The 133,663-nt window shown below is 41.3% G+C and overlaps 1 protein-coding gene and 1 non-coding gene across 9 annotated transcripts; both read right to left on the reverse strand.

Moving 5' to 3' along the window:
- Window positions 1-1,461: 1,461 nt before the first annotated feature.
- On the reverse strand, window positions 1,462-75,074 carry ydjc (YdjC chitooligosaccharide deacetylase homolog). Of its 8 annotated transcripts, none has more exons than XM_087999904.1 (7): window positions 74,797-75,074; window positions 67,479-67,647; window positions 41,956-42,134; window positions 30,658-30,817; window positions 16,528-16,627; window positions 7,777-7,954; window positions 1,462-2,947 (listed from the first exon to the last, which is right to left on the reverse strand). In XM_087999904.1, the coding sequence occupies exons 3-7, from the start codon at window positions 42,117-42,119 to the stop codon at window positions 2,545-2,547; spliced, it is 1,005 nt and encodes a 334-aa protein (XP_087856030.1). In that variant the 5' UTR covers window positions 42,120-42,134; window positions 67,479-67,647; window positions 74,797-75,074; the 3' UTR covers window positions 1,462-2,544. The 8 variants fall into 8 exon arrangements, with proteins under 8 accessions (XP_087856030.1, XP_087856029.1, XP_087856028.1 ...); XM_087999903.1 differs by lacking the exon at window positions 74,797-75,074 and adding an exon at window positions 74,360-74,623; XM_087999902.1 differs by lacking the exon at window positions 74,797-75,074 and adding an exon at window positions 74,305-74,623.
- Window positions 18,033-18,139, reverse strand: LOC122562901 (U6 spliceosomal RNA). Its single transcript, XR_006315442.2, has one exon. It is a non-coding gene; the product is annotated as a U6 spliceosomal RNA (small nuclear RNA).
- Window positions 75,075-133,663: the final 58,589 nt, after the last annotated feature.

The following is a 133,663-nucleotide window of genomic DNA, read 5'->3' on the forward strand; positions in this document are numbered from 1 at the left end:
CATGTAAATCTCCATCTTCACAGAAATGTCTCCTGAGTCAGAAGAATGCTGCAACAAGGTAGTAACCAAACAATTTTAAAGAATATCCCTGCTTGAATCTTGATTTAAAACTGACTTTCTTCATTCAGTAACTGAAGTATAAATAGAGCCATAAATAATTGCTAAAACACAAATTAAGCCAACAAGTCATGACAATGTGGCAAGTATATCTTGTGGCTAAATTTTAACTGATTTTCAACATAATTTTAAAAAGTGCTAGTTCAATTTGCTTCCCATTTCAAATAGATTAGGTTTCTTTTTCATGTGAAAGCCTTCCACTAGTAACATTTCTGCCCTCTTTTTGTAAACTATGACTTGATTTGACTTTCACAATTGACAGGCCACCATTTCAATGAAGCACTGAATCTTATAGACCCAGGTCAATTTCTGGCTCATTGTGAGATAACCTCTCAGATGATTAATTGCAGGCCTCCATATCCCTCCATTAAAGAGGAGGCAACAAGTCCTGGCCATGATTTCTGACTAGCAACTCCTGCAGAAAATTGTGGTTATTTGGATGTTGAGTGAGAACCATAGCCTGTGGTGCCTTTGAAAATTATAATCCTTTGGTGAAACTGTCTGCATGTGACAAAATACCAAGGAGGTGAGAATATTTACAAACACAACGTTTATCTTGTTAAATTTCCAAAATGTTCTTTTTGTATACGTGGCTGATTAAAAGCCACAATTCGTAATAATGATTCTGTGGGTAGACTGCTTACCAATATTATTGCTAAATCTGTCGATACTACTTTAGCTTTTGTATAATGTTATATAACCTTGCACTATACATATAAAAGCAGCATTTTGAAATTCTCGAAAGTACTACTTTGCCACATGATTATCAAAGTACCAGATTTAGTTGCAGTATCTTACAGGGCCATTTGATAGTACCTTTAAAATTAACTAAATAATCATGCAAATTTGCATATCAAAGAAAAAGCAGATCTGAACTAAAAGCAGATCTGAACTAAAAGCAGAGCATATTAAAGATTATTGTGTAACAATGGTGTATTCTCCTTTTTAAAATGACAATGAAATATGTTAGCATGCAAATTGGCAGCATTAGTAAAATTTGAATCGGTTAAAATGACCTATGATCTCCACGCTGAGCAGGACAGTGGATATTGTTTGGTACTTGGGCTGATACAAGTTTGCTTATTTTTGTTTGTAAGTATTACTTAAAATTTTTAAAATAATTATTTGTGCAGCCTTATGTGGCTGACATGTACAAAGACTATACTACTAGAGGAGAAAAAACTGTCTGTGGAGGGGGTTCATGTATTCGCAGAAACAGTTGCAAATGCATTTGAGGAAACCATAGACAGAAAAACAAATGCATAACCTAAGCAATGCTGCTCATAGTGCAAACTCTTCTGATCTATTTTGGTCATGTACTTTCTAGTTTGCAAATATTAATGCCACAAGTTAGATGAGTGTCTTATAAGAACCAAAATATTAAATTTTATTTGACATTTCTATCAAGATTCATTTGAATGTTCTGTTACATTATACAACAATATATTGCCTTGTATTTACCTCAAAAGTCAGTCAAATCAATACCTTTTTTAAAAAGCCGTATCCTTGAGTACACCAATCAGCAGCCTTCTAAACCCAAGATACTCTCCTGTCCAGTTCAGTTATGAAATAACCTCATGGTCAGCATTGAGTAGTGTTTTAGGCATTTAAGGGTGCAGTTATCCTGTATTAGGACCCTCCAATCCATAAACCTTGCCAATAACTCTGCAATGGATAACTTTGCATCATAAAATTAAAGACTTACTCCAGTCAGCACAAATACGTGCTGTAATTGAGGTATTCAAGAAGGCATTCGATAATAATTTGGATAGAGATGACATTCAAGGATGGGGGGAAAAGGCAGTAGGGAACTGAACTTGTGCAGGTATAGCCTCCTGTGCCACAGCAATTCTGTGATTCTATAAAACCTGTTCAGTTTAAGTGACCTTTTTTTTATTTATAACCGAGCACTTCATGACCAAACACTGATTTTAATTATTGATCAATGATGTCTCCCATGTTTTATGAAATTTCAAGTTATTGCACATTGTTTTGTAATTCTGTATATCAGTACTTGTTTAAAGAAGTATAGTTTAATGCTTTCTAAAATATAAACTCTTTGAGGCATTAATTTTATCAAAATTGGTTGCCTTGTTACTTCATTTGTTTTGATGCTGTAGATAGCAAACTGAAATATTTGGAACACCACACTGAACCTAATTTCAATTTCCTTGAATACACAGGATAAATTCAACTGATGATTTAAATTTTTGTTAAGAATTAGCACTGACATCTGCTCTGAGTGGAACTAGAAGTAACCAAAGGGGCTTTTTTACTGTAGTTAAATTCTAACTCTATTAAACATTATGCATTTTTCTGTATGACCAGTGAAATATTGGATAATTTAGTTTCACTTCTATAACCATGTCTTTTTTTCCTGTGATCCCATGGCATTTAATTTGCAAGGATTTCTGGCACTGCCATTCTCTAGTCCCTGAAAGCCTCAAATTTGTGTTCATTCCCATCTCTCTGAATTATTTTCTCAGCTCCTATTTCCTTTATGTCTTTGAAAGAGCACAGTTGTATATTTTTGTCTTCATAATATTTTAGTAGTTTTGACTCCTTGAGGGTTTGCAGTTCAAGAAATCGATCTGCAGACATTGAAAATTCATCGGGCCCTTCACCACATCCGCCCTCCTCAGGAAAGCTGGGATAACCAGGATGCACCATTAGTTCCATTGTCAATATTGCATCATCCTGTAGAGGTCGGAATCTTTTCCCACAGGAGATGTCTGTCCTTGTGGCTATGGCATTTTCAATGACTTGCTGGATATTTGATACTGACATATTTTTCCCCATTGTTGTTAGGCCAATATAGATATCAGTCCACCTGTTAGGAGTAAAAAAAATTAAGCCAGCCAGCCATTTGTGATAAATGTAACTTCTATTTGTAAACATGACAAATTATAAAGTTTTGAGATAGATGTAGCTTACAGCCAAAAACGTGTTTTGCAAACTGATCTCTCGTTTGGCTACTGAAGAAACTGACAGTATTATGAAGTATTTATTGCAGTGAAACAGATAATTTAACAAGGAGGTTCATGCTAGTGCCTGTAGACTATTAAAATCATGTGTGGTTGCAACCAAAGTCTATCTCCTAACCCTTAATACTCTGATTTAGCAAAAATCCTTTGGTCCAGGTATCATTCTAATAACTCTACAGTATTCTAGGGGCTGTGCATAGTGGTCATGTCCCTAGCTCTGAGTAAGGAGTCCTTGGCTCAAGTCCCACTTACTCCACAGTGTGTCATAACATGAAATTGCGGGGATGTCACATTTAGCCAGGAGGGGTTCAGTTTCAAATATTTTTTTAAAAATGCCTCTATTTTTGCTTTTTCAACAGGAATCTTTTCCAGGAATTTGAGTAAATCAGTAAGCCAGAAGTTTGTAGTTTTTCCAATATTGATGATCCTTCTAGAGCAGAGGACATAATCCCTAAAGTTTGTACTAGACATCAACATCACAACTGGTCAATCCTTCAAAGATAAAGGATACTGTTTTTGGCCAGGGTGGAATGGACATTACTCCCCCTGGAACTAATGAGCTTCTGTTGCCTAGCTAGTATGAGGAGACAGTTGTGAGCATCAGAAATCATAGTATTTTTAGGTCATTCTGCAGCATAAAGATGTCAAGCACAGTTTTGTTTGCAACACTAAGTCCAAAATCTGCTTCTTGATGAATGTTTTATAGTGTGGAATATTTAATAATTATACCTGACACACTTAAATAGGCGAAAGTGAGTACTGGAGATCAGAGTCTAGATTAGAGTGGTGCTGGAAAAGCACAGCAGGCCAGGCAGCATCCGAGAAGCAGGAAAATCAACATTTCGGGCAAAAGCCCTTCATCGGGAATGAAGGCAAGGAGCCTCCAGGGACACCCTTAATTTCCTGACACCCTTAAATGCTGAGTGGAGAACATAAAGTTAAATAGTTTTGATTTTTCACAATACAGGTTGTTCTATAACAAATCGTCAACATGATTTGGCTGTAATATGATTGGGGAATGATTATTTTAAAACGCAAACTCCTGTTGGCTATTACACAATTCCATCCCTGGCACTGTGTGTTGCAGTGTGTGGAGGATTGGACACACTGTTGACATCACGTGGTCAGTTGGCTGTGGTGAAGTGCTTTGTGAAAGGTACAGTGCTGTACTCAGTCATTTTAGGTCCTGTTTTTTGCAAATCTTGCTGTGTTTTCCATGCCTTTCTCCCCATAAAACAGAAAAGTTCTCCTAAATTGATAAGGCTAAGGAAAAAAGCTGAACATCCTACAGGTGTGCCTGCCTTCAGTGCTGGTTTGCTGGGTTTAAGAACAACTATGCTTTTCATATTGTAAAGTTATGTGGTGAAGCTGCCAGTGCAGACCAGGAACATGTGCTGTCGTTTCCACCCATGGTGAAAAAATTGTTTGAAGAAGGCAGCTACACTTCAAATCTTCAGTTTGAAGAAGACAGGTTTATACTGAAAGTGAATGCCATCCAGAGCCCACATTTTCAACAATGAACCGCACACTCCAGGTTTTAAGGTTGCAAAGAATCATATGACTGTTGTTGGGTGCCCATGCAAGTAGTGACTTAAAGCTTAAGCCTGTGCTGGTGTACCATGCTGCCAAGCCACGAGCCTTGAAAAAGGTTCCCTTAAGTTCACTCCAGGTGTTTACTTCGTCAAGCAGAAGAGGTTGGATGACAAGGCAGATTTTTTCCTGACCTTTATTGTTGATGTTTGAGGATGTTTTTAAAATTTATTGCAGGAGGAAAAAAAAATTGATTTCAAGATTCTCCTCATTCTGGACAATGCACCAAGCCATCCTCAAACCATTGGTGAGCTTTCTGAAAACATCAAAGTGCAATTTCTATCTCTGAACACTGACTCTCTCATTCAGCGCATGGACCAGGGTGTAATAGCAACTTTTAAAGTTTATTATTTAAGGTACACATTCAGGAAGTTGATCGCAGCTACTGAGGGGTTAATGAGGACAGTGTTATTTAATTTTGGAAGAACTTTAACATTAAGAATGCTATGACATCATTGTGGAGGCCTGGGGTGATGTCAGTAAGGACTGCTTGCATGCAGTTTGGCAAAAGCTTCCAGATTTTTCGTGACTTGAGAACTTGTCAAAAGAACTTAAAAGCAATAAAGAACATAGTGTCGCTCTTGCAAAGCAAGTTGGATTTGAAGTGGAGACTGAGGACGTTGAGGAGCTGCTCAAGTCCAATTGTGAAGACCTCTCCAGAGCTGATCTACAGCAACTTGCTGAATAGGAAATTGAAGCTCGAGATGAAGATGAAGTCGTTCAGGAAGCAGCAGCACAACTTTCTAGATTTTTTCTATCCTGAGGGAAGTTGAGAAGCAGTTGCAGCTTAGACAACAGCTACAATGCAGAACACAGCAGGATAGCAGTTTGTGGCATAAATTTTGATCTAACATCCTATGAACAGCTTCTTCATGAAAGAAGAAAGATGGCAAAGCAGCAAAAACTAGATAGTTACTTTCTTTAAGCCAATTTTCAAGAAACAGTCAGAGGATAATAATCTCCACTTCTGAACTAAATTTGTTTTTTCATTGTAACCCTGCACCAAGAACTGCACCTGAATGTAAAGATGACCCTCAACCCCTGTCTTAATACACCACTTACTCAGCAAACTTAGAAACCCTTTCAAGGTGTTAAAATCATATTTTAATGAAATAATAAATTTAACACTTACTTAGACTGTGCTATCATTTGTGTTAAGCTAACTACTACTTTAGTTTAAATTTTTACTGATATTATTAGCGGTTCGCCCCAGCCGTGTTTTTTGCATAGGTCCCATGATTTCTATTGCTCAATTTTCTATAATTGAAGGCTGCAACTACCATGGTATAGCAGAACAGACTGTACTGGAAATTATGTTTGAGGTTGTCAGAAAATATGATTATATCTAGGAAGTGCAAGGTTTAAGATGTAAGCTGATATCCTTGAACCTGTACTCTTGGAATACTGGTTCAGAGTCAGCATTTTCTGATGCGGTATCTGCTTAAAAAGCACTGTGTTCCTTTTTAAATGGAATTCCAATATGCAGAGTTGTCAGTGTTCTCATGAATCAAGTTACAAAATGTTTGTACGTAGGTACAACATGTAATTAAGAAGACTAGCCCTTTATTACAAGATGAAATGAACATAGAAGTAAGTTCAGTTATGTAGGGCACTGGAGAGACCACCTCTCAAATATTGTGCAGTTTAGATCTGTTTTAAGGAAGGATGTAAATACGTTGGAGGCAGTTCAAAGGACGTTTACCAGATTTATATCTGGAAAAGATGGGTTGGCTGGCGAAAAGTTGGACGGGCTGTGTTTGTTTTCTACTGCAGCTTAGTGAGCAGTAACTGGATTGAAGAGTACTGGATCCTGAATGGTCCTGACAAGTGGATGTGGAAAGAATTTCCTCAACCATTGCCACCCTAGCGTTTGCAACTTGAGACCATAAACTCCAATTTGGGAAGCCTGTGGATAGACAGTGAGAGATGTTTGGCCACAGAATATGAGCCATGCTATCAAGGTAAGGGGCTGATCCATGAGAACTCGATGGGAGAAATTTATTTTTTAAAATAATACTGATTATTCTGAATTTTCCTTGCTGGAATGTTCCTAAACCTAAGCAAAAGTGACACAAGAGCTTCATAAGATGAAAACAGGCCCTTTTTATGGTGCAGAAAACAATCAACAAGACAGTTCAAACTAGGATTGGACCAGGATGTTGCCTATACTGGAGACTTTGGAGTTATGAAGAGAGATTAGATTAACTGGGATTGTTTTTCCTTGGTGTTGGGGATACTGAGGGGGACACAATGAAGATGTGTAAAGCTTTGAGAGGCATAAATTGGATAGACAATAAGGAATGCTTCCGCTTAACAGAGGGATCAGTGACTGAGGGAGCTGAGATTTAAGGTAAGGAGCAGGAGGTTAGAAGAGATTAGGAATTGTTTTTTCCACCCAGAGAGTGGTAGGAAATCTGGAACACTGCCTGTAAGCATTGTACAGACAGAAACCCTCCTAACATTTATAAGTATTTCGAGTGAGCTGCCAGAGGAAGTGAGTGAGACAAGTACAATTATAATATGTAAGAGAGATTTGGAAAGGTACATGGGTAGGAAAGGGATATGGGCTAAATTCAGGCAAATAGGACTCGTTCAGTTTAGGAAACTTGATCAACATAGATGAGTTGGGCTGAAATCTCTGTTTCTGTGCTGTAACACATTGCACGTGTGATGCCAAGGCGCACAAGGTAATGGCCCAAGTACTGTAAAATGAGATGAGAATAGTTAGGTTTTTAATGGGTGCAGACTCAATGGTCTGAAGGGCCTTTTCTTGCACCATGGACCTCGGTGACTCTTAAAAACTTCTTTTAAAGGGGTTCAGGTGAAAACAATTTTCATTTGATTTCTCATGTTTCTTTTCTATTTTTATAATGGACCCTATCAGAAACTGCAGGCAAAACACTAGGGATAACTCAATGGGATAGGGTGATGCTAGAGTTGGCATATGATCATAACCATATATTGGATTGCTGATTGCAAAGGTGGGAGAAATATGTACTTGGAAGGAAAGAGATGGTGGCTGTAACTTTCGCCTGAAAGCACATTAAATGATTATACCAGCCTCTAGCATAGCTTTGGTATTTACCTGATTCCATGTTGTCTAAATACATCAATTGAATTGAATGCATCTTTTTCAACTTGCAGATAGAAGTCCATTAGCTGCTGTCCTATCCATTCACAGTCATGCAGGCCTGGTTCTATAGGGACTCGAGTGTACTTAATTCCATAATCTGAAAGTACTTGTGCAAATATATTTCGTATACCTGTGTACCACAAAATAAAGCAGATGAATACAACAACTCTGTTAGTTTTTATCATCTCACTATGGCATATCAAGAATATTCAAAGTTGGTATTTAGATTTCTGCATTTCATCCTTTTAATTGCATCAGTTTGATGTTTTAAGGTCTGAGATTAATAATACCAAGTTGTTTCAAACAGGATAATTTAAGATTACAATGACAGCAAATTTGGGTAATTGCAACATTTTTGGCTAGGTAATAAGACTCCTGCATGTACCTAAACAAGTGTTTTTTTTTAAAAAGGAAGCTTAGATTTTTAGTCAGTCTGAATTCTGAGCTCTGAGGAGGAGCTTGCATAAATGAGGGAAGGTGTGTGAGGGAAGCACATTGCCAACAATGGGAAAGATGGCTCAGTTATCTATGGAAACTCATTTGCCACCTAAGTTGGCATTTAAAACCATTTGCTACCTTTGTGCATATTATCTGCTGCTCTGGGGTGAGGTAAGAAATGAAGGAGTAACAGTATATTCAGCATCAAACATGGAAACTGCTGGAAAATCTCAGCAGGTCTGGCAGTATCTGTGAAGAAAAATCAGAGTTAACGTTTTGGGTCTGGTGACCCTTTCTAAGAACTGAGGAGAGGTCACCAGACTCTGTTTGCTCTGATTTCTCTCACAGAGATACTGTCAGACCTGCTGAGCTTTTCCTACCATTTGCATGCTTGTTTCTGATTTACAGCATCTGCAGTTGTTTTGGTTTTTGCTTACTGTATTCTGCATTCTCTTCTATTATCACATGTAAGTATATCATACTCTACCCAAATAGCATGCAAAACAATACTTATCACTGCATTTCAGTATATGACAACAAATGTTTCCTCTTGTGGGAGAATCTAGTTTTAAAACTAAAGGGCAACCAGTTAAAAAGGAGATGAGGAAACATTTTTCCGAGGGTTGAGAGTCTTTGGAATTCCCTTCCTCAAAAGTCAGTGGATACAGCATCTTTAAATATATTTAAGGCAGAAATTGATAGATTCCTGATGACCAAGGGAATGAAAGATTATCGGGGGTCTACTGGAAGGCAGAGGTGAGGTTAACATCAGATTAGTCATGATCTTATTAAATGGTGAAGCAGGCCTGAAGGTTTGAGTGGCCTCCTCTAGTTCCTTGTTTGTGTTTGCTTGTAGTGTCTGCAATTACCTTTCCCATATCCCTCACTCATTCATAAAGTCTGATCAACTGAAGCTAACTTTGCAGGAGAATGTATATTTGATTTGATTCATTATTGTCACGTGTTCTGAAATGCAGCGAGAAGTATTGTTTTGCATGCTATTTGGGCAGATTATACCCTGATGAAGGAGTGGCGCTCCAAAAGCTAGTGCTTTCAAATAAACCAGTTGGACTATAACTTGGTGTTGTGTGATTTTTAACTTTGTCTACCCCAGTCCAACATCAGCACCTCCAAGTCATGACTCTACTGTTGCATTCAATTCCCCTTGCAATAAACCGTACCATTCTATTAAGTATCTTTATCACTTACACACTAACCTTATGTGATTCACAGACACACGAGGACAGCCCAATTTCTTTACATTTTAGAGCAATGCAACCTGTCACCATTTAGATAAGATGCTTTTTCAAAAAAAGACTTGTCAAAGTGGACAATTTCACACTTTCCATATTGTTCACCATTTGACAGATTTTTGCCCAAATAACAACCTATCTGCATCCCTTCTAGGCTCCTTATGCCCTCTTCACGACTTATTTTCCAGGCCATCTTTGTGTCTTTTTAAAAATTTTATTGAAAAATAAACAGTTTATAAAACGATTAACATTAACAGCTGTATACGGAGAAACAGCAATTTTACAAGGGAGAGGAGTGGCAAAGCCACACTCTTTGTGTCTTTGCAAACCTAGTTAATGTACCTTCAATCCCTTTATCCAAATCATTGAGCTAAATTGTAGAGTTGAGGCCCCAACACCGATCCCTGTGGCACACCACTCATGACATCCTCTCAGCCCAAAAATGAACTGTTTATTCCTACCCTCTGCATCATAGTTATTTAGTTAGTAAGCCAATCTACTACCTTTGTGATTTTTGCCTTTTCATTTTAAGTAGTGGGGAGTGAACACAGGTGGAGATGAAGTTTCCTACTAATGACAGTTTTGTTACAAAGTGACACCATTAGGCCTAAGTCATGTTGCTTAGGTGACTTTACCATTTTCCAAAGATTTCAAAGCTTGGATAAGGTGTTAAACTAACCCATCACTAACTTGGCATTAACAAGCTCTTAACAGGGCAATAAGCTAATACAAGTTAATAGCTAAATGTTGATAGCAATTTTCTTCCCCACAAGTTAAATATTCCTGATTAAGCTTTAATAAGTGCGAAATAATAGGAGGAACAGGCAGGGTCAGGCTTATGAACATGGCAGGACTGGTGGTCTGAAGTGCATTTATTTCAATGCAAGGATTATAACAGATAGGAAAGATGAGCTTAGAGACTGGATTAGTAAATAGGACTACAATGTAGTAGCCGTTAGAGAAAATGAGAGAAGGGTGGAATTGGCAGCTCACCATTTCAGGGTTTAGATATTTCAGAGGAGATAGGGATGTAAAAAGGTAAGGGATTTGCATATAGAATCATGGAGGTGGACAACACAGAAACAAACCCTTTGGTCCAACTTGTCCATGTGGACCAGATATTCTACATTAATCTAGTCGCATTTGCCAGCAGTTGGCACGTATCCTGCTAAACCCTTCCTATTCATGTACCCATCCAGATGCCTTTTAAATGTTGTAATTGAACCAGTTTCCTCCACTTCCTCTGGCAGCTCATTGCATACATGCACCACCGTCTGTGTGAAAAAGCTGCCCCTTCGGTCTCTTTCTTTCCCTCTCACCTTAAACCTTAGCCCTCTAGTTTTGGACTGGGGATAAAACCTCGACTATTCACCCTATACATGCCCCTCACGATTTTATAAATTATAAGTTCGCCTCTTCCTCTTATTCAGCCTGACCCTATAGCTCAAATTCTCCAAACCTGGCAACATCTTTGTAAATAGTTTCTGAACCCTTTCAAGTTTCATAACATCTCTCATATAGCAGGGAGGCCAGAATTGAATGCAGTATTCCAAAAGTGGCCTAACCACTGTCCTGTACAGAGGAAACATGACCTTCCAACTCCTGTACTCAATGCTCTGATAAATAAAGGCAAGTGTACTAAACACCTTCACTATTCTGTCTACGTGTGATTCCGCTTTCGAGGAACTATGAACCTGCACCCCAAGGTCTCTTCATTCAGCAACACTCACAGGACATTATCATTAAGTATGTAAGTCCTGCCCTGATTTGCCTTTTCAAAATGCAGCACCTCCCATTTATCTAAATTAAAGTTTTTGTTGCAAACGTTTCGTCCCCTGGCTAGGCGACATCATCAGTGCTTGGGAGCCTCCTGCGAAGCGCTTCTTTGATGTTTCCTCCGGTGTTTATAGTGGTCTGTCCCTGCCGCTTCCGGTTGTCAGTTTCAGGCTCCCAAGCACTGATGATGTCGCCTAGCCAGGGGACGAAACGTTTGCAACAAAAACTTCCAGCTCAGCGAACAGAACCACAACAATGAGCACCCGAGCTACAAATCTTCGCACAAACTTTGAATCTAAATTAAACTCCATCTGTCACTCCTAGGCCCAATTGGCCCATCTGATCAAGGTCCCATTGTAATCTGAGGTAACCTTCTTTGCTGTCCACTACACCACCAATTTTGGTGTCATCTGCAAACCTCCTGACCATACCTCCTATATTCAAATCCAAAGCATTTATATAGGTGATGAAAAGCAGTGGACCCAGTACAGGAAAGTGGCTTGAAGTGTGTATACTTCAATGCAAGAAGTATACGAAATAAGGTAGGTGAACTTGCAGCGTGGGTTGGTACCTGGGACTTCGATGCTGTGGCTATTACAGAGACATGGGTAGAACAGGGACAGGATTGGCTGTTGCAGTTCCCAGGGTTTAAATGTTTTAGTAGGGTCAGAGGGGGTAAAAGAGGGGGAGGTGTGGCATTGCTTGTCAAAATAGTATTATAGCTGTGGAAAGGACGATGGATGAAGACTCGCCATCTGAGGTAGTTTGGGCTGAGGTTAGGAATAGGAAAGGTGAGCTCACCCTGTTAGGAGTTTTTTACAGGCCTCCTAATAGTCCTAGAAATGTAGAAGAAAGGATTGCGAGGATGATTCAAGAGAAGAGTGAAATTAATAGGGTGGTTGTTATGGGGGACTTTAACTTTCCTGATATTGATTGGGAAAGCTATAGCTCAAGTTCGTTAGATGGGTCAGTGTTTGTCCAATGTGTGCAGGAGGGTTTCCTGACACAATATGTAGATAGGCCAACAAGAGGTGAGGCCATACTGGATTTGGTTCTGGGTAATGAACCAGGCCAGGTGCTAGAATTAGAGGTAGGTGAGCACTTTGGGGACAGTGACCACAATTCGGTGATTTTTACTCTAGTGATGGAGAGGGATAAGTGTGCACTACAGGGCAAGAGTTATAGCTGGGGGCAGGGAAATTATGATGCGGTGAGGCATGACTTAGGATGTGTGGCTTGGAAAAGTAAGCTTCAAGGCAAGGGTGTAATTGATATGTGGAACTTGTTCAAGGAGCAACTATTGAGTGTCCTTGATAAGTATGTACCCGTCAGGCAGGGAGGAAAGGGTCGTGTGAGGGAGCCATGGTTTAATAAGGAATTGGAATCCCTTGTTAAATGGAAGAGGGCGGCCTATGTAAAGATGAGGCGTGAAGGTTCAATTGGGGCTATTGAGAGTTATAAGGTAGCCAGGAAGGACCTGAAGAGAGAGCTAAGAGCAGCAAGGAGGGGACATGAAAGGTCCTTAGTTGGTAGGATTAGGGAAAACCCTAAGGCTTTCTATAGGTATGTCAGGAATAAAAGAATGACTAGGGTAGGAATAGGTCCAGTCAAGGATAGTAGTGGGAAGTTGCGTGTGGAGGCTGAAGAGATTGGGGAGACACTGAATGAATACTTTTCGTCAGTATTCAATCAGGAACAGGACATTATTGTCAATGTGAATACTGAGTTACAATTAAGTAGAATGGATGGCTTTGAGGTATGTAGGGAAGAGGTGTTGGAAATTCTGGAAAGGGTGAAAATAGATAAGTCCCCTGGGCCTGATGGCATTTATCCTAGGATTCTCTGGGAAGCAAGGGAGGAGATTGCAGAGCCATTGGCCTTGATTTTTATGTCCTCGTTGTCTACAGGAGTAGTGCCAGAAGATTGGAGGCTAGCAAATGTGGTTCCCTTGTTCAAGAAAGAGAGTAGGGATAACCCTAGTAACTATAGGCTGGTGAGTCTCACTTCTGTTGTGGGCAAAGTCTTAGAGAGAATTGTAAGGGATAGGATTTATGAACATCTGGATAGGAATAATGTGATCAAGGATAGTCAGCATGGTTTTGTGAAGGGCAGGTCGTGCCTCACAAACCTTACTGAATTCTTTGAGAAGGTGACTAAGGAAGTTAATGAGGGGAAAGCGGTAGATGTGGTGTATATGGATTTTAGTAAGGCGTTTGATAAGGTTCCCCATGGTAGACTACTGCAAAAAATATGGAGGTATGGCATTGAGGGTGAGTTGGAGGTTTGGATTAGGAGTTGGCTGGCCGGAAGAAGACAGAGGGTAGTAGTTGATGGCAAAGGTTCATCTTGGAGTGCCGTCACTAGCGGTGTTCCGCAAGGATCTGTTTTGGGACCATTGCTGTTTGTCATTTTTATAAATGACCTGGAGGAGGGGTTAGAAGGTTGGGTGAGCAAGTTTGCAGATGATACGAAAGTCGGAGGAGTTGTAGACAGTGAGAAAGGATATAGCGGGATATAGATAAGCTGCAGAACTGGGCAGAAAGGTGGCAAATGGAGTTCAATGTAGCTAAGTGTGAGGTGATTCACTTTGGTAAGAGTAACAAAAAGATGGGGTACTAGGCTAATGGTTGGATACTTGGTAGTGTGGATGAGCAGAGGGATCTTGGTGTCCATGTACACAGATCTTTGAAAGTTGCCACCCAGGTAAATAGTGCGGTGAAGGAGGCATATGGCGTACTGGCTTTTATTGGTAGAGGAATTGAGTTCCGGAGTACTGAGGTCATGTTGCAGTTGTATAAGACTCTGGTGCGGCCACATCTGGAGTATTGTGTGCAGTTTTGGTCGCCATACTATAGGAAGGATGTGGAGGCACTGGAACGGGTGCAGAGGAGGTTTACCAGGATGTTGCCTGGTGTGGTAGAAAGATCCTATGAGGAAAGGCTGAGGCACTTGGGGTTGTTTTCATTGGAGAAAAGAAGGTTTAGGGGTGACTTGATAGAGGTGTACAAGATGATTAGGGGTTTAGATAGGGTCGACAGTGAGAATCTTTTTCCACGTATGGAGTCAGCTATTACAAGGGGGCATAGCTTTAAATTAAGGGGGGGTAGGTATCGGACAGATGTTAGGGGTAGGTTCTCAGCGAGTCGTGAGTTCGTGGAATGCCCTGCCAGGAGAAGTGGTGGACTCTCCCTCATTATGGGCATTTAAGCAGGCATTGGATAGGCATATGGAGGATAGTGGGCTAGTGTAGGTTAGGTGGGCTTGGATCGGCGCAACATCGAGGGCCGAAGGGCCTGTACTGCGCTGTATTCTTCTATGTTCTATGATCCTTGTGGTACACCGCCAGTCACAGACCTCCAGTTCAAAAAGCAACCATCCACCACCACTCTCTGTCTCCTAACTTTGAGCCAATTTGACTAGTTCTCCCTGTAGTCTGTGATTTAACCTTGTTAACCAGCCAACTATGCCTTATTGAATGCCTTACTAAATCCATACAGACAATTTCCACTGCTTTGCCCTCATCAATCTTCTTCGTTACTTCTTCAAAATACTCAACCAAAGTAGTGAGACACTATTTCCCACACAGGAAGACATGATGACTATCCCGAGTCAGTCCCTGCCTTTCGAAATACATGTAAATCCTGTCCCTCAGAATCCCCTCACCAACTTACTCATCATATGAGTAGAACTTAAGAATATGAAAGATGCAATCAATATGATAGGGTTATACAGTAGGCTTCCCAACAGCCAGAGGGGCAGAAATGTAAGCAGATTATGGAAAGATGTAAAAACAGGGTTGTTGCAGTGAGTAATTTTAAATTCCCCAATATTGACTGGGACTCCATTAGTGCCAGGAGATTAGATAGGGCAATATTTGAGAGGGGAGTCATACTAGACCTTGCATTGGGGAATAAGCCTACCCAAGTGATCAAAGTTTCAGTGGGGGATCATTTTGGGAACAGTGATCATAATTCTGTATATTAAAATAGTTATCGATAAGAATAAGACTGGTCCTTGGGTGAAATTGCTAAACTGAAAGGAAAACTAATTACAACTGTATTAAGCAGAAGCTAGAGAAATCGGATTGAGGTTGGTTGTTTGAGTGTAAATCCTCATCTGAGATGTGGGAGTTTTTTAAAAGGCTAGTTGATCAGTTCAGGACCAACACAATCCTGTGAGGTTGAAAGATAGGAGTGGAAAGATTTGGGAACCTTGGATGGCAAAGGATATTGAAAGTTTTATCAAAAAGAAAAAAACAACATTTTTAAGGTTTAGGAAACTGAAATCAAACAATGCTGTTGAGGAAATATAAAGGAAGCAGACAAGAAATTAACCATAAATTAGGAGGGCTACAAGGAGCCATGAAATGTTCTTGACAAGTAGGATTAAGGAAAATCTTCAGGCATTTTAGATGTATACTAGGAACAAGAGGGTAAATATGGTCCACTCAAGATCAAAAAAAGGAATTTGTGGATGGATCCACAGGAAAAGAGTGAGATCTTTGCACCAGGATTCACCAAGGAAAAGGACATGGTTAATGGTAAGATTAGGGAAGGGTATGTTGATACTCTGAGGAATGTCAATATTATAAAGGAGGTGATGCTGGCCATCTTGAAAAAAATTAAGATAGCTAAATCCCCAGGGCCTGATGTGATCTCTTCCAGGATACTGAATGAAGCAAGGGAGGAGATTGCTGGGGCCTTGACAGAGATCTTTGGGTCCTCTTTAGAGATAAGTGAGGTCCCAGATGACTGGAGAATAGTTTTGGAGTCTGAGGAATGATCTGAAAGAAGTATATCAAATTATGAGAGGCATGGATAAGGTAGATAACCTGAGTCTTTTTTACCAGGATGGAAGTATCAAATACTAGAGGTATAGGTTTAAGGGGAAAAGTTAAAAGGATTTGTGCAAGGAAACTTGTTTTTTTTTTGAAAAAACACAGATGGTGGTAGGTGCCTGGAATGCACTGCCAGGGGAGGTGACAGAAGCAGATATTTTTGCAAAGTTTAAGAGGCATTTAATCAGACACATGAACAGGCAGGGAATAGAGGGATTTGGATCTTGTGCAGGCAAATGAATGGCATCATGGTTGGCACAGATATGATGGACTGAAGGGCCTGCTTCTGTGCTGCAGTACTGTGTGTTCTATGGTTCCTTGCCATGTCTTTTAACTCCTTCAATGGAATTTTTAAAAAAAGACAAGGATACAATTATTAAAAATGTTGTTAGTTCTTACCGGGTAAAACATGAACATGCTGATGTCCATCCATATGGTGAGGTAAATGTCCTGTTAGTTCACAGAATAGATCTACCTGTCCTCTTAACTCCTGGTCTACCTGACAAATAAAGGTATGAGAAGGCTGATAAGAATAAATTTGATTACTATGATACAACAGCAGGTTGAATACTTTAGTCATGGAAAGCAAAGGGCACATGCTGCAAAACCTTGGATTTGCAAATGGACAACTTTGATAGTACATTTGAGAGGGATTTGTTCTGTCATGTTTCTCTTGAACAGGGGTGTTGTAAACCTGGTGCTGAGGTGTCAGCTTCATGGTAAGCAGAGTAAATAGCTTTTTTAAAAAAAAATCAGACAAAAGAAAAATAAGTAGGTGGAATCAGGGTCACACAGACCCAGAGTTTTAATTTTTCTTTCAGTTGTTGAAGTTGGGTCCTTGGACTCAAAGCTGCTGAATACAACTCTGTCTACTACTGCAAAAAGCTCAGATTACAGCAGTTCAAGTACACGGCTAGCAACAACCTCACAACCTTCTTAGACATCAGTAGCAAGTACTGTCATTTAACTGCTGATTGCTTTGCAAGAAATTTCATGTGAATTCTTATTAGCATCAAGTATGACACAATCAGCTCCTAATGTAATTACTGTGTGCCATGCGTTAGATAAGGTTAACTGTTTGTGTCAATGATTTCTTATGTTGATCTGTCATTTATCTATTTATCCATTTATCTATTGTAAAGATAATTTTTGAAAACAAGTCTGTGTAGGTTCATCATAATTCTGGTGTCACATTTCATAGAGATATATTTGTTAGAAATGCAAAGTAACCTTATGCACAGAAATTGAAGTCAGGCATTTCTTGCTGAAGGGTGGATGGAAAATACAGTTCACAAAAGCAAAGTACTGCAAATACTGGAAATCTGAAAACAGAAAACACTGAAAATAGCAGGTTAGGCAGCATCTGGGAAGGAGAATCTGACTAATGTTTCAGGTCACTGACTTTTCATCATAGAGTCAGAGATGTACAGCATGGAAACAGACCCTTCAGTCCAACCTGCCGACGAGATATCCCAACCCAATATAGTCCCACCTACCAGCACCCGGCCCATATCCCTCCAAACCCTTCCTATTCATATACCCATCCAAATGCCTCTTAAATGCTGCAATTGTACCAGTCTCCACCACTTCCTCTGGCAGCTCATTCCGTACACGTACCACCCTCTATGTGAAAAAGTTGCCCCGTAGGTCTCTTTTATATATGACAAGTTTTTTTGTGGAGTATTTCTCTAGGGAATTTCAGGCTTCCTAGACATCAACTTAGGCTCAGTTGATAGATTAGATTCCCTATAGTGTGGAAACAGGCCCTTCGGCCCAACAAGTCTACACCGACCCTCTGAAGAGTAACCCACTCCCTTGTGACTAATGCATCTAACACTATGGACAATTTAGCATAGCCAATTCACCTGACCTGCACATCTTTGGACTGTGGGAGGAAATTTTTATAAAATATGGAACGCTTCACAAATTTGCGTGTCATCCTTGCACAGGGGCCATGCTAAACTTCTCTGTGTCGTTCCAATTTTAGTATATGTGCTGCCGAAGCGAGCACAAATAGAATTGAGAAATGTCGTTGACTTCAGAAAATTTGTAAGACACTTTCATTCTGCAATGCCATTCATCCAGCAAGTATTAATTGTTATGATTATTTAATAGCAACTAGTATTCGTAGTTTTAAAGGGCATGTTTTACTCTGTTTGCAGAACTCTACATGTCATGCAGTCAATAAGTTCTCATAAAACCACGTGGCACAGCACATTTTAAAGTTGTTCTGAAGATATAAAAGTAATTATTTCATAATAACAAACTCTCCAGTAATAGAAGTATCAGAGCTCTTTTAAACAACTATACATTGACCCGCTTGCTTTCTCCACAACCTTTTTAATTGCAACAGTAATTTTCAAGTATCTGTAAAAGTAATTTCTGTTTTGAAAGTTACTACTGAATTTATTTCCAGTGCCATTCAGTGAGTACATTTCAACGGTCTGTTGTGGAGATAAAAATACTCATATCCTCACTGATACTTTTGTCAATTAACCTTTAGTCTCTTTGGTTGTTAACCCTCCTGCAAGGAGAAACTGTTCCTGGTTATACATAAATAACTCTTTACGATGTAACAACTTGCAAAAAAAAATGAGCAGTTAGGTATTGTGTGGTAGATTCCTTTAATCTGGAGCCTGATTTTTAAAAAAATTTCATCACCTCTATCTAATAAAACAGATCGTGATGTGAAATCTCACATCAGTTCTCAATTACATTATGTTCGTGTTCTGTCAGTTTTGCCACTAATTAGATAGAAGGGCATAAAATTCTAAAATGTGCCAATCTCTTTAGAAAAAGTGGAAACATAAATGGACAAAATAAATTGTATAATTATTTGTTTGCAATTGACTACAACTCTGCAATATTCACTTCCAATTTCTACCACTCCTTTGAGATTTCAAGTTTAAAGTAAGTTTGTATGTGGAGAGATACCTTTATACAACTGCTCTTGAAGATTGAAAACTTACACACCTTGAAATTATTCACTATTAGATGTTCTGTATTATTCATGTATGTTATCGTCAAATGAAATCAGCTCAATGGAATAATCTGACAGAAGACTAAGTCATGTAGTGTCTTTTTGTTTTGAAAATATTCATTCATGGACCAGGGATCTTGCTAATGCTGGGGGAGCACAGCAGGTCAGGTAGCATCCAAGGAGCAGCAGAATCAACATTTTGGGCAAAAGTCCTTCATCAGGAATGCCATTCCTGATGAAGGGCTTTTGCCTGAAACATCGATTCTCCTGCTCTTCAGATGCTGCCTGACCTGCTGTGCTTTTCCAGCACCACACTCTTGACACTAATCTCCAACATCTGCAGTCCTCACTTTTGCCATCTTGCTAATGCTGTCAACTCTATTACATAAATTATCCTGGGAAAGGCAGTGATTGTTTCACATGTTAATATGCTCATTGTTGATTTCTTAAAGTACATGGGAAGGGCATTTCACCTGCACATTTGGGGCAAATGTGGAATTTAAATTGTTGAAAGGCCAGGTGAATCACATATTGTTTTCAGAGCAGGAGGGTCATTTATTTACTGTGCAATGCTGCTTTTTCATGGTATGTGGTCGGAGAAGGTAAAACCCTTGTAAGAAATGTGATCCTCTCCTGAAAATATACAAGATTTCCTGCATAAAACCAGACCTCTTTTCTGACTTCAAGTTAATTAGATGTCCATGTAAACAGACATTTCTGTTTGGTTTTGGTTTTAGCACCCTGTCCACTAGGTGGCAGAAACTGAGCTGCCTGAGTCACTGGGTTGATTGTACAGTGTATATACAGTCCTGACTTGAGAGATCAAATAAAATGACAAGCAGGTGAGAATGCTTTAATGCAGGAGATTTCTTTTTTGTTGATATACTCACCCTCTCCCTTTTGAGCTTCATGTCCAATGATTGTAAAATCTTTCCAAAATAAAACAGGACAAATTACAGTATTGCAATGAATGTTTCCTTTATGGAATCTCATCTCAAAAGGGGTTGATTAGTTCAGTTGGCTGGACACATGGTTTGAAATGCAGAGTGATACCAACAGCATGGGTTCAATTCCTGAGCTGGCTGAGGTTACCAACCTCTTCCCTTGCCTGAGGTGTGGTGACCCTCAGGTTAAACCACCACCAGTTGTCTCTTTCCAATGAGAGATCAGCCCTAAGGTCTGGTAAGGGGATGGCAATTTTACCTTTGATCGATAGAGAACATACATCACAAATTGGCACTGATCAGTCACCCTCCAAAGAAATTTCAGCCACTATATTAAAGGAAATAAATCACATTTACTGGATATCATCTCTACGTTTTGAGAAAAATTGGTTTGGATGATGCCACTTTTAGACCATAAGAGATAGGAGTGGAAGTAAGGCCATTTGGCCCATCTAGTCCACTTTGCCATTTAATCATGACTGATGGGCATTTCAACTCTATTTACCCGCACTTTCCCCGTAGTCCTTAATTCCTTGTGAGATAAAGAATTTATCAATCTCTGCCTTGAAGATATTTAACATCATGGCCTCCACTGCACTCTGTGGCAATGAATTCCACAGGCCCACCACACTCTGTTCTAAGTTGACCCCCCCCCCCCCACATCTAATTCTAAGGCTGTACTCATGGGTCCTCGTCTCCCCACCTAATGGAAACAACTTCCCGGCATCCACTCTTTCTAAGCCATGCATTATCTTGTAAGTTTCTATTAGATCTCCCCTCAACCTTCTAAACTCTAATGAATACAATCCCAGGATCCTCAGCCGTTCATCCTATGTTAGGCCTACCATTCTAGGGATGATCTGTGAGAGTATCTGCTGGACACACTCTAGTGCCAGTATGTCCTTCCTAACGTGTGGGGCCTGAAATTGGACACAGTATTCTAAATGGTGCCTAACTAGAGCTTTATAAAGTCTCAGAAGCACATCACTGCTTCTATATTCCAACCCTCTTGAGATAAATGACAACATTACATTAATTTTCTTAATCTTGGACTCAACCTGCAAGTTAACCTTTAGAGAATCCTGGACTAGCACTCCCAGATCCCTTTGTACTTTGGCTTTATGAATTTTGTCACCGTTTAGAAAATAGTCCATGTCTGTATTCTTTTTTCCAAAGTGCAAGAACTTGCACTTACTCAGGTTGAATTTCATCAGCCATTTCCAGGACCACTCTCCTAAACTGTCTAAATCTTTCTGCAGCCTGCCCACCTCCTCAGAACTACCTGCCTGTCCGCCTAACTTCGTATCATGGGCAAACTTTGTCAGAATGCCCCCCAGACCCTTCATCCAGATCATTAATATATAAAGTGAACAGCTGCGGCCCAAACACTGTATCCTGCAGGACACCACTTGTCACCAGCTGCCATTCTGAAGAAGAACCTTTTATCCCAACTCTCTGTCTTCAGTCAGACAGCCAATCCTCAATCCATGCCAGTAGCTCACCTCGAACACCATGGGCCCTCACCTTACTCAGCAGCCTCCCATGAGGCACCTTATCAAAGGCCTTTTGGAAGTCTATTTTTGCTTTCTGTCTGGATAAAACGTTACATGCCAACAGTCAGATCAATTAAAATGGAGTTGCTGTTGGAAAGCAATTAGGGACCGATGGATTGCATAGGCCATAAAGAGCCTCCAGCAGCTAGTAGAAATTACATTTTCATCTGTCCAGATGAAATACTCTTAAAAGAACCTGAAAGAACTGTAGATGCTGTAAATCAGAGACAAAAACAGAAATTGTTGGAAAAGCTCAGCATGTCTGGCAGCATCACTGGAGAGAAAGCAGAGTTAACATTTCAGGTTGAGTGACCCTTCCTCAGAAAGGAAATACTCTTCACAAGTTAAAACTTCACATAACAACTTGAATGTATACAGTGCCTTTCATATAATTAAATAAAAGGAGACACTGAATCGTATAGCCAAAAGAGGAAAGCTTTGTATCTTGAAAGGTGTAAAGTAGGGTGGACAGGTTTCAGGAAGGAGTTAGAACATAGAACATAGAAGAATACAGCGCAATACAGGCCCTTCGGCCCTCGATGTTGCGCCGATCCAAGCCCACCTAACCTACACTAGCCCACTATCCTCCATATGCCTATCCAATGCCCGCTTAAATGCCCATAATGAGGGAGAATCCACCACTGCTACTGGCAGGGCATTCCAAAAACTCACGACTCGCTGAGTAAAGAACCTACCCCTAACATCTGTCCTATACCTACCCCCCCTTAGTTTAAAGCTATGCCCCCTCGTAATAGCTGACTCCATATGTGGAAAAAGATTCTCACTGTCGACCTATCTAAACCCCTAATCATCTTGTACACCTCTATCAAGTCACCCCTAAACCTTCTTTTCTCCAATGAAAACAACCCCAAGTGCCTCAGCCTTTCCTCATACGATCTTTCTACCATACCAGGCAACATCCTGGTAAACCTCCTCTGCACCCGTTCCAGTGCCTCCACATCCTTCCTATAGTATGGCGACCAAAACTGCACACAATACTCCAGATGCGGCCGCACCAGAGTCTTATACAACTGCAACATGACCTCAGTACTCCGGAACTCAATTCCTCTACCAATAAAAGCCAGTACGCCATATGCCTTCTTCACCGCACTATTTACCTGGGTGGCAACTTTCAAATATCTGTGTACATGGACACCAAGATCCCTCTGCTCATCCACACTACCAAGTATCCGTCCATTAGCCCAGTACCCCATCTTTTTGTTACTCTTACCAAAGTGAATCACCTCACACTTAGCTACATTGAACTCCATTTGCCACCTTTCTGCCCAGTGCTGCAGCTTATCTATATCCCGCTGTAACCTGCCACGTCCTTCCTCACTGTCTACAACTCCTCCGACTTTCGTATCATCTGCAAACTTGCTCACCCAACCTTCTAACTCCTCCTCCAGGTCATTTATAAAAATGACAAACAGCAATGGTCCCAAAACAGATCCTTGCGGAACACCGCTAGTGACGGCACTCCAAGATGAACCTTTGCCATCAACTACTACCCTCTGTCTTCTTCCGGCCAGCCAACTCCTAATCCAAACCTCCAACTCACCCTCAATGCCATACCTCCGTATTTTTTGCAGTAGTCTACCATGGGGAACCTTATCAAACACCTTACTAAAATCTATATACACCACATCTACCGCTTTCCCCTCGTCCACCTCCTTAGTCACCTTCTCAAAGAATTCAATAAGGTTTGTGAGGCACGACCTGCCCTTCACAAAACCATGCTGACTATCCTTGATCACATTATTCCTATCCAGATGTTCATAAATCCTATCCCTTACAATTCTCTCTAAGACTTTGCCCACAACAGAAGTGAGACTCACCGGCCTATAGTTCCACAGCTCAGTGTCTCAGAGGATTAAAGAAATGTCCCCATTGGTCAAAGTGATTAAGATCAGAGATGCTCAACAGGTTGGAATTAGAGAAGTGCACTAATCTTGGAGGGTTCTAGAGATGGAGAAGATTACCGAAATAATTGGAGTAAACAAGTGGGGCAGGGCTGAGGACAAGGATGGGGGAGATGCTGAACCGGGAGCCAGTTAGTCAACGAGGACAGGCGAATAGCTGAATGCAGCTTTGTGTGAATTAGGACACAGGTTGCAGAGTTTTGGATGACTTCAAGTTTATTGTGGATAACCAGTCAGAAGTGGATTAGAATAATCAAGTCAAAAGATAAGGAGGTGAGTTTCAGCAGCAAAAACTTCTCAGGAAGGATAGAATCAATTGGTGTTACCGAGGTAGAAATAGTCAGCCATAAGTGATGACATGGATATATAGTTCATACTTGTCTCCAGGATCAGTTTTGATCTCAAGGTGGTGAAAATTGTGGTCTAGCCTCAGACTGTTACCAGGAAATTGAAATGGAGTCAATGGTGAGGGGTTGGCAGGGACAATGTCTTCTGTCTATCTCAAATACAACGAAATGAAATTTCTAGGCGAAAGTGAGTACTGAGGATGCTGGAGAATAGAGTTGAGAGTGTGTTGCTGGAAAAGCACAGCAGGTCATGCAGCATCCGCGGAGCAGGAGAGTCGGCGTTTCAAGCAAAAGCCCGTCATCAGGAATCAATAAATTTTCTGCTAATCTGGATGCTGGATAAACAATCTGCCTATCAAATAATGGCAATGGGGCTGAGAGAGATGGTAAAGTAGTTTCACATATAAAACAAAAATCAATTGCAGGATTATAAAAGTAGTTATATACCCTAAGTGAATTTGCTTCAGTGAGCACCCTGGTTTTAGTCTGGTAACTTCAGATGTCACCATCCTTCTGAAATGCCGGTATCATATTCCCAAAAGTACATGAGGAGTACAGTCTGAGGGTGAAAGTTCATGTGCGAAATCAATGGTATTGCACATATTGTATGCAAACGTATGAGGAAAATAAACAGTTTTCTCCACTTTACACAAAAAGTAATTAATGACAAGACATTGTGTGGGAGTATTTGACTTTGAGTGAGTCACTGCCATGCTTTTCCCCTACTGTTGGATCCCCAGAATTAACAATTGACAGTCCATGGTGTGCTCATGTTGTCATTTTTGCACAGAAGGCAGCCATGTGGCCCATTGAAAATGTCCTCAACCAAAGCAAACAGTAATAATAACAGAAACGTTCAAGTTTGCGCTCCCTGGGTCCTTACAATACAGATCAGCCATTTAGAATTCCTAAGTGTGGAAGCAGGTCATTTGGCCCAAATCCCTCCAAAGAACATCCCACCCAGACCCTTCCCCCTACCCTAGTCCTATAACGCTGCATTTTCCATGCCTAACACACCTAACCTACATATCCCTGAACACTGTGGACAATTTAGCATAGCCAATCCATCTAATCTTCACACCTTTGGACTGTGGGATGAAACTAGAGCACCTGCGGAAAGCCACGCAGGCACGGGGAGAACATGCGAAACTCCCTCGGGCAACTGAAAAGCATGACTCACCTGAAATCAAATACTCCCACACAATGTCTTGTCATTAATTACTTTTTGTGTAAAGTGGAGAAAACTGTTTATTTTCCTCATACATTTACATACACTATGTGCAATACCATTGATTTCGCACGAGCTTTCACCCTCAGACTGTACTCTTAATGTACTTTTGCGATATGATACCGGCATTTCAGAAAGATGGTGACTTCTGAAGCTACCAGACCAAAATCAGGGTGCTCAGTGAAGCAAATTCACTTTGGGTATATAACTACTTTTATAAAATTATAATCCAGCAATTGATTTTTGTTTTATTTGTAGTGCTATAGTAAAGTAAAAATAAAGCCATCATAGTGCCAGTAGTCTCGAATATCGTTAGAGACAGATGACTGTATAGAGCCCTGTACTGAATTACTTAATCACTCAATCTCCCACCTAGCTGGTGTTCTTTCCTTACATATCCATTTCTAGTAACAGCAAAGGCCTAAAGCTTTACTGACTTCAACACGTCCAGTACTGTAGTATGATTCCTTGCAAAAGCTATGAGCCAACCTGCCCTTTTAAATACTGTCCCTGTACACTGCAGTAATAACCACATCATGCCCACTCCTTCAGTTTGGCTACCTCTAGCTTAACACATATTATGTTGAGTCGAGAGTGTGGCGCTGAAAAAGCACAGCAGGTCAGGCAGCATCTGAGGAGCAGGAGAGTCGGCGTTTTGGGCAAGAGCCCTACAACCTGATTGAAAAGAGCCAACTGGATTATGCTGGTAGCTATGCTTCCCTTTGGTACAATCAGCAAGGTTCCCTACATTGCAAATTCTACAAGGAGCAATTGATATAACATCACTGTAAAACTCTGAGATTCTTTCCAAGAATTATCAATGACCATCTGCAACAGAAACTGAAGCACTGTTCACCAGCAATGGTAAATGGGGAGCTCTGATATTACCATACCACCATTAAAGGTCAAAACAATTTTCCCAAATGACTTCAATAAGATCTTGTGAAATATTTGGCAACCCACAATTATTGTCTTTTTCTAGTTGCCCCAAGAAGACCTTCTTATGAGGGGTATTTATAGCGATTATTGTTCAAATGACTGCTGCATTGTGGTCAAGAAAGTCACGAATCAAGTAGTGAATACAAATTACCAGCTGTAATGAATTAAGGTTTATAACCCAATGTAGTGTGATTTGAATTCAAAATCTCTGGTCACCATTTCAAGTATTACATCTATTCCATTTTTCCAAATCCTGTTGCAAGGATCAGTCGTGAGTGCTTCCTCCTTGATAACAAAATGCATTGGGGATTAACTTGTAATCGACAATCTGCCATTAGCCACAGGAGCATAATGCATTCTGGATGTTCTGTCAACTGAATAACCAGCATCTCATGATTATATCATTGTAAAACAGTGGGATTTGAAGAATCTAATAATTAGTGGTCCCAAAATCCTTGTCCAATCATCCTATTTAATGCTGCAGCTATAAATGGCACATTCATCACATTGCTGCAGATTTGCTTTGATGTTTATTCAGTGTTTAGGTACCAAATGGCTGAGCAGTTGAAATGAAAACAAGAGGTTTACTGTAATATTACCTCAAAGCTTGAATGAACAGTAATGTCTGCAGATGATGCAGACAGTGAAGGTCATTGATGTTGAATTTCCTTTTAGACTAAGCCAGTAAATTGCCACAAAGAGGACAGAATATAGGTCAGCTTTAACTCCTAGCCTATTCTGAGCCAGATGGTCTAGTTAGGGAAGCAAATGGACACTAGAATTGGATCGCAAGAGCTACAGGACTTGAAAATGAGACATTAGCCAATGTTCCCGCTCCCAGTTGGAATCCTGAATGAGACTGAACAAAAACAAAAATAAAACAATGAACTGTGGTTGCTGGAGATCGGAAACAAAATTAGAAATTATTGGCAAAACTCAGTAGGTCTGGCAGCATCTGTGGGAAGAAAGAAGAGTTAACACCTCAAGTCCAGTGACTCTTCTTCAGAGCATAACTCTGCTTTCTTTCCACAGGAGCTGCCAGACCTGCTGAGTTTCACCAACAATTTCTATTTTTGAATCTGAACAAGAACAAGACTGGATTCCATCATGATGCCCCAACAGTAAACAACATGCCTACCGCATTATTTGGCTTAGATATGAGGCATGACAATCTGGGCAATGTAGGAGAGAAAGATTCCATCACCCATCAGAACATTGAGAGTGCAGAAAATTAGTAGCTTATGCACAGCGATGGCCATAATTTATTGTCAGCATTCAAGACAATATGCACAAATCCATATGATTCAAATCTTGGACCTAAGCTAGATTGCATTGGCATTGATTATTGTCTAGCACATTACCCAAATGCACGTTCTTCCTGTGCATGTAGTGACAGTAAGGTCTGATAGGCTGAGCAAAGCTTGGTGTTCAAAGCTGTAACAGGTATGCCTTTGCTGAAGGCTGCTTTTACCCATTGTGCCTTTGGGCAAATTTCTTGTTATGCAAACATGAAGAACAAGATAACCAAAGCTGAAGATAGCTTTCGGAGTAGGTATGGGTTTGTTCACAATTGGAAGATTGGAAAAGTATTGCCCCTCCATGTCACTGTAGCTCATTTCAATATGTCAAAGTTATCAAAACGTTCACCAATGTTGTGAATGGAGGATTATAGATATTTTCTAATCAACCTGTTCGGAGACGTTATTAAACACTTCTGCAACAGATAGGACTTGAATCCAGTCCCAATGGTTCAGCGGTAGGGACATTATCACTGCACCACAAGAACCCTTGAATACAGAATTATGTCAGGATCACCTCTGTTTGAACTGTTGTTTTGTCCATTCACTAAGACTCAAGAAGATCCAATTCAAACTATCTAACAATTATTCCAATCATCAATTTAAAAATTGACCAATTCCAGTTAAAAGTCTGAAGGATCTGTAAGCTATACAAAACAATGAACATGCAGAGAAGTAAGGAGTGATTAAGTATTTCATGCAACAACATTTATAGATTCTAGCATTTGTGTAGCACGTATAATGAACAAAACATTTCACAGTACTTCACAAAGGTTTACAAGGAATAATACAATCAAAGCTTTTTACTATACTTTGGTACACATGATGACAATAAATCAAATCAGTTAAAAGTGAGGACCAATGGAAAACTAATATGGAGAGTAAGAATGTAGTTCAAGCAAGTATTGTATTGCAGATGTAAGATTATAACAGGGATAGTCAAATTCATCAGCTTCTACAAACAAGTAGAGAGACGTTTATAATTTGTAGAGAGGGGAAAGATATAAAAGAGACCTACGGGGCAACTTTTTCACGCAGAGGGTGGTACGTGTATGGAATGAGCTGCTAGAGGATGTGGTGGAGGCTGGTACAATTGCAACATTTAAGAATGAATAGGAAAGGTTTGGAGGGATATGGGCCGGGTGCTGGCAGGTGGGACTAGATTGGGTTGGGATGTCTGGTCGGCATGGACGGGTTGGACCGAAGGGTCTGTTTCTGTGCTGTACATCTCTATGACTCTACAATTATATCATTCACAGCATTTACTTAATGGTGGATGAAGTAAATGGAAAGATTAATGTTTTTCGTACTGAGGTCTCAGATACTTACAAGGTATACAATGTAAACCAAGCACATTTCACTAGGAAAATATCAGCTTGGACCAATGCACAGTGAGATTTCAAATAGATTTATTGAAGATTTCAGTACTGACACAAAAATAAGCTATTACATTTAAAAAGAAAATAGGCCAAGGACAGAGTTTTTGTAGACCAGCAGCAAACACAGGTGGTGTTTTGGGGAAAAATAAGCTCTGGTGTTATGGGAACAATTTTGTATGATTTAGAAATATCATTAGGAAATCCAAACATAGCCGCATGATACAGCTGCGCTCTAGGCCACAGAAGTTGGTTTAGATATTGCAATCTGTAATAGAATAGTCCCAAGGGCGGCACAGTGGCTTCAGTGGTTAGCACTGCTGCCTTACCAGGGTTCGATTCACCCTTGGAAAACTGTCTGGGTGGAGTTTACATGTTTTCTCCTGTCTGTGCGGGTTTCCTCTGGGTGCTCCTGTTTCCTCCCATAGTCCAGGGATGTGCAGGCTAGGTGGATTAGCCATGGGAAATGCAGGGTTACTGGGATAGGTTTGGAGGTTGGGTCTGGTTGGGATGCTCTTCGGAGGATTGGTGTGGACACAATGGATCAAATGGCCTGCTTTCACACTGTAGAGAGTTTATGATTCTAAGTCTAAAATGATGGATCGTATGAGGGAAGGGAGGCTTGTCTGAAGTATGGAATAGGCATAGGTACAGCCCCCACTTGGTTCACTTTTTGCGTGTCCAGCTTTAAAAGGGAAAAACATAAGAGTTGAAGTGAAAGAGTACGTGAGAATTTTGAGGTGTGTTCTCAACTTTTCAGTTGCATATAAACTGGTTTGAACTAGATTAAAGAGAAAGTCAGTCTATTGGATAAGGTCAAATCAGAATGCATGGCGACTTTTTATAAAGTTGTCTTTCCTCGTAATAAATACAGTGGCTGCTTCTTTGTTATTTCACACAAAATTATTAAGAGCTTGAGCACCAAAGCACAAGACACGTGTAGCAAGAGGGAAAAAACATTGGCTGGAATCTTCCAGTCCTGCAGGAAACAAGGGAGGAGGCTGAAAACCTGGATAATGAGATGAGTTGTCACTGGGACAGATATATGATACCTTTGTGCGACCGTACAAGTAGGTTCCAGGCATCGAGACTCATGAACCTCTTTCTCCACTTAAAAATTGATAACCACTTAAAGGCCATTCTCACCTGAGCTGCCATTTTCTCAGTTCCAGGCAAGACATATCATTAGCAGCCTAACACAGGTAAATCCTGTGTGGGCATGCCTGTCAGCTGGGAGAGGGTCTTGGTATCCTCGATTTGCAATAATTTCCAGATGATCGAGGGGATGGGAGTAGGGAGAGGGCTGGCCACTCACAACCATCCCTTTGCCCTTGTATCCGACCCTTTAGGACCACAATCCCTATGACTGCTTGAGAGAATGAAACCGCCCTCCCACAGCAACATTCACCTTTCTCCTAGGTCACTCCAACAGCCAAGGAATCCAGGGCATGTTGTACCATCAGGAGCCATGGTCTCTTCCATGGCACCGCAAAGAACTAGAGCTGATGGCCTCTGACTGCCCAGCAGAAAATTGAGCAGAATATCCAGCAGGCAACAGTCAGCACAGCAGTCTCGGGGCTTTCTCAGGCAGAACACAAGCCACCTGCCAAATCCACAAGATTCGGCCAAGTGGGAGAATTAAAACATAATTTTATCTGGCGACAGAAAATATCTGCCGGAAACATCACAAATCTAAGGATTAAAATCAAACCAGAAAAAGCAAGAACTGCATGCTTTAAATACATGTATGTGTAAACCTGGGTTAGGTTACAGAAACTTTAAAACCCAATAATCTCTGCTTATTTGCATTTTTACAATGAGAATGCCTTCTATAAGCAATCCTTATCCTTATGTCATTCGTTTCCATGATATTACTCCTAAAGGTGTAGTGAAATGATTACAAGTTTAATTATGGTGGAATTCTGTACTTGGTTCAGTATACCTCAGACAGGTTGATATGGCCACTCTTCAGCACTTCCCTAATTCCCATCTTCCCATGGAAAAAGCCATCCTTGTTGACAAGGGAAGAACCCATTCGGAGTTGATCACAGACAGGTCGCCCCTCAGAAAGGTTTGCATGAAGACCAAGTGGAACCTTGTTTCTGTTTGGCAGAGAGAAATATTTAAAGATTAAAAATGACTCACACAACTTATTAGATCAATTGCCATTAATTGGCCAAATGAGGGCCTCAACTGACTCATGGCAGATGGATGGTTTGAGACCCACACCACCATTGGCAAAATTCTAGCAAGATCAAATGAAGATTTTTTTCTTTCAGACAGTAGTTTACCACAGAGGGCTGCAGATGCTGGAGTTTTAAGTTCATTAACATGCTGTCGATCTCAGCCGTGAATCAGTAAGGGATCAAGGGTCATGGGATAAGACGGGAAAGTGGAGTTGAGGATTATGAGATCAGCCATGTCCTCAATGATGGAGCAGACTCAATGGCTGAATGGCCTACATCTGTTTCCATGCCTTATGGTCTTAGATGGAAGGTAACAAGCATGGCCTACCACACCAGCCAATTTCACTACCATTAGCCTGCAGTCTCCACCTACCAGCACAGTCTCAGGAAGGTGTACAACACCAGCCATTCTCTACTAGTAGTAAAGATGTCTCACACTTAAAAATTCACTCAAGTTAATTTTAATCTATTGTATTTATCGATGAGAGTCATTTTATTCTAATTTCAAACATTATGTGGTTATGCTATTCACATAATTACTTCTGTAAATAACTGCAAACTTTCGAGGTCAGTCTGCCAATTCCTAGAATTGCACTTTTTGTATTAGAATTAGAATTATATTTTATTGTCATGTGTACTCAAACATAGAAGCATGAGTACAGTGAAAAGTGTACAATGTCACCATTAGTGGCAATGGAACTAACATCAACATTATCAAATGTGGGAGCAGGAGGGGAAGTTGGATGATTAAGAATTTATTGGAAACATTTTTTAATTTCTTGGATGAGACGTTGGCTAGACCAATACTACTTGTCCATCCTAATTCCCTTGTGATTGTGGAGGTGAGCCACATTCTCAAACTGCTGTAGTCCCCTTTGTTGATGCTGCACCTATAGTGGTGTACAGAAGGAATTTCAGAATTTTTACCAATGAACATGAATGAAAAGTCTTCTAGTTCCAAGTGAGGATGATGTGTGGCCTGGAGGGGAATAGGAGGACACTGTTCACTTGTGTTTGCTGCTCATCCTTCTGGCTGGTAGAGTCTGTGCTGGTACAGATCGTACATATAATGGTTGTAGTGTTCTAAATTTCTTTGATTCTGGAAGGTTCCTGGCAGATTGGATATAAGCAAATGCTCAAGGATTTATTCAGTAGTCAGAAAGCAGAAATTTGTAGGCCAGTTAGCCTTAACTTTTTCATAAAGAATGTTACAGAATTCATTACTAAGGAATGGATAGTGTGTTACTTGGAAAATCATGATTTGATCAGGCAGAGCCAACAAGGCATTTTGAAAGGAAAATTGTGTTTCTCTGATTTATTAGAGATGAGTTTTGGATGAACTAATATTTACATTGGATAGAGTGAATCCCATAGATGTGGTGCTTCCAAAGGCATTTGACAAGATATCACAAGACAATGTAGAAGTTAACATATTAGAATGGATAAAGGGTTTAGCTAGTACAAAACAGTAGGGAGTACCAGGAAGTAACTTCCTGACTCTCCAAAGCCTTTCCACCATCTTCAAGGCACAAGTCAGGAGTGTGATGTAATATTCCAAACTTGTCAGGACGTGTGCAGCCCCAACAACAATTGAAGCCTGATGGAACCAGGACAAAGCAGCCTGCTGATGATGTTCTGAATATATGACATGAGCACCACATACACATTAACTCTGTCCACCACTGACGCACAGCAGCAGCAGTGTGCACAATCAACAAAATGTACTGCAGAAATTCACAAAAGCTCTTCAGACAGCACTTTCCAATGCCATGATTACTACCATCTGTGAGAGCCTTTATCCTTGGATGGTGATGGCTAGCACAAGAGTACATAGCTTTAAAATGAAGGGTGACATAAATAGGAGAGATGTCAGATAGGTTCTTTACTCAGAGTAGTAAGGGCATGGAATGCCCTGCCTACAACAGTAGAAGACTCGCCAACTTAAATGGCATTTAAATGGTCATTGGATAATCATATGGATGATAATGGAACAGTGTAGGTTAGCTGGGCTTTCACAGGTCGGTGCAACATTGAGAGGCAAAGGACCTGTACAGTAATGTTCTATGTTTTATCACCTTAGATATAATGGTACCTAGGTACAAAATCATAGATACAAAGTAGAAAAATAAAGAACAAAGTTAAATATTAAATATTATAATCCTTCTTAGTTTTAAGTAGAAAAATAAAGAAATTAAAAGTTAGAAGTAGGAGGAGATCTGACAGGACTTTCAAAATCATGAGGGAAATGGATAGAATAGCTGAGAGAAATTGTTCTCATTAGTAAAGGGATTAAAAACAGGAGAGCACAGATTTGAAATCACATTTGCTTCTTTGATGCAAGAAGAAACATGTTCACACAATGAGTGGTTCTGTTATGGAAGTGTGATGAAGTCAGGTTCAACTGAGGTATTCAAAAGAGCAATGGATGAATATTTTAATGAAAAATCCACAAAAGGTATATGAAAAGGCAGGAGAGCGATGCAAGAGAGTGATGCTTATGTGGAGAGCTGGTGCTGACATGATAAGCCAAATGATCTCCTCTCCACCATAACACTTCTGTGATTCTGTGAACTTGTCTATCAAGCTTCATCATGCTGAGTCTAAATATCTTGATGATGAGGAACAGCAGCAAAGGATGAAATTAAAAGGAACACAGTCCTGCACTCTGGATCCCACAACCTGATGGGATGCTCTTCCCCAAGGGCCAAAAAGATCTGCAGGACAAGAATGTGCCTGTTCAGTCACAAGACATCCACAGCAGAAATTCTAATGTGAAAAATAGCTGAAACTGTGAATGTTGTATATTTCAAAAGTACATAATTGGCTGTAAAGCATTTGAGATATGGAATAGTTATGAAGTGAGATTTGAAATACAGTTTTTTTTTGGTTAACCAATTTTATTTGATTTCCGGAGCCAATTGGAGAAATAAGCCATCTCATACCATACTTATAGATACCCTCCTCATACCTCAACAAACAAGAGTCAATATCCAAATCTCTCCAATACCGTGAATAAAACCACATGAATTGTGAATATTAAAAAATGTAAACAAAGACCAAGTAACTACTTTGTCCTCTACCTCTTGCTCATATTTATTGGGAGGAATATGTTAATTGATTATCAGCCATAATCATGCAAAAGTGAGGACTACTGAGTTTGAATTCCATAGCTTGATTTAATACAGGTCATTCTGTTAAAACATGCATTTCGTTAATGCAAATTCGCTATAATGCAATTGATGAATTGGGGACACTGTTTCAACAGTGTGACCTTTTAAAGCGTGTATTGGTTATAACATGATTCTGGCCCTGTTAGTTTAAATGGTGCTGCTGTTATGCCATTTTCTTCTAACACGGGACCTCACAAGAACAGAACTACTGCATTACAGCGGAAATGACAGTACCTGGGACTCCCATGGACTGGAATGGTGTTTAAAAAGCAACCTACATGGACTCCAAATGGCCATGAGCATCACTGACCTTTAGTGGTCAATGTTTGATGTGAATTCAGCAGCAGACAGCTGAGCTGAATTAGCATTTTAATGAAAGGCAATGAACCCAGCCAGCAACACCCTACCAAGGAACCATACGAAGGCCTTCATTCACACTTCACAATGTTTACAAGGGAAAACATATCCTGCAATTGTGAATCGTGGAGACAATTAACTCAAACAGGGAAATACACACAAAGCTTGCCTCTCAAGAAGCTGCTTTGGGCAGACAGAAAGAAGGAGTGAAGGAGGTTGGAATACACAATTGAAGGGTTAGGGAACTAACTCACTCTCTCTGTGAAGAAGAGCGATGATAAGGCAGGAGCAAATTACTGCAGATGCTGGAATCTGTACTGAAAACAGAAAATGCTAGAAATTACAGCAGGTCAGGCAACGTCCATGGGGAGAGAGCAAGCCTATGTTTCAAATCTAGATGACTCATCATCAGAGTGTTTAAATTAACGATAATGTATAGTTTAGCAAGAAATGTCAAAAACTAAGAAGGATAACTGCAATGTTCACAATTGGGCTTTTATGACAATACTAGTTTCACAATCATCATTGGGTGGCACAGTGGCTCAGTGGTTAGCTCTGCTGCCTCACAGTGCCAGGGACCTGCATTCAATTCCTGCCTCGGGCAACTGTGTGGAGTTTGCACATTCTCCCCGTGTCTGCGTGGGTTTCCTCAGGGTGCTCCGGTTTCCTCCCACAGTCCAAAGATGTGCAGGCCAGGTGAATTGGCCATGCTAAATTGCCTGTAGTGTTAGGTGCATTAGTCAGGGGTAAATGTGGGGGAGTGGGTTTGGGTGGGTTGCCCTTCAGAGGGTCGATGTGGACTTATTGGGCTGAAGGGCCTGTTTCCATACTGTAGGGAATCTAATCATTACTGACACTAGCTTTACGATTCCGAGTTTATTAGCTGAATTTAAATTCCACTAGCTGTTGTTGTGGGAGTTGAATCTTTATCCCCAGAACCCTTATCAGCCTAGGCCTCTGGATGACCAGTCCAGTGAAATTGTGACTTAATCATTACATTCCTCTATTACATAATGTTCTTAAACCATACACCAAAGGTCCATTACTCTTAATCCTTCCTACCCACGTTTGAAAGTAATCATTGTTTAAACACTATGACATCAAGTATCTGAAGCAAAACTGAAGTCAATGGGAATTGGGGGAAAACTCTCCATGGATTAGTCATACCTGGCATATAGAAACGTGGTTCTGGTTGTTGAAGGTGAATCATCTCAGCTCTGGGACATTTCTGGAGGAATTCCTCAGGGTAGCGATCTAGACCCAACTATCTTCAGCTGCTTAGTCAATGACCTTCCACCCATCAGAAGATTAGAAGTAGGGATGTTCATCAATGATTGCTCAATATTCAGCACCATTCATTACTTCTCAGATACTTAAGCATACATCCAAAAACGTGGCAGAGCCTGGACAATATCCAGGCTCGTCTAAAAAGTGGCATGTAACATTCAGTCCACACAAATGTCAGACAATGATGTCTGTTATTAGAGATGAATCTAACAACTGCCTTTTGACATTCAATTTTATTACTATCATTGAATCCCCCACGATAAATACCTGGGGGTTACAATTGACCAGACACTCAACTGGACTAGCCATATTAAGACAGTGGCTACAAGAACAGATCAGTGGCTGCAACAAGTAACTCACCTCCTAACTCCCCAAAGCCTGTCCACAAGGCACAAGTCAGGAGTTGATGGAATATTCCCCACTTGTTCGGATGAATACAGCTCCAACAACAATCAAGCTACTTGACACCATCCAGAACAAAGTAGCCCGCTTGGCTGGAACCAAATTCTCAAACATTCACTCCCACCACATTCAGCAGCAGGGAACAGCCACAAGATGCAGTGCAGAAATTCACATTGGCTCCTCCGACAGCATCTTCCAAACGCATGACCACTTCCATCAGTTTACAATACCAATTTGTTTTTATTCGTGCTATTTAATTTAACTGTCTTCTTTAAAAAAAAAAGCAATTAAATTAATTTGATAGGAGAAGAAGGCCTGTGCTTTTCAAACGAGGTTTCAACCCAAAATTCACTAAATCGTGACAGCAGCTATTTAACTTTAAATCATACACACATTGACGTTCACAGTTGCTGTAAGCTGGCAAAGTGAGCACATTGACAGACATCATACTCCTGACTTTCCTTGTCAATAAGTTAAAAGGTCACACTGCCACAATTCGAGTCTTTTTTTATATTTTTCCACTTCCAATTTATTTTGCCATCTTTCAGAAATACAAGTGAGATGTTGATAATTGATCAATTGTTCTAATAAGAACCACTGGGGAACAGCGATGAAGAGACAACAACAAAAAAAACTTAGCACCTGCTCCAATCATCATTAACTCAAACTGTTCTATAACCACAGGTTCAATGCCTGCCATGTGAAGTGACAGTCAAGGCTACAAATAAAAGCATCACAGTTAAGCTGCTTTATAGTGTGCAAAAATGCTCATCTACTGTACCATTCATAAAGGGTCTTTACACATGCCCAGAATATCCCACTTCCTCAGACAGGCAAAGGATTCTAACACATATAGAAGGGGTGGCATTCAGACCAATCAGTTGCATGGGGCCCTGACATTATTCAGTGAAAGGACACTTGTACAATGGCAAAAGCTGATCCTTAAATGTTTTGTCAACTATATTTAAATCAGGTATTGAAAGCGCTTTTTTAAAAAAAAGTTGTGCCTGCAATTTGACACTAAATTAAAGCACCTCATTGAAACTGATAACTCTGAAAAAAATAAGCAACTGAAAGAATGACAGGTCAAGGTTTCATGTTTTAAGATATTTACTGTAACAAATAAAAGAACAAAGAACAATACAGAGTCAAGAGTCTGGCACCTGAAAAGCACAGCAGGTCAGGCAGCATCCGAGGAGCAGGAGAATCAACGTTTTGGGCATAAGCCCTTCATCAGGAGAGACAATATAGCACAGGAAAAGACACTTCGGCCCTCCAAGCCTTTGCTGACACATTTTTCCCTTCCATACTAAAACTGTCTTCACTTACAGGATCCATATCCCTCTGTTCCCTTCCTATTCATGTATTCATCCACATGTTTCTTGAATGCTGCAATTGTGTCTGCTTCTATCACCTCCTTTTGCAACATATTCCAGACACTCACCATCCTTTGTGTGAACAACTTGCCTCTCACATCTCATTTAAACTTCCACCTTGAACCAGTGTCCTCTAGTAAATGACCCGTCCACCCTGGGAAAAAAGTCTCATTCTTTACATTCTATCCGTGCCATTCACAATCTTATAAACTTCTTTTGGGTCACCCCTCAATCTCCTGCATTCTAGTGAAAACAAGCCCAGTCTATCCAACCTTTCCACATAGCTAAAATCCCCCATACCAGACAACATCCTGGTAAAGCTTTTTTGTACCCTCTCCAATGCATCTACAACCTCCTGGTCATGTGGTGACCAGAACTGTATGCAATATTCCAAGTTTAGCCTAACTAAAGTTCTATAAAGCTGCAGCATAACTTTCCTACCCTTGTACTCAATGCCCCATCCAATTGAAGCAAGCATGCCACAGGCCTGTTTTTTCACCACCTTATCTATCTGCATTGCCACCTTCAGAGATCTTCAATGAAGAAAAGCACTTAATGAGAAATATTCTCTGTAGGGAACTTCAGAAGTCATATGCATTTTTACTATCATTTCAATTTTAGAAATAGAATCACCTCAACAATGAATTAGTTTCATAATTGGTAGGGTGTGTACTTTAATTTAACGTTGTAATGGTCTATAGCCTTGTATCCAATGCCTTCAACCATTCCCTGACATCATGCAGAATGAATTGCATTGACTAAAGATGATAGTGGTTGAAATGGATTATCCAGTTGGCACTGTCTGATGCACTCTTTAGCTGGGCTCCACCAGGATGGGGATTTTCATGAACCTCCCCTGCCCCATTTCCATTACTTGCTTCATTGTCTGCTATCAGTAATGACTGAGGAGCTCAATCTCATCTAGTGTGCTGGTTGTAGATTGCTTAACTCCATCTATAGCATGCTGCTTCTGCTGGCTAGCATGCATGTAATCTTGTGTTGAAGCCTCATCTGGTTGGCTGCTCATTTGTAGGTTTGTTTATTGTTTATCCCACTCCTGGCATGCATTCCTGGCCTTCTCTTAACCAGGCTTTGTAATGGTTGAGTCAGGGCCATGTCAGACTATAGATTATGGTTGAATATATTCTGCTGTTGATGGCCCACAGTACATTATGGATCTCCAGTTTTGAACTGCTACTTATGTTCTGAATCTATCTCATTTAGCCTGGTGCTGGTATCATATAGTACAATGGATGGTAATTATTTCAAACAATCTGTGTAGACATGTTATGATACACATCTGAGCAGATGGGTCTTGAATCCAGATCTCCTGGAACACTGCAAAACAAATGTTCGCCACAATAAAGGGTATGCTTACTGTGAATAAAAGATTGTTTCCTTGATGACTAAGCATTGGTCACTCCTACCAATTCCCTCCAGGTCAGATTAGTTACAACACCTAGACAGCAATACCTAGGTCAGGGAGCTGTTTTAATTTGTCTTTACTTTTTAAAAATGTAATTGCTTTTTGATCTTGAATGTTATTCTGCTAAATAACTAAAGAAACTAGACACATAAACTTGTTTGCACTGAAGCAGTTGTATTTTTTCATTAAGTCAAATTTTATTTCAAAACACATGATCAACAAGGCTATTTTTCTCTGATTTTGAGATCTCTATTGTGCAGCTAAAGCTTCAAATTCATATTCATTATTGACAAAGCTAATTGTTGAAATTCAAAGGCCCTTCACCACTCTTGACCTCTTCTAGGATTTACACTCAAGTAAAGGTTGATAATCCTGAGATTGCAATGTCATTTAATCGCTGATCAAATCCACTTTGAACAAAATTGTATCTAATTAGCTCCCCATTCCTAAGCCCAAAACAATCAAATTCTGATCACTAGGCAACCAGACGACAAAGCCAATTAACTCATCTCAATTTACCTACTTAGAAAGATGTAAAGAAAACTCTCCCCCATTTATTCATTAAATAGTTTCATGATTTACATTTTCATTTCCATTACTCTATTGGATTATCTATACCACTTCAGGCTAAACCCTTAGGTTAGATAAGAAATTGGTTGATGTATTTATCCGAATTTTATTTCTGAGTAGAAAAAAATTCAATGGAGTGGTCCAGGTCTCCCTGTGGTCAGGACTACTCTCTGATTCAGATAGTAAATACAAAGTGATCACATTTGCAGATGATACCAAACTGGGAAGGACAGTGTCATTAGAAGAAGCTCAGAAATGACAAGATAATCAGACACAATAATAATAGAATAATAGGCTAATAGGCTTTATTCATTGCTAACCTGTGTTAATTTACTTGTCTTGGTTACATTTGCTGCACATCAAGGTTGGAATCATATAGGGGCCTGAATGATGAGGGCTGTGGTGTGAAGTGTGGCAGAATCACATGAAAAGTCTAGTAAGGCCTCTCTCTGTATCAAACGGTGATAAGGCAGGTAGGGCAGAGGCATGAAATCACTATTTCAGTTCCAAAGTTCCAACTTCCTGCTTCTTTTGAATAGGTCCTGGTAGTTGAGGCAAGATTCTTACTCGGTAACAGCAAGTTGCCTATTAAGAGTGATTGTTGATAATGACCCTAATGAATGGCATATCTCACCTCATTAATATGCAGTTTCCTACCTTACCACCTGCTGTAAGCAAACTGGATGCCAAAAATCCTCCACTTGAGGAGGTCAGAGTGGATTCTTGTTGAGTTCACCTCTCCACTTGCTTCAGTGGAAATCCATGTTGAATGCTAGGCTCCAATGTATCCATGGATACTAGCCACACATAACCCCATGTCCACAGGCATTGACATCTAACATTTCTAAGCCTCTAAGTATGCTTTCAGTGGGCTCCATCTCTGGGCTGTTCACTTGGCACTCATTCATTTTGTCTCTACCTGGATGCTTGCTGCTCGCAGCCTTGCATTGCCTTAGCTCTTTGTGCTTTGTGACTCAGCTAGAAATACCAGGCTCACAGTCAGTAGACACAAAACCAAGAAGCTAGTCACAGTTGTTAGCAGTCCTCAGTCACAACAAAAGGAGACAGTCTTTGTTTTGGGGGTGCCCGCACTGTAAATCAAGGGGAAGCTTGACACCAACCCAAGGGCTTGGACTCAGTCAGCAGCTCAGAGAATTCAGAATCAGGACCCTCTCCACTGGAAGTATATGGAGCTGATTTTTGGACAGTTCACCATCTGTCTTCTGTCCTGTTGTACTCTTCCTGGTATGAGGGGTGGCTAATGAGGAAGATGAAACTTTGAACTTAATAAAACCCAAATTATGTGTCAGCTTTACTTTGCTCTCTAACCCAAGAAACCAGAGCCTTGAGTATGTCTGCAAATATGTATGTAGTCCAGCTTCCAGCAACTGAATGCTGATTAGTGTGCAAGTAACAGCATATAGCTGTATGATAATTCAAGAAACAACTAAACAACACATTAAAAATTACATTTTTTTCTGGGTGATCCAAATCATCTTCCAAAGGACAACCTCCGAACATTATGAACTTCATAACTGGTCCAAAAGCAGGACTTCTGCCTTCAGGTAGTCTCAATCAATTTAGCAAAGTTTAACGTAGGTGACTTTACAACAGCGACAGGATATATACACATCTGAAATTCCTTGCACCAACTGAAGGTACTCGGTTTACCATTAAGTTTGGATTCACTGTCATTAGTTCAGTTGTAGCACTCAAACCTATAACCTTCTGTTTCACTATAAGCACAAATTCATTTCTAGAGATTGAAGCACATACTCCATGCTACCAGTTCACTGCAGTAGTGAGGGAGTGTGCACTGTCAGAGTTGCTGTCTTTTAGATGAGGTATTAAACCTATTGTTCTCTTGGAGCTGTAATAGACCTTATGATATTGTAAAGAATAGCAGGGACATTCTCCCAACATTTTAACTTCTAATATCACTAACACAAACGTCGTTGTTGGTAGTGGACCATGGCTGTGAGCAAATTGGCTGTTTGGTTAACCTACACAATAACCAACCATTTCAACAAACATCATTTGACTGTAAAGCACTTTGGGACAGTCAGAAGCCATAAAATGTGCCACATAAAGGCAAGCCTTTCCCTTCTTCTCTTATTATAACTTGCACCAACTTTCATCCTACCAGATTTAAAAAATAGTTGCTCTGGCAGTCCTAAGTGACTGAACTAAGTAGCAATGAGACACAAATTATACCAGAGTTACAAACGGGTTCCATTCCTCAGTATGTTTGTAAGTTGATTTGTCTGCAAGTTGGAACACAATACAGTCCAATATAAAATATCCATTATCTAAGTCCACATGAACATTCATATGTTGGATATTTAAAATTAACAGTACTACAGGATCTTATTCGTAAGTACAAGCATTCCTAAGTTGAGGGCTCCTGCAAAGTAATATTAATTATTAAAACGTGTCAGAAATGAAGTGAGGAAAGAATGAACCCACCTTGTAGCCGATATAGCTGCCTCTTTAGCCGCAGTGCCATTTACCAATAAGGAAACGTTGGAAATTGCTTTTGCGTTAAAGCATTCCATAATACCTTGATTCCTCCTCAAGCAATATCCAAAATCATCACCAGTCACTATTAACCTCACTCTAGGTTGCGGCATTCTCAATTGTCACGGCTAAAGACAGAAAAGCAGAAACCAAAGTGAAATTTTATCACAAGCAGTATTGCAGTCATCATGCTGTCCTTTCCGTCAGCATTATTGCAAACGACGGAGAATCACGTTACTTTATACAATTCAATAGCTATTATAACACATATGCAATAGATCTCAACTTATGCATATCTTTTTCATCTTACAACAACAATGTTACCTTCTATCTTTATTTAGTATTTGAAGTAATGTGTATGAACAAATAAATTCGGGGAAGATTGTATCATAATGTTCATGTCACTGCCAGAGGCCCAGGCTATTTCTCTGGGTGCACATGTTCAAATCCCACATAACAGCTGATGAAATTTAAAGTCAATTAATAATTCTAGATTTGAAAACTAGTTTCAGGGTCATCATTACTGAGACTATCAACAATTGGTGTTAAAATCCATCTGTCTCATTCATGTCTTTTCGGGAAGGAAAATTGCCCCCCTTTTCTATGTGAGGCCTATATGTGACTTCAGGCCCAGTAATTGACTCTTGAATGGATTCTGAAATTCATCGGTTGAAGGACAGTTAGGAACAGACAACAAACAACCTTAGTGATGATGGCAACATCCATTGAAAGAAAACATTTTAAAAATAAAAAGAAAATGCCAGACCTTTTAATTTTCCACAAAGATTACTTTCAGAAACTCATTAGACAATTCTTTTTGTAATGGCTTATTTTCAGACACTTTCTAGAAAAGGATAATGCTCTTTGGCATGAGTCTATTATCTGTTTTTGCATGAGAAGTCGTTCACTGCACTTGGATAAAACTAGTAGGATTTGAATGCTAGTGTTTTGGGTAAGATGTGAGTAGAGTCTGGTTATGTTCTATTAATGTCAATTTTGGTCTATTTATTCTTCTGTAAAGCACCTAATATTTTACTACGTAACGAGGTATTATTCAAATGCAAATTGATGTGGCTGTAACGTGACTCATCTGCCCAGGCTGGTGATCCATTTGCTACTAGACAGTAACCAGAGAAGACCATTTGTATTAGAGTGGAAAACATCTGGAAAGTAATATATCAGCAAAATCAATACATTCACTGAGAATGTTGAAAATAGCAGACTGGAGATGGCTGACAGCTTCTTCCCATACTAACTCTATCAATCAAATTTTGGTCAAACTTTATTTGAAAATGATTACAATGCATAGTCTCCAAGAAGACTATATTTTAAAACAAAACTGGGTCAAAAGCACAGCATTAACAAGAAATGACAGTGGATAAATTTTTAAAAGTATTCTTGAGATATTCTTCTGCCTGCACAGATTAAAACAGATGGCTCAGTGTGCTGCTTGATAGGGAACAGAGATTCAACCCCCAGTTCTGCTTTAACCACCAAGACTACCTACTTATCTTTCAGGAATACCAACTGCCCAAGTCATTAACCTTGATATCTTCAATGTTCTCTGTAAATATCTATCCACTTCCATCTGATATAAAGTCCAATTTGTCCAGAAATCAACAGCCTGTTGCCAATTCCACATAATGTCCAGTACAGCCATCAACACCATCCTTGACAACTTCTCACTCAAAGCAGTCATTTACTAACATTATTCAGATTTCTGCATTGTTTTCTACCTGCCAGCATGAAATTATATCCCTCAATACCATTACTGCATCTTTTGTTCTTCCTACTAGGTTTAAAATATATCTCCTCATTACCAGAACCTGTTTCTAAATCCCTAAGCTAACCATCTCTTACATTAGCTTATCAGTAGCCTGATGTCAGCGGAGTAGCAAGGGAAAAATTTCTTCAATTAGAAAATATATTGGCTGTAGTAAAATATTTCCCAGAAGATGCAGATGATACTGATAGAAGCACAAATGTTCAGGACAAAGAATCAGAAATTGCAGAAATTTAATGAATGGCCTTTGCAAATAGTGAAAGCTTTTTATTTAGCTGTGCAACAGATATTGGGAACAGGTGAACAAGGTGAGGCCATTTAGCCCCTTGAGATTGTCCTGCTATTCAACAGCTGACCTTTAACAGCACTCCATATTTCCCAGTTATCTCTTGGTATTTCTGGTTAATAAAAAGCTATCGAGCCAGTCTTGAATTAACAGATGATCTAGCATCAAGTGCTATTTGTGAAGTGGGTTCCAAATATCTACCACTGATAGGTCTGGTTCCAATTTTCAGACAATGGACCTAGTCTTAGACTCCCCAACCAGCACAGGAAGGCTAGATGCAGCAAAACAAACTGCCCATTAATATCTTGAAAACTTTGATCATAATAATCCTTTGAATATTCAAAATTCCAAGGAATGCAATTTCTCCTTGCTGTTAACCCTCCGACTCCAGGTTGTTCTTGAATCCTAACCAAGACATTCCGAGATACAGGGTACAATCTTAAAGGGGCCTGAATGATGTGGGCAATGGCAAGAAATCTGGGAAAATTGTGTGTTAATTTGAGCAAAGCTGATTCGACATTGGTTGAAACTTTATTGCTGGAACAGCACAGCAGGTCAGGCAGCATCCAGGGAACAGGAGATTCGACGTTTCGGGCACAGGCCCTTCTTCAGGAATGAGCAGAGAGTGTTCAGCAGGAGAAGATAAAAGGTAGGGAGGAGGGACTTGGAGGAGGGGCGTTGGAAATTTGATAGGTGGAAAGAGATCAAGGTGAGGGTGATAGGTCGGAGTAGGATGGAGGCGGAGAGGTCAAGAAGAAGACTGCAGGTCAGGAAGGCGGTGCCGGGCTGGAGGGATCCGGCTGAGACAAGGTGGGGGGAGGGGGGATGAAGAAACTGGTGAAGTCCAAGTTCATCCCCTGCGGTTGGAGGGTTCCCAGTCGGAAGATAAGACGCTCCTCCTCCGACCGTCGGGTTGTTGTGGTTTGGCGGTGGATGAGTCCAATGACCTGCATATCCTCGGTGGAGTGGGAGGGGGAGTTGAAATACTGTGCTACAGGTTGGTTGGGTTGGTTCGTCCGGGTGGCAGGGGATGAACTTGGGGATGAACTTGGACTTCACCAGTTTCTTCATCCCCCCTCCCCCCACCTTGTCTCAGCCGGATCCCTCCAGCCCGGCACCGCCTTCCTGACCTGCAGTCTTCTTCTTGACCTCTCCGCCTCCATCCTACTCCGACCTATCACCCTCACCTTGACCTCTTTCCACCTATCAAATTTCCAACGCCCCTCCTCCAAGTCCCTCCTCCCTACCTTTTATCTTCTCCTGCTGAACACTCTCTGCTCATTCCTGAAGAAGGGCCTGTGCCCGAAACGTCGAATCTCCTGTTTCCTGGATGCTGCCTGACCTGCTGTGTTGTTCCAGCAATAAAGTTTCAACTTTGATCTCCAGCATCTGCAGACCTCACTTTCTCCTGATTCGACATTGGAAAATGCAGCTAGTTGCTCCCAACAACGATCTAGATGTCGAGTCAAGATTTGTGCGAAGCAGCAGCGAGATACATATTAAAGGGACATTAATGCTTGCTATCAGCCTGATTAACTGAAAATAGAATCAGAGATGTTCATCACAGAAACAGACCATTTGGTCCAACTCATCCATTCCAACCAGATATCCTAAATTAATCTAGTCCCTTTTGCCTGCATTTGGCCCTTGTCCCTCTAAACCCTTCCTCTTCATGTTCCCATCCAATTAAATGTTGTAATTGCACCAGCCCTCACCACTTCCTCTGGCAGCTTATTCCATACAGACACCACCCTCTTTGTGAAAAAGTTGTCCCTTAAGTCCCGTTTAAATCTTTCCCCTCTCACTTTAAACCTATGCCCTCTAATTTTGGACTCCCTCACCCTGGGGAAAAGACCTTGGGTATTCTTCCTATCCATGCCCCTCATGATTTTATGAACCTCTATACGGTCACCCCTCAGCCTCCAACGCTCCAGGGAAAATAGCCCCAGCCTATTCAGTCTTTCCCTGTAGCTCAAACCCTTCAACTTCAGTAACGTCCTTGCAAATCTTCTCTGAACCTTTCAAGTTTCACAACATCTGGAACAGAGACCAGAATTGAATGCAGTATTTCAAAAGTGACCTCACCAATGTCCTGTCCAGCATTCTTCCTTCATTAACATGGAACCTCCTATTCTACCATGTGCTGTGAACAATCTAGATGTGAGGAAACCTCGACATGGAAGTTTGAGTGGGTATGGCAATACCAGTTTGCCACATGCTCCTAAGGACCTCAGTCTTGAACACGGTAGCAGAACTCACGGGCAGTGACCGCATGCACCCCATGTCCACAGATCTTGGGAATGGATATTTGCTAGCACCTCCCATAATCATGTCACATCTCCTATCCAGTTTCAGGACACTTCAGCTCTTTAAAGTTACAACTCAAATACATTGGGACTTATCATTGCAATGTTGCTGCAAGAAAACCTTATGTGAAGGGACAGGCACCCTGCTCAATCATTCAAACAGGCTGGCATCACAGGGCAATTTGCTTGCTGCAGACTGTAGGCGATGTAATTTGCCTGGGAGCAGTCAGCATCGTAGGACAAACAGGTCCTTAACACATGTTCATAGCAGCTCGGAATTCAGTGCAAATCTGCAACTTCTCCACCATGGTATCCAATTTAGAAACAGTTTGGCTACCTGCTACACTAAGATTTTTTTTTTAGATTACTTACAGTGTGGAAACAGGCCCTTCGGCCCAACAAGTCCACACCGCCCCGTCGAAATGCAACCCACCCATGCCCCTACATTTACCCCTTACCTAACACTACGGGCAATTTAGCATGGCCAATTCACCTGGCCTGCACATCTTTGGACTGTGGGAGGAAACCGGAGCACCCGGAGGAAACACACGCAGACACGGGGAGAACGTGCAAACTCCATACAGTCAGTCGCCTGAGGCGGGAATTGAACCCGGGTCTCTGGCGCTGCGAGGCAGCAGTGCTAACTGCTGTGCCACTGTGCCGCCCACTAACACTAAGGTAGCAGGTAGCATTGACTTTGAAGCACTGTGTTATTTCAAGGATGTAAAGGTACAACATAATTGCAAATGATTTATTTTTAAGATGAGTTTTCAGTTTACAGTTGAAAACAGTACAAAGTTGGTCACCAGCGTATTATTTTGTAGCTGCAATGGGATGCTTCAGAAAAACTCTTGGGATAGGCAAAATATAAGAACAAGTACAATTCAGGGGAGCAAAGTTTTATTTTTTTTTAAATAACTTACAATTTAAAATAAATGGACTCTCTCCACTTTTCCCATAATCTAGCTGTATGAACTTTAAGTCTAGTTATTCATTGACATCACATGGCTGTTACATATGAACAGGCAGTGTCAACCACATAAGAACAGTGGAACAGCATGTTTTTTCGCATTGCAAATTAAGCTTTGTTTGTTGGGTAATGTGCCGAGCAACTTACTATACATCTTAGCTTAGGGGAAAAGGGGTGCAGTAGTATGACTAGCTAAAGTACTGGTGGTGAGAGTCGACACGGGTTGAACAACTTTATTCTGTGCTATAATTATCCAATGATTCTAAACAGTTCCATAACAAACTAAACCCCACAAATCAGTGGTAGAGAAATTCTCATGCCATTTTTCACTAAGGTTGAGTTTATGGGCAATGCCATTGCTAGTTGAAGTGTGCAGTTTGCAATTGTGAAAGGAGAAAGGTGCACATCACACAATGTCACAAAAAAGACATTTGTTGCGCCAAAATTTATTTTAAGCAGGAAACAATTAACGAGACTGTAATTGTTTTTAAATAAAAATAAACTTTAAACTAGTTGTAAGAATGAAGGAAAACACAATAGCAGTTATGAACAGTCTGTAATTCTGTTTGTAAATCAGCACTTTTGTTGGCTATTAAATAGACAGGTCTCTGTGCAGGTGCAGTACAATGTCTGACAATTAGTCAGGCTTCTTTTTGTTAAAAGAGGGGAAATTTTCAATGTTTCTTCTGGTGACATGGAAACAGATCCTTCGGCCCAACTCATTTATGCTGACTCCGCTTCCTGAACTAAACTAGCCCCGTCTGACCCATATCCCTGCCTACATTTCCTATCCATGAACCTGTCCAAGTGTGGTAATCGTACTCACCTCTACCACTTCTTTTGGCAACTCATTCCATATATACCCCACTCTGTTTGAAAAAGTTGCCCTTTAGGTCCCTTTTAAATCTTTCCCCTCTCACGTTAAACCCATGCCCTCTGATTTTGGACTCTCCTACCCTGGGGAAAGGACCTTGGCTATTCACCTTGTCTATGTCCTTCATGATTTTATAAACTTCTGTAAGGTCATTCCTCAGCCTCCTACACTCCAGGGAAAAGATTCCAGTCTGTCCTTATAACTCAAACCCTCCTATCTCTGTAACGTCTTATAAATTTTTTTGCACCCTTTCCAGTCCTTCTTATAGCAAAGTGACCAGAATTGTATGTGGTACTCCAAATGTGGCCTTATGAATTTCTTATACAGCCGTAATATGACATCCCAGCTCCTATACTCAATGACTAATGAAGGCAAGCATGCCAAATGCCTTCTTCATCTCCCTGTGATGCCACTTTTAAGAAACTATGTACCTGCACTCCAAGGTGTCTCTGTTTGACAACACTCCCCAGAGCTCTATCATTAACTTTGTAAGTCCTGCCATACTTTGTCATACCAAAATGCAGTACCTTGTGTTTATCTAAATTAAACTCCGCCTGCCACTCCTTGGCCCACTGGCCTGGTTGATCAAGATCCTGTTGTACTCTAAAACCTTATAACTCATATAAAATGTAAGGTTATGCTAGCATAACATCAAAGGCGCAGCTATGCACATGAGGATGGATCACCATGGTCACTTGTGTGATTGCAACATATGCTCAGTTTCATTCAGGTGGATCAGGAGTAAACAATTAAATAAGCAGCTTTTCATGTCCAGCCCACAACATTCTGGAAATATGTTTGGTTATAAATTGTTAGAGAACATTTTGTTTTGAATAAATAGGTGATAATAAATCAGAGAATAAAGTAGTACATCCTCATGAAATGCAGCCAGTTCACACTTCTATTGTTACATAAAGTTTCAGGAGTACTGCAGACAAATGATCTATTCATATACAACGTGAGAATTGTGATTGTTCAGAATCAAATTAGTTCAATACCACATTTATTATAATCATACCAGGATTCAAAATACTCCTTCCCTTTTTCCTCCTTTCTCCCAGGCTCCCCTCACAAAACAAAAGCACAAGTTCTACACCAGCCAAGGTTCTTCTTGAGGCTTTCTCAGGAGCAGTTTTTGGGTTTTCAGGGGACTACTTCCTCTTGCTAACTTATTTATTAGGTGGCCATCACAAAGTCATAATAGCTTTTGCATTTGTGTTGGCATGTGGGCGACTGGAACTCACATAGAAATTTAATTAGAAGAAATCATCAATGTTCTTAAAAAGTTATCAACTTCCCATTAAACTTAATGAAGGCATTAGCATTTCCTAGATACTGCAGTATTTAAAATAATATAAGACCACAGGCAAAATTAGCAACTAAACTTTTTTTGCTCCCCCATAATTAGCTGACACACTTCACATTACAAGAAGCCATCACTCCAAATCCAGTTTCATAAACTGAAGAATTCACAGCTAAAACATTTCCATCGCGCATGCACAAAGTTAGATCGATTTAGATCAGGCAGTTATTATATTTGACCACATTTCAGATAATATATTTACATTTTAAAATTAACACACTGCTCATTACACTAGGATCCACTTCATATTTCCAAGTATTGTAGCTCCTGATCATAGCAAACATAAATAAGAGAATCCACATTCGTTTATAAGGAATGCATTCTCTTTAATGTATTGCTGGACCTCAATAAGCTGTGCATTTCTTGTTTAAAAGCACACAATTATCTCTCCTTTCAGCTCCTTTCTCACCACACGTCTAACTTGCGGCTACTTCCCGCACTCCCTCCAAATCAATCCACCTTGCGCAGGTGGAACTCATGATCTCGACTAAAGGCAGTCCCCCCAATCCTTGCCCCGGCTAAAGGCAGTCCCACCCTCTCCCGATCCTAGCCATGACTAAAGGCAGTCCCCCCCCGATCCTGGCCTCGGCTAAAGGCAGTCCCCCTTGATCCTTGCCCCGGCTAAAGACAGTCCCCCCTGATCCTGGCCTCGACTAAAGGCAGTCCCCCCTGATCCTTGCCCCGGCTAAAGGCAGTCCCCCCTGATCCTTGCCCCGGCTAAAGGCAGTCCCCCTTGATCCTTGCCTCGACTAAAGGCGTCCCCCCTGATCCTTGCCCCGGCTAAAGGCAGTCCCACCCTCTCCCGATTCTGGCCTCGACTAAAGGCAGCCCCTCCAATCCTGGCCTTGGCTGAAGGCAGACCCTCTGAGACTGGCCTTGACTAAAGGCAGCTCCTCTAATCCTGTCCTTGGCTGAAGACAGACCCCCCGATTCTGGCCTTGACTAAAGGCAGCCCCTCTGAGACTGGCCTTGACTAAAGGCAGCTCCTCTGATCCTGGCCTTGACTAAAGGCAGCTCTTCTGATCCTGGCCTTGACTAAAGGCAGTCCCCCTCATCCTGACCTCGACTAAATGCAGTCATTGGCAACAGCCTCATTTCTATATTTTACTTTTACAAATGTCCATTGCCCTTCCATTCTCAGGTTTCTTCTCTCCCATACTTGCTGCTGACAGGTTCATTCTAAACCTTACAGCAGCAAGCATAGGGGCTGTACCTGCCTGTGATTCAAAGTGCAGACCTTCCTATTTCCTCTCATTCTATTTATGTGCAGAACTTCTCTCTGATAGGTCAGAAGAAGAGGTAAGCCATTCTGCCCATCAAGTCTGCCTTGCCATCCAATATGACTGTAGTTGATTTGATAATCTTCAATTCCACTTTCCTGTCTTTTCCCCACAATACCTGATTTCCTTACTATTAAAAATCTATCTCAGTCTTGAATATACTTCATGATCCAGCCACAGTAACCCTCTGCAGTGGTGAATTTGACACATTCACAACCATTAGAACAAAACTGTCCTCTTCTTGGTCTTGAATGTGTGACTCCTTATTCTGACATTATGCCGTCTGGTTCTAGACTCTTCCAATAAGGGGAAGCAATCTTTTTGCATCTTTCCTGTCAAGTCCTCTAAGAATCTTGGATGTTTCAATAAGATTGCCTCTCATTCTCCACATTCCAATGAATACAGAACTAACCTCATCAGCCTCACTTCATAAGACAGTCCCTCCATACCTGGGATCAACCAGTGAACCTTCTCTGGACTGTATCCAATGCCAGGATATCGATTCTTAGATAAGGGATCGAAAATTATTCACAGTATTCCAGCTATCATCTGACTAGTGCCTTGTGTAGTTTATGCAAAAGCTCCCTACTTTTGTGCTCCATTCCCTTTGAAATAAAGGCCAAGATTTTGTCTGCCTTCTCTGTCACTTGCTGAACTTAGATGCTAGCTTTTTATGATTCACAAACAATGACTCTCAAATCCCTCTGTTCTATAGCTTTCTGCAATCTTTCTCCATTTAAACTGCCCTGAGAGTGATTTCTTGGGTGACTTGGGGGAATATTGGGAGCACAATTGCCTATCCCATGTACATTGAGCGTTGAGTCACACCATATTGCATATACATTGAATTGGCAGCAATTTACTCCTCAATCCTGTGAACATACAGCGCTCTAACTTTTGGAGCACAGTAATCATCAGTCTTTTGGTAACAAATGATATTTACAACCAAAGATCCATCACACTATTATAAAAGTTAATCATCCATTTCAGATCTCTAAAACTTTAAATGGAGGATGCCAGCGTACCAGCAATAATAAGAATTTTTTAAATGGATCTGGGTCAGTGAACAACTACAGTATTGATTTCTCAGTCTATGCAGACTTCACAAGCCATATGATAACATTACTTCAGCAATATCAGTGTTTCCAGCAGTCTAAAGAGGCAGTCAGACAATAACATGGTAATGTTTTGTGCAGAAGACCAATTTTCCAACTAGTCTATCCTGCTAAAAGTCCCATATAGGTTTGGACTGAATATTGCTGTGTTTCTTTTCGAAGATGAACTCTCCAAACATGTTTGTAAAAACTCTGTTCCACCATCTGTATATTTCACAATTCCTGCACCCACTTGCTGAGAAGATTACTGGGTCTTAATTCATCATGACCATTTAGTAGCCTTGATGCTTTTAGAGCATTTGTGATATAGTTACCTAATATATGCGATTTACTGCAATTTTCCGATAGTTTATTGAGAAGCAGCAGTTTTGGTATAGTACATTTGCTAACTATGTAAAGAAAGGAAATATACAACCCACGACAGATAAAAGCATTTTACTGTTCCTGGAACTGTTTTATAAACTGGAAGTGTAGAGACAGCACAATACCATGTCCCAGTGGTTTCTATGTTCTTTAGTGGTAGTCTCTGTACCAATAGTCATTGTTCTTCCCTTGGGATGATGTGGGGGAGCTTCTGGTCATCCTTCAAGGAGATGGTATGACTTGCCTCCTGGGATCTTCTTGCCCCTTCATTCGCTCCTGTCACTGTTAATATACCTTATTTTGTGGGCTGGCCATCAATGCCATGCCAATCAAATGGTCATGGGACAAATACTCAGTCAAATGATCACTGTCCCCTTGTCCACCTCCATTTGAAGGTTAGTTTACTATTTTCTTAATAACAAATCCTTGTTAGTTTTGATAGATTATATTGATAATAGAGAAGTGAATGAGTCAAGACCTTGATGGTTCTCATGACTTTTCTTGTTTTCATATTGAGATTTGTCTACATTTGCAGAAGGCTAGTTACTAATGTGACACGGTTAAATGAGGTCCCATGTGATACAGGAAACACCAAATATGGGAGTTTGTAGCGACTGTAACATGATCAGCCAGCTGGACCTCATAGACCTCACTGAAAGACTGAAGCGACTGGGCTTGTATACCCTTGAGTTTAGAAGATGGAGAGGGGATCTGATTGAGACATATAAGATTATTAAAGAATTGGACACTCTCACAGCAGGAAACATGTTTCCACTGATGGGTGAGTGCCGAACCAGAGGACACAGCTTAAAAATACGGGGTAGACCATTTAGGACAGAGATGAGGAGAAACTTCTTCACCCAGAGAGTGGTGGCTGTGTGGAATGCTCTGCCTCAGAGGGCAGTGGAGGCCCAGTCCCTGGATTCATTTAAGAAAGAGTTGGATAGAGCTCTCAAAGATAGTGGAATCAAGGGTTATGGAGATAAGGCAGGAAGAGGATACTGATTAGGAATGATCAGCCATGATCATATTGAATGGCGGTGCAGGCTCGAAGGGTTGAAAGGCCTACTCCTGCACCTATTGTCTATTATCTATTGTCTATTGTCTAATGCAAGTTCCTGATTGGGGCTGTTAACCTGGTCTGATCAAGGAGCCCCAGCTGACAGTCACAAAAGGGGAGTGTCAGAGTGACTGCCACTCTCATAGCTGACTCTGAAACGGTAGGTAGTACTAAAATCAAGGACTGTTAATGTGCAAGTAAAAGATGACTTGATGACAGGATACTGGCTTCAGTGGAGTCAGTTCAGAGTTAACACAATTCTCAACAATCTCTAGCAAGTATCTTTCTTCTCACCAGCCCAACCCCTGACTACCCCTTATAGAATTATGTTTTCCTAACATAGTTGTTAATCATATTCCTTCTGATCCTGTAAATCAGATGCTTCTTATTCAAGGCCAGGTATAACTTTAAAAGTCCACTACTTTAAAAAAAATCACAGCAAAAACAATATTTCTCATTTCATATATCTTGCTATGTCGTAACTGCTCTATGATTCTTTTGCTGTCTGTGTGTCTTCCAACAGATGTGGCTTAGTCGGTACACTCTGAGCCAGAGGGTCATGGCATCCTATTCCAGATACTCGAGAACACAATCTAGCTTGCCACCTCAATGCCATCACTGAGAGAATGCTGCATAGTAGCAAAGGCTGCCTTTTGAGTGAGATAATTTGCAGCCCATTTTACCCGTGAAGTGAGAGAAAAGGTCCTTATTCCATACATTAGTGCAAGTCCTGAGTGTTAGTTCATGTGTTTGGATGGCTCAGTGATAAAAATCAGAGACTTATAAGTAGTGGTAATATCAGTTTCATTGTCTCAAAACTGGCTATTGGTGATCTGTTTTTAGGAGTTTCAATGGACAATTGCCAGAGTTCTTCTGCCATTCATTGATATATTCAATTCTCATCTATGCATAATGTGTTTTAGATTAAAGTCTTTGTAGAAGTGTCGCATATACTAATGCAGCCTTGTCCCCAGGCAGAAACAACTGAAGGCCTCACTGTGAGCAATAAATTCCAGGGAATGAAAATAATGTCCAAGGCTAAAAATCACACAACACAGGTTATAGTCCAACAGGTTTATGTGGAAGTATTAGCTTTCACATAAAGAAGGAACAGTGCTCTGAAAGCTAGTGCTTCCAAATAAATCTGTTGGACTATAACCAGGTGTTGTGTGATTTTAACTTTGCCCACCCCAGTCCAACACCGGCATCTCCACATCATGGCTACCAATGTCCAAGGCATGATTCCTTGGATAGCCTTCTTAACATGAAGGTCTCAGTCATGCTATTTAGAAATTCCTTTGTAAATTTAAAATTGGCTACTTTCATATCAGATGTTTCCGGTGGCCATTTTACAGCAGCCCAGCTCAATTCTCTCAAGCCAAATTTCAAGGTTTTAAGTTAGTCAGTGATAGTTCAAAAGTTAATAGTCCATACTCTGTATCATCACAATACATAGAACTACTTAATCACATCATGTACAAATTACATCACACTAAAAGGAGACACAAGCTCTAGAAACTAGAATAAAAAACAAGCTAAAAACCTGTGTAACCGCAGAGAGACACCATCACAACAGTCTTACAGTGGTGCAAAATGACAAAAGCAGATCACATGGCTATCCTAATGTGCTCTGCTATGAATGGTCAAAATGGGAACCAAAATTTACAACAACTCACAAACTACTGTCTGGTTTGACAAGTTTTATACATACTAATGCTTAATAAATCCTTTAAAAATCCTTGAACAACCTCTTGCTTGCCTTTTTGCCTCATCTCTGAACCCTGTCCACAAAGTATAATTTGATAACCACAGCATGATGAGATGTGTAGGGCACCAGTATGAAAAAATAGTTCCAGTTTGACCAAATTAACTAGCATGCAGTAGAACAAGTAAGAGTTTAAAAGTCATAGCTTAAAATAGTCTATATTAGCATGAGGAACTGCCACGCAGACAGAAACAAGAAAACAAAGTGATAATTAGAACCACACAAGATAACATAACAATACTCCAGATGGGCAGATATTTAGATGAAAAAATGCACAATACTCCATACAGGTGAGTGATGATTAGATCACAAAGTACCTTAACTAGATTATCCACAAGTAAAAATATATGACTAGAGGCAAGTAAAGGTGTATGAGAAAGGTGTTGGAGGTATAAAAAGTGGAAGGTAGCATAGTGATGGCAAGAATCTGGGGAGTAACACTTGTAAGAAGGATGACCCTGAATCAGGGAATCAGAGCAAATAACAAGAATTTAGGGGAAACTCTTATCTGTGGGGCTCTAGGTCAGGGTCCCAGAAAACAGGAGTTCTGTCCAGTCTACAGCCTGATCATCTCTACTTTTTTTCTGGTAGTATTCTGTACAAGTAGTAAGGCTTGTACATTTGTGATGGTAACAAACATAGTGTCATATAACTGATATTGCCTCTGAGCATTTATCTGATTACTGCTGTTTCATTTTGTGCAAAGAAATGTCAGTAAAAAGTGCAACAAGGTGGGACAGAGTTTTGCCCTGGTGAAGATTTACAAGGATGTTGCCAGAGTTGGAGGGTTTGGAGGGATATGGGCCGGGTGCTGGCAGGTGGGACTAGATTGGGTTGGGATATCTGGTCGGCATGGACGGGTTGGACCATACTGTACATCTCCATGAATTTAATTGTTTCTGATATTGGAATTGATAAAATGAATTGATGAGTACTAGAAATAGCAACTCGCAAGGAAGTTTACCAGACATTTTTCGTAAAACAAAGAGAAAGAAATAAAAACCAGCCCAGGTCATTTTTGACCATCAAAAATTGTTTTGTTTGAGGAAAAATAAGTTGAACATGAAACTTTACTAAAAAGGAGACTAGAAGTTGAATCTTTTCATCTTGCACTCATCAGAACTAGGATGCAAGAAGCAGACTTGAGGAAAGGGAAACCATTTCATGCAGAATAGAAGAGGGTGCTGACTGGTTGCATCAACTGAACATTAACAAAGCCTCTAACTAAACACCAACTTGAACTTCTGTTTCTACATATTGTAGTTTATGAAATTGTATATGGAAAATAACAAAGCTATTGTATCTGGAAAGTCTGTAATTTTGTAATTTACACAATCAGAACACTATTGTAGTCTTTTAATGGAACATAACCTACTCAATAAAGAAATAAAATGGTAGAGCTTTACAAGGCAAAGTCAGTTGTGTTAAAATTACATAGGCAATTTGATCAATCTTCTTCAAAATCCGTTTTCATAATATCTGCTTGAGCTTCTTGTTCTTGCAGCCATGCGACAAATAGAAGACTTATAAGAAAAATGGACCGACAACATCATAGTCCCTTGTAAGTGTTCCCTTAACAAGAAATGTCAATGTGGGAGTGGCTATGGATTTAGAAGTATTGGATAAAAGAAAAAGGTTCATCCTGCATTTTGTAGTTTTGGCAAGAAGATTTTGTCAGTCAACAATAATATACTGTAAAAGATAAGAAAAGAAGTTATGGATAAAGGTAATGGAAAAGTGAATAGGGAATAGTAAAACAATTCTCACTGGTAATGGGGAGAGGTATTTACTGATGATGAATTTAGGGATACATGTGCAAATATGAAAATAATGATTATGAAGAAAGAGCAGAAAGCCATTTCAACAACATAGTATGTGAAAGGAACTATGCAGCAATAATGGTACATAAAATTTTGGTTGATCGGTCAAACTGTAAATTCTTGTCCCGTAGTGTGGGGTGTATATGTTAAGGAGTTGTTGAAAATGGCTGGAGGATATAGTCTCTATAAGTCAATTTTTGGCAGGAAACCTTAAGTTCCAGGTCGTAACGTGATCAGCTCCCAGCTTGGGAAAATGCCATGATTAGCTCCTTTTCTCCCCCAGAGCATTAAAAGCATTGCATGCAGGTCAAACTTTATTTTTGTTAAAGCCAAAGTCTCAAAGAATTTGGTGAGACTTGATAGGAGGTAAAGCCGCCAGAAGCCTTCTTCAATCTGGGAGATTACACTTTATTAAAAGAGAAGGGAGTGTTAAAAATGGCGAGGTAAAAGATACCATATTGGTAAAGATGGAAAAATAGTAATTGTACAGCATGGGAATTAGATTGTTCAGATGTACTCTTGAAAGTTGCTTGACATGGCTTATAAGTTTGCAGATTCTGAAAGAGCTGTACAAAATAAAGAGCAATCAGGTATCTCTCATATCCACAAGGTGCACAGCTATAGTTCAGTTTTTGACAATGGACATATCAGTTCTGATGGCCAATGAGGCCATTGTTCCCAAAGGACACTGCCAAAACCAGGTACTAAAGTCAAATATTTACCAGAAGGGGTTAGGCAATGGAGAAATGTGACTATTACAAATATAGGAGGGCAGGCAATTGGAAAATATAAAAGCTGGATGGATATATAGGATGAGGGACAGGAGATTAGGGCATAGATTGGGAACATGACGTACAATTATGGAAAGCAAGAGCACCCAGTGTAAACTCAGGCAATAAATCTGCGAATGAACATGCCCTTGGTAAAAGAAATCCAATTAATAGGTGACAGTAGCAGTCCAGAAAGACAGAGAAGGCAAGATGGAGGGCATGGTTTAAGAAAGGCAAGAAATGCCATTCAGAGAAGGAGCCCATATGGCCAGAAACAAAACTGGAAGACAAATTAATAAAATATTCAGAACTACAAAGCTGGAGAAAATGGGGATGTGTCAGAGGGCAACCACCCTAACTTTCCAGGCATGGAAACTTTCCACCCATGGTTATGCCTGGAAAAGGCATCTCCTGCTGGAACATAAAGAGGCCAAAGCAAGATCAATGGAGTGGAGTTTTAAATTAAAACTGGTAGATGAAGCTACAACAATGGATTCCAGAATGGTGGGGAAAGTAATTATAGAATCATAATGTCATACAGCATGGAAACAGACCCTTCAATCTAACTCATCCATGTTGACCAGATTTCCTTAATTGAACCTGCTCCTGGCCCATATCTCTCTCAGCCTTTCCTATTCATGTATCTGTCCAAATGTCTTTTAAATAGTTGTAATTGTATTCAACTCTTACCACTTCCTCTGGCAACTCATTCCATACAAGCCTCAACTTCTGTGTGAAAAAGTTGCCCCCTCAGGTCCCTTTTAAATCTTTCCCCTTCTTACCTTAAAGGTATGCCCTCTAGTTTTGGACAACCGTATTCTGGGTCCTGTTACTAACATGGGAATGTGGATCAATGTTAAACCTGTATTTCGGCAGGGAGATCTGTGAAAGAGAGAAGTGTTCTTCAAACTCCAAAAGAGTCACCAAATACAACAGGGTCACTGCAGAAGTTAAATCATTATGTTTTGGGGCTAAATTATACCTTTAATTTTGGTATTTCACAGCAATGTCTGTCCTGTTAAAATTGGGTTATCTTCAGTTAAAAGCAACCCTACCATGTTTTATAGTCTCCATGATGGGAGATTTCGGGCATCTACATCCAACACATACAGGCAGTCCCTGGATTGCGAATGGGTTCTGTTCTGGAGTCCATTCAAACTCGTTCACAACTCAGAACGCAATACAGGACAATATAAAGGAGCTGCTTGCAAGTCCAGGAAATGTTCATACGTCAGGTTTTTAAAATTACACCTCAGTTTGAGATTGTGTTTGTAAGTACAAATGTTCATAACTCAGACTCAACCCATTGTGTCCTATGGACCCTCTGAACAGCATTACACCCAGACCCACCCCAATCCTGCATTTCCCATGGCCAACCTACCTAGCCTGCACAACCCTGGACACTATGGGCAATTTAGCATGGCAAATCCACCCAACCTGCACATTTTTGGACTGTGGGAGGAAACCAGAGCACCCAGAGGAAACACACGCAGACATGGGGAAGAATGTGCAAACTCCACACAGACAGGTGCCCGAGGTGGAAGTGAACCTGGGCCCTGGCGCTGAGAGACAACAGTGTTAATCACTGAGCCACTGTGTTGCCCCTAAGATTTACGGAGTGTGGTTACCTGAAATAAAGTTCTCTCGAAGTGTGGATTTGGACTTAGTGTTTAATCTTTTCAATTGAATTCTTCAAGTCAATTATAGACAGAACACTTAAGCCATAGATGTATGTGATTGAAATGAGACAGAATAACTGATTTTAAAAGGGTAAAAACAATGACTGCAGATGCTGGAAACCAGATTCTGGATCAATGGTGCTGGAAGAGCACAGCAGTTCAGGCAGCATCCGAGGAGCTTCAGCAAAATCGACGTTTCGGGCAAAAGCCCTTCATCAGGCTTTTCGTTCTTCCGTTCGTGTTTCAACTGTAGTGTTTAAACAAATTTTGATTTGCTTAAAGCCAAGTGGTTTGACTAGTTGTATCACACCTGGAGCACCCACTTCACGTCTTTACAATAAGAAAAAGTTAGGGTCTAGGCTACTTTCTTAAAATATTTTGAGGGCGTCTGGCCTGTTCCATAACAAACTCTTCTGCATTAAAGTATCTTCCTGTTGCCTTTTTGAATGACATGAACCCGGTCTAAAGTGTGCATGTGAGACTGCCTTTACTACACAGATAGCAGTAATTCCAAATTATTCATCACTATTTAAGTGTAATTGAGGATGACCAATAAATGCAATCTATGTGTACAATTCTTTAAAAATCCATGATCAATTCTTTAAACTTGTTTTTGCAAATCAAAAATGTACATTTTCTCTTTCCTGGACACTAAAGAGCTGACCAGCATTGACTGCATTTATCGTGCCATCATTGGCATTATTGCCAACTACACCCAATTGACGTCATCTGCAAACACATATGTTAGACATTGTTCCACCCACTGAATCATTTACAGGGATTATAAACCACAGCAGCCACAGCACCAATATCTGATTCTGCTAGCAAATATCTTTCTGTCTTGACATCTTATTAACAATCTTTACTGTGTGACACGTTAGTCAAGTGCTAAACTAGCCTCATTCTTTGTCATTCTTTCCATGCAAAGTGAACAAACTTGTGAATAAGTCTCCTCTGTATTAAAGTGTCAAATGGTTTCCTAAAATCTAGATCAACACTATCCATTGTAGAACTCTAATCCATTAGGTCGATAAACTCTGTAGTGTTGACCAGCCATGATGATTTTTCCCCAGAAACCATACTCACTTTATCACCAGTCATTTTGGCAAAGTAGATGACAGGAATTAAATTGGTGCAAACACAAAACATTGCAGATATCAGAAATCTGAAAAAAAGCAATACTGGAAATACTTACCAGACCAGTTGGTACCTAAAATTGATTATGTTTCAGGTTGGTGACCAGGGCCTCGGTTTAATGCCTCATGATTTTTAACGGTGACAAGTTCTTAACCAGGAAACTATTTTAAACTGTTTCATGAGATGGAATATCAAGGCCAGGACTGCATTTATCATTCGTCTCTAATTGCTTTTGAAGTAAACTTATTAATAGGTTATCATATAAATTCTCATTTTAAGATATTCAAGATAGGACATGAGCATTACTAGCTATGTCCACATTTATTGCCCGTTTCTAAACACTGTAGTCAATAAGGGGCTGGTTACACTTACAGCGCTTTCAGCAAGGGAGTTCCAGGATATTGACTCAGCGGCAGTGAGGAAAGACTATCTCTATTTTTGATTTTGATTGTGGACTGAAATAGGAAAGGGCTATCTTAGAAACCAAGTATTGTGGAAGGGATTGCTACACTCTTTAAAAAGCAAGCTACCAACTTTTATTTACACTATTTAACAATTGGATGTTTGGTTGCAGATTAAGTAGTGCCAAGGGTTTGGATGAAGTAAGATTTTGGCTGGCAACAGGTAGCTGACAGGTCTGTGGATGGTGACCAATTGCCTCCTGGTTGCTACCTACTATGATTAGCTCAGAACAGTTTGTGGGTGTGAGCCAGAAGCTTTCAGACCTCCAGAAAAGAAAAGTGCTAACTTTCTGTAAGGCAGTTACTGTAAGCTGTGGCTTTTGACTAATGAGTTAGAGACTTTATAAATTTACATGAAGCAGTCACTCTGCATTTCCTAAATCAAGTGAATGTACTTGGAGAGGAGACCTAGAGACATAGACAGGTTGACACTTTATAATAGTTTACATATAACTAGAATCTGTGTGTAATAAAGAATAATTAAATTCAGAAATTGGAAGGCAACTAATATACTTGCAGGGAGATTTGCTGGAGTTGCTCAGGAGGATTTAAACTAGTAAAATGGGGAGGGGGAGGAGAGGTGGTGTTGGGACCTAGGGAGATAGTGAGAAAAGAGATCAGTCTGAAACTGGTACAGTTGGTAAAAGGAGCAAGTCAAACAGTCAGGGCAGGCATGAACAAAGCAGAGAATGAGGTAAATTAAACCACACTTACTTCAAAGCAAGAGGCCTAATGGGGAAGACAGATGAACTGAGGGCAGAGTTAGGAACATAGCAATTACAGAGACATGGCTCAGGGATGGACAGGACTTGAATCTTAATGTTCCAGGATACAAATGCTATAGGAAGGATAGAAAGGGGGGGGTGGGGGGGTGGGCAAGAGAGGAGGGGGAGTGGCATTTTTGATAAGGGATAGCATTACTGCTGTATGTAGGGAGGATATTCCTGGGAATACATCCAGGGAAGTTATTTGGGTGGAACTGAGAAATAGGAAAGGGATGGTCACCTTGTTGGGATTGTATTATTGACCCCTAATAGTCAGCGGGAAATGAATATACAAATTTGTAAGAAGATTTCAGTTATCTCTCAGAATAATAGGGTGGTAATGGTAGGGGATTTTAACTTTCCAAACAGACTGGGACTGCCATACTGTTAAGGGTTTAGGACAGAGAGGAATTTGTTAAGTGTGTACAAGTAAATTTTCTGATTCAGTATGTAGACGTACCTACGAGAGAAGGTGCAAAACTTGACCTACTCTTGGGAAATAAAGTAGGGCAAGTGACTGAGGTGTCAATGCGGGAGCACTTTGGGGCCAGAAACCATAAGTCTACTAGTTTTAAAACAATGATGAAAGAGAAAAGACATGATCTAAAAGTTAAAGTTTTAAATTGGAGGAAGGCCAATTTTGATGGTATTATGTAAGAACTTTCAAAAGTTGATTGGGGCAGATATTCGCAGATATGGGGACGGCTAGAAAAAGGGAAGCCTTCAAAAATGAGATAATAAGAGTCCAGAGACAGTATGTTCCTGTTAGGGTGAAAGGCAAGGCTAGAGAAATTGAGGTTTTAGTTAAGGAAAAGAAGGAAACATATGTCAGATATAGACAGGAGAGATCGAGTGAATCCTTAGAAGAGTATAAATGCAGTAGGAGGATACTTAAGACAGAAATCAGGAGGGCAATAAGAGGACATGAGATAGCTTTGGCAAATAGGGTTAAAGAGAATCCAAAGGGATTTTACAGATACATTAAGGACAAAAGGGTAACCAGAGAGTGAATGGGACCCCTCAAAGATCAGCAAGGCAGATGATGTATGGAACCACAGGAGATGGGGGAGACACTAAATGAGTATTTTGCATCAGTGTTTACTGTGGTGAAGGACATGGAAGATATAGAATATGGGGAAATAGATGGTGACAACCTGAAAAATGTCCATGTTACAGAGGTGGTGGTGCTGGATGTCTTAAAACGTATAAAAGGTGGATAAATTCCTGGGACCTGATCAGGTATACCCTCAAACTCTGTGGGAAGCAAGGGAAGTGATTGTTGGACCCCTTGCTGAGATATTGTATCATTGATAGTCACAGGTGAGGGTGCCGAAAGACTGGAGGTTGGCTAACGTGGTGCCACTATTTAAGAAAGATGGTAAGGAAACTATAGATCTGTGAGCCTGATATCTGATGGTGGGCAAGTTGTTGGAGGGAATCCTGAGAGACAGTACTTACATGTATTTGGATAGGCAAGGACTGATTAGGGATAGTCAGCATTTCTTTGTGCATGGGAAATTATATTTCATGAACTCGATTGAATTTTTTGAAAAAGTAATGAAGATGATTGATGAAAGCAAAGTGGTGGACGTGATGTATATGGACTAAGTAAGGCGTTTGACAAGTTCTTCATGGTAGACTGGTTAACAAGGTTAGATCACATTGAATACAGGGAGAACTAGCCATTTGAATACAGTTCTGGCTCAAAGATAGAAGACAGAGGGTGGTGGTAGAGGGTTACTTTTCAGACTGGAGACCTGTGACCAGCAGAGTGCCACAAGGATCAGTGTTGGGTCCACTACTTTTCATCATTTATATAAATGATTTGGATGTGAACATAGGGGGTATAGTTAGTAAGTTTACAGATGACACCAAAATTGGAAGTATAGTTGACAGCGAAGATTACCTCAGAGTACAACAGATCTTGATCAGGTGGGTCAATGGGTCGAGGAATGGCAGATGGAATTTAATTTAGATAAATGTGAGGTGCTGCATTTTGGAAAGGCAGATTGGGGCAGGACTTACACACTTAATGGTAAGATCCTGAGGAGTGTTGCTGAACAAAGAGATATTCAGAGTTATTTGAGTGCAGGTTCATAGTTATTTGAAAAAGTGGAGTCTCAGGTAGATAGAAGAGTGGAGAAGGCATTTAGTATGTTTTGTTTTATTGGTCAAAGCATTGAATATAGGGATTTTGAGGTCATGTTGAGGCTGTACAGGACATTGTTTAGGCCAGTTTTGAAATATTTTGTGCAATTATGCTCTCCCTCCTATAGCAAGGAAGTTGAAAGGGTTCAGAAAAGATTTACAAGGATGTTGCCAGGGTTGGAGAATTTGAGCTATGGGGAGAGGCTGAATAGGCTGGGGATGTTTTCCCTACAGCATTGGAGGCTGAGGGGTGACTTTATAGAGGTTTAGAAAATCATGAGGAGCATGGATAGGGTATGTTGATAAGGTCTTTTCTCTGGTTTGGGGTGAGTCCAGAACTAGAGAGCATAGGTTTAGGGTGAGGGGAAAAGATTTAAAAGGGTCTAAAGGGGCAACTTTTTCATGCAAAGGGTGGTGCGTGTATGGAATGAGTTGCCAGAGGAAGTGGTGGAGGCTAGTACAATTACAACATTTAAAAGGCATCTGGATGGGTACATGATTAGGGGATATAGGGCAAGTGCTAGCAAATGGGACTAGATTAATTTAGGATATCTGGTCAGTATGGATAAGTTGGACCAAAGGATCTGTTTCCACGCTATACATCTTTATGACTCTATGACTCTAAACTGAACTTTCCTTCAATCTGAATATAAAAGACTGGGGATTTCTGTGCACTTCGATAAAATCTTTATCTTTTGTGATGACTCCAGAAATAGCAGGGCTTGATTTCCAATGTGCTATCCATGTGAAACGCAACAAATAGCAATGTAGTTCCAAGCCATGGTGACGCCTGTTTGATTGCTACCCGCAACTAATTTGAGTGCACAATGTTGACAAAGGATGGAAAGAACTTGAAAAATGTTCCATTACAAAAGTTTGCCAATATCTTAACTATCCATGTTTACACAAACTTGTACTTCAATCTCCACATTTATTTGTGTTCGAATGTACATGTGCTGCAATGGGGCAGATACAGCGGAGACATTAGAATTTTCCGTGTGAATGCTGCAGATGCACAACAGCAAATGAACCAATTAGTGATTAGCAGTACGTACCATAAAATAAGTCAATATTGGAAAACGTTTCAGAGAATACCTATTCAAATACAGTTTCACCACTGAGAGTACATTCCTCCAATAATTACTTCCCCTTGTCCTGGAATGATGATGCTACAACCCCGCAATAAATGAAAACCACAAATGAGTCACTTTCAGATGAATAAAACTAATTCGTCCAATCACTTCCGCTTCTCAAAGTCCAAGCAAATCTAAACACTTAAGCAGTCTATTTATACACAAAGAAAACATATCACATTGCTTTGGCACGAATAGCAGCAGCAACAGCTTTCACAAAGTAGAATTCTACAGCCAAAATCTTTCCACCTTCTACAATCTTAGGGAATCGCCATCAAACGCCTCAGTATAAACTTGACGACAATTCTCATTACTGCATTTTATTTCTGACATTTATAACTGTGACTACATGTCACTAGTATTTAATTGGCGGCAAGGCACTTTGGGACATGCTATAGCCATGAAACATTCCGTATAAATGCAAGTTGTTTTAAGAAAAAAGGAGAACATTTTTAAACTGACAGATACATTCATTAATTACAGGTAAATGAGTGGGCTGTGCAGTGATAAAATCACTGGTCTAGTAATCTAGAGGTCCTAGCAATTGGTGCAATTTAATTCCTTTAATAAAATCTGGAGTTGGAAGCGAATAATGGACAGTCACAACTGTCTTAAAACCCATCTGGTTCACTAATGTTCTTCAGGGATTGCAATCTGCCATCCTTATCTGGCCTACACTTGACTTCACAGCTCTTGATTTTTAACTGTAACCGACTGGCCTGCTCAGCCATTTCAGAAGAACTAGAGTGGCTCATCACCACCTTCAAGGACAATTAGGAATGGACAACAAATACTCACTCAGCCAGTGAAGCTCACATCTCATTCAGGAGGTTCAGAAGTCAACGTTTCGGCTGTAACCTTTCTTCAGGAAGAAGGATTATAACTGAAACGCTGACTTCTTCACATCCTGATGCTGCCTAGTTGCTGTGTTTTTGCAATTTTATTTTGTCCTTTACATCTCATTCAAGCATTTTTAAAGAGAGGAGGGGGCATGGAGAGGTGGATTATAAAATCTTGAGAGATGGAGTCCACAAATTTTCTTGTGTAGTGCTAGGATTACCACTTTTTGGTTTTAAGGGATTCATCTGGACCCTCAGGAATTGGAGATTGAGGACAAACTTAGGAGTGAACCCAAGAAAGAGAAAAAGATAGTACATGCACTTTTCATTCTCTTTGATAACTTCTGTTTATTAGTTCTAACATACAGAATACCCAGGCTGTTCAACTGGGTTCAGGTTGGGGAACGGTAAGAAGGACATCAAGGACAGAAATTCAAATGGTGACATCAAGGTATATGTCCAGAGAGCTGGGTACTCAAATGGGACTCAAACACTGCTATCCTTGCTGGTCCCACAGAAAGAAAGTGTTAGACTTATTAAAAGGGCCACTTCTGTCTCTTGGCTAGCTACCAACCTGCCTCTGCCTGGTATACTCCCATCTTCTCACAGAAAATGTTTAAAATTGCATCTGTTTCCTACAAATCTGGGTCTGCTGTTTAATGGGTAGTATTCCTGCTTCACAATGAGAAGCATAAGGGTCAAGTTCCACTTAAGAACATTAAATGCAGGCTGATCCTCCAGTGCAGTACTGAGAGAGACTGTCCGTGATACAGACTTTCACAGGAGATGCCAAATTGAAGCTCTATTGTCTATCCTTTCAGGAGATGGAAAATAATCCTTGGCATTATTTCAAGAGGAATAGGAGGTTCTTTCTTGGTTTTCTGGCTAATAATATTTAACCTTACAGCCAACACCATAAACTGTTCTTGTCATTTACCTGATTGCTGTTTGTGGGAGTTTGCTGTGCATAAATTAGCTAGGGCATTTCCTGAATTAGTATCATAGAGTCCCTACAGTGTAGAAACAGGCCCTTCTGCCTAACAAGTCCACACCAATCCTCTGAAGAGTAACCCACCCAGACCCTCTCCCCTACCCCATATTTACACCTGACTAATGCATCTAACCTACACATCCCTGAACACTACGAGCAATTTAGCATGGCCAATTCACCTAACATATACATTGTGGGAGGATACCAGAGCAACCGGAGAAAGCCCACGCAGACACGGGGAGAATGTGCAAACTCCACCCAAGGCCGGAATCATACTCGCCAAAGGCTGGAATCAAACCTGGTGCTGTGAGACAGCAATGCTAACCACTGAGCCACCATGCTGCCCTCAAAAACTAATTGAATGTAAACAGCTAGGGACTGTCCTGAACTCTTGAAAGAAGCTATAGAAATTCAATGTCTTTGTTTTTTAATGGACGCAAATTGCATGAATGGAGGTTATAGCCTGCTTTAGGCTGATGACTCATTCCATCTATAAAATCCTGTAAATCAACAGGGGAAACAGTAAGCGCAATAGCAACATATTCTCTTCTAATTGTAAGCTTACCCTGTGAGATGGGTTAACTACGATCCCAATGATATTGTTAGGTGACTGGTTCCCACACATTTGAAGTGATCACATGCTTAGTCTCAAATGCATTTCCTACACCTCTCCATGTGGCTGCTGGATTCATTGGTCAGCACTTGACTGGAGTGCAGTAGCAAAACGTGGAAATCTGGATACACATTCAAATGACAAATTAGTTCCTAACTCTTTATAAATGTAACACTTGCCTTTCTTAAAAAAACACTTGTCAGTATAACTGTTCCCTTCACTAAACTTCTAACTAAAGATGACTAACAAAAACTGACATTTATAGTTAAGCTGAACACCTTTAGATTCTAGTTGTTATCTTTCCTCTGAGAAAAGGTGTCTTTTACATAGTATCGCTTGGGCAAAAGCAGCACGCTAAGTCAGCACTTCTCCTCAATCTCTGAATTACAGTTCTATAGTATATGTTTCTTTTTCAAATCATTCTATGTATTAGTTTCTGTTAGATTTTCAGCTTCCTTTTGTAGCCACTCTTGCTGGTCTTCTTGCATTTACTATTTCCTCTTTTAAATTCACCAACATTTCTCACAGTTTGTTATTAGTTTCCAATAAATCAATCATACTTTGATTGTGATAGCATTAAAGTGCATTTCAGTTCACTAATTTTTTGTCTGAACTCAGTACCATCACATTTTTATTTTTCAAATTCTTCTATTTGAAGCACATATTGTTCAAGTTTTGACTTGAGATTCAATTCTCATCTTGGACACCTCTTCTACTTCCTGTACAGCTGGCATATTATCTTCTGCAATCTCCGTTTTCGTATGATGCCCTGCTCTTTCCAGTACTTGTTTTACTTCATGGAGTGCAGCAGTAGTAAGAAATCTTCTTTAGCTGCCTGAACTTTGCAAATTTTCCTTCTTTCCTATCAAGGAAGTGTCTTTCAATATTTGCCTTGATCACTTCAATATATGACTACAAACCATTATCATCATGAAATCTCTACAGTGTGGAAGCAGGTCATTTGGCCCAAATGAGCCTACACTGACCCATACCCACCCTTGTACCCTCTCCCTGTAACCCTGCTAATCCACCTCGCCTACACATCTCTGCACACTATAGGCAATTTAGCATGGCCAATCCACTCAACCTGCATATATTTTGGACTGTGGGAGGAAACTGGAGCACCCGGAGGGAACCCACACAGACGGTGGAATGTGCAAACTCCACACAGTCACCCGAGGGTAGATTCAAACCTGGATCCCTGGCACTGTTAGGTAGCAGTGCTAACCACTAAGCCATCGGGCTGCCCCCTAAGCCCACTGCACCTGGTAATCCCAGGCAGTCTCCCATTCAAGTACTAAGCAGGCCCAAGTCTGCTCAGCTCCCAAGATCAGACGAGATCGTAATTTTCAGATGAGTATGGTCATTAATTTGGCTTCTTATGTTGTCACTTCCGCACAATGATGGAATTTGCCAAAGCTCCAGATTATGGTAATTGTGGCAATTACTTTCTTTATTTCAAACTCTTGGAGCCCACTTGCAGGCTTTCTTCTTAGTTCTATTGGTACTTTACATGGGGAATAAATCATATTGCTCCATAACAGCAATACTGATGTGATGTTCAAAATCTTCAAAGCATCAAAAGTGTCAACACACTTTGGATATACTCATGCCAGATCATCCTTACTTCTGTTTGGAGACTACTTTTCAATGTGTGTACTACATTCAACCCCCATAACCTCAGGAAAAGACTGTAAGACCATAAGCCAAAGGAGCAGAAGTTAGATCATTCAGCCTATCAAGTCTGCTCCACCATTCATTCATGGCTAATAGGTTTCTCAATCCCATTATCCCACATTTTCCCCGTAATCTTTGATCTCCTTGGCAATCAAGAAACTATCTCTGTTTTAAATATACTCAATGACCTGGCCTCCACAGCCTTCTGTGGCAATGAATTCCACAGATTCACCACTCTCTGGCTAAAGACATTTCTCCTTAACTCAAATCTTAAAGTCTTCCCTTTACTCCAAGACAGTGCCCTCATCTCTCCTGCCAATTGGAAACATCTTCCCAACATCCACTCTGTCCAAGCCGTTCAGTATTCTGCAAATCTCAAACAGATCCCCATCATCCTTCTAAATTCCAAACAGTAGTTCCAGACTCCTCAAACATTCCTCATGTGTTAGGTCTTTCATTCCTGGGATCATTCTCGTGAACCTCCTCTGGACCCACTCCGGGGCCAATAACATCTTTCCTGAGGTATGGGGCCAAAACTTGCTCACAATGCTCTAAATGTGGTCTGACCAGAGCCTTATAAAACCTCAAAAGTACATCCCTGCTTTTATATTCTCGTCCTCTTGAGATGAGTGACAACATTGTATTTGTCTTTCTAACTACCGACTCAACCTGCAAGTTACCTTAAGAGAAATCTGGACCAGGACTCCACAGTCTCTTTGCAGTTAAGATTTCTGAATTTTCTCTCATCTAGAAAATAGTCCATGCCTCTATTCTTCCTATCAAAGCTAGCTGTAGCTGTAGCTGTTTGCAGCCACTCAATCCCAGGGATAGTAAGACAAGTTTTAAAGTCATGTAACAGAGTTAATATAGAAGTTAGAGTTTTTACAGTGTGGAAAGAGACCCTTTCAGTCCACTGTGTTTGCAACATTCAAATATCTACTTATTCTAATCCCATTTTCTAGCACTAGGTCTATTACTTTGTATGATATGGCATTTCAACCACTGATCTAAATTGAGTCATGGAATCATACAACACAGAAACAGACCCTTTGATCCAACCAGTCCATGCTGAACATAATTCCAAATTAAACTAGTCACATTTGCCTTTTCCTGGCCCATATCCCTCCAAACCTTTCCTATTCATGTACTTATCCAAATGTCTTTTAAATATTGTAATTGTACCTGCATCCTCTGGAAGTTAATTCTAGAGGCGAACCACCCTGTATAAAAATAATTTCATCTTATGTCTTTTTAAAATCTCCCTCCTCTCAACTTAAAAATGCATCCCTAGTCTTGAAATCCCCCATATTAGGGAAAAGGCAGCTACCATTAACATATCTTTATCTTTGTCGAAAATGAGAACTGCAAATGCTGGAGATTAGAGTCAAGAATGTGGTGCTGGAAAAACACAGCAAATCAAGCAGCATCCAAGAAGCAAGCAAATCGACATTTCAGACAAAAGCCCTTCATCAGGAATATTCCTGATGAAGTGCTTTTGCCCAAAACATCGATTTTCCTGCTCCTTGGATGCATATCTTTATCTTTGTCCCTCTGATTTGGGTTGTTTCTAAGCATTGAATTTTAGCTTTCCTTTATGGCTTTATCATGATAAAAGTATTTTACCTCAGGTAATTATTTTATTCCAAATTTCCAAGCAAGATCTTCAGCTTTAGTATGACATAATGCTGTGGTCTGGTATTGAGTTTCAGCTTCAGATGTATATGGTTTATCAGCTTTCTTCTTGCTGTCATCCTGATCTGAATGATAGGAAAGACTTATTTTCTGTAGGCACTTTTGGCCCACTATTTCATGCAGCTCGGAGACTCCTATGCCTGTTGTATTGTTGCCAGCTACTAGATTATGGCATTTCCGGATTCTTAGTTCTGATTCTTCTGGATTCACCCCATTGCTCTGTCACATGATATTTTCATTACCAATCTTGTTGTTTGTTTCAAACATCTTTTTCCTTGGATTGGGTTTTCCACAAGGTCTGCAGCTTGAAGCAAATGCAAGACATTTCTTTCTCACTGTTAACTGTGGTCATCCAAGCTGCTGCACATTTCTTTCCTCTGTCTGGTGTGCACTCTTCTGTTCCTGTTTCACCATCTACTTCTAACTGGAAGCCAATTGTTGGAGTAGTCAACTTTATGTCGCTTGATGTACTTTGTCTATAACTTTTGATATTGCGAATTGTTTTTTCAAATGAAATATTTTTGTACTTCAGGGTTAATCATATTCAGAAATTATTAACAACCTCACCTGCTTCCTGCCTTAGGCTTTGAAAGTTATAACTGCTGGATTTGACGATTTGACTTTGGTTGGAGATGGGTCCTAACCAGATCAAATATTTATGTCTGGGTTTTTAAACAGTCATACACTCTTATGTCCTTGCTATTAAATGAATTTAACCCTTTCTCTCCATCCCATTAAAATTATGTAGCTGATCCTTTGTTTCTTTACTACTACCTTTTAGAAAGCTATTTGAGTGCCAGTCTGCACTTACATTAACATTTCTCAACTGACACTATGACACCAACAATTTCCCAATTCATGCTGGGATGCAGTGGCCACTGTATTCTCCCATCAGTTCCGTGCCAAATGTATTGTTTGTATCAAGTATGGTGTTTGCACATTCAATAAGCCTTTTGCTTTCCTTGGCACTAATTCAGGTTGATTTTTTTTTCTCTTCAATGTAATTCAGTTTCAGCATTAAATCTAATTTATTTGAAATGTTTTTAGAATTGCAATTAGAATTAGCCTTGTCACATGTACTTAAACAATAATAGTGAGAACTTGCCACTTATGGCGCCATCTTAGGTAAATGTTTAGTACAGATTCTTAGGGAAAAAATAAATAAGAAATATAAAATTCAGATCGCAGGGATAAATTATAAAAATAAAGAAGTAGAAAGTTCAGAATAACAGCCCTTCCAATCCACTCCATGCCAGCACTTAGTCTCTAGCCCACACCAAGACTTGACTCCACATCGCACCAGGCTTCATCTCCAGGCTCTGATCACTCTGGACCCACCTTGAGGCCAGAAATCCACACCGAGGCCGTGCCAGGTCGAAATACCACCACGCCCAGCCACAGGGAGACTACCATACTGCGACGAGAGATTGCTCATTTTTGGTGTTGCTCACAGGCTGCCTACTGTCACTATGTTATGTCCTCTAGTTCTCAAAAGTTTGAAATAATCACATTTTTCAGACTCAAGTGCTGAAGCTTCATTGAGTATATTTCTTACACATTTTCATGTGATCAGTGAACTGATATTATTGCTGGGCACCTGACTGCAGAGTAGAAGTAAATATGGCACTCTGCGAACATGGCATTTACAAAACAATTAGTTCCTGATTCTTTACAAAGAATATAACATTACATTGATTAAACAATACATTAAATGAAACAGGAACAGCACAATGAAAGTAACACAGAGAACAAGGTACACATCCTATTGCAGAACCTTCTCCTTACTTTGCATATACTTTACTTCTTGCCAACATTGGCAAACAATAGCTTCCTAAGAACTGGGAATGGGGGCAGTGACCCGTGTCATACTTGTATGCCTCCACCCCATCAGTCCTGTGCCAAATGTTTTATTTGTACCAAGGATGCACAGAATCTACCTCTGCCTTTAAAAATATTTAGGGACTCTGCTTCCATCACCTTTTGATGGAGTTCCAAAGACTCATGGCCCTCTGAGAGAAAAGAAACTTCCTTTGTCTCTCTGTCTGAAATGAGCAACCCCTTATTTTAAACAGTGACCTGCGAGTTCTAGACTCTGCCACAGGAAGAACCATCCTTTCCACATCTATTCTGTCATGATCCCTCTGGATCTTAACATTTCAATCAAGCTGCCTCCTGGACTCAACTCCAGCAGGTCCAAGTGTAGCCTGTGAAACTGAGCTTTAGCACCAACCTGATCAAACACAAGAAAGGAATTGTAAAGAAGTGACATAAGGTGAAGAGAGATAAATGGAAATCATGTCTGAGAGAGGAACAGAATTCCTTCAGGGTTGGGATTTCTGGAAGAGAGTCGAGACTATGGCGCTGGAAAAGCACAGCAGGTCAGGCAGCATCCGAGGGGCAGGAGAGTCAACGTTTCGGGCAAAAGCCCTTCATCGGGAATCTTTAAGCTTTAAATTAGCAAATGACATGTGGGAAACTGTACCATTGAATGAGGATGTGATCCCTCCGGCAGTGTGCTATTTACTGTGCCTGGAGCACTTTGCAGTCATTATGATCCTTTATGTATGAAAAGGATGTGAACCCTCCAGTTCTTTGCGGGTGTAAGGGCCCTTGCTTTGATTCTGCTTCTCGGACGCTGCCTGACCTGCTGTGCTTTTCCAGCACCGCACTCTCTCATCTCCAGCATCTCCAGTGCTCACTTTCTCCTAGTTCATTTCTTGAAGAGAAGTGACTTCCTCGCCGCTCCAAAACGTTACAATTAACTCGGTCCTTAATACGCCACTTCGTAATAAAAATCCTATACAACTGGTTTTGCTGGTTGGCAACTAGAAATACAACCGTCACGGGTCACAGTGATTTTTTAAAGTTTCTTGAACCTTTATAATTACACCCGCTAAGAACTGGAGGGTTCACATTCTTTCTTTTCATACATAAAGGATCACAATGACTGCGAAGTACCCCAGGCACAGTAAATAGCACACAAAGGGATCACATCCTCATTCAATGGTATGGTAGTCCCACAAGTCGTTTGCTAATTTAAAGTTTTAAAAAGGACAATCTTTAATTTGTCCTTTTAAAAAAAAAGAGGGGGGGGGCGTGGAGTTTTGATACTGTGGAATAAAGCGTTCAGAAATCCATTCTTAAAATATCCACGGATGCTGCCCGACCCGCTGTGATCTCTAACTTTTGTTTTTGTTTTCAGTTCTGATTGTTTTCAGTCCTTAAAAATAGCCACGTTGCTTTTTCAGGAAATCGTCTCCAATTGCAGACCTTGAAACATTATAATATCAAAAAGAGCGCAGGCATGTCCCCCCCCAAAAGAAGCTGCTTTAGTTCGGAGAAAGTTGAAACACAACTTTCCATTGTCACCTCAACGTTGAAGAGACTGCCATCATTTCACATTACTCACTTTACCCTGAAGGAGGAAGTCGTGGTAACATTTTCATTTCTAATCCCGGTGTTACCTGTTCACTCCAAAATGCCAACCTTGCTGCTCGGTTGCCGTGGGATCGGATGGGAACAGGAACCTTATCGTTATTTACATCGGCTGAAAAAAATCTCCACAGTGGGAACCTTTCGCTGGGCTCCTTTAAATACGTCTTGCCAATTCAGTGCCGCCAGGAGGATGTTACGTCCTTTCCAGAGATATCGCACCAAGAGGCCAAGGCAACACGTATTGCAATTGAAAAAAAAAGACATATCCAGATTGGGGGCAACTTCAGCTCAAATTCCTGCCTCCGAGTGTCATCCACCACCACCTGCCCCCCCCCCCCCCCCCCCACCACCTTGTGTGTCCAAGTTTATTCAGAGGATGGACAGTACTGTAATTTACCAGCAGAATTCACTTCCGCATATCTAGACACTGGGAACATGTTTTTTTAACTTAGTGCAGGAATCGTACCTTTGACCGGAGTCCGCTCCCATTGTAACCTTCAGCGATTTATCAAAGTATCCTACCCATGGCGAACAATCAATGACTGGCCATTTCTACTAAGGGATTTCCGAAAAGGCTACAATCTGCCTTGAAGGTTACTGCGCCCTTCTAAAGGAGGAAATGAATAAAGGGCGCTGTCGCTCGGTGGTTATTAAGAGTTTATTATCGTTTGGTTTGCGCTGGTTTCAGCCAGCGTGGAATCGGCTAAATTTTTACAAAATAGGCGCAAAATAGGATGTGGGAATTTCAGACGCAAGCTACGTCAAGCCGTAACCCTGCGTTTCCGCTATCTTTTCTGGTGTTAAAATAAGCATCTCACGCCAAAATAAAGCCGAGTTCTGGCCACACCCCCAATTTAAATTGACAATAACCAGTTTCGATCAATTGCTCTCGCAAAACTGAGCTTTGCTTTTGGACGCTCGGAATCATACTCGAGTTTAAAGAAAGGTTTTTGCCCTGGCTCCTCCCAAACCAAACGGAAGCAATTTTGCCCAGGAGGTATGCTGGCGGCTGGCTTACACACTTAGTTAAAAATCACACAACACCAGGTTATGGTCCAACAGGTTTAATTGGAAGCAGTAGCTAGCTTTTAGAGCGCTGCTCCTTCATCAGGAGGGTGTGGAATATAAGACTGTAAGATCGCTTACACACAGTCATGGTCAAGTCATCAAGATCTGCATCCACTCAGCAACTGGCAGATTCCTCACAGTTCCAATTCTGGTGAAAGATCAGAAACAAAAACAGATATTGATGAAAAAGCTCAGCAGGTCTGGCAGCATCTGTGGAAAGAAATCAGCGTTAGCATTTCGGGTGGTTCCTTAGAAAGACCATCCCCTTACAAGGTTTCTCTCTGAGTGTTGCTTGACCAGCTGAGTATTTCCTGCTTTACCCCTTAAAATTTTAGATTGGCATCTGTAGATTTTGTGATTGCCCCAGTGTTGAATTCACTGTGGCTTCTCTTCCAGAAAAGATAACCTTGAAGAAAGTCTGCTCTTCTCTCAGACAGGATTTCCATTTGTCTTTCTTACTTTGTTTCCTTTCTTTTCATTGCCTTTCTTGTGTTTGATCAGGTAGCTACCAAAATTCAGTTTCACAGGGTAGGCTTGTACCTGCTGGAGTTTACGGAGTAAAGGGGCAACTTGATTGAAACAGCTAAGATCCTAAGGCTTCTTGACAGTGTAGATGTAGGAGATTCTAGAACAAGGGGGTCACTGTTTAAAATAGTGGGTTGCTCATTTAAGACAGAGATAAGGGGAAGTTCTTTGTCAAAGGGCCATGAATCATAGAAATGTACAGCATGGAAACAGACCCTTCGGTCCAACCAGTCCATGCCGACCAGATATCCCAAACCAATCTAGTCCCACATGCCAGCACTCGGCCCATATCCCTCCAAATCCTTCCTATTCATATACCCATCCAAATGCCTTTATGTTGCAATTGTACCAGCCTCCACCACATACTCTGGCAGCTCATTCCATACAAGCACCACCCTCTGTGTGAAAAAGTTGCCCCATAGGTCTCTTTTATATCTTTCCCCTCTCACCCTAAACCTATGCCCTCTAGGTCTGGACTCCCCCACCACAGGGAAAAGACTTTGTCTATTTATCCTATCCATGCCCCTCATGATTTTGTAAACCTCTATAAGGTCACCCCTCAGCCTCCGACACTCCAGGGAAAACAGCCCCAATCTGTTCAGCCCCTCCCTATTGCTCAAATTCAAATCCTCCAACCCTGGCAACATCCTTATAAATCTTTTCTGAACCCTTTCAAGTTTCACAACATATTTCCGATAGGAAGGAGACCAGAATTGCACACAATATTCCAAAGTCCTGTACAGTTGCAGCATGACCTCCCAACTCCTGTACTCAATACTCTGACTAATAAACGAAAGCATACCAAACGCCTTCTTCACTATCCTATCTACCTGCGACTCCACTTTCAAGGAGCTATGAACCTGCACTCTAAGGTCTCTTTGTTCAGCAACACTCCCTAGGACCTTACCATTAAGTGTATAAGTCCTGCTAAGATCTGCTTTCCCAAAATGCAGCACCTTGCATTTATCTGAACTAAACTCCATCTGCCACTTCTCAGCCAATTGGCCCATCTGATCCAGATCCTGTTGTAATCTGAGGTAACCCTCTTCGCTGTCCACTACACCTCCAATTTTGGTGTCATCTGCAAACTTACTAACTGTACCTCTTATGCTCGCATCCAAATCATTTATGTAAATGACAAAAAGTAGAGGACCCAGCACCGATCCTTGCTGCACTCACTGGTCACAGGCCTCCAGTCTGAAAAACAATCCTACATCACCACCCTCTGTCTTCTACCTTTGAGCCAGTTCTGTATCCAAATGGCTAGTTCTCCCTGTATTCCATGAGATCTAACCTTGCTAATCAGTGTCCCATGTTGAACCTTGTTGAAGGCCTTACTGAAGTCCATATAGATCATATCTACTGCTCTGCCCTCATCAATCTTCTTTGTTACTTCTTCAAAAAACTCAATCAAGTTTGTGAGATATGATTTCCCACGCACAAAACCATGTTGACTATCCCTAATCAGTCCTTGCCTTTCCAAATACATGTACATCCTGTCCCTCAGGATTCCCTCCAACAACTTGCTCACCACTGAGGTCAGGCTCACCGGTCTATAGTTCCGTGGCTCGTCTTTACCGACCTTCTTAAACAGTGGCACCACGTTTGCCAACCTCCAGTCTTCCAGCACCTCACCTGTGACTATCGATGATACAAATATCTCAGCAAGAGGTCCAACAAGCACTTCTCTAGCTTCCCACAGAGTGTTAGGGTATACCTGATCAGGTCCTGGGGATTTATCCACCTTTACCCATTTCAAGACATCCAGCACTTCCTCCTCTGTGATCTGGACATTTTGCAAGGTGTCACCATCTATTTCCCTACAGTCTATATCTTCCATATTCTTTTCCACTGTAAATACTGATGCAAAAAATTCATTTAGTATCTCTCCCATTTTCTGTGGCTCAACACAAAGGCCGCCTTGCTGATCTTTGAGGGGCCCTATTCTCTCCCTAGTTACCCTTTTGTCCTTAATATATTTGTAAAAACCCTTTGGATTCTCCTTAATTCTATTTGCCAAAGCTATCTCATGTCCTCTTTTTTGCCCTCCTGATTTCCCTCTTAAGTATACTCCTAATTCCTTTATACTCTTCTAAGGATTCCCTCGATCTATCCTGTCTATACCTGACATATGCTTCCTTTTTTTTCTTAACCAAACCCTCAATTTCTTTAGTCATCCAGCATTTCCTATACCTACCAGCCTTCCCTTTCACCCTGACAGGAATATATTTTCTCTGGATTCTTGTTGTCTCATTTTGGAAGGCTTCCCATTTTCCAGCCGTCCCTTTACCTGCAAACATCTGCCTCCAATCAGCTTTCGAAAGTTCTTGCCTAATACTGTCAAAATTGGCCTTTCTCTAATTTAGAACTTCAACTTGTAGATCTGGTCTATCCTTTTGCATCACTATTTTAAAACAAATAGAATTATGGTCGCTGGCCCCAAAGTGCTCCCCCACTGACACCTCAGTCACCTGCCCTGCCTTATTTCCCAAGAGTAGGTCAAGTTTTGCACCTTCTCTAATAGGTACATCCACATACTGAGTCAGAAAATTGTCTTGTATGCACTTAAGAAATTCCTCTCCATCTAAACCTTTAACACTTTGGCAGTCCCAGTCGATGTTTGGAAAGTTAAAATCCCCTACCATAACTACTCTATTATTCTTACAGATAGATGAGATCTTCTTACAAGTTTGTTTCTCAATTTCCCTCTGACTATTAGGGGGTCTATAATACAATCCCAATAAGGTGATCATCCCTTTCTTATTTCTCATTTCCACCCAAATAACTTCCCTGGATGTATTTCTGGGAATATCCTCCCTCAGCACAGCTGTAACGAATGCTATCCCTTATCAAAAATGCCACTCCCCCTCCTCTCTTGCCTCCCTTTCTATCCTTCCTGTAGCATTTGTATCCTGGAACATTCAGCTGTCAGTCCTGCCCATCCCTGAGCCATGTTTCCGTAATTGCTATGATATCCCAGTCCCATGTTCCTAACCATGCCCTGCGTTCATCTGCCTTGCCTGTTAGGCCCCTTGCATTGAAATAAATGCTATTTAATTTATATGTCCTACCTTGTCCCTGCCTGCCCTGACTGTTTGACTCACTTCTGTTCTCAACTGTACCAATCTCAGATTGATCTCTTTCTTCTCTATCTCCCTGGGTCACCCCCACCTTACTATTTTAAATCCTCCGAAGCAGTTCTAGCAAATTTCCCTGCCAGTATATTAGTCCCCTTCCAATTTAGGCGCAATCCGTCCTTCTTGTGCAGGTCACTTCTACCCCAAAAGAGATTCCAATGATCCAAAAATGTGAATCCTTCTCCCATACACCAGCTCCTCAGCCATGCATTCATCTGCTCTAACCTCCTATTCCTGCCCTCACTAGCTCGTAGCACTGGGAGTAATCCAGATATTACTACCCTTGAGGACCTTTTTAAATTTCTGCCTAACTCTCTGTAATCTCCCTTCAGAATCTCAACCTTTTCCCTCTCTATATCGTTGGTTCCAATGTGGACAATGACCTCCTGCTGGCCCCTCTCCCCCGTGAGAACATTCTGCACCCTCTCTGAGACATCCTTGATCCTGGCACCAGGGAAACAACACACCATTCTGCTTTTTCTCTGCTGGCCACAGAAACGTCTGTCTGTACCTCGGACTACAGAATCCCCTAACACAATTGATCTCTTGGAAGCTTCGTACCCCTTGTTGCATTAGAGCCAGTCTCAATACCAGAAACTTGGCTGTTTGTGCTACGTTCCCCTGAGAATCCATCACCCCCCTACATTTTCCAAAACAGCATATCTGTTTGAAATGGGTATATCCACAAAAGACTCCTGCCCTAGGTACCTACCTCTCTTACCCTTCCTGGAGTTAACCCATCTATGTGACTGTAGCTGAGAATTTTCCCCCCTTCCTATAACTGCCATCCATCACATACTGTTGCTGTTGCAAATTCCTCATCGCTTCTATCTGTCTCTCCAACCGATCCACTCGATCTGATAAGATTCACATCCAACAGCATTTATGGCAGATATAATCCGCAATAACCCTTAAACTCTCTTTAAACTCCCACATCTGACAAGAAGTACATATCACTGCAAAGGCCATTTTTGCTCCTTCACAATCTACAGACCCAGAAAATAACACCGTCTTGTTCCTCTACAAAACACTGCACCAGGTTAAATTAATAGCTATGGCTTATATTTTAAGTTTAATCAAGAGATGTATCTCCAAAAACATATAATCAAGAAAGAACCCACTGTACTCACTACTGCAGCCTTTCTCTTGGACAGACTTAAAACAACAATTAACTTATCTGATTCTGTGCTGTGAACTTTGCCCAAACCGGTTCCTCCAAGATTAGTTGTGAAATTCACTGTTTGTTAATTTTCTCAGATGCACTCCGATGTCCAGTGATGCAAGAATTCAAACAGCAAAGGCGGTAACTGTACAGGTTCGATTCTGTGTATCCTTGATACAAATAAACCATTTCGCACAGAACTGATGAGGTGGAGGCATACACGTTTGACATGGATTATTGCCATTATTCCCACTTCTTAGGAAGATATTGAAAGTTATTTAGGGTTTTCCTATATTTGCTGTTCTCTCTGCATACTGAAATGCACTTTCTTGACATTCCTGTGATATATGCTTTCTCAAAGCTGTACAGATCTGCAGTATCGTTTTATTCTGTATCTCATGGAGCACTTTAACTACACAGAGCTCCAGCAGAGAAAGTCTTTGTGCATAAATCACAAAAAGTTCACATCTCACCTCAGTAGGGAGCAGGGAAAGCAAATTGCATGTTGATCTTTACTAAAAGGGAGTGGGGTATACAAATTGGGAAAGCTTGTTTGAACTATACAAGGCACTGGTCAAATGACAATCAGAGCGACAGGAACAATTACAAAGGGAGGTTGAGTTTGTATTCATTGGGACTTTGAAACATGCACGATTCTATAAGTTCACTTCTCATTCTTCTGATAGTACTTGACAGGGAAGATGCAGAAACATTGTGTCTGGTTGTGAGAGAGTCTCTTTAGAGGGCATAGTCTCAGAATAAGTCTCAGATAGGATCCTGGTTCGATTCTATTGCCATACAAGGGGAATAGTGGAAGAGTTAGAAGTTAATGGGAGCTGGTTGCTGACTAGATTATCCTGCCAAAGCCACATTAAAAGAGTTCTGCTTCAAGCTTCCCAAAGGAAAGCAGATTTTTGCATGTGAAGGGACACTGCCTGCTTTCACTACTTTGCACGATGCACACTGCATTATGCACGTCATATGGCTGTCATTCTGTCCAGACTGGTCATTCTGAAGCCACACAGGATGCAGCTTCCCATAGAACATTTGGTTGAAGGGGAGCCAAGAGTTAACACTGTTCATCTTCAATCTGGGTGAGCATGCAGAGATCCAGAATTCCTTCATCTGTCTGGACCCTTTTGTTTATTGTGCACCAGTTAGTCTTGCAATGAGAGAAAGAGAAGTGTTTGGTGTATTGAGAATGAGTGTCGGTGCATTTGAAGTCCATGTATTTCCCTGTCAGGTGGTAAGCCCGCCCCAGTAACTGAGACACAGATTCAGTGTGAAATATCTCCACAGAGGCTGTTATCTTGTCACCAAGTCACCCTTTATTTACACGTGCATAGTACTTGAAACTGCTCCAGCTTCCTCGGAGCCACTTCTAAGAGTGAAGACAACCCCTGACAATTTAGATGGGGGGGAAACAAAAGAAAAACCAAAAATGTCTACCTGAAACAAGGGGAAAGAGAAAAAAAAGAGAACTTTCCTTCTCAGTAGGAAACCCAACAGCAGTAATAACACTGACTGTGGTCTAGGCAGGTCAAAGGTCAACACTTCTGTTTCTTTATTTCAATTCTCAACTGAGGAAATCTCTCGTTTTTTTTATATTTTGTTAAACAGTATGAAATACAGTTGACAATAAACAGAAAGCAGCAGTTCACAAAGAAACCACTATATACAGGGGAAAGGACAGCAAAGCCAAACTCCACCACTCAACCAGTTTTCAGGGAGATGAGGAACCTCAAATCCCACTTTCAGTCATCACAAAGATAACAGTAACAACCAGACAAGACAGAGAAATCAAATGAGAAACAGTGTATAGAGTACAGACCCAATATAGCTGTAAAAAAAGACACCAGTCCACACTGCATACTGATCAGACCATCCTTGACTAGCCTTCCTGCAGGACAGTCATCAGCCTTCTGATCTCTGGCTGCCCTGTGTACTGACTGACCCCTTCTCCTGGCCAGTATTCCTATGGACATGCCATCGGCTGTCCAGCTCCCTGCGTACTGACCGGTCATCCCCCGGTCGGCCTTCCTACGAGTTTCCGTCAGCCACCTGGCTCAGCCTCCCTGTGTACTGACCGGCTTGCCCTATACAGTACTGGCTTTCCTGCCCCATGTACTGACAGGCTACCCCCCCCAGCCCGTTTCCTCTGGGTCAGTATCAACTCTCTGACCCCCAGCCAGCACATGTACTGGCTGCCCCTCCCCGACCAGCTTTCCTATGGGAACACTTTTGGCTGCCTAGCCCCCAGCCACCCTGCATACTAACAGATACCCCCCCCCCCCCCAAGCCCACTTTCTCCCAGACTGGTCTTCAACCCTCCAGCTTCCAGCTACCCCATGTACTGACTAGCCCACTCTGGCCCACACAAACCCACATCCAGTAACAGAATTCACAAAATCCTCAATACAGTTGAGTCCATACCCGAAGGCCAGGATGTAGCAATTGCTAACTTCCCAGCACACGCATGTGTTCAGTCTCCATAGAGGCCTGGCCCTTCTAGGAGAACCAGGCCCATTCTCAGGAACACAGTACATTGTAAAGTTGCAGTTAACTCACAGGGGTTTGGTCCATTCCCAAAGGCAGGGTCAACTCCAACTCCAGGATATTTGCAAGTGCTCAGCTCCCAGCACACACACATGTTCAGACTTTGCAGAGGCCTAGTCCTACGGTCAGGCCTACCCACAGGAACAGCTCATCTGGTAAAATGTATTTTCTGACAGGGTCTCCATCCAAACACCAAAAAAACAGTGAAGACACATGCAGAAAACAAAGAAAACTAGTGTGCAAGGACTAAGCCCTGCCACAAAATCAACATTGTCCTTTTCTCAAAAGAGAAAGAGAACAGAGTCACATACAGGCTGTAACCAGCCAGTGAACCAACAATCCCCTATTGAGAACTGAGTTACACCTGAAACACATTGACTGTGTGGATCAGACAGTTTAGAAATCAGTCCTCAATAAAGAAGGGATACCAGTTAACAAACTGGCTAAATAATTCACCCAGTTCAGGAATCAGGTTTTCCCCAAAAAAGAGCAGAAACCAACAGTATCAGGAGCGCACTGACTGTAGCACCAGCCAGCACAGAATCAATCCCCTAGACTGAGGAGATTCTAAATATCCTGTTTACATCTGTCAGCCAGGGCTTTCTGATTGGACCAAGTTAACAGCCCCAATCAGGGAACTCACATTCTATGAATTCCACCTGTTTGACCTTATTACAATCACTACATAATGCCCAGTAAGTTTTAGAAATTAAGCAGCAGTTGGGTGTGATCCCTTCAGTGTGCATCATGCATGCAATGTTGAGGTTGGCAGGCCTATGTGGTAAGGCAGTAGTGGTACAGTTAGACTCAGTGATAGTTCTATAAATGTGAGGTTGCAGTGAGAAGATCATGGTACTTACTCTTGTGGACAGCAGGAGAACATTTATCCCTTTTCTGCATTGGATCCAATGTCCTGTCAGCATGCAGTGCTGACCTCCTATGGTCTTTGTCCAGGCTGTTCAGGCCTGATGCAAAGGCATCTTTTGCCCGTCAGTGGGGAAGAGGATCTTTATTTGTCCAGACAGCCTGGAGCAGAGTGCCTTGTGAGGCTTCAGTAGATCAGGGCCAATATTCTGATGGATTGCAGACATCTCCAGCGACAGTGAAGTGGCAATTGTATTATGTCTGAGAGACTGCCATGTTCCACTGAGAGACCGGACCAAGAAGCCACCATGGACTGGGTTGAATCCCTCGTTAAACCAACACCTCTTGATGCCTTGCTGGGTCCATCCTGAGGCTGGGAGTGAGAAAAATAAAAGAAACAGCAAGAGATAACAAAAAAGAGAAAGAAATATACAGAGCAGATGAGCTCTGGCTGAAGTGTCCAACTCTGTCGTCAAAATGTCCAAACTATGTGTAAGTCTGAAATTTTACAGTGGTGTAAATTTTTAGTGTTGTTAATAAACTAAAGAACCTAATCATTGAGGTCTACGTAACAAGGGCTGACATCTAAGAAACACTGAGATGACTTCTGCATGTCAGCTGCATATGATTTGCTGTTAACTTGCTTTAAAACTGACTTACACATGACATAAACTGAGGAGTAATTGATCTCTTAAAAAAAAAACTCATGGTGGGACTTGGCTGAATTGACATTCAGCTAAGAAGCACACCTCCCAACCTCAGCTCCAAAATCAAAAATCTAATCCACTCACTCCGTTTTTCTCCACAATAATATTGTTTGGCCTGCTGTTTCCAGAAATTCTGGAGTGAATTATATGTGGGAACAGATGCCCTGACTCTCCTTCCACCCACCACTCTGGAAGGATGGAAAAGTGCACTGTATGCCCTGTGACTATAAGGGGGACACTCCCACAAGATATTATCACTTCCTTTCTCTCTGTGCAATTGTTAACACATATCCGACCCTTAAAACTATCCCTGCCCAATGCCACCATTGGGCAGGGATATTTCCTAATGGCTATTTAATTAAAGACAATTTATTGGTAATAAACAGTTATTTTCCTGTTAACTACAGGGAACTAAAGAGTGTTTCCTCTTCATCTGCATTGGCCAGTTAAATAAATTGGGGACTTTGGATAGTTTAACTGGCCAATGCAGATGAAGAGGAAACACTCTTTAGTTCCCTGTAGTTAACAGGAAAATAACTGTTTATTACCAATAAATTGTCTTTAATTAAATAGCCATTAGGAAATATCCCTGCCCAATGGTGGCATTGGGCAGGGATAGTTTTAAGGGTCGGATATGTGTTAACAATTGCACAGAGAGAAAGGAAGTGAGTAATATCTTGTGGGAGTGTCCCCCTGATAGTCACAGGGCATACATTGCACTTTTCCATCCTTCCTGTACTTTTAAAAATTTGTTGGGAAAGGGCTGCAGACTATTATGGCATGGGCAATGTCATTCGGAGTCAATTGATTTTTTAAATCACTCAGTGACCCTTAATTGGTTATTTACATATGGTGGGCATCAGTTTTGACACCGACCTGTCCTTTGTATTGTGGGAGTGGGTTGGTGAGAAGGTGGTGCACCTATCCTATTTTACATGCACGCTCCTGCGAAAAAAAAACTTTCAAGTCACATGACATGTAAAATCCACCTCTTTGCTTTAATACACCCACAAATTATTTTTATACAGATGCTTGGATGGCGAATTTTTCTCTCCCATTCTTTTGCAACTGACTCCAGAAAAAGTCTGCTAATAGACCCGTGTGGATGCCTTAATATAGCGGACCAATGCACCACTTTTAACTTCTTCTTTGATAACGATTACATCATAAATATTATAGGTGTGAATTAAAATGTAAATAGGAATTAACATACAGACTATCCATGGAATGATTTATTTATAAGTTTAATTTTATGCTGATGCAATGATGGAAACAAGTATATCTCTGTTTGAATGAAATTTGCCTAGCAACAGTGAGGAGGAGTTTTGTTAAACTAACTTCCTTGTAAATACACATCATGTACTTCACACCACATGGTACATATATTGCTTGCTCATATTTCACCCTTATACAAACATTTCTGTGTAATATCGTGTTGCAGCTCTCTACCATTCATCCTGTGCCTTTAACATCATACTGAAAATCAATAAATGTCTGTAAAGAATGGTCTTCCATAGAAAAGGTTACTTCAACAGAATTTTGTGTTATTAAAATATTCTGCTTCAACATTCAAGACTTGATACTGTAGGTGCAGATACTTCTCAGATATTGGCACCCTTTCGATGCATTTTCGGTTTTCTTGTTCAATTTGAAAATCTCAGATTAGGCTTACAAAATGTGGCTGGTGTAGTTATTAGAATGCAACGGAAGGAAAATCCACTGATCTTTTTTATTTACACAATTTGGAAGTTTGGAGGTCTACTCTGAAAAGAGCACAAAATAAAAACATTTTTATTTCATTTTGTAGATTTCAAAATCCCACAGATCATGTTGGTAAATTCTGGCATGGTCTAGTTCACTCTTCCTCTATATTATAATTTGAAGAGTACTGGTCACAGGAGGGCCAGGTGCTCAATATAGAAGTGTGTCATAGACCCACAAACCTTATTAGAAGAGAAACACTTTGTTTATTACAGATGGGGAAAGAAGTGGGATAATTTTCCCTTTTTTTAACCTCTTGATCGACAGCAACAGGACATACTTTGGAGGAGTGTTTTAACACTTCAGTGCTGTGACTCTAAAGAATGGACTCAAAAGATTTCCTTATAAATTTAAAAGAAAGGTAATGAGTGTTTGTTTTCTACAACACCCAAAAGATAAATGCAATGCTTTCCTACTCCCCAAAAGCATAGACACAACCAAGATGATTTCTAAAGATGCAAATCACACTTAGCCTAAGTGTAAAGCAGAAACAAATCACTTCTTTACCCTGTTCTCAAGATGATGGTTGAAAATGAAGTTCCTTAAAGACAATTGGAGATTGGAAGTTTTTGGCTTTCAGTTGAAACTCTAGTTGAGCTTCTGCAAGAAAGCTATATACTCATGCATGTAAAACAAATTAGCTCCACTTCACTGCCTTTGGTAAGTTTCTTTTCATTTCTCTGTGTGCAATGTTGTTCTCTGTTGGTGTTGGTCCCAAAATGACCTGTTGGGGCTGCCCTTCTTAATTAATTTCAGCATGCCCACTTAATTTATTGTGCAAACAGTACTTATGTATTCTGTTATCCACAAAGAGTCGTGATAACAGATATAATTGACAAATAATGGAAAACAAGTTGTATTTCATCAACACACCAGCTATAATCAGCCTCCTGAAATGTCTTCATCAGAAATTCTGTCTTCATTGGGTTGGTGAGTCTAGCAACTATTGTCATTACAAATCCTTTTAATTGAAATCATGAAGGGTAATAAACCAGCACCTAGGATGGCCAGTTGCATTTTAAGCAACTTCCCAGAGATGTTCAGACATGTCCACTTCTTGGCTGCATGGAAACTGTAAAAGAATTCACCTGACTTTTTTGACTCCATTTTATGAAGGTATAATGTCCATACGTCATGTTGATTTTTAAAATTAAAGTATTAACTTCCCAATAAGCTAATGGGCATATGGCATGAGCATAACGGAAGTGAGATGGGTGGGAAAAAAACATTAAAATGGGTGATTTAAAGTTTCAGTCTTACTCTTCATATAGTTTCAATGTCAAAAGTTACACACCAGGTTATTATCCAACAGGTTTATTTGAAATCACAAGCTTTTGGAGCAACCTGACAGAGGAGCAGCAGTCTGAAATTTTGTGATTTCAAATAAACTGGTTGGACCATAACCTGGTGTCGTGTGATTTTTGACCTTGTCCACCCCAGTCCAATACCGGAACATCCACTTCATATAGTTTAACTTAGTAACAAAGAGAGATCAATGATAGACTTAGAATCTGAGGGAGTTTATGAGTAATGAGGGGAGAACTATTAAATGTACAGTCATGGCCATTTTGTAACGATGATAAAGCCTATGGTATGCAGAGCCTGATGCAATAGTCGAAACTGGAACAATTGCAAGTTCATCATTGAAAATAAGAGAAGAAAGTATGATTCCCAACAAAAAACCCAAAAATGATTGAGTTACGAGAATGATGAATAAATAATAAATACTACTCTCGGCAGGCAGATCAAATTACCTTTCCCAGAAAAGAACATGTAATAAAAAGGGAAGGAAGAAACAAAAATATTGGCATCTCAATGATTTCATGAATGATTTATAATGTAATTCCCACTTAAACCATTTAAAAATATTTAAATTGATCTACTGTTTAAGTAAGAAAAATTATGCAAATTCATAATTACTATTATGCACTCTTCCAAGTTGCTTCGTCAAGCATGTTAAATGCATAATTATTTCTAACAAAAGAAGGTGGTCAGTGAATTGTGAACACAGTGATTGACAAAAGTGTGAATAGGCAGTTTTCAAGCCTATGTTTTAATTGTAATCAATACAAAACCATGAGGAAGTGATTGTTTACAGTTACGTGTATTTAAGCCAAACTGCAGTACTTGCAGTACAGTGGATTACATTAGATTTTGTGTCCTGCCTGACTTTTCCAAAAATTAATTTGCGATATATGGGCCAACAGTTATTGCTAATCCTTAGTTGCCTTTGTAAAGGTGTTGGTGAGAGCTGTCTTCTTGAATTGCTAAAGTCCATTTGTTGTATGGTGATCCACAATCAGTAGGGAATTCCAGGATTTCGACCAAGCAGCATTGAAGGAATGGTGATATATTTCTGAGTCAGCATGATGAGTGGCTGTTATGGGTGCTGTGTAAGGGACCCTTCGCGAATTTCTGCAGTGTGTCTTGCAGAGAGTAGACAATGATGCTACTACATGCTAGTGGTGGAGGGAATGAATGTTTGAAGGTGTGATGTCAATCAAGCAGGCTGTTTTGTTCTGGATGGTATTAACCTATTTGAATGCTGTTGGAACTACATTCATCCAGGTGAGTGGGAAATATTTCCTCACACCCCTGACTTGTGCCTTCTAGATGGTGGATAAGCATTGGTGAGTCAGAAGGTTAATTACTCACTGCAGGAATGCTAGCCTCTGACCTGCTGTTATAAACATTTTATTTATATGACTAGTTCATTCAGGTTCCAGTCAATGGTAACCTCTAGGATGTTGATAGTAATGCCATTGAGTGTCAAGAGGCATTGGTTTGATTCTCTCTTGTTGTAGATTATCCTTGCTTGGCTCCATGATGCTACTCTTGATTAAATGTGGCCTAGATGTCAAGAGCGGTCACTCTCATCTCATCTCTGGAATTTAGCTGTTCTTGTCTATGTTTAAACCAAGGCCATAATGAGGCCAGGAGCAGAAGGTCTCTGGGGGAACCCTAACTGAGCATCAGTGAACAGTTATTGCTAAGCAAGTGTTGACTGACGCTACTGTTTATTACATCTGTCACTTTACTGATGATCAAGAGTAGACAGATAGACCTGTACTGGAACAGTTTGGTGAGGGAGACAATGGGTTCTGGAGGACACATCTACAGCACTATTGCCAGATTGTTCTCATAGCCCATAGCCTTTGCAGTATTCAATGCATCTAGCCATTTCTTGATACAGTCTGTTCTGATAAAACGCAATAGTTACATTCCTGTGCAATCCTATGTAATAGCAGCACCATTTAAACCAATGGGACCGGAATTGCGTTATAGCCAATACAGGTAAAGAAAGTTTGTGTTCTACAAATAATAGTTTAATTCCTTCAATCGCGTTATAACCTATCCACATTGAAGAAATTTGCATTATAGCTGAACCGACTGTATCACGTGGTTGGAGACTGGCATCTACGAGGCTGAGAACACCAGCACTTATGGCTGAAGAGTGTGGCAAATGCTTTAGTCTTTCTTTCAAACTGATGTGAGGATGGATATTTGTGGAGCCTCCTCCTCCAGTGAGTTGTTCACTTTCCACCACCACTCACAACTGGATGTGGCAGGATTGTAGAGCTTAGATTTCATCTGTCGGTAGTGGGATGGCTTAGCTCTGTCTATCAGTTACTGCTTATACTGTTTAGCATGCAAATAGCCATCATTTGTAGCTTCGCCAGGTTGACATTTTTAGGTATGCGTGGTGCTGCTTTAATCATGCCCTCCGGCACTCTTCTTGAACCAAGGCTGATACCATAAGACCATAAGATCATAAGACATAGGAGTGGAAGTAAGGCCATTCGGTTAATCAAGTCCACGCAGCCATTCAATCATGGCTGGTGGGTATTTCAACCCCACTTACCCACACTCTCCCAGTAGCCCTTAATTCATTGCGAAATCAAGAATTTATCTATCTCTGCCATGAAGACATTTAACGTCCACTGTGCTCAATGGCAATGAATTCCACTACTCAATGAGGCCCAACACTCTAAATTCTAAATTGGTCCCCTCTAATTCTAAGGCTGTGCCCATGGGTTTTAGTATCCCTGTCTGATGGAAACAAATTCTCAGCATCCACCCTTTCTAAGCCATACATTATCTTATAAGTTTCTATTAGATCTCCCCTCAACCCTCTCAACTCTAATGAATACAATTCCAGAATCCTCAGCTGTTCATCATACGTTAGGCCTACCATTCCAGGGATCATCCATGTGAATCTCTGCTGGACACGCTCCAGTGCCAGTATGTCCTTCCTGAGGTGTGGGGCCCAAAATTGGACACAGTATTCTAAATGGGGCCTAACCAGAGCTTCATAAAGTCTCAGAAGCACATCGTTGCTTTTATATTCCAACCCTCTTGAGATAAATGACAACATTATATTCACTTTCTCAATCATAGACTCAACCTGCAAGTCAACCTTTAGAGAATCCTGGACTAATACTCGCAGATCCCTTTGTACTTTGGCTTTTTTTGTCACTGTTTAGAAAATAGTCCATGCCTGTATTCTTTTTTCCACTTGCTCATGTTGAATTTCATCAGCCATTTCCTGGACCACTCTCCTAACCTGTCTAAGTCTTTCTGCAGCACCCCCCACCTCCTCATAAGTAGCCTGTCCACCTAGCTTTGTATCATCGGCAAACTTTGCCAGAATGCCCCCGTCCCTTCATCCAGATCATTAATGTATAAAATGAACAGCTGTGGCCCCAACACCGAACCCTGCAGGACACTGCGTGTCACTAGCTGCCATTCCGAAAAAGAATTTTTTAATCGCAACTCTCTGTCTTCTGTCAGACAGCCAATCATCAATCCATGCCAGTAGCTCACCTCGAACATCAAGGACCCTCACCTTACTCAGCAGCCTCCCGTGTGGCACCTTATCAAAGGCCTTGTGGAATTCTAGATAAACAACATCCACTGGGTTTCCCTCGTCTAACATACTTGTTACTCTTCAAATAATTCTAACAGGTTTGTCAGGCACAATCTCCCCTTACTAAATCCATGCTGTCTTGTTGTAATCTGAATCTGTACTTCCAAGTATTTAGAAATCTCATCCTTAATAATGGATTCTAGACTTTTACCTATAACCGAGGTTAGGCTAATCGGTCTATAATTTTCCATCTTTTGTTCTGATCCTTTCTTGAACAAGGGGATTACGACAGTGATTTTCCAATCATCTGGGACTCTCCCTGACTCCAGTGATTTTTGAAAGATCACAACCAATTTCTGCTATTTCCTCAGCCACCAGCCTCAGAGCTCTAGGATGTAACCCATTGGGGCCAGGAGATTTCTCAATTTTTAGACTTTTTGCTTTTCTGGCACTTTCTCTTTTGTAAAGGCTACCACACTCAACTCTGTCCCTAACTCTCCTTAATTGTTGGGATATTACTCATGTCTTCCACTGTGTAGACTGACACAAAGTACTTACTAAGTTCTTCAGCTATTTCCTTATCTCCCGTTACAAGCCTCCTCCATCAATTTGGAACGGCACAATTTCTACTTTTGCCTCTTGTTTGTTTCTTATGTTTTGAAAGAAACTTTTACTATCAGTTCTAATATTACTGGCTAGCTTACCTTTATATTTGATCCTCTCCTTCCTTATTTCTCTCTTTGTTATCCTGTTTGTTTTTGTAACCTTCCCAATCTTCTGATTTCCCAGTGCTCTTGGCCACTTTATTGGCTCTCTTTTTCTTTGATACATTTCCTGACTTCCTTTGTCAGCCATGGCTGTCTAATCTGTCCCGGATAATCTTTCTTTTCTTTGGGATGAGCCTCTGTACTGTGTCCTCAAATACACCCAGAAACTCCTGCTATTGTTGCTCTATTGTCTTCCCCACTAGGCTCTGCTTCCAGAATCGTCAGTTCCTGTCTCATGCCCTTGTAATTACCTTTATTTAACTGTAACACCATTATATCTGATTTTGCCTTCTCTCATTCAAACTGCAGACTGAACTCTACCATATTATGATCACTGCCTCCTAAGTGTTCCCTTACATTAAGATCTTTTATAAAGTCTGGCTCATTACATAGCACTAAGTCCAGAATAGCCTGCTTCCTTGTGGGCTCCATCACAAGTTGTTCCAAAAAACCATCCTGTAAGTATTCCATGAATTCCCTTCCTTTGATCCACCAGCAACATAATTCAACCAGTCCATTTGCGTATTGAAGTCCCCCATGATCACCGTGACCTTGCCTTTCTGACATGCCCTATCTATTTCCTGGTACATCTTGCGCCCTGGTCCTGGCCACTGCTGGGAGGTCTGTACATAACTCCCATGATGGCTTTTTTTGTCTTTGTGGTTCCGCAACTCCACCCACACAGACTCCACATTATCTGACCCTCTGTCATTCAGTGCCACAGATTTAATTTCATTCTTAACTAAGAAGGTAACCCACCCCCTCTGCCCACCTCCCTGCCTTTTCAATAAGTTGTAAATCCTTGGATGTTTAACTGCCAGTCCTGAACCCCCTGCAACCATGTCTCTGTGATGCCAACCACATTATAATCATTCACGATGATTTGTGCCGTTAATTCATTCATTTACTTTGTTACCAATACTATGAGCATTCAAGTAAAAAGCCTTAAGGCTAATTTTCTTACCCTCGTGACTTCCAACATCTCTGTAATATGTCCTAAGTTATTCTTCCTTTTTGCTTCATTTATAGCCTGCCTTGAATTAAAACCCTGCACACATGCTAACCTGCTGCTTACCTTTTTACATGATTCCATACTCTCTATTGCTTTCCCTTTCCTTTTCCCCCGACTCACAAGTTTAAAGTCCGAGTGACCACCCTGTTTATCCTTTTCACCAGAACACTGGTTCCAGATCGATTCAGGTGGAGACCGTCCCATCGGTCCAGATTGCTCTGGTTCCAAAACTGATGCCAATGTCCCATGAAATGGAATCCCTCTTTCCCACACCAACCTCTTAGCTACGCGCTTACTTCCCTGATTTTCTTATCCCTAGGCCAATTAGCACGTGGCTCGGGTAGTAATCCAGAGATTATGGTCCTTGAGCACCTGTTTTTTAATTTCCTTCCTCATACTTGATACTCCCCAAACAGATCCTCCTTGCTAGTCTTGCCTATGTTGTTAGTGCCAACGTGGACCACAACAACAGGATCCTCTCCCTCCCACTCCAATATCCTTTCAAGGCGGTCAGAGATGTCCTGTAGCCCGGCACCGGGCAGGCAACACACCTTGGCTTGATGGTAATGGTAAAGTGAGGAATATGCCAAGTCATGAGGCTGAAAATTGTGTTGGAGTATTGTTCTGCTGCTGTTTATGGTCCACAGTACCTCATTGCCCAGGCTTGAGTTGTTAGATCTATTCAACATCTATCCCATTTAGCATGGTGATAAAACCACACAACAATGGAGGGTATTATCAATGTGAAGATGGGATTTGATCTCCACAAAGACTGTGCAGTAGTCATTCTTACTGACACTGTCATGGGCAGATACATGGATAGACCCAGTTTAGCAGCTATTTCCTTCATGAATCAATGTGCTCAGTCAATAGCTGCTGGCAAGTCATTGAAACTTTCCTCTGAGAATACACTCTGTGACCATGTCACTCTCAGGGCATCATCCAAATGATGTTTAACATGAAAGCTACCGATACATCAGCCAAGTGAGATACAGTATATAGTAATATAAGACCTTAGCTATTCACCTTATTTATGCTCCTTATGATTTTATAAACTTTTATACCCCATCCCTCCAATAGCAACAAGGATAGAACCCCACCCCTCACCCCGGTCCTCACCTTCCACCCCAACCATCTCCGGATGCAATGCATTATCCTCTGCCACTTCCGCCACCAACAGTCAGACCCCATCACCAGCAATATATTTTCGTCCCCAGTCCTATCAGCATTCTACAAAGACCATTCCCTCTGCAATTCCCTCATTAGGTTCACGCCCCCACCAACCCACCCTCCAGTCCTGGCACCTTCCCTTGCCACCACAAGAGGCGTAAAATCTGCGCCACACCTCCCCCTCACTCAATCCAAGGCTCCAAAGGATCCTTCCACACCTAGCAGAGACTTTCCTGCACATCCAAACACCTCATATGCTGCATCTGTTGCACTCGATGTGGCCTGCTCTACACTGGGGAGGCAGGACGCCAACTTGCATAACATTTCGGAGAATAACTCTGGGACACACGCATCAAACAACCCCATGCCCCAACCAACCACTTCAACTCTCCCTCCCACTTTACCAAGATCATGCAAGTCTTGGTAAATCCTAGCCACTTGATGCCTGGAGAAAGAACGCCTCATCTTCTGCCCTGGGACCCTCCAACCACACAGCATCAATGTCGATTTCACCAGTTTTTCCTCATCTCCCCTCCCCAACCAGATCCCAGATCCAACCCTTCAACTCGGCACCGCCCTCTTGAACTGTCCTACCTCTCTGTCTTTCTTCCCACCTATCTGCTCCACTCCGACCACCTATCACCATCAACACCCCCCCCCCACCTTCATCTACCTTATGCCGAAACGTCAACTCGCCTACTCCTCGGATGCTGCTTGACCTGCTGTGCCACACTTTTTGACTACTCAATGTACTGACCAATGAATGAAAGCATACCAAATGCCTCCTTCACCACCCTGTCTACCTGAGATGTCACTTTCAAGGAACTAGGCACCTGCATCCAAGGTCTCTGTGATAGACAACACACCCCAGCACTCCACCATTAATTGCGTAAGTCCTGCCTGGTTTGTCTTACCAAAATGCAACATCTCACATTTACCTGCATTAAACTCCATCTGCAATCCATTGTCCCAATGGTCCAGTTGATCAAGGTTCTGTTGTACTCTTGGATAACTTTCTTCATTGAAATAGAACCTCAATCATCTGAGCGAGACGGGCAGGGAGTATTTTGTTCGGATAATCGATCGTTCGAATAATCTAGCTGATCGTAAATAAGTGGTAATTTATGAGTGCCGGTTATCCGAACATTTCTCAATGTACGCCATAATGCCAATTAACTGATAACTGATCTATTGTAAACAAGCAGTAATGTGAGTGTCGGTTATCGAATATTTCTCGGTTATCTGGCAATTCATGCCATAATGCCGTTTAACTGATAACTGAATGCTGAGCTGCCTAATGCTGTTTTTACGGGACCTTGAGATCTTGTTCGGATAATCTGAAATTCAGATAATTGATCTTCGTATAATCAAGGTTTACTGTATACCACCAATTTTGGTATCATCCACAAACTAATAACCATACCTCTTATATTAACATCCAACCTGTTTGTATAAATAATGAACAACAGTGGACTCAGCAACAATCCTTGCAGCATACTGCTGGTCACAGGCCTCCAGTCTGAACAACAAACCACTACCACCACCCTCTAACTCCTACCATCAAGCCAATTTGATATCCAACTGGCTAGTTCTCCTTGAATCCCATGTGATCTAATCTGACTAACCCATCCACCATTGGAACTTGGTCGAATGCCTTGCTGAAGTCCACATAGACAATGTCTACCACTCTGCCTTTGTCTACCTTCTTGGTCACCAATTCAAAAAACCTTATCAAATTTGTGAGATAGGATTTTCCACGCACAACACCATGCTGACTATCCCTAATCAGTCCTTGCCTTTCTAAATGCAGTGTTTTGTGAAAATATTTACATGTAATGTATCACAAACTGAACATTTTGGCACTCATATGACATGCGACAAATACAAATTATTCATTCTGATTGTGTCCCAGAACAACAAAAGATTCCCAAAAATCAGAACAAAAATGGTGAGCAGAGCATGTTTACAAATATTAAATGCCTTCCAAGAAAGAATATTCAGCTTTCCTTTAATACAAGGATGTAAATTATAATTTGAATACAATGGTAACTTTGGCACTTAAACTTGGAATTGCACATTATTGATTTATATTCACAAGCCATTATTCATTCACCGACAACTTCACTGCTGCCATCATTACACTGCAAATGCATGTGTGGCTTGGAAGCTGCTGGACAGCCTGAATATAATATCATGGAAAAATGATGAAAACCATACAAGAGTTAGAAATTGCTCCCTTTTCATTGTCAACAGGTACAATCTGAAAATATTGTATACGTTAACATGTAATTTATGATGAAATTGATTAGTTTATACCAATGAAACTGATAAATGGTTCAACATAATTTCTTCTTGTGTTATTTTCAGTAATTTAACGTCAAATTGCTCCGAGATGCAGGCCTAGGCACTAAATCAAAATGCACATTTTTCGTGACAAACCTATTTTCAACTGTATCAAGAAAATTACACTAGATTAACCACTCTTAAACACATCAATGAATCATTTTAAATTCAAGAATAAAATCTGATTACATTGATTACAGCGACCTATTGCTTTAATTCATGGGAGATTTTATGCAAATGATTTAGTCAGAAAGTTGACTCCAAGTTCACTTCGGTGAAACTTAGAAGCAATTTCAAGTGCAGTCTGCCAACAGTGTCCAAAGCATAAACTCTGCACCACTTTGTAATTTTGTAAAATGATGAAATAAGGTTCCTTATTTCCAGTTCACGAATTGATTCCATGAATTCAATAACAAGCATTTGTAAACAAATAACTAACTTGTAATTATGCAGTGCTTTTAAAATCTCAATGTATCCCAGAGAATTTTACAGCCAATAAATGGATATTTCCAGAAGACAAGGTGTTGCACAGGAAGTTGTTAACTAAGATATGACCCTGTGGGGTTAGAGGCAAGCTACTAGCATGTATCGCGAATTAGTTGATTGGAAGATGGCAAAGAATGAGGATAAAGGGGACTAGTTCAGGATGGCAGCCTATGATTTGTGGAGTTCTGCAGGGGTCTGTATTGGCACCACAACTAGTCACATTATATATTAATGTTCTGGACAAAGGAACTGAGGACATTGTTGCTATGTTTGCAGATGACAAAAGATAGGTAGTACTGAGGAAGTGGGGAGGGTGAGGGTGGGCTTGGACAGGCTAGGAGAGTGAACAAAGAAATGGCATGATGAAATACAATATGGGAAAGTGTGAGGTTATGCACTTTGGTAGGAAGAAGAGATATAGACTATTTTATAAACTGGTAAAGACTTTGGAAATTTGAAGCTCAAAGTGACTTGGGAATCCTAGTTTTGGTTTCTCATAAGGTTAACATGCAAGTTCATTTGGTAGTTAGGAAGACAAATCTAATGTTAGCATTAATTTTAAGAGGGCTAGAATACAAGAGCAGAGAATGTACTGTTGAGGCTATATAAAGATCTGCTTGGATTGTATTTGGAATATTGTGAGCAGTTTTGGACCCCCCACTGATGTTAGACAGAGTCCAGAGGAGATTTACAAGAATGATCGTAGGGTTGAAGGGCTTGTCATATGGGGAGTGGTTGAGGACTCTGGTTCTGTACTCAATGGAGTTTGCAAGGATATGGGTGAGGGGTGGGGGGGGGGGGGGGGGGGGAGGCGGGGAGAAGAGAGGTGGCTTCTGATTGAAACTTACAGAATACTGTGAGACCTGGATAGAGTGAATGGAGAGAAGACGTTTCCACTAATAGGAAAGACTAGAACCTGAGGCACAGATTCAGAATGAAGGGATGACTCTTTAGAGCTGAGATGAGGGGAATTTCTTCAGCTGGAGGGTGGAACTCATTGCCGCAGAAGGCTGAGGAGGGCAAGTTATCGAGTATCTTTAAGATAGAGATAGATTGGTTCTTGATTAGTAAGGGGAATAAGGGTTGCAGGGAGAAGGCAGGAGTTGAGGAACATATCATCCGTGATTGAATGGCAGAGCAGTCCCAATGGGCCAAATGGCTTCATTTTGCTTCTATATCTTGTGGTCTTATGGTGTACTTTTTAAGCGTACTAATTATAATGTAATGTAGGAAACTTAGGCAACCAATGTGTACACAATAAGGTCCTGAAAAAAGTAACAAAAATGACCAGATAATCTTTTCTTGTAAAAATAATTAGTCAAGGTACAGGGGAGAACTATCTTGTATTTCTTTGAATAATTTCATAGCATCTTCGATGTACACCAGTGGGAGCAGATAAACCATAGGTTTATTGCTGGTCTTAAAAACAATATTTCAGACAATGCAGCTCTCTCATCACAGCACTGGAGTATCAGTGCCCAAGTCTTTGGAGTGCCTTTGAACATGGCTTAGAGGTAAGAATTCCAGCAACTAAGCCACAGCTGCTATCATGAAAATAAAGCAGAAATTAATGGCATTAGACAGCAAGTCAATTACAAAGAAAAGATGGACTATGATGTTTTGGTTATGCAACTTTCTTCAGAACATTTTTGAACTTAATGCAAAGAAATTCAGTCATACAAACATATGAGTTAAGAGCAGGACTAGGCCATTTTCTCCCTCCAGTCTGATCTGATCATGGTTGATCTGATTGTGGCCTCAACCCATGTTCCTGGCTCCCAATGTACACTTTAACTCCCGGCATAGTCATGAATCTGTCTACTTTTATCTTAAGTATACTCAGTGATTGTCCACATTGTTAAAATAATAACATTGTGTATTTATCTACTGTAAGCTCTTAACATAATAAAACACCTCAAATCATTTCACAGGAACACTTACCAAACAAAATTTGATATAAAGCATGCAAGGTAATTTTTGGTTAGGTGACAAAAGCTTGATAAAAGGACATCAAGTTATTATTACATTAGTTGAGAAAATATTTTGAGATGCTCAGTGATAGTGTGATGTTATTGTGTCTCCAATTACATCTATTCCAAAATAATTGTAAGACTCGTATTAGAATATCAGTCACTGGAAAGGTGAGAGTGACATGGTCTCATCCCCACAAAATCTGGTTGTTTGGAAATATCTACAAAAAGATTGCTGAAGAGTATGGGTAAGCAGAGACAAACAATTCAAACACACACAAAAATGGAAGTTGTAGTAACTGTAACTGACAGCATTACCGGAAGGATCAAGTTCAATGCGACTTGGGCGTTAGAAATAACTAAAACTAAGGATTAAGTCAACTTTATAAAGATTACATTTAAAACAACTAAAGTGAATCGCTTAAGTTTCTTCATGCTGTGCTTCAGTTTGGGAAAAGAAACATATTTACCCTGACTCCTCAAAATAACAGTTTGGAGGTGGAACTTCTGAGTAATTTTCAACAGTCAAAATAAACATACTCTTAAAACTTACAAGGTCAGGAGAAGCAAACATTGCCCTAATGGTTTTGCAAACAAATTAAGAATGAAATAAAGATAAATATGACCTCTACAAATTGTTGAACGAGAAAAGGAAGGCAGTTACTGGAAGAATTTAAGAAAATATAAGACCACTTTAAAGATATAATTAGAAGGGAAGAGAGACATGGAAAATAAACTAGGGAGATTAAAAAAAATCTCTCAGTCCTGTAACAGTCAGAGTGAAGGTGAACATCAAACTTTAAACTGTATGTGAATGCAAAATCTTTTTAAAATTCTGTATTGTTAAATATTTCTAAGAGAAAACATGTGTGCTAAGCCCATGCAAATAAAGGTAAAAAAAGTAAAATTTATAATTCATAAATAAAAGGCTAAAGAATCATTGGTCTGCCATTTACACCAAATACTGAAAATGTAACATATTCAAACAGGATATATTGTAATACAGGTGGTCCATACAATTTGGCACCCACAGACCATAGATCACATGTAATCATATTGAAAGAGAAGTACATACTGGCCACATGCAAGTTTGTTCTTGCTGCTGCCCTCATCTAAAATATAGAACATATAGACCTTCATTACATAGAAGGTCAGAACACAGATATGTTAACATCTTTCTATCTGTGAGAGCTGATGGACATGCAGCAAACATTCCATTTAAAAGGGAATCTTCACTTACTGCACGTTAGCTGATAGCGGTGAAGGCCAGTACATGAGAGGCAGGTTCTACTGAGGTATATGCATCTGTTAAGCAATATTATGTTTTGTTGTTTTGGTGGTGTTGGCTGATACCAAACTACTTTTTCACTGGTCTTTGTGGTAATCCAGAGCCACAGGAGATGTTGTCATTTTCCTTTTTATTAACCAGTGACTCCCAAGTATGATAGTTAATGTTTGCTCAGATACTACTCACAAGTGTTCTGGAAGTGGAATGTTGGGTGCCTGATTGGTTGTCTGGCTCTGGCTACCTCACCATACTTCAGGTACAAAACCATCTTCCATCTACAGATGTGGTCAATCTACCAAAACTGCCTCTCGTTGATGAATTTAACACACTTAGGTGCTCTGCTTTTGTCACAGTTTGGAGACCAGAACAGTCAAATGGGTGCACATATTGCTAATATGGCATTGTGCTATGTCAATGTCACATCTACAGCATTTTGTGGCATTGTGCAGCATGTTCTTCAAATTAATGATTTTGTTTGAAAGTCAAAGGAGACCAATTCTTAGGTGTCAAGGAGGACTACACACAATTAGGGTGTACTGCTGCAAACAATCAAGGGACTTGTCTTATTACAGTCAGGAGGGGAGGGGGGGGGGGTCAGAATGAGATAGGCACTTGGTTCTACTGAATCCAGAGATCCATGTCCTTCCATTCCAGGGACTGGGCTGTGGTCAGTCCTGCAGATCAAGTGCAGCCTTCTGGGTAAATAATTCCGCAGATCAACTACACTCAAGAGAAAGAAAAAAATCTCCTTCTTAAATGGATTACCCTTTATTTTGAGATGATGCCTACTGGTCATAAACTCTCCCACAAGGGGAAACAAACTCAGCATCTACCCTGTCAAGCCCCTTAATAGTCTTAAATTATTCAGCAAGATCTCTTCCCACTCTTCTAAACTCCAATGAGTACAAGCCCAGACTATTCCAACATTCCTCATAAGAAAATCCTTCTTTACCCAATATCAAACCAGTGTATCTGCAACAAATGTCAGTTTGTTTTCATCAGATAAGGGCAACAAAATTGTTCACAGTATTCTAGGAATGGTCTAACAAGTGCTTCCCTTGTCGATTCACTATCCATGCTAATGTAATACCCAACACCAAGAAACCTTAGGTGCAATACCTTATCAAACATCTTTTCAATACCAAAATACATTACATCAACTAGTTCCCTTTATCTATCTTGGTTGTTACCTCCTCAATGAACTGTAATAAATTTGTGAGGCATGTTTTCCCTTTCATGAGACCATGCTGCTTCTGCTTGATTCCATGATCCCAGCTCCCAGCCCTGCCGAGTTTTCACCATCCCTCCAGACCTTCCCCTCACTGAGGACGAACCATCAGTCCTCAGCAAATGACTCACCTTCATCCCCCTCTGTCCACGCATCAATGAATTTAATATATGCCGTGACGTCGAACAATTCTTTTGCCGCCTCCAACCTTACTTTCACAATCAGGACTCCCGCCCACCTTCTGAGGACCCCTTCACCCACCTCCAACATACTGCATCCACCTGGACACCCCGCGCTGACCTATTACCCACCCTCGACCTCTTCATTTCCAACTGCCGCCGGGACATTAACCGCCTCAACCTATCTACCCCCCTCCCCCACTCCAACCTCTCACCTTCACAACGCGCAGCCCTCCAATCCCTCTGCTCCAATCCCAACCTCACCATCAAGCCAGCAGATAAAGGGGGCACAGTGGTAGTCTGGCGCACTGACCTCTACACTGCTGAAGCCAAACGCCAACTCGAGGACACCTCTTCCTACCGCCCCCTCGACCATGACCCCACCCCCCATCACCAAACCATCATCTCCCAGACCATACAGAACCTCACCACCTCAGGAGATCGCCCACCCACAGCTTCCAACCTCATAGTCCGGGAACCCCGCACTGCCCGGTTCTACCTCCTTCCCAAGATCCACAAGCCTGACCACCCTGGCTGACCCATTGTCTCAGCATGCTCCTGCCCCACTGAACTCATTTCTATCTACCTTGATACTGTCCTATCCCCCCAAGTCCAGGAACTCCCCACATACGTTCGAGACACCACCCACGCCCTCCACCTCCTCCAAGACTTCCATTTCTCCGGCCCCCCAACGCCTCATCTTCACCATGGATATCCAATCCCTCTACACCTCCATCCGCCATGACCAGGGCCTCCAAGCCCTCTGTTTTTTCCTCTCCCGACGTCCCCAACAGTACCCTTCCACAGACACTCTCATTCGTTTGGCCGAACTGGTCCTCACCCTTAACAATTTCTCCTTCGAATCCTCCCACTTCCTCCAGACCAAAGGGGTAGCCATGGGCACACGTATGGGCCCCAGCTATGCCTGTCTCTTTGTTGGCTATGTAGAACAGTCGATCTTCCGTAATTACACCGGCACCATTCCCCACCTCTTCCTCCGTTACATTGATGACTGCATTGGCGCCACCTTGTGCTCCCGCGAGGAGGTTGAGCAATTCATCAACTTCACCAACACATTCCACCCTGACCTTAAATTTACCTGGACCATCTCTGACACCTCCCTCCCCTTCCTGGACCTCTCCATCTCCATTAATGATGACCGACTTGGCACTGACATTTTTTACAAACCCACCGACTCCCACAGCTACCTGGATTACACCTCTTCCCACCCTACCTCTTGCAAAAATGCCATCCCATATTCCCAATTCCTCTGCCTCCGCCGTATCTGCTCCCAGGAGGACCAGTTCCACCACAGAACACACCAGATGGCCTCCTTCTTTAGAGACTGCAATTTCCCTTCCCACGTGGTTAAAGATGCCCTCCAATGCATCTCATCCACATCCCGCACTTCCGCCCTCAGACCCCACCCCTCCAACCATAACAAGGACAGAACGTCCCTGGTGCTCACCTTCCACTCTACCAACCTTCGCATTAACCAAATCATCCGCTGACATTTCCGCCACCTCCAAAAAGACCCCACCACCAGGGATATATTTCCCTCCCCACCCCTTTCCGTCTTCCGCAAAGACCGTTTCCTCCGTGACCAACTGGTCAGGTCCACGCCACCCCCTACAACCCACCCTCCCATCCTGGCACCTTCCCCTGCCACCGCAGGAACTGCAAAACCTGCGCCCACACCTCCTCCCTCATCTCCATCCAAGGAGCCTTCCACATCCATCAAAGTTTTACCTGCACATCCACTAATATCATTTATTGCATCCGTTGCTCCCGATGCGGTCTCCTCTACATTGGGGAGACTGGACGCCTCCCAGCAGAGCACTTTAGGGAACATCTCCGGGACATCCGCATCAATCAACCACACCGCCCTGTGGCCCAACATTTTTACTCCCCCTTCCACTCTACCGAGGACATGGAGGTCCTGGGCCTCCTTCACCGCTGCTCCCTCACCACCAGACGCCTGGAGGAAGAACGCCTCATCTTCCGCCTTGGAACATTTCAACCTCAGGGCATCAATGTGGACTTCAACAGTTTCCTCATTTCCCCTTCCCCCACCTCACCCAAGTTCCAAACTTCCAGCTCAGCACTGTCCCCATGACTTGTCCTACCTGCCTATCTTCTTTTCCACCTATCCATTCCACCCTCCTCCCTGACCTATCACCTTCATCCCCTCCCCCATTCACCCATTGTACTCCATGCTACTTTCTCCCCACCCCCACCCTCCTCTAGCTTATCTCTCCACGCTTCAGGCTCTCTGCCTTTATTCCTGATGAAGGGCTTTTGCACGAAACGTCGATTTTGCTGCTCCTCGGATGCTGTCTGAACTGCTGTGCTCTTCCAGCACCACTAATCCAAAATCTGGTTTCCAGCATCTGCAGTCATTGTTTTTACCCTGTCGAAATCTTCTGCTAATACCTATTTTACAATAGCTGACACTTACCCAATGATAGATGTTAAGCTAACCATCCTATGGTTACCTTTCTTTTCACCCTCCCTTTTTGAGTAACAGTGATACATTGGTCATTTCCAATCCTCTGGAATTCTACACAAATCTAAGGATTCTTGGAAAATTCTTTGGGATTAGAATAGTTAGCTGGTTGTTTTAAACTGGTGCAGGTTCAATAGGCTGAAGGGCTTTTTCTGTGCTTTTGACCTCTATGACTATGATTACCTAGTCTAATTGAACAACATTGTTGACTAAATTGATGGAATCACTAATGTACATAGTTATGAATTACAAAGAAGTTTTTAAAAAGCTCATTATTGATTTATTTAAGTAAAAAACAAAAAACTATTCCAATAACTCCTTATCATCGCTCAGTCTCAAATCTTGTCAAATAGTGTTCTTGTAAAATAGCTTGGGACAGTTTAGCACTTTACAGGCACCGTAGATGCAAGCTGTTGCAATACCTAGAAAATATGCATTGGCTCTCTATACACATGGCATATGGTCCCATATTACTGACAGACTCATAGTTAAAGCACATGGTTTCATTATACTCCTAAAAGGAAATTCAGCTTCCACTGGTGAAGCCTGAATGATAGGAGTATGGATCAGAGATGGAGCTACAACATTATCAGTAGAGATTCTTCAACCTGTGAACTAAGGTTGTGTATTGCCAATGGAGGAAGACTGGATTTACTATCATTTTTCCTGCCAGGTTTGCACTTACTGCTCTGAATGTGTACATCTTTGCTGCAGACTGATTTCTGTGATGCAGGATTGATGTATGCAGAGACTGGGTCAGTTAGGACTATATTCATTGGCATTTAGAAGAAGAAGGAGGATCACATAGAAACTATATAATTCTAACAGGGCTAAACAGGTTAAATTAAGGAAGGATGCTTGTGATGACTGGGGAGTCTAGAACTGGGCTGACAGCCTAAGAATACAGAATTGGCGATTTAGGACTTATACAAAGAGAAATTCATCCAGACAACGGTGAGCCTGTGGAAATATGTGTCATAGAAAGTGATGGAGGCCGAAACATTGAATGTCTTCAAGAGGGGTTGGATATAGTTCCTTGTGCTAAAGGGATCAAAGGTAAATTGGCATCAGGATACTGAATTGGATTATCATATTGATAGCTCAAAGAATTGAATGGCCTCTTCCATTTCCTATTTTCTATGTTTCTATGGAGTGCAATTCCATGGCTATCGTTCTAAATCAACTCTTCTGCAGTGAATGTCTTCAATGGTGAGTACAATCCTCCTAGCATTGATCCTTTCCACAGCAGTCATAGCAATTTGAAACAGGAACTTTGATTATTTTCTCCTCCTTAATCTGGGAGCATTGATTCTAACTCTTAGTCGGGGAGAAAGTGAGGTCTGCAGATGCTGGAGATCAAAGTTGAAACTTTATTGCTGGAACAGCACAGCAGGTCAGGCAGCATCCAGGGAACAGGAGATTCGATGTTTCGGGCACAGGCCCTTCTTCAGGAATGAGCAGAGGATTTCATTCCTGAAGAAGGGCCTGTGCCCGAAACGTCGAATCTCCTGTTCCCTGGATGCTGCCTGACCTGCTGTGCTGTTCCAGCAATAAAGTTTCAACTCTAACTCTTAGTCTCCCTATTGACTGATCTGACTGACATCTAGATAATCCTGTTCATTTCGGGGGTTGAAGTGGAAAGCCTTCCAATGGATAGAAATTCAACTGATGCATAACAGCTTTCTTTCTGGCACTACAATGATAAGGCAAGGTGCTAGTCACCCTATATTTACCCTCTCAGTTTTAGCTTCTGCCTCCCGAGACCTACCTCTTGAAGGACTTGATATCAGTGATTGATGGAACTTGTCTGGTCCCAGTTGGTAAGTTATGCTCATTTGTCCCTGAAGACTGCCACATCCATTCAAATGTAGTCCATGGAGTGCTCAGAGCCTAAAATTGATAAAGTTAGAAAGTGTTATGGTATATAATATTCTTAAAGCTCTCAATCATTACTGTAAGATCATAGTAAGAGCATAATTGGGTAACATGATACGTTCCTGAAGAAATCTAATCCGAAAGCAAAAGCATACTACTCTTACAAGATCTTGGTTAGCTTCGATCCAGAATACTCAACAGGATTTGTACAGTTATCCTGGAGCAGCTAACAGTCCCTAAGTTGGTACCTTGCTTAAATGTTTTTGTTTATCACAATGAGGTTAAAGGATTTGGTCCCTTTCGTTTAGAAAAGCATAAATTGGGAGAAGAATTGAAATAAGTCTTTATCTTACCTCATGGATTATTGTATCTGAGTTAGAAAGGTTGGGTAAGACCAGGGAATTTACAAATCAGTAACACAAATATAGAACTAGATTGACTTTAGAAACTTTTATATTAATGGAGGATCATTGTTAAAAGATCAATCAGGTCATGCTGATTTGATGCAACTTCAAAAGGTGTTCCTAATTGTTTATTATAACTAATATGATTCTAACTAATAGTTGTGATGAATATTGCAGCTCACAATAGGGAGGTGGGCCATTAGTTGATACACCTCAGGCTCACTTGGTCTGCTGGTGGGCACTTACTTTGTTCACTTTCATGGATTGAAAAGAATATCTCAGACATTATTTTCCTCTTAACTGAATTTGGGTTTTGCTGTTGGTTTTCAGCTTCTTTGGGAAACTGTGTGGGTGAGTGAAGTACCAATCCTGTGGCTGAGTTGCAGCATGATGATCAGAGGTTGGCTCAATGTACCAGCTGGTCATGACCTGTTGGCTGTATACCTATGCTTTTCTGCATGTTGAGATGGAGGTTACCTGATTATAAAAATGAAAGTACCATGAAAATGTACATCTTATTTATAATTGTGAGTCAGGACAATTTTCATTCAGAGGTATAACCAGAAAAGGAATCTAACAGAAAGCTTCCAAGTAAGAGGCTGCTTTGCATTTTCTGTCCAAGGCAGGACATTTTCAATCAGGGGATATGGATATGCCTGGCTGGGCCAAGTTTTATTGTCCATCCCTAATTGCCTTTGAGAAGTTGCTGATGAATTGCCTTATTGAACCGTTGCATTCCACATAGTTTAGGTACATCTATTGTACTATTAAGAAGGGCTTTCAAGGATTTTGTTCCAGTGGTAGTGAAGGAATGGTGTGGCACTAGAAGAAGACCTTGCAGGTAATAGTGTTCCCATGTATCTGCTACCATTGTTCTTCTAGGCAGGCAGGTTCCCCCGTTGGAGGCACAGTAGGAGAATGTGCAGCACTGGAAAGGTCAAGATTAGAGTAGTGCTGGAAAAGCACAGCAGGTCAGACAGCATCCGAGGAGCAGGAAAATCAACGTTTTGGGCAAAAGCCCTTCATCAGCACTGGAAAGGTGGCAACTCCACCAGTAGAGATTCTGCTAAAGCAGGTAACATAAGGCCATCTCAATATTGACCCAATCTCAGATACTTAAAAGTTAAAAATAAGGATGACATGTGGCTCTTAGGAAGGGGAATCACATCTAATTTGCAGCTGGCCTTTGCAATCAGCGAATCTAATATCGGTAAATTACCATCAGCATCTAAAATGTAGCGCTAAATGCAGGCTTAATTGGCGCTTTTGAGTGGATAGGTCTTGCCTTTGGCAAAAGCACATGGAAGTGTAAATGTGTTGGGGTGGCAACCTGTGACACAACTTTCCAAAGTTCCCTTGCACTACCTGCAAAGTTGTCTCTGTGGGACTGACTAGATTCCATCTAGCATAAGCTGTTTTGTCAAAATTGATGTGTAGATATTTTAATGTTATTATTTTTCCAAGTATTATGTATTTACACAATTTTTTAACCATGAAAATGATTGCTCATTTTATCTTCAATCTAACTTAGCCTAAATTTAATACAGACCAAGCACACAGTTCTGAGATTACAATGGCAATGGTTAGTTGCAGTTAATCGAAAATTATTAGTAAGCGTCTATCTTGCCAATGCTGACATTGCTACTCAGCCTTACAGATGAAGGTTTAAATTTTGAATGATGCTGATTTAGTTGTAGTTGTCACTCCCATTCTGAAAGAGAGAAATTAGCTAGGATGTACAACCCAAAGTGCAAAGTGGTGAGTAGTGACATCCCATCAATGAATTGTATTGCAGAACCCTGCGGTCAATGGAAAAATGAAATGGATAAGTGGACATGTCTTTTTCCTTCATAAAAGCATAATCCAAGGTATGGCCTTGGTACTATAACTTCCTACTAGAAACAAGATCAAGTATAAAGCACTCTCATAGCTAGAGACTCAACAATTGGACACTGAGAAGGTTTGGAAATTCTCCCAAAATTTGGGGCAAAATTTCTAATAAAGATGATCTATTAAATAGGTATGAAACATGATAAATTTGGAAAGCAAAATTTAACAGACCACATGTTAAGATTGCAAATATTCTACTTGCCTTTAAATTGTTGGACGGTGTCAAGATGGTGAACACGGATAACCTTAGGTGGAATTAGATTTTCTGAGAGCAACACACTTTGGACCAGATGTTGGAAGCCTTAAAAAAATGTCTGGGAAACCATACATGCACTGCGGTCTTGATGCTCAAAAGGACAATTAGAGGGGAGCATTCAATTGCAAAGGTATTGTGAGACTGCCCAGATGTAAGCTAAAAGCATGGATAATTATAGCTAATAGGACTGAAGGTAGAGATACCTCAGGGTATTGTAATACTCAACAGGAATTGGGGACTATAAAACAAGGATGAACTCCAGGAATTTCTGGGAGTCAAAAGGCATTTGAGATGTGACTCAAAACACAATTACCCAATGAAATGTCCTAAATGGAAAAACAAAGATTTAAAAATTATTTGTGATGTGGAAGGCTTGGAAGGAGAAGATGGTGATACTGCTTAGGTAGAGGACATTGCTCGAAGATATTTGAAGTTTCAGCTCAATTATGTATGTTTTAGTCACAGATGGATTCAATTATGCTGTGTTGGACAGCACGTCCAGAATGTGGAGTGGATTGGTTAAAACTTTAACTAGATGTCTTTAAATAATAAAGAGCAAATTAAGATTAACAAATTTGACACTTATACCTGCTTCAAGTTTGGGGATGACAACATGGTGAAATCCCTAAAAGGAGTGGTGGTTCACTGTCACATGGCTATGGTAAGTCACTTTGTCAGCACAGATGTAGCATCAAGTGAATAAACAGGCTGTCGATGAAAAAGGCTCAAATCAAATTGGATGTGGAACATGACACGACAATTCTTTTTTGGGAAGTTAATGAATTCTTTAACAAGAATCTAACTTCTGCAACCAAACTATTGAGCAGGTATTACAAGCATCAGGAGAAAAGAGTTGAAAAAAGAAAAAGGGCTCAGTATCTTAAAATTATATTGACAATTTGCCTTTCCTTCCTCTCACAGATTAAACATGCTGGAGTAAGGGATGATGAGTGCATTAAATTTATAGAAGAGCTTAGTGATTGATGTGATATATTTAAAGAAAATAGGATACCAATATGATCCATAGTGACTCTGCTATTAGCAAAGTAGTAATGATAGATTTAATAGGATTCAATAAAGAAAATCACATTTTCAACGAGCATTTCATTGACATGGCAACTCTCTATTTAGTGCGTCTACAGTCATATATAATGTAAAGAAGAAAGGGTAATAGTGGAAAGGTAATAGAGAAATGGATTGACTGAACTGGGACACCAGTTGAATTTCTAACTGTCAATGGGAGCAACTTATCAGATTGATTAATTTTGAGATATGGGGGATCTTGGGAATGTGTGTGAAAATGTGAACATTGTAGAAATGAAAACAATAGCAGCAAAGTCCCCTTGGTAATGGAATCTATGCAAAAAATCATAAGTAATAGATGAGATGCTTTTTACATTCTGAGCAAACCAACAAGTTGTAAATTAATATTTGCCTGGCATGTCCAAAGTAAGAACTAATGTCTCACTGTATATGGTTGGAGGCTATAGCCCATATCAATAGTCTTTATTTGGGAGAAATCCAAAAGTTCCTTTGGTAATGAGTTAACATCCCCCAGTTTGGGAAAGGATTACAATTAGCTCCACTTTTTCTGAGCACTTGAATGTCCTGCATTTATTAAGAGTGGGGTTTCAGGGAAATATTGTGAGACTTTTGGCACAATTAAGACCATTAGAAATAAATCCAGAAATCAATTTAACAGAAGGATATGAAATATTTCAAAAGAGAAGGGCAGAAAGAAGGCAGGGTCTTGTTAAGATGGTCATGGAAGAACAGTAATCGTATAGTGTGCCAATCACACTTGAAGATTGATTCCTCAGGATTAAATGACACTGATTATAGACACTCAAATTTTGAACAAGTTATAGAAAGTGATGAGGCCTGAAGCACTTTCCATACATACATACGTATTGGACAACTTAGAAGGCTACATCAGTAGATAAAGGATCAACTAAATATGGACAAAGTGACACAGAGATCAGGACATTATTTGCCCCACAGGCAACAACTGAAAGTTGGTACCTAAATAATATGTGCCAGTGAACAAAGAAATGTCATTGTTATGGAGAGAGCAGGGAAAGTGATGGAAAATATGAATTTTAGCTAACTGTGTGATGAGGGACAGGAGATAAGATCTATGGGTTGGATCCACGAAGTTAAAATGTGGACAGCAAGAAAATGAATGAGTTCTGAAAGTGGAACTGGAAAATAGACATAGTCCTGCAAAAAGATTACTAATTTCTGAATGGAAATATGATTTTAAGAGAGCAAGAAAAATTCAATTGGAATTGAAACACTAACTCTGTGCTTGCTCAGGTGCTGGCAGACGTGCTGAGTTTCTCCAGCACTTTCAGCCTTTATTTCAGATTTCCGGCATCTACAGTATTTTGCTTTTATAAAGAATAATTCACACCAGATTTCTTCATTATCATTAAAGTAGTGTTTATTATTTTTTTAAAAAATTACTCTTTATCAACTAGCAAATGATGGATTACTAAATTCCCATAGATACAGATTCACAAATAAGACAGACAAAAACAGACAACATAAGTATCATGTATGAAAAATATAAAAGGGAAAACAAATTCTGTATTGAAGATTCTAGACCATGAAGGAAGAGTTATTTCTCACAGTTCTTTCAATTTTAGCAAGGATTATACAATGCTGTCCACAGAGATCTTTCAAATTTTTAATAGCTGATTGGGTTGACTCATGTCACTTCTTGTATTAAAATGCTTTCTTTAGAGTTTCCAGTTATATTTTTTTCTTTCTGACTCTCCGAAATGATGAGAGAACTTTCTTTATTTCAGGCCTCTGGATGTCTCAGTGCACTGCACTCTCAAACTGCAGCTGCACCAATTTGAAGCTGCCGTTGAGCAGCTTTTCCCAAACCCGAAGACTCCTGGTACCATTCTGCTTGATAAAGTATCCAACTCACTGCTCCATAACGTAACTCGGGGAAGAATCATCCCAGCCTCTGACCAACATGGGCAATATCCTGAAATTTGGGAAAATCAGGTGTCATGTCCAGCAAGGCACTTCTCAATTTTCAGCCAAGTACTAGATATCAAGACAAGATTCTCATGAGTGAGCTGTGAGAGGCCAATAAGCATGAATTAGACAATAGACAATAGGTGCAGGAGTAGGCCATTCAGCCCTTCAAGCCTGCACCGCCATTCAATATAATCATGGCTGATCATTCCTAATCAGTATCCTCTTCCTGCTTTATCTCCATAACCCTTGATTCCACTATCTTTGAGAGTTCTATCCAACTCTTTCTTAAATGAATCCAGAGAGTGGGCCTCCACTGCCCTCTGGGGCAGAGCATTCCACACAGCCACCACTCTCTGGGTGAAGAAGTTTCTCCTCATCTCTGTCCTAAATGGTCTACCCCATATTTTTAAGCTGTGTCCTCTGGTTCGGCACTCACCCATCAGCAGAAACATGTTTCCTGCTCCAGAGTGTCCAATATTGTATAATCTTGTATGTCTCAATCAGATCCCCTCTGTCTTCTAAACTCAAGGTATACAAGCCCAGTCGCTTCAATCTTTCAGTGTAAGGTAATCCTGCCATTCCAGGAATTGACCTCGTGAACCTATGCTGCATTCCCTCAATAGCCAGAATGTCTTTCCTCAAATTTGGAGACCAGAACTGCACACAGTATTCCAGGTGTGGTCTCACCAGGGCCCTGTACAGCTGCAGAAGCACCTCTTTGCTTCTATACTCAATTCCTCTTGTTTTGAAGGCCAGCATGCTATTAGCCTTCTTCACTATCTGCTGTACCTGCATGCTTGCCTTCATTGATTGGTGTACAAGAACACCCAGATCTCTCTGTACTGCCCCTTTACCTAAATTGATTCGATTGAGGTAGTAATCTGCCTGGACAGGCAAAATCGACGTTTCGGGCAAAAGCCCTTCATCAGGAATAAAGGCAGAGAGCCTGAAGCGTGGAGAGATAAGCTAGAGGAGGGTGGGGGTGGGGAGAGAGTGGCATAGAGTACAATAGGTCAGTGGGGAAGGAGATGAAGGTGATAGGTCAGGGAGGAGAGGGTGGAGTGGATAGGTGGAAAAGGAGCTGGGCAGGTCGGACAAGTCCGGACAGGTCAGGGGATCGAGTTGCTGGAGGTTAGAAGCTAGGATGAGGTGGGGAAGGGGAAATGAGGAAACTGTTGAAATCCACATTGATGCCCTGGGGTTGAAGTGTTCCAAGGCGGAAGATGAGGCCCTCATCTTCCGCCTTGGAACACTTCAACCCCAGGGCATCAATGTGGATTTCAACAGTTTCCTCATTTCCCCTTCCCCACCTCATCCTAGCTTCTAACCTCCAGCAACTCGATCCCCTGACCTGTCCGGACTTGTCCGACCTGCCCAGCTCCTTTTCCACCTATCCACTCCACCCTCTCCTCCCTGACCTATCGCCTTCATCTCCTTCCCCACTGACCTATTGTACTCTATGCCACTCTCTCCCCACTCCCACCCTCCTCTAGCTTATCTCTCCACGCTTCAGGCTCTCTGCCTTTATTCCTGATGAAGGGCTTTTGCCCGAAACGTCGATTTTTTGCCTGTCCTCGGATGCTGCCTGAATTGCTGTGCTCTTCCAGCACCACTGATCCAGAATCTGGTTTCCAGCATCTGCAGTCATTGTTTTTACCTTAGTAATCTGCCTTCCTGTTATTGCCACCAAAGTGGATAACCATACATTTATCGACATTAAACTGCATCTGCCATGCATCTGACCACTCACCTAACTTGTCCAGGTCACCCTGTAATCTCCTAACATCCTCATCACATTTCACCCTGCCACCCAGCTTTGTATCATCAGCAAATTTGCTAATGTTATTGCTGATACCATCTTCTATATCATTAACATATATTGTAAAAAGCTGCGGTCCCAGCACAGATTCCTGCGGTACCCCACTGGTCACTGCCTGCCATTCCGAAATGGAGCCGTTTATCACTACCCTTTGTTTCCTATCAGCCAACCAATTTTCAATCCAATCTAGTACTTTGCCCCCAATACCATGTGCCCTAATTTTACTCACTAACCTCCTGTGTGGGACTTTATCAAAACCTTTCTGAAAGTCCAGGTACACTACATCTACTGGATCTCCCTCGTCCATCTTCAGAGTTACATCCTCAAAAAATTCCAGAAGATTAGTCAGGCATGATTTCCCCTTCATAAATCCATGCTGATTTTGACCTATCCTGTTACTACTATCCAGATGTGCCGTAATTTCATCCTTTATAATAGACTCCAGCATCTTTCCCACCACTGAGGTCAGACTAACTGGTCTATAATTTCCTGCTTTCTCTCTCCCACCTTTCTTAAAAAGTGGTATAACATTAGCCACCCTCCAATCCTCAGGAACCGACCTCGAATCTATTGAATTCTGGAAAATAATCACCAACGCATCCACGATTTCCCGAGCCACCTCCTTCAGTACCCTGGGATGTAGACCATCAGACCCCGGAGACTTATCAACCTTCAGACCTAACAGTCTCTCCAACACCAAATCCTGGCAAATATAAATTCCCTTAAGTTCAGGTCCTTCAGCCACTGTTACCTCAGGGAGATTGCTTGTGTCTTCCCCAGTGAACACAGACCTGAAGTACCCACTTAATTCTTCTGCCATTTCTTTGTTCCCCGTAATATATTCCCCTGTTTCTGTCTTCAAGGGCCCAAGCATGAATTAGTACTCACTATCATCCTAATTACTACTTAAACTGACCTTCTTAATATGCAACCTACAATTCTAACACTAGCTAGGTACACACAAGATGCTGAGAATTCCCCTTATGAAAATAATAACAGGTACCTGGTGACTCCAGCTTGCTTTTGTCCCTCTAGGCCTCCATGTTGGACAGCATCCAACAGGGTCTCGGGGTCCTTCCGTTGGCAGTGACTGCACATAACCACATCCATGATCAAAGGTATGTGGTAGATACCAACCTCGAGGAGAAAGTGAGGACTGCGGATGCTGAAGATCAGAGTTAAAAAGTGTGATGCTGGAAAGGCACAGCAGGTCAAGCAGCATCTGAGGAGCAGGAGAGTTGATGTTTCAGGCATAATCCCTTCCTGACATGTTGACCCCACATACTAACCTCTCTCTATCATTATTGCCAATCTACTTACAGTCCTCCACTTCTCTACTGCAATGCAGCACTTTGAGGCACACTAGCACCTTCCATTGCAATGCTGCTGCAAACATTTTGTGCACACAGTCAGTCATGCAACTTATAGACTGGACCAGATTGCATCTCAGGATTGCTTGCTGAGACTTTTAGTGCTTATTTTGCACCTACCTGCATGCTCACAGTATTCCGTCTTGCACTTTACTCCTTTGACAGATATTAAAGGCTCATATTATTTATGTCCTGCTTTGCAGTTTAGCTCAAACACCGAGCCAAACAGCTTGTCAGCGTCTGCTGTCAACTGGGTAGACATGATGCTGTATGGCACAGTATTGTGCCAAACTCTCACATCTACAGCATACATCAACAGACCATAAGACATAGGAGTGGAAGCAAGGCCATTCGGTTCATTGAGTCCACTCTGCCATTTAAACATGGCTGATGGGCGTTTCAATTCCACTTACCCGCTCTCTCCCCGTTGTCTTAATTCAAGATCAAGAATTTATCAATCTCTGCCTTGAAGACACCCAACGTCTCGGCTTCCACTGTGCTCCATGGCAATGAATTCCACAGGCCCACCACTCTCTGGCTGAAGAAATGTCTCCTCATTTCCGTTCAAAATTGACCCCCTCTAATTTTAAGGCTGTGGCCATGGGTCCTGGTCTCCTTGTCTAATGGAAACAACTTCCTAGCCTCCATCCTTTCTAAGCCATGCATTATCTTCTAAGTTTCTATTAGATCTACCCTCAACCTTCTAAACTCCAATGAATATAATCCCAGGATCCTCAGCCAATCATCATATGTTAGGCCTACCATTCCAGGGATCATCCATGTGAATCTCTGCTGGACATGCTTCAGTGCTATTATGAGGTGTGGGGCCTAAAACTGGACACAGTATTCTAAATGGGGCCTAATTAGAGCTTTATAAAGTCTCAGAAGTATGTAGCTGCTTTTATATTCCAACCCTCTTGAGATAAATAACAATGTTACATTTGCTTTATTAAGCTTAGATTACCTACAGTGTGGAAACAGGCCCTTCGGCCCAACAAGTCCACACCAACCCTCTGAAGAGAAACGCACCATTTCCCTCTGACTAAATCACCTAACATTATGGGCAATTTAGAATGGTCAATTCACCTGACCTGCACATTTTTTGGACTGTGGGAGGAAACTGAAGCACCCAGAGGAAACTCACGCAGACACTGGGAGAATGTGCAAACTCCACACAGACAGTCACCCAAGGTTGGAATTGAACTTGGGACTCTGGTGCTGTGAGGCAGCAGTGCTCACCACTGAGCCACCGTGCTGCCCAGAATCTCAGACTCAACCTACAAGTCAACCTTTAGAGAATCCTGACCTAGCACACTCAGATCCCTTTGTACTTTGGCTTTATGAATTTTCTCACCGTTTTAAAAAATAGTCCATGCCTGTATTCTTTTTTTCCAAAGTGCAAGACCTCTCACTTACTCATGTTGAATTTCATCGGCCATTTCCTGGACCACTCTCCTAAACTGTCTAAATATTTCTGCAGCCTGCCCACCTTCCTCAATACTACCTGCTTGTCCGCCTAACTTCGTATCATCGGTGAACTTCGCCAGAATGCCCCGGTCCCTTCATCCATTCATTAATATATAAAGTGAACAGCTGCGGCCCCAACACTGAAGCCTGCGGGACCCCACTTGTTACCAGCTGCCATTCCGAAAAAGGACGTTTTATACCAACTCTCTGCCTTCTGTCAGACAGCCAATCCCCAACCCATGCCAGTAGCTCACCTTGAACACCATGGGCCCTCACCTTACTGAGCAGCCTCCTGTATAGCACCTTATCAAAGGCTTTTTGGAAGTCTAGATAGATAACATCCACTGGGTTTTCCCGGTCTAACCTACTGACCAAGTAGCAAATACACTGCACTTGCATCAACCAAATGCTTGTGTCACAAAGTTAAACGGGAGTAGGCTTCAGTTAGGTCAAAGAAGCTGTTATCAGTTTAGAAACACAGATGATAGGAACAGGAGTAGGCCGATTCAACCCATCGAGCCTACTATACTATTAAATATGATCAGTGTTGATTACTAAACTCAATTCTTAATCCTGCCCTCTCTATATCCCTTGATTCCTTTAGCCACAAGAGTTATATCTACCTCCTACTTGAAATCACATCATACTTTGGTGTCAGCCACTTTCTGTTGTAGTGACTTCCACAGAATCACCACTCTTTGAGAGGTCCTGGTATAGACAGTCAAGGGCACCATTTATTCACAGACAGGATCCTAGCACAGTCTGCTATCCCCTTGTGGTAATTAGGGTCAGAGGGTCTGTCTCACTATAGTTCAGAGAGTGGGTCATGTTCAGTCCTGCAGGCTGAGTACAAGCATTCCAGGGATCTGCAGATCATCAGTTGAGAAGCAGCAAGAAAATTGGTCAGGGGTCTGCTTATTTGTCAGTCAGTAGTGAAGGTGGGCTACAGTCCATCCTAGGGTCAGCAGAATGAATGTCGGGGGGATGTATCAAGAGACAATATTGTGGCAGGAAGGTGTGGGGAATCAATACTGGGAATTGGAGAAAGCAACCTGGGAAGCAAAACAGACCAAGCCCGTGAAGGGAGGAATGACGTATATGGAATGGAGCTGATTGTGCACTGGAGGACATAGGATTATAGGCATTCTAGGCAGTCATGGCGATTGTGGCCTTGATGGTAGGAGTGCGCATTATGATGGTGGATAGGACTAAACTATATTAATGGTGCTTGGGGCTATGGATGAGACCAGGAATCATAATTTGAGGTGGTGAATGGCAATATATGGGAAGGAATATAATTAGCTGTCCAGAAAATGCCAGGTAGAAAGGGAGATTGTGGTTTGCAGGAGGTGGGGCCTGCTGTTCTGATCAGGCTGAACCCAAGGCTTACAGTGCCAGGCGTCACCTGCAATGTTTTCCATATTGCTTGATTTCTAAATGCAACCAAAAGAAAACGGTTGCTACCAGACCCAGAGTGGGTGGTGTCAGTGTTTCCTTTTTGTCTCAAAATACAGGTTTCAGTTCTGAGCGACAAGAAGCCCTTCAAGGACATTTGCATTGACCATACACTTTGAAAGTACAGGTTGAAGTCCTTTTTATAACACTGTGCATTTAAAATAATGCAGTGTACAATAATATGAAGTGCAAATGCTGATCACGATCTTGACCATGTCATAAGTTCTTGCAGATTGAAGATAGACACCTCTGTGAAGTAGAAGTAATCCCAGATGACCTTAAAAGCGGCAACTATGAGCCACAAAATGCAAAGCTAATGCAAGACATCATGGGCTGCACATGGGAAAGGAATTGATTCCTTCTCACTTTGATCTGTAAGTTTAATGCAACATGCTGTTATGTGCAATGAGTACAGGCTATTCTCTGCAACCATGTTTGGGATGTGAAGGGTGCATGCAGCACTTATAGTCTCCTACAGTGTCTTTATAACATAATTGGTGATGCATTCATTGAAATAAGGTCCAGTTTCAAAATTCCATGTATGGTCATTCTATGGCCTGTTTTGTTTGAGTACTCCATGTCCTGCTGTATGGAGGAACATGTTGAATAATCATTTGTAAGTAATCTGAATACTGACTGTTCACATTGCTAAGGATCTGTTACATTTCTTCTGCTCCTGGCACAGACTTATTGCAAGAATGACAAATTGATCTATTGTCTTTGATGCCATTTCCTTCAGAAGAATGAGGCACCATATCACTGGAGACTGAGAATGTCACAGGACACTGTCACAGAACTATGTAAGTTGCAGGAAAGCTATTCAAGGGCTACTTTCATGCCATTACGCAGCATAGATACAAAGCGGACTATTCTTAGACCAGGGCCACTGTGGAGCAGACAATAAATCTGCTGAAGGTGAGCTTCTGCTCTTTGGATCAGGCTGGGGGAAGTGACCTTACAGTACAGTCTAGTCAGTGTGTGCCACACAATCCTAGCATGTTGTACTCTACACAACTGAAGCAGGCAAAGAAGGGAAGTGATGGAGTCTGATGAGCTGGGAGAACAGCAGCAATCTTCTGTAGTGAGAAGTAAGGACATTGAACAGGAAGAACATCACTCTTTGCAAAATAGAGCACTGCTGTGTCAGCTGCTACAAGGCAAAAAGGGCTTAACTGACACCCGGTTTCAGTAGATGAGAGCTGGGTGCAGTGATCATTATTGATTGCAGATTTGTTGGTACTCAACATGCAAGCAATCAAAACAGAAGTTGCTGCAAAAGCTCAGCAGGTATGGCAACATCTGGGAAGAGAAATCAGAGTTAACATTTTGGATACTGTGACCCTTCCTTAGAAACCGAACCCGAGATGTTAACTTTGATTTCTCTTCACAGATGCAGCCAGACCTACTGAGCTTTTCCAGCAACTTTTGTTTTTGTTTCTGATTTACAGCATCTGAGTTCTTTCAGTTTTTATTTATGCAAGCAATTAAGTTCTATTCCAAAAGGCAAATGTAGCTTCTGTTTTTTTTTTCTGTTCATTTCTATTGTTGATGAATAAAAGTGAATGTTTTGAAGAGATTGAACACTTCCCACCATGCATGGTCCCATGTTGAACAAAGAATATTTTCAGCAATTAATCAAAGGGTCACTGGACCCAAAACATTAACTTTACTTTCTCTCCACAGATGCTGCCTCTTCTGAGTTTTTCCAGCAATTCCTGATTTTGTTTGATTTCCAGCATCCACACCGCTTTGGTTTTTTTTTGTTGTTAAGGATTAAATGTTGTTCTAAATTTGGCATTGAGGGAAGTGTATCAGTGACTTAGAGGATTGTGAGATGGGATGTGACTGTTAAATGGGATGTGGCTAAGGATGAATAAGCTGAGTGACCTGGTGCTTAAACAGTAATTGGCAAATGTTATGTGCAAGGAAGTGTCAGCCATGTCACTTATGTGATGTGAGAAGCATTGATTTGTGGCTGCTGTGCCACTTTGTTGACAAAGGGCAGCTTTGGATTGCCTACTGCTTGGTTGGATTTCAAATACAATGCCCTTGCCTGGGATTCTAGGATATCTTGACAGTATTAAGTACCTCTAGGTTGGGCTAGTGGAAGAATTGGGCTAACATTGGACAAGGAGATGCCATAGGGGCATAGTACTTCATTAATGAGGATATTTTGGATGATCATACACACACACACCCCCAAGGCCTTGCAGGGAAAAATGTTTCATAAAACTTGATGACTATGACAGCTCATGTCTGGCATGCTTCAGTTCTTGGTCTTGTCTAGCTAAAGTGTACGGCACACAATTCCATTTGATCACTTTAAAACATATTTAAAGATAGGAGGACAATCTGTTTAATTGTTTTTCCTCTTTTTTTAAAAGATTTTTTTTAACCCCCACACTACCGCCTAACTGCAGTAGTGCTTATTTTGCCCCAGCACCCATGTTGTGTGTGTGCAGGTGTGAGACACAGTGAGAGACACAAGGTATACGGATCTTTATTCAAATTTCCACCACCAGGAAGAAAGGAAACACCCGAGTGGCCAGCGACAAGCCGTGCCCTTCACATTACAGGGGGCAATCTGTTAATATAGCAAGTGGTTAAGCAGGTGATTGGGGGTTAACTGATTAACTCTTTAGTTAGAAATAAAGGGGAAACAGTACGTTAGAGCCCGGGCTCCTTGGAGAAGGGGCACGCGGTGTCCACCAACACCCTGGAGTTGTTCAGGGAGAGGTGGGCGCCACAGGGAGTGGAGTGCATTATTTCTCCCTCCAACTCTATTCTGATTTAGTCCCTACCCTCCCCTTCACTGTTTTGATCACACAGCACTGTCCTTTGATGTGAAGGGCAGTGCTTGTCACTGGCCACCCGGGTGTTTTCCTATCTTCCTGGTGGTGGAATTTGAATAAAGATTCGTGCACTAAAAAAAAAGAAAAATAAAAAAAATAAAAAAAATAAATAAAGGGGAAGCAGATGGCTTGATAAGTGGAACTTCTGATACAATAGTAAGAGAAGGTGACAGCCTAGTGGGATTATCACTAGAAAATAGGGTCCATTTCAGACTGCTCTAAAGGGTTGTTGTAACATCTCTGACAACACTAATGAGAAAATACCAGGTGCAGTAGTTGATTGAACCCCCTTTATATTTATTTGAAAGTCTTCAGTTGTGCTTTTGGTTGCACTTCAGCCTCAAGCTCCTGATTTTTGGCATCTGATGTGGAGGGGTGTGGGCAAATCAGAGGAGCTCCTTGTGTGTGCTTCTGGGCCTGGTCAGGCAGCAGGCAGTGGAGGGGGGAGTCCTATCTGCTGACTATTTGCCTCTCTTCCATGGTTATGTTCATGTCTGGTTGTCCTTGGTGAGGGAGCACCTGATATCCATCAATGATTTAGATGTCTTTAGAGATTGGTGGGCTCATCAGGGAATGCAGTGTTTTACATCCATCTCAACTCCATTTTTAGTTAGTCCCTTCCTCTCTTCCTACCACTGCACCCCCCCACCTCACTTTTGTTGGTTTGCCTTGTGCTTAACAGCTTTGTATGCATATTATTTAATTGAAAACATGGGTGATTTACTGGTGGTGGTTAATAGGTGAGGAAAAAGGGTGATTGGTGATGGGGGGGTGAAAAAAGTTCTACCTCTGAGCTGGAAGGCCTGGGTTTATGTCCTACCTGCTCAAAAGATGTCATGACCTGTCTGATTTGGAGATGCCGGTGTTGGACTGGGGTGTACTACGTTTAAAAAAAAAATCACACAACACCAGGTTATAGTCCAACAGGTTTAATTGGAAGCACACTAGCTTTCGGAGTGACACTCCTTCATCAGGTGATGCGTCGCTCTGAAAGCTAGTGTGCTTCTAATTAAACCTGTTGGACTATAACCTGATGTTGTGATTTTTAACTATGACCTGTCTGAACAGGGTAGTTAGAATATCTTTGAGACCTCTTGTGGTATATTGGTAGTATCTCTACTTTTTAAGGTAAAATGTCTGGATTCCAGTCCCATTTGCAGCAGAGGTGTGGCATAATATATCTGGAGCAGTGGTGAGGTTGTTGTGGAAAAGTTTAAGGGGGATACAGGTGGCAAGTACTTTACACATAGGGTGGTGGGTGTCTGCCAGCAGAGGAGGTAGAGGCAGGCACAGTAGATTTATTGAAGATCTGTCTGGACAGATTCATGAGTAAGTGGGGAGCAGAGGGATACAGATGCTTAGGAATTGGGTGACCGGTTTAGACAGTACATTTGAATCGGCTCAGGCTTGGAGGGCCAAAGGGCCTGTTCCTGGGCTGTAAATTTTCTTTGTTCTTTGTGGAAAAAAGGCTCTTGTGGCACAGTGGTAATGTTCCTACCTCTGATCCAGGAAACCCAGGTTCAAATCACACCGCTCTGAGCAGATGGAATAACATCTCCTAGACAGGTTGATTAGGAAAATATCTGGCACAATGGTTTGATCAGAACTGGTCAGCTCAATTGGCTGGACAGCTTTTGCAATGTATAATGATGCTAACAGTGTGGGTTCAGTTGACATTACCACAAAAGGACTGGTGAGGCGGTTTGGTAATGTGGCCAAGCAGTCTAAAGTGCTGGACTAAGAATCCTGTAACTTTTGGTCTGAATCCCACCACTAGCCTTGTGCTGAAGATCTGTGTTCCTGTTCCACCTCTTCCTAAATGGTATTTGAACACCTCTATTGCTCTTGGAACAAATGGAAGTTGCACTGGGGCCTTCTAGGCCCAGAGGCAGAGATACTACCACTGCACCACAAGAACCCACCACTGTACCAGTATTTTCTTAGAAAGCCTTTGCATAAAAGTATTGTAAACACTTCTTTTGCAGGGAACATTTTAACCTGAGCCTCCTGACTCAGAGCTAGAGACACTACCAGTGATCCACAATTTTCCTAATCAATAGAGGTGTTCGAATACCATTTAGGAAGAGGTGGAACAGGAACACAGATCTTCTGGTTCATAGTAGGGACTACCACTACACCACAACAAGCCTATAAGTTAAGTAAATCACGTTTGGACTTGTTTTTTGTGAAAATCGAACAAAGTTTGCTTGCTCAAAGATTCTGCATGATAAATTATCAGCACAAGGCTGAATTTATCTACAGCAACTGTTTACATTTTGAGACAATACCATAAAGAAAATGGGATTGGAGAAATCAATTGGAAACACTGGAAATTACAACTGAGTTGTAATATTCAACAAATTAAATTTCATAAAAATGGAAGGCTATCATCTTTTATAGGGATATCTTTCTGTACATTCAGGGGGACCTAATTGAGGCCTACAAAATCATGAAGGGTATAGATAGGGTAGATACAGATGAGCTTTTTCCCAGGGTGAAGGATTCAGTAACAAGAGGTCAAGCCTTGAAGAGGTGAAAAGTTTGAGGGGACACGTGTCAAGTACTTTACACAGAGGGTGGTAGGTGCCTGGAACATGTTGCCAGCTGAGGTAGAGGCAGGTACGGTAGATTCATTTAAGATGCATCTGGACAGATGTGTGCTTAGGTGGGGAGCAGAGGGATACAGATGCTTAGGAATTGGGTGACTGGTTTAAACAATGGATTTGGATCGGCTCAGGCTTGGAGGGCTGAAGGCCCTGTTTCTGGGCTGTAAATTATCTTTGTCCACTGTTCTTTATGTAAAGGCAATAATAAAGTTTGAGTGCCTAAAATTATCAAAATGTATGTGTTACATGTACAGATCATTTAGCGCAATGATTCAGACAATGAGCTATTCCAGTATTAGGGCTAGGTTACAAAATTTAAATGGATTTCAAGGAGGGTTTAAAAGTATTCTTAATGGCTGAGGTAAGTTAATGCCATTACAAATGTGTAATATTACAAAGGAAATTTTTTTATAGAATGTATGCCTCAGAGGTCTATCAGCTCTGTCTCGACAATCGCTCTATTTGGTGCTCTGGCAGATAAAACTGAATGTTGTATTCTGAAATATATCAGCATTATTTGAAAATTGCGGAAGCACTTTTATTTGAATACAAATCCCAACTCTATGTTGTTTCTCATTTATGTCTATGCTGTTACAAGTAGCTTAAACAATCCTAGTGGAGTGGGATACAGGGCAGACCAGAAAAGTTTCACTTCAATACATTTTTAATGTTCATAAGTAATGATAGTGGAAAACTGTATTGATTATGCTGTTGCAAGAACTATATCTCACATACAATAATTTTTCTCGGCTCTGATTTGTCGATCTTGTACATTTGCAGCAGATGGGTACAACACAGTCAGCATTGTGTTTAATACAAGAGGAATCTCACTGTCAGCTCTTACACATTAACCTCTCACATACTGAATAGGTGATTGTTGTGCTGGAGTCAGCTAGTCTTACATTGAATGTTATGATGTTGAAAGACAATGACCCATCAAGAATCAAACTTCTGTAAACAGTATAGGCTGATGGAACTGGCTTTTTTTTTACACATCCTGGCAGACGACATTGCCTGTTAGTCAGTACTAACTAACACTTTTTGTTACTGTTGGAAATCTACCCCAGCAAAAATGACAAGTTCAGCTGGTTTTATCTGTCTATATCTGATCATATACCATGTTGGACAGTACCACTTCTAGTCACTGGTCTTGGCCCTGTCACAGTAGATTTTCTACCTTTTTTTCAAAATTATGATTGCTCTCAATATCAAAGTTTACTTGGTCACCAAATGCCAGTTTCAGAGACACTTTTGCTGAAAGATCAAAACATCAAGATCACATTCCTTCAAATGGGAATTGGCTCTTCTTTTCCTCTTTGTTGGCTCTTAATTCCAATGTCCTTCAACGTTTCGTGGTGTTAGGCAGAAATACATTTATACTATTTATAGTGATGTCCCAAATCAGTGCTGTTATCACTGTGGTCATGGAGGTTGTAAATGCTACTGTAGGAACAATAAAGTGTAAGGAGAGCTGTAAACATGTGCACTGTTGAGGTGACCTTCACAGCTTTTTACAATCAGCTTTGGTATTTTGCAGGCTACCGTACATGGCCATGTAGGCCTCCAGTATATGAGTGAGGCTCAAACGTTTAGTGTCAGCAGGCCATTCAACAGCAGTGTAAGAAATTAACTTGTCAATCTTCAATGTGGCAATGTGCAAGTAGCCTCTTTGGGCAGGATTTTCAATCTGGGTTGAGAATTGGAAATGTTGGCTAGGGCATAGCATAGTTTGTTTAGGGCATGCAAAAGTGGATTTTCAATTTCTTAGACAATTACTTGTTAGGGAGTGGGTCTCACTGTACTTCTATGGATGGTGATTCAGCTTCCTTGCGCTGTCTGGTCTGTGGGACATCCTCTGGAACTAAATCAGCAGAGCTGCTGGAAGAGGTGGAAGCTGCTGATAAGATGGAGACAGCATGGGCAAGAATAAGGAAAAGTTATTTTTATAAATGCCATATACAGAAGGGTCACCAACACCTGGGAATCACCAACGGCCACAGCTATAACATGGCTGTTGTCATATGTGTTCATTGGGATGGTGGGTCAGGACGATGTCTATTGCATGATTTGGACATGATCCTGGCCAACATAGGCTGCCCATGTTGTCAACTGGAAATTCCAGTTGATGTGGGAATATAATTAACATCAATTGGCCATCCAGCACTACTTTGCAGGCAGCTGATCCAATTCTGAGCTGCCCTTATTTGGAATGGCTTACAGATGGGATTGTGACAAGACATGGAGGTTGGTGGCATCATCAAATTCTTTGGCTGCCACTGATCCACAACTCAAACCCTTTCAATAATCCTGACCTTTATTATATGATTGGATGATTCTCCATGATTAATCAAACACCTTTTAGTCCTATCTCCAATATCTTTTATAACTCAAGATAAAGATGCTGAAAGAAAATTCAAGGAAAAGTATCACCTGATTTGATAACACTAGGGGATAAATCTTTGATTTCTGGAGGCTCCAGGGCTATGCTTGGTGTGTGGCAGTCACTGTCAGATTAACATTACAGTCAGTCACACATTTTTGTAGTTGAAACTTGAATTCTATATTTAAAGACTGAATAAGTGGGCAAGTTCCATTCAACCCATCAATTTCTGCTGGCTCAGGGGAGACAGAGCTTTAAATTCCACAGGGAGTTAACTTAACTTAATAGTTGATTTGAATTTACTATCAACCCAGTCATACGTGTTATGACACATCTGTGTGGCCATCATATTCTGAGGGACTTGAACCCAGACTTTCTGGCCTAGAGGTAGGGCCAAAATAGATTAAATTAGATTCCCTACAGTGTGGAAACAGGCCCTTCAGCCCAACCAGTCCACACCGATCCTTCGGAGAGTAACCCACCCAGACCCATTTCTGACTAATGCACCTAGCACAATGGGCAATTTAGCATGACCAATCCACCCTAACCTGCACATTTTTGGACTGTGGGAGGAAACCGGAGCACCAGGAGGAAACCCACACAGACACGATAAGAATGTGTGCAAATTCCACACAGACAGTCGCCCAAGGCTGGAATCGAACCTGGGACCCTGGCTACCTGTGAGTTAGCAGTGCTAACCACTCAAACTGTTCAGGCATTTTATGATACATCTTCCTGTCAGGTGGAACTTGAAACAAGACCTTCTAGTTCATAGGTATGGACACTACAAGGGTGCCACAAACCCCCACCAACCAGTTATTTAATTTGTCATCTATCTATCTGACATTACATCAAGATAATGTGTTTCAGAACAGAATGTTTATTGTTTAGTTTATTGTCTACAACTGATTTTTGATATAAAATGCAAGTGTGTATCATGCTATTTTTGGAACAAGTACTGAGCCAAAAGTGGGCCTGATGGGAATTTCTATATTCAATAAATACATTGAAAAGATTTCACAGCCTTTCATCCTTTCTTTTCCTTACCTCTATTTGATACTATTGATTCCCTTGTTGGACAAAGGTTTACTGAGTAGCTGATTTAAATATTACACAACACCAGGTTCTAGTCCAACAGGTTTAATTGGAAGCACACTAGCTTTCGGAGCGACACTCCTTCATCAGGTGATAGTGGAGAGCTCAATCCTAACACAGAATTTATAGCAAAAATTTACAGTATGATGTAACTGAAATTATACATTGAAAAATTGATTGTCTGTTAAGCCTTCATCTGTTAGAATACAGTGATAGTTTCACTACTTTCATGTGTAAATCACAAAACCTTTTGTAAAAAAGTTGCATTCTCAGATTAACAATGGTGATAGCTAGACAATATGTTGAAGGTGTTGGCTCCCTGTGTTCTCTGTCTATGCCATGATGTTTAGATTGATTTTAATCTAAAAAGTGAGATTACGGAGTTTTACATAAATTCATGCAGTTTTTGAGCAAAGTACAATGTAACCCTGAAAATACAAATTCACCCCAGTGTGTGTGTGTGTCAGTCTGTGTGTGTGTCAGTCTGTCTCTGTGTGTGTGTGTGTGTGTGTGTGTGTCAGTCAAGGTCCCGGTTGAGGCCCTCCCTATGGGTACCAAATTTAGCTATCAGCCTCTGCTTAGCCACCTTTCTCTGCTGCCTATCCCTAAGTCCACCTTGGAGGATGGTCACCTGAAGGTCCAAGGCTGAATGTCCTGGACCACTGAAGTGTTCCCCAACTGGGAGGGAACCCTCCTGTCTGTTGATTGTTCTGAGGTGCCCATTCATCCATTGTCGTAGCCATTGCTCTGTTTCCCCAATGTACCATGCCTCCGGGCATCCTTGCCTGCAATGTATAAGATAGACAACGTTGGCTGAGTCACATGAGTACCTGCCATGTACAAGGTGGGATGTGTTCCCACGTGTAATGGTGGTATCTATGTCCACACTCTGACATGTCTTGCAGCATCTACCGTGACAGGGTTGTATGGAGTTGTCCTGAGAGCCGGGCAGCTTGCTATGAACAACGATCTGTTTGAGGTTTGGTGATTGTTTAAAGGCAAGTAGTGGAGGTGTGGGGAAGGTCTTGGTGAGGTGCTCATCCTCATTGATAATGTGTTGCAGGTCACGAAGAACATGGCGTAATTTTTCAGCTCCTGGGAAATACTGAACAACAAAGGGTACCCTGTCAGTTGCAGATGTGTCTGTCTCCTGAGGAGGTCATTACGGTTCCTTGCTGTGGCACGTCGGAACTGGCGGTCGATGAATTGAGCATCGTACCCCATTCTTGTGAGGGCATCCTTGAGTACTTCCAGGTGTCCGTCACGTTCCTCCTCATCTGAGCAGATCAGGTGTATGCGTAGGGCTTGTCCATAGGGGATGGCTGTTTTAATATGTTTTGGTGGAAGCTGGAGAAGTGTAGCATTGTGAGGTTGTCTGTGGATTTGTGGTAGAGTGTGGTGCTGAGGTGTCCATCCTTGATGGAGATGCATGTGTCCAAGAATGAGACAGATAGTCGAGAGTAGTCCATGGTGAGTTTGATGGTGGGATGAAACTTGTTGATGTCACTGTGTAGTTTTATCAGTGACTCCTCACCATGGGTTCTGAGGAAGAAAATGTTGTCAATGTACCTGGTGTACAATGTTAGTTAGATCCTGCATAGAGAAGAAGTCTTGTTCGAACCTGTGCATAAAAATGTTGGCATATTGGGGTGCAAATTTGGTCCCCATGGCTGTTCCGTGTGTCTGGATGAAGAACTGGTTGTCAAAGGTGAAGATGTTGTGATCAAGGATAAAGCAGATGACTTGTAGGATGGTGTTTGGAGATTGGCAGTTGTTGGTGTTGAGTACTGAGGCTGTTGCCGCGATACCATCATTGTGGGGGATGCTGGTGTAGAGTGCGGAAACGTCCATTGTGACGAGGAATGTTCCCGGTTCGACTGGTCCATGGGTGCTGAGTTTCTGTAAGCTGGAGTTTCTGTAAGTTGCAACAGAAGCTGGAGATCCCCTGTACAATAGGTTTAAAGATGCCTTCCACATAGCCGGAGAGATTCTCACATAGGATCCCATTGCCCGACACGATGGGACATCCCGTTGTATTGGCTTTGTGTACCTTTTGGAAGGCAGTAGAAGTCACCTACATGAGAAGTACGTGGGATGAGGATGCGTAGGGAACTCTGAAAGACTATATCCAAAGTTCTGATCAGTATAACTGATCTGTAAAACTCCATTATCTCACTTTTTAGATTAGAATCAATCTAAACATCATGGCATAGACAGAGAACACAGGGGGCTAACACCTTCAACATATTGCCGAGCTATCACCACTGTTAACAGCTAACCCGAGAATGCAACTTTTTTAAAAAAAGGTTTTGTGATTTACATATGAAAGAAGTGAAACTATCACTGTATTCTAACAGATGAACGGCTTAACAGACAATCAATTTTTCAATGTATAATTTCAGTTACATCACACTGTAAATTTTTGCTATAAATTCTGTTAGGATTGAGCCTTCCACTATCACCTGATGAAGGAGCGTTACTCCGAAAGCTAGTGCTTCCAATTAAACCTGTTGGACTATAACCTGGTGTTGTGATTTTTAACCTTGAAATCGACGTTTCGGGCAAAAGCCCTTCATCTGATGAAGGGCTTTTGCCCGAAACGTCGATTTCGAAGCTCCTCGGATGCTTCCTGAATTGCTGTGCTCTTCTAGCACCACTGATCCAGAATCTGGTTTCCAGCATCTGCAGTCATTGTTTTTACCTCGTTGATTTTTAACCTTGTACACCCCAGTCCAACACCGGCATCTCCAAATCATGAGTAGCTGATGCCCTCTAGTGCTTCACATATGAACAGTGCAATGAATGCCTGGAAGAACAGAATGGAGGAGGGCGCTTTGCTGCCAAGTCTGATACTGACAATTGATTGCATTTAAGTTTTTAGGGTTGCAAGGTACCGATCAATAATGGACCCTGGTTAATTTTTTTCTCTCTCAATTAGGACACTAATGCCAAATGAATTTTTTGTTATGACACTGCTGTAGCTGAGGTTCACTGGCAACACATTTCAGGAAAACAATCAAACCTGTGTCCTGAAAACAACAAACGCTGGAGATCACATTTTCATCTGATGAAGAGACATCTAGACTCAAAACATTGGCTTGCTTTCTCTCCATGGATGCTTCTTTTTATTCAAAAATATACTTTATTCATAAAATATTTTGATGATCTGTACAATTGGTGGTGCCATTCATAGGCACACCTAGTATTTCTTTACATACAGTGATCGGAATTAATCATTCGTGTATATACAGGTCTGTACGTTTACATCCATATATTTAGCTGAGGTTTCAGCACAGCCCACTTACTGAGTGGACCCCCTGTTCTTCTCTGGCAGGCAGACGTTACACGGTCTTTCCCCACCGCGCCTTGGCGGCAGCTGCCGCAAACTTCAGCGCGTCCCACAATATGTAGTCCTGGACCTTGGAATGTGCCAGTCTGCAACACTCAGTCGGGGTCAACTCCTTCAGCTGGAAGATCAACAGGTTTTGGACAGACCAAAGAGCGTCCTTGACCGAGTTGATAATCCTCCAGGCACAGTTGATGTTCGTCTAGGTGTGCATCCCGGAGAACACACCGTAGAGCACAGAGTCCCGCGTCACGGGGCTGCTCGGGACGAACCTCGACAAACACCTCTGCATTCTTCTCCAGACTTCCTTTTGCATCGGCACATTCCAAAAGGTGGTGTGTGACAGTCTTGTCCCCTGCGCAGCCGCTTCGAGGGCAGCATGCAGTGTGGCAGAGAGTCCGGGCGTGCATAAAGGATCTCACGGGCAAAGCCCTTCTCACCACCAGCCAAGCCATGTCTTGGTGCTTGTTGGAAAGTTCTGGCGACGAGGTATTCTGGCAAATGACTTTGACAGTCTGCCCAGGGAACCGCTTAACAGGATCCGCCCTCTCCTTTTCCTGAAGGGTCTCAAGGACACTACGTGCTGACCATTTCCTGATGAACTTGTGGTCAAAGATGTTTTTCTTCTTAAATTTCTCCACTAAGGACAGGTGATACGGAATGGTCCAACTACTTGGAGTGTTCCACGGCAGTGAGGCCAGGCGATTCCTTTGCAATATCGGGGACAGGTAGAACCTCAGTACGTAGTGACACTTGGTGTTTGCGTACCGGGGATCCACGCACAGCTTGATGCAGCCACACAAAGGTGGTCATCAGGGTGAGGGTGGCATTGGGTGTGTTTTTCCCCCGTTGCCCAGATCTTTATACATCGAGTCCCTTCAGATCTGGTCCATCTTTGATCAGCATATAAAATGAAAGATGGCCCGGGTGACTGTGATGGTACAGGTGCTGGGAATAGGCTAGACCTGTGCGACATATAACAACACTGACAGTGCCTCACACCTGATGACCAGGTTTTCTCCCATGATGGAGAGTGACTAGTTTCCACCTACCCAGTTTCTGCCTCACTTTGCTGATACACTCCTCCCAAGACTTGGCGCACGCCCCAGCCCCTCTGAACCAAATACTCAGCACCTTCAGGTGGTCAGTCCTGACGGTGAAGGGGATGGAGGATTGGTCGGTCCAGTTCCCAAAGAGCATGGTCTTGTTCTTGCCTTGATTTACCTTGGCCCCTGAGGCCCATTCAAACTGGTCACATATGCACACGAGTCTGTGCATGGACAGCAGATCCAAGCAGAAAATGGCGACGTCCTCCATGTACAGGGAGGCCTTAATCTGTAGGCCCCCACTGCCAGGAATAGTCACCCCTCTCAGGCTCGCATCCTTCCTGATGGACTCGGCAAATGGCTCTATGCAGCACAGTAACAAGGGCAGGAGAGACAGAGGGCAGCCCTGTCTGACTCCAGATCTGACTGGGAAGCTATCTGATTCCCACCCATTGTTTGTTTGAGACTGCACTGACAATATTGGTGTAGAGCAGTCTGACCCAATTGCAGAATCCCTCCTCAAAGCCCATTTTGGAGAGAACATCTCTCATATATGTATGTGATATCCTGTCAAAGGCTTTCTCCTGGTCCAGGCTGATGAGGCAGGTGTCCAACCCCCTGTCCTGCGAGACTCTCGGCGATCTTCCTGCCTGGTACAGCACAGGTTTGGTCAGGTTGGATCACCAATCCCAGAGCAGACCTGACCCGGTTGGCGATGACCTTTGACAAGATTTTGTAATCCGCATTCAATAGTGAGATTGATATCTAATTTCTGATTTCCTCCCTCTCCCTCTTCCGCTTGTAGATGAGGGTGATGATGCCTTTCCTCATGGATTCGTTCATGGTACCTGCCAGAAGCATACTGACATACACCTCCAGCAGGTCCTGGCCAATCACGTCCCACAGAGCAGAATAGAACTCGACCAGTAAGCCATTGCTTCCGGGAGTTTTATTCTTTTCGAAGGACTCTAGGGTCTTGGTCAGCTTGTCCAGAGATAGCAACTGGTCCAGCCGTTCCCGTGTTCTGTCGTCTAAGACCTCCATGATAGAGGACAGGAACGACTGGGAGGCTGCACTGTCAGTTGGCTTCGAGGCATACAGACTCTCCATGGATGCTGTCTGATCCGCTGTGATCTCCAGTATTTTTTCAGTGCAGATTCCAGCATCTGCAGTAATTTGCTCCTAAATCTGTGTCCTTCCTAGTATATATAGCTTGACTGAAGACTGGATAATCTTCAAACTACAAAGCATCACAAGAATGAAAATTCTCGGTTACGTGAACACCTAACATTGATATGCTCCTTGCTAAGTGTCAGTGATAGTGTTGTACCCAGGTTCTGGGTAAGATTTGCAAATTAAGTTCTTGGGGAGGGATGGACTGGTTCACCTTCTTTACTCCTCTCCATTTTTTGTCTGGCTTCTCCCCTAACCTTTTAGTTGGTCACAACAAGATTAATTTAAAATCAGATCCCTTCTCTTTTGGAGCCCTATTTCAGACCCAAATGTACCTGGTTTTAAACGAAGGCAATTTAACCAGGCTTTAGTTTGTTAAAGAGGTTGTTTATTATCTCTTAAATGTGAGAAGAATGTGTAATACAACACACATACACACAAGAAAATAATAGGTAAGTCTAAAAAGATAAAAGTTTTTTTTAAAAGTTACATGGATCAGTTTCTAAATTCTTCATGAAGTGCAAAGTTGAATGCTTTCGAATTCGAGGTTTGCCTAGTAAGACCATTTCCTGAGGCCATGTAATTTCTAATAGTATACTTCCAAGGCAGTTACAAATTTAAGCCTTTTTTACTGTCTTGTAATCAGTGACACTTTCTTCAGGCAAGGTGGAGTAAACTTTGTGTGCTTTCCTGAGAGCTTACTCTGCAGTAAAAAGGACCAATGTTGGACTATCTACTTTGATGTCTTTGCTACACACTTAAAAGAGATAAGGAAAGCTTCTATCCCTGTCTCCACAAATTTAGGAATAAAGTGAACAAACTGAATTGCTTCCACTCTCAAGTCTGAGCCAATAGTATCTTCAAGGACACCAGCTCAAGTTATTCAAACTCGTTTTCTTGACATTCTCTTCCTTCCTGCTCTTTGGGGCTGCCCAGTGACTCAGTGGCTAGCAGTGCCGCCTCAGTGCCAAGAACCTGGCTACGATTCCTCAGGCAACTGTCTGTGGAATTTGCACATTCTCCCCATGTCTGTGTGGGTTTCCTGAGTGCTGTGGTTTCCTCCCACAATCCAAAGATGTGCAGGTTGGGTGCATTGGCCATGCTAAAAAATGCCATAGTGTTCAGGGATGTGTGGATTAAGTGCATTAGTCAGGGGTAAGGGAATGGGTGTAGATGAGTTACTCTTTGATGGTTAGTGTGGACTTGTTAGGTCTAAGGCCCTGTTTCCACACTATAGGGATTCTATGGATTATTTTCTCTCTTTCCTCCATGACTCTTTCTTGTTCTTTATCTTTTTGTTGAAATTATAATTCCTGATACTCCAATTTTAATCTTTCTACTGCTACTGCATTCAGTTCATCATCCTTAATTTCCATCTGTAAACAGTTGGCCACCCTTTTTGAAAATTTCATGTTTTTTGGCCTTTGGGCTAAATTCTAATCACGAGTGCCTCATTAATGTTTTAATTGTTTGAGGCACATATTTTTAAATCCTCAAAAGTACTTCCTGCGAATTCTGCTAGGAAGGTGCTGACATTGATACAATATAGAAATGCCTGAATTCAGTGTAAACTCAAAACTTTTTTTAAAGTTTGTTTTAAAAATTGTTTTTTTTTGATGGTCGCAATCTTAGAGGCCTGAATAACCTAGGCTATAGTGAGAAATGTGGCAGAATTAAGTGAGAAGTCTAATAAGGCTTGATGTCAGGAC

This window comes from Chiloscyllium plagiosum, unplaced genomic scaffold (assembly GCF_037043375.1).
Source record: "Chiloscyllium plagiosum isolate Xiang-an unplaced genomic scaffold, Cpla_swu_hap1 HiC_scaffold_24, whole genome shotgun sequence".
Classification (NCBI taxonomy): domain Eukaryota; kingdom Metazoa; phylum Chordata; class Chondrichthyes; order Orectolobiformes; family Hemiscylliidae; genus Chiloscyllium; species Chiloscyllium plagiosum.

What these genes read in the sequence shown, in the direction of transcription:
- ydjc (XM_087999904.1), bottom strand. Translation starts at nt 42,119, where the DNA reads ATGCCGCAACCTAGAGTGAGGTTAATAGTGACTGGTGATGATTTTGGA. An exon ending in GCAGCTATATCGGCTACAAG is followed by an intron (nt 30,818 to 41,955) that starts GTGGGTTCATTC and finishes TCTGCCAAACAG; the next exon opens with AAACAAGGTTCCACTTGGTC. An exon ending in GCATGTTCATGTTTTACCCG is followed by an intron (nt 7,955 to 16,527) that starts GTAAGAACTAAC and finishes TGTGGTACACAG; the next exon opens with GTATACGAAATATATTTGCA.